At 45.4% G+C, this 144,179-nt stretch overlaps 1 protein-coding gene and 1 pseudogene across 2 annotated transcripts; one reads left to right on the top strand and one right to left on the bottom strand.

Annotated features, from left to right (window-relative positions):
• The first annotated feature begins 68,052 nt into the window (after nt 1-68,052).
• LOC125545195 (HIT-type Zinc finger family protein) lies at nt 68,053-72,700 on the top strand. Of its 2 annotated transcripts, none has more exons than XM_048709076.2 (8): nt 68,053-68,478; nt 69,596-69,627; nt 70,046-70,111; nt 70,668-70,772; nt 71,055-71,162; nt 71,650-71,738; nt 72,211-72,261; nt 72,377-72,632. In XM_048709076.2, the coding sequence occupies exons 1-8, from the start codon at nt 68,405-68,407 to the stop codon at nt 72,404-72,406; spliced, it is 555 nt and encodes a 184-aa protein (XP_048565033.1). In that variant the 5' UTR covers nt 68,053-68,404; the 3' UTR covers nt 72,407-72,632. The 2 variants fall into 2 exon arrangements, with proteins under 2 accessions (XP_048565033.1, XP_048565032.1); XM_048709075.2 differs by having other exon boundaries at nt 68,059-68,478; nt 71,052-71,162; nt 72,377-72,700.
• A 121-nt stretch (nt 72,701-72,821) lies between these two features.
• Nucleotides 72,822-130,766, bottom strand: LOC147980618 (microtubule-associated protein RP/EB family member 1B-like; annotated as a pseudogene).
• Nucleotides 130,767-144,179: the final 13,413 nt, after the last annotated feature.

The following is a 144,179-nucleotide window of genomic DNA, read 5'->3' as shown; positions in this document are numbered from 1 at the left end:
AGGCATTCAATAAACAGGAGAAGACAAGGCAATATGGGCTCTTTTGTCAAATCAACAATAATGCATACAAGAGCCACTTCAACAATTTAATTATGGTCTTCTCCTATCGACCCCCAAAGGAAAGAAAAGAAATAAAACTATTTACACGGGAAAGCTCCCAACAAGCAAAACAATAAGAGGAAATCTTTTTGGGTTTTCTTTTTAATTACTACTACAAGCATGGAAATTAAACTGATTAAAAGCTACAACTAATTTTTTTGGTTTTTCTTAAGGTTTATTAAACACACAAGAAGAAAGCATAAAAAGGAAAATAAACTAGCATGGATGATACAATGAAAAAGTATGAGCACCGACATCTAGCAATGAGTGTGCGAACATAAATGTAATGTCGGTGGGAAATACGTACTCCCCCAAGCTTAGGCTTTTGGCCAAAGTTGGTATATGGCCACGGCTGGCCTTGCGGATATCCATAATAGTAGTTGGGGTCGTACTGAGATGCAGCGGCTATCGCTTGCTGAGCTGCAGCGTGGCGACGAGCGGCCTCCGCTCTCCTCTCGTACTCATCTGCCTGCTCTCTGGTAATAGTATATCTTCCTTTTTCCTGATGATTAAAGAAGGCAGGAGCAGGGAGAGTAATATGGACAGCATGGCGTCTTTCAAAGATTAGTCGATACTGGAGAGGTGATTCATTCCTCTCGATAAACTGGTGGTGAACCATAGCATTAAAGTCTAGGTAAGCAGGAGGTAATTCAATATCATCTTCGCGTATGTCTATACCAAGAAAATTAGATATGCGGGTTGCATAAATTCCTCCAAAGAAATCTCCATTAAATCTATTAAGATGCAACCTATGTGCAACAATGGCTCCCAAATTATAAGATTTGTCTCCTAACACAGTACTCCGAAGAATACTGAGGTCAGGGACACACATGTGACATGCCTCATCTTTACCATTAATGCATCTACCTATGAAGAGAGCAAAATAATGTATAGCAGGAAAGTGAATGCTCCCTATGGTGGCTTGTGTTATATCTCTAGATTCCCCCACAGTTATACTAGCAAGAAAATTTCTAAATTCAGATTTGCGAGGATCCCTTGTACTACCCCATTGTGGAAGTTTGCAAGCAGTAGTAAAATCCTCTAAGTCCATAGTGTAAGAATTATCATAAGGATCAAACAGAACAGTTGGAGAATTACGTGAAGTTGAAAATTCAAACCTCCTCACAAAGGTACTGGTGAGGTAGTGATACTGGCTGCACTTCTCTTCCTCGAAGCTCACAAGATCAGCGTTATGCAAAGATGCGTTGAATTCTTCCTTAATTCACGCTCGATCCATAAAGTTCTCAGAAGGCCATTTACAAGGACGCACTGGAGCGTCTCTTGGTGGCTCATCATCAGCATCACGCATTGCAAGCCTGGGTCCTTGCTTCCTTGAAGAACCACCTTGGAACATTTTCCTAAGCATATTTCTTCCTCTGAAAATTCTGAAATTTTTTAGTAACTTCAAAATAAAAGTAAACCAAACTCAATAATATTGATAGCAACTACTCCTACAAGTGCCTAGAACCTATATCATGCATCAAAACTACTTTTGACCATATAAATTTTACATGCAAGCTCAAGAACAGGGTCACCTAAGCAGCAAAAATTTGCAATGAATAAAGCACTAGAACAAAAACAAATTGGACCAATGGAGGAGTCACATACCAAGGAACAATCTCCCCAAGCAGTTTTGTGAGAGGTGCTTTGAGCAAGGAGATCGAAAGTGGCAGCAAAACGAGCTTGGACTCGGGTTTGAGCTGGTTATTCGTGTTTGGGAGAGGAAGAAGGAGTGTATGGGTGAAAGAATAAGTGGAGGAGGGCCACTGTGGGCCCGCGAGGTAGGGGGGCGTGCCCTCCACCCTCGTGGGTAGGTGGTTGACCCCCCTGTTGTGTTCTCAGTGCCAAATATTCTCAAATATTCCAGAAAAAATCATATTTAAATTTCAGGGCATTTGGAGAACTTTTATTTTCGGGGTATTTTTATATTGCACGGATAATCAGATAATAGATAGAAAAATATTTGTTTTTATTTTATTTAATATAAATAACAGAAAGTAAAAGTGGGGTACAAAAGGTTGTGCCTTCTAGTTTCATCCATCCCATGGTCATCAAAAGGAATCCACTAACAAGGTTGATCAAGTCTTGTTAACGAACTCATTCCGAATAACATGGAACCAAAGAAATTTCAAATAACACTATGTTACCTCAACGGGGATATGCACATCCCCAATAATAAGAATATCATATTTCTTCTTGACAGTAGGAAGAGGAAATTCAAAACCTCCAAATATAATCGATGGCATTTTTCCAATAGAGTTGATACTATGAACTTGAGGTTGTTTCCTCGGAAAGTGTACCGTATGCTCATTAACATGACAAGTGACATTTCCTTTAGTGCAATCAATAACAGCCCATGCAGTATTCAAAAAGGGTCTTCGAAGAATAGTAGACATACTATCATCCTCTAGAATATCAAGAATAACAAAGTCCGTTAAAATAGTAACGTTTGCAACTACAACAGGCACATCCTCACAAATACCGACAAGTATAGCAGTTGATCTATCAGCCATTTCCAAAGATATTTTAGTAGGTGTCAGCTTATTCAAGTCAAGTCTATGATATAAAGAGAGAGGCATAACACTAGCACCGGCTCCAAGATCACATAAAGCAGTTTTAATATAGTTTCTTTTAATGGAGCAAGGTATAGTAGGTACTCCTGGATCTCCAAGTTTCTTTGGCATTCCACCTTTAAAAGTATAATTAGAAAGCATAGTGGAAATTTCAGCTTCCGGTATCTTTCTTTTATTTGTAATATTATCTTTCATGTACTTAGCATAAGGATTGGTTTTGAGCATATCAGTTAATCGCATACGCAAAAAGATAGGTCTAATTATTTCAGCAAAGCGCTCAAAATCCTCATCATCCTTTTTCTTGGATGGTTTGGGAGGAAAAGGCATGGGTTTCTGAACCCAAGGTTCTCTTTCTTTACCATGTTTCCTAGCAACAAAGTCTTTCTTATCATAACGTTGATTCTTTGATTGTGGGTTATCAAGATCAACAGCAGGTTCAATTTCTATATCATTATCATTACTAGGTTGAGCATCTTCAATAACATTATCATTAACATTATTATTAGTTTCAGGTTCATTACCAGATTGCGTTTTAGCATCAGAAATAGAAATATCATTTGGATTCTCAGGTGTTTCAGTAATAGGTTCACTAGAAGCATGCGAAGTATTATCATTTTTCTATTTCTTCTTTTTGGAAGAACTAGGTGCATCTACATTATTTCTCTGAGAATCTTGCTCAATTCTCTCAAGATGGCCTTCAGGATACAAAGGTTCCTGAGTCATTCTACCAATTCTAGTAGCCACTCTAACATCATAATCATTTTTCTTACTATTCAATTCATTGAGCAAATCATTTTGAGCTTTAAGTACTTGTTCTACTTGAGTGGTAACCATAGAAGCATGTTTACTAATAAGTTTAAGTTCACCTTTAACATTAGCCATATAATCACCAAAGTGTTCAAGCATATTTGAATTGTATTTCAATTATCTACCAAAATAAGCATTAAAATCTTCTTGCTTAGCCATAAATCTATCAAACTCATCTGAGCATGGACTAGCAAACTTAGTAAATGGGATTTCAGCTTTATCATATCTATAGAGAGAATTTACCTTTACTATCTGTGTCGGGTTATCAAGACCATGAGTTTCTTCAATAGGTAAAGGATTAAGATCATATGTTTCTTCAATAGACAGTAAATTAAGACCATGTATTTCTTCAATAGGGGGTCAATTCTTAACATCTTCAGCTTTAATACCTTTTTCTTTCATAGATTTCTTTGCCTCTTGCATATCTTTAGGACTGAGAAATAGAATACCCCTCTTCTTCGGAGTTGGTTTAGGAATATGCTCGGGAATTGGCTCCGGATGTGTCCAATTATTTTCATTTGCTAACATATTATTCAATAGAATTTCATCTTCATCCGGTGTTCTTTCCTGAAAACAGAACCAGCACAACTATCCAGGTAATCTCTGGAGGCATCGGCTAGTCCATTATAAAAGATATCAAGTATTTCATTTTCCTTAAGAGGATGATCAGGCAAAGCATTAAGTAATTGGAGAAGCCTCCCCCAAGCTTGTGGGAGACTCTCTTCTTCAATTTGCACAAAATTATATATATCCCTTAAAGCAGCTTGTTTCTTATGAGCAGGGAAATATTTAGCAGAGAAGTAATAAATCATATCCCGGGGACTACGCACACAACCAGGATCAAGAGAATTAAACCATATCTTAGCATCACCCTTTAATGAGAACTGAAATATTTTAAGGATATAAAAGTAACGAGTTCTCTCATCTTTAGTGAACAGGGTGGCTATATCATTCAATTTAGTAAGATGTGCCACAACAGTTTCAGATTCATAACCATGAAAACGATCGGATTCAACCAAAGTAATTATATCAGGATCAACAGAGAATTCATAATCCTTATCAGTAACAAAGATAGGTGAAGTAGCAAAAGCAGGGTCAGGTTTCATTCTAGCATTTAGAGATTGCTTACTCCATTTAGCTAATAGCCTTTTGAGTTCATTTCTATTTTTGCAAGCTAAAATAGCTAAAGAAGCTTCTTGATCAAAAACATAACCCTTAGGAATAACAAGTGATTCTTCATCATCACTTTCATCAGTATCATCAGATTCAATATTTTCAATTTCTCTAGCCCTAGCAAGTTGTTCATCAAGAAATTTACCAAGTGGCACAGTAGTATCAGGCATAGAAGTAGTTTCATCATAAGTATCATGCATAGCAGAAGTGGCATCATCAATAACATGCGACATATCAGAACGAATAGCAAAAGCAGGTGTAGGTGTCGCAAGCTTACTCAAAACAGAAGGTGAATCAAGTGCAGAGCTAGATGGCAGTTCCTTACCTCCCCTCGTAGTTGAGGGATAGATCTTGGTTTTTGGGTTCTCAAGTTCTTCATAATGATAAGCAGATATATATCCCAAGTGACTCAAAGAATAGAGTTATGCTCCCCGGCAACGGCGCCAGAAAATAGTCTTGATAACCCACAAGTATAGGGGATCGCAACAGTTTTCGAGGGTAGAGTATTAAACCCAAATTTATTGATTCGACACAAGGGGAGCCAAAGAATATTCTCAAGTATTAGCAGCTAATACCTCTCCAACGTATCTATAATTTTTGATTGCTCCATGCTATATTATCTACTGTTTTGGACTATATTGGGCTTTATTTTCCACTTTTATATTATTTTTGGGACTAACCTATTAACCGGAGGCCCAGCCCAGAATTGTTGTTTTTTGCCTGTTTTAGGGTTTCGAAGAAAAGGAATATCAAACGGAGTCCAAACGGAATGAAACCTTCAGAAACGTGATTTTCTCACTGAATACAACTCAGGAGACTTTGACCCTATGTCAAGCCAACTAACAGGAGGTCACGAGGTAGGGGGCGCGCCTGCCCCCCCCCCCCCAGGCGCGCCCCCACCCTCGTGGGCCCCTTGTTGCTCCACCGACGTACTTCTTCCTCCTATATATATCCACGTACCCCCAAACGATCAGATACGGAGCCAAAAACCTAATTCCACCGCCGGAACTTTTTGTATCCACGAGATCCCATCTTGGGGCATGTTCCAGAGCTCCACCGGAGGGGGCATCGATCACGGAGGGCTTCTACATCATCATCCAAGCCCCTACGATGAAGTGTGAGTAGTTTACTTCAGACCTACGGGTCCATAGTTAGTAGCTAGATGACTTCTTCTCTCTTTTTGGATCTCAATACAATGTTCTCCCCCTCTCTTGTGGAGATCTATTTGATGTAATCTTCTTTTTACGGTGTGTTTGTTGAGATCGATGAATTGTGGGTTTATGATCAAGTCTATCTATGAATAATATTTGAATCTTCTCTGAATTCTTTTATGTATGATTGGTTATCTTTGCAAGTCTCTTCGAATTATCAGTTTGGTTTGGCCTACTAGATTGGTTGTTCTTGCCATGGGAGAAGTGCTTAGCTTTGGGTTCGATCTTGCGGTGTCCTTTCCCAGTGACAGAAGGGACAGCAAGGCACGTATTGTATTGTTGCCATCGAGGATAACAAGATGGGGTTTTTATCATATTGCATGAAACTATCCCTCTACATCATGTCATCTTGCTTAAGGCGTTACTCTGTTTTTAACTTAATACTCTAGATGCATGTTGGATAGCGGTCGATGAGTGGAGTAATAGTAGTAGATGCAGAATTGTTTCGGTCTACTTGTCTCGAACGTGATGCCTATATACATGATCATACCTAGATATTCTCATAACTATGCTCAATTCTGTCAATTGTTCAACAATAATTTGTTCACCCACCGTAGAATACTTATGCTCTTGAGAGAAGCCACTAGTGAAATGTATGGCCCCCGGGTCTCTTTCTCATCATATTAATGTCCATCACTTTATTATTTCTTTGCTTTTACTTTGCCTTTTACTTTTCACTTTGCATCTCTATACCAAAAATACCAAAAGTATTATTTATGATCTCTATCAGATCTCACTTTTGTAAGTGACCGTGAAGGGATTGACAACCCCTAAGCGCGTTGGTTGCGCTGAGCTATTGTTTTTGTGTAGGTACAAGGGACTTGAGCGTAGCCTCCTACTGGATTGATATCTTGGTTCTCAAAAACTGAGGGAAATACTTACGCTACTTTGCTGCATCATCCTCTCCTCTTCGGGAAAATCCAACGCAGTGCTCAAGAGGTAGCAAGAAGAATTTCTGGCGCCGTTGCCGGGGAGTCTGCGCAAAAGTCAACATACCAAGTACCCATCACAATCCCTATCTCCCGCATTACATTATTTTCCATTTGCCTCTCGTTTTCCTCTCCCCCACTTCACCCTTTCCGTTTTATGCGCCCTCTCTCTCTCTCTATCCTCCCTCTCTATTTGCCTCTTTTGCTCGTTTGTTTGCTCGTGTGTTAGTTCGTTAGCTTGTCGTTATGTCAATTCCTTTACCTTCTGCCTCTATGTCTGAAATTGGGGGAATTGTTGTCGATATGGATAATGATAATATCATGAAAAATTCTGATGCTCCTGCTAAAGAACCTACCATCTTTCATACAAAAAAATTCCGTGTTGGTAGTGGTAATATTATTGGAAAAGGAGTTATTCAAGATTTCTTTACTTGTGCAGGTGCTTTACCTTCTATGGGTAGTTCTATCCTTCACAGAACTAGTAGTCTTGCGTATGCTATTGCCATGCTTGTAGTTGAACTTGAAAGACAATTCATGCACATGCATCCTTCCATACAAAGGATTTTTATGGAATTTTCTAATATTGAGCATTCTTCTGTTAAGCGTGCCGCTACTATCTTTTTGGCTCATGAGTTTAGATTCATAATAAAAGAAGCAAAAGAAATCTTTGCGCATTATAGGGTGGACGCTTGTCGTCCTCCCATAGAGGCTATCATCTTTGATTAAGAAAAATAATGCGTTTTCAATCTCTAGACTATGTTACTTTCAATGAAAATCTTAGAAAAAGGGTTCCTACCAATGTTTTAGTTGATAGAATTTCTGAACTTAATGATGATTTGGCTATTCGAAATAATGAACTAGGATATTCTCTTGAATATAGGCTCACAAAGTTCTGTCAAAAGAATGCTTATAATGATGAATTGGTTGTGCATTATGAAGGACCAAAGGAGGAACCTATACCTCCCAAGGTTGATCTTGGGGACTTTTGTCCCATTAAATTTAGCCCTTTTGATTACTTTTGCTTGCCTCAAAGAAAACTTGATGCCGAACGTAGAGAATATGAAATGAGTTTTAATAATCTATCTTACTATTATGGCAATACCTAGATCTATTATTGCTTGTTATGCCTAGCTAGGGGCGTTAAACGATAGCGCTTGTTGGGAGGCAACCCAATTTTATTTTTATTCCTTGCTTTTTGCTCCTGTTTAGTAATAAATAATTTATTTATCCTCTGTTCTGTTTGTTTTTTTTTGTGTTTAATTAGTGTTTGTGCCAAGTAGAACCATTGGGAAGACTTGGGGAAAGTCTTGTTGAACTTGCTGTAAAAAACAGAAACTTTACCGCTCATGAGAACTGCTGTCAATTTTATTTGAAGAGTGCTATTTAGTTAATTATTTTTTCATATGATTATTAGATAAATTTCTCACGTCCAGAAATTTATTTTAGAATTTTTGGGGTTCGATATCTTGCGCTAGCTACAGATTACTATAGACTGTTCTGTTTTTGACAGATTCTGTTTTTCGTGTGTTGTTTGCTTATTTTGATGAATCTATGGCTAGTAAAATAGTTTATAAAACATAGAGAAGTTGGAATACAGTAGGGTTAACACCAATATAAATAAATAATGAGTTCATTACAGTACCTTCAAGTGGTCTTTTGTTTTCTTTCGCTAACGGAGCTCACGAGATTTTCTACTTTAAGTTTTGTGTTGTGAAGTTTTCAAGTTTTGGGTAAAGATTTGATGGATCATGGAACAAGGAGTGGCAAGAGCCTAAGCTTGGGGATGCCCATGGCACCCCCAAGATAATCTAAGGACACCTAAAAGCCAAATCTTGGGTATGCCCCGGAAGGCATCCCCTATTTCGTCTACTTCTATCGGTAACTTTACTTGGAGCTATATTTTTATTCACCACATGATATGTGTTTTGCTTGGAGCGTCTTTTATGATTTGAGTCTTTGCTTGTTAGTCTACCACAATCATCCTTGTAATATACACCTTTTGAGAGAGCCATATATAATTTGGAATTTGATAGAATACTCTATGTGCTTCACTTATATCTTTTGAGCTTTATAGTTTTGCTCTAGTGCTTCACTTATATCTTTTAGAGCATGGTGGTTGATTTGTTTTATAGAAACTATTGATCTCTCATGCTTCACTTAGATTATTTTGAGAGTCTTTAATAGCATGGAAATTTGCTTAATAATAATATGTTTGGTATTCAAGATTTGTAGAACTTTCTTTTGAGTGCGTTGAATACTAAGAAAAGATTGATGCTTGATAATTGTTTTGAGATATGAAGATGGTGATATTAGAGTCATGCTAGTTGAGTATTTGTGAAATTGAGAAATACTTGTGTTAAAGTTTGTGATTCCCGTAGCATGCACGTATGGTGAACCGTTATGTGATGAAGTCGGAGCATGATTTATTTATTGATTGTCTTCCTTATGAGTGGCGGTCGGGGACGAGCGATGGTCTTTTCCTACCAATCTATCCCCCTAGGAGCATGCGTGTAATGCTTTGCTTTGATAACTTCTAGATTTTTGCAATAAGTATATGAGTTCTTTATGACTAATGTTGAGTCCATGGATTATACGCACTTTCCTTCCTTCCACCATTGCTAGCCTCTCTAATACCGCGCACCTTTCGCCGATATCAAACAGCCACCATACCTACCTATCATGGCATTTCCATAGCCATTCCGAGATATATTGCCATGCAACTTTCCATCGTTCCTATGACACACTCCATCATTGTCATATTACTAGCATGATCATATAGTTGACATCGTATTTGTGGCAAAGCCACCATTCATAATTCTTTCATAGATGTCACTCTTGATTCATTACATATCCCCGTACACCGTCGGAGGCATTCATATAGAGTCATATCTTGTTCTAAGAATTGAGTTGTAAGAAAAATAAAAAGTGTGATGATCATCATTTTTAGAGCATTGTCCCAAGTGAGGAAAAGGATGACGGAGACTATGATTCCCCCACAAGTCGGGATGAGACTCCGGACGAAAAATAAAAAAGGGCCAAAAAAAGAGAAGGCCCAAACAAAAAAAAGAGAGAAAAAGAGAGAAGGGACAATGTTACTATCCTTTTACCACACTTGTGCTTCAAAGTAGCACCATGATCTTCATAGTAGAGAGTCTCTCATGTTATCACTTTCATATGCTAGTGGGAATTTTTCATTATAGAACTTGGCTTGTATATTCCAATGATGGGCTTCCTCAAAATGCCCTAGGTCTTCTTGAGCAAGCGAGTTGGATGCACACCCACTTAGTTTCTTTTGTTGAGCTTTCATATACTTATAGCTCTAGTGCATCCTTTGCATGGAAATCCCTACTCACTCACATTGATATCTATTGATGGGCATCTCCATAGCCCGTTGATACGCCTGGTTGATGTGAGACTATCTTCCCCTCTTTTTGTCTTCTCCACAACCACCATTCTATTCCACATATAGTGCTATATCCATGGCTCATGCTCATGTATTGCATGAAGATTGAAAAAGTTTTGAAAATGTCGAAAGTACGAAACAATTGCTTGGCTTGTCATCGGGGTTGTGCGTGATTTAAATACTTTGTGTGGTGAAGATAGAGCATAGCCAGACTATATGATTTTGTAGGGATAGCTTTCTTTGGCCATGTTATTTTGAGAAGACATAATTGCTTTGTTAGTATGCTTGAAGTATTATTATTTTTATATCAACATGAACTTTTGTCTTGAATCTTTTGGATCTGAATATCCATACCACAATTAAGAAGATTTACATTGAAATTATGCCAAGTAGCACTCCGCATCAAAAATTTTGCTTTTATCATTTACCTACTCGAGGACGAGCTGGAATTAAGCTTGGGGATGCTTGATACGTCTCAACGTATCTATAATTTTTGATTGCTCCATGCTATATTATCTACTGTTTTGGACTATATTGGGCTTTATTTTCCACTTTTATATTATTTTTGGGACTAACCTATTAACTGGAGGCCCAGGCCAGAATTGTTGTTTTTTGCCTATTTTAGGGTTTCGAAGAAAAGGAATATCGAACGGAATCCAAACGGAATGACACCTTCGGGAACGTGATTTTCTCACCGAATACAACTCAGGAGACTTGGAGCCTATGTCAAGCCAACTAACAGGAATTCACTGTTGGGGAACGTAGTAATTTCAAAAATTCTCCTACGCACACGCAAGATCATGGTGATGCATAGCAACGAGAGGGGAGAGTGTTGTCTACGTACCCTCATAGACCGGAAGCGGAAGCGTTAGCACAACGCAGTTGATGTAGTCGTACGTCTTCACCGCCCGACCGATCAAGCACCGAAACTACGGCACCTCCGAGTTCTAGCACACGTTCAGCTCGATGACGATCCCCGGACTCCGATCCAGCAAAGTGTCGGGGATGAGTTCCGTCAGCACGATGGCGTGGTGACGATCTTGATGTTCTACCGTCGCAGGGCTTCGCCTAAGCACCGCTACAATATTATCGAGGATTATGGTGGAAGGGGGCACCGCACACGGCTAAGAGATCAATGATCAATTGTTTTTGTCTATGGGGTGCCCCCCTGCCCCCGTATATAAAGGAGTGGAGGATGGGGCCGGCCAAGGAGGGTGGCGCGCCCTAAGGGGGGAGTCCAACTCCCACAGGGAGTAGGACTCCCCTTTTTCCTATTAGGAGTAAGAGAGGGAAGGAAGAGGAAGGAGGGAGGAAGGAAAGGGGGGGCGGCTCCCCTCCCAATTCGGATTGGGCTTGGGGGGCGCGCCCCCTCCCTTCCTCCTTTCCCCTCCTTTCCACTAAGGCCCGATAAGGCCCATATACCTCCCGGGGGGTTCCGATAACCTCCCGGCGATCCGGTATTGTCCCAATCTCATCCGGAACCTTTCCGGTGTCCAAATATAGTCGTCCAATATATCGATTTTTATGTCTCGACCATTTAGAGACTCCTCGTCAAGTCCGTGATCACATCCGGGACTCCGAACAACCTTCGGTACATCAAAATATATAAACTCATAATGAAACTGTCATCGTAACATTAAGCGTGCGGACCCTACGGGTTCGAGAACAATGTAGACATGACCGAGACACGTCTCCGGTCAATAACCAATAGCAGAACCTGGATGCTCATATTGGCTCCTACATATTCTACGAAGATATTTATCGGTCACACCGCATAACAACATACGATTGTTCCCTTTGTCATCGGTATGTTACTTGCCCGAGAGGGCCCAGAGATACCTCTCCGACAATCGGAGTGACAAATCCTAATCTCAAAATACGCCAACCCAACAAGTACCTTCGGAGACACTTGTAGAGCACCTTTATAATCACCCAGTTATTTTGTGACCTTTGGTAGCACACAAAGTGTTCCTCCGGTAAATGGGAGTTGCATAATCTCATAGTCATAGGAACATGTATAAGTCATGAAGAAAGCAATAGCAACAAACTAAACGATCAAGTGCTAAGCTAACGAAATGGGTCAAGTCAATCACATCATTCTCCTAATGATGTGATCCCGTTAATCAAATGACAACTCATGTCTATGGCTAGGAAACTTAAGCATCTTTGATTCAACGAGCTAGTCAAGTAGAGGCATACTAGTGACACTCTGTTTGTCTATGTATTCACACATGTATTATGTTTCCGGTTAATACAATTCTAGCATGAATAATAAACATTTATCATGAAATAAGGAAATAAATAATAACTTTATTATTGCCTCTAAGGCATATTTCCTTCAGTCTCCCACTTGCACTAGAGTCAATAATCTAGTTCACATCGCCATGTGATTTAACATTAATAGTTCACATCACCATGTGATAAACACCCATAGTTCACATCGTCATGTGACCAACACCCAAAGGGTTTAATAGATTCAATAATCTAGTTCACATCGCTATGTGATTAACGCCCAAAGAGTACTAAGGTGTGATCATGTTTTGCTTGTGAGAGAAGTTTAGTCAGCGGGTCTGCCACATTCAGAACCGTAAGTATTTTGCAAATTTCTATGTCAGCAATGCTCTGCACTAAGCTACTCTAGCTAATTGCTCCCACTTTCAATATGTATCCAGATTGAGACTTTGAGTCATCTGGATCAGTGTCAAAACTTGCATCGATGTAACCTTTTACGATGAACCTTTTGTCACCTCCATAATCGAGAAACATATCCTTATTCCACTAAGGATAATTTTGACCAATGTCCAGTGATCTACTCCTAGATCACTATTGTACTCCCTTGCCAAACTCAGGGAAGGGTATACAATAGGTCTGGCACACAGCATGGCATACTTTATAGAACCTATGGCTGAGGCATAGGGAATGACTTCCATTCTCTCTCTATCTTCTGCCGTGGTCGGGCTTTGAGTCTTACTCAATTTCACACCTTGTAGCACAGGCAAGAACTGTTTCTTTGACTGTTCCATTTTGAACTACTTCAAAAACTTGTCAAGGTATGTACTCATTGAAAACTTATCAAGCGTCTTGATCTATCTATATAGATCTTGATGCTCAATATGTAAGCAGCTTCACCGAGGTCTTTCTTTGCAAAAACTCCTTTCAAACACTCCTTTATGCTTTGCAGAATAATTCTACATTATTTCCGATCAACAATATGTCATACACATATACTTATCAGAAATGCTGTAGTGCTCCCACTCACTTTCTTGTAAATACAGGCTTCACCGCAAGTCTATATAAAACTATATGCTTTGATCAACTTATCAAAGCGTATATTCCAACTCCGAGATACTGGCACCAGTCCATAGATGGATTGCTAGAGCTTGCATATTTTGTTAGTACCTTTAGGATTGACAAAACCTTCTAGTTGCATCATATACAACTCTTCTTTAATAAATCCATTGAAGAATGCAGTTTTGTTTATCCATTTGCCAGATTTCATAAAATGCGGCAATTGCTAACATGATTCGGACAGACTTAAGCATAGATACGAGTGACAAACTCTCATCGTAGTCAACACCTTGTACTTGCCGAAAACCTTTTTGCGACAATTCTAGCTTTGTAGATAGTAATACTACTATCAGCGTCCGTCTTCCTCTTGAAGATCCATTAAATCTCAATGGCTCGCCGATCATTGGGCAAGTCAATCAAAGTCCATACTTTGTTCTCATCTCAGATTTCATGGCCTCAAGCCATTTCGCGGAATCTGGGCCCATCATCGCTTCCTCATAGTTCATAGGCTCGTCATGGTCAAGTAACATGACCTCCAGAACCGGATTGTCGTACCGCTCTGGTGCGGATCTCACTCTGGTTTACCTACGAGGTTCGGTAGTAACTTGATCTGAAGTTACATGATCATCATCATTAGCTTCCTCACTAATTGGTGTAGTAGTCACAGGAACAGATTTCTGTGATGAACTACTTTCCAATAAGGGAGCAGGTACAGTTACCTCACCAAGTTCTACTTTTCTCCCACTCACTTCTTTAGAGAAAAACTTCTTCGCTAGAAAGGATTCATTCTTAGCAACGAATGTCTTGCCTTCGGATCTGTGATAGAAGGTGTACCCAACAGTCTCCTTTGGGTATCCTATGAAGAGACATTTCTCCGATTTGGGTTTGAGCTTATCAGGATGAAACTTTTTTCATATAAGCATCATAACCCCAAACTTTAAGAAACGACAACTTTGGTTTCTTGCCAAACCACAGTTCAGATTGTGTCGTCTCAACGGACTTAGATGGTGCCCTTTTTTAACGTGAATGTAGCTGTCTTTAATGCATAACCCCAAAACGATAGTGGTAAATTGGTAAGAAACATCATAGATTGCACTATATCCAATAAAGTATGGTTATGACGTTCGGAAACACCATTATGCTGTGGTGTTCCAGGTGGCATGAGTTTGTGAAACTATTCCACATTGTTTTAATTGAAGACCAAACTTGTAACTCAAATATTTTACTTCTGCGATCATATCATAGAAACCTTATTTTCTTGTCACGATGATTTTCCACTTCACTCTGAAATTCTTTGAATTTTTCAAATGTTTCATACTTATGTTTCATCAAGAAGATATACCATATCTGCTCAAATCATCTGTGAAGGTCAGAAAATAACGATACCCGCCGCGAGCCTCAACACTCATCGGATCGCATACATCAGTATGTATTATTTCCAATAAGTCAATTGCTCACTCCATTGTTCCGGAGAACGGAGTCTTAGTCATCTTGCCCAAGAGGCATGGTTCACAAGGATCAAGTGATTCATAATCAAGTGATTCCAAAATCCCATCAGCATGGAGTTTCTTCACGTGCTTTACACCAATATGACTTAAACGACAGTGCCACAAATAAGTTGCACTATCATTATTAACTTTTGCATCTTTTGGATTCAATATTATGAATATGTGTAACACTACAATCGAGATCCAACAAACCATTTTCGTTGGTGTGTATGACCATAGAAGGTTTTATTCATGTAAACAGAACAACAATTATTCTCTAATTTAAATGAATAACCGTATTGCAATAAACATGATCAAATCATATTCATGCTCAACGCAAACACCAAATAACACTTATTTAGGTTCAACACTAATCCCGAAAGTATAGGGAGTGTGCGATGATGATCATATCAATTTTGGAACCACTTCCAACACACATCGTCACCTCACCCTTAACTAGTCTCTGTTCATTCTGCAACTCCCGTTTCGAGTTACTACTCTTGGCAACTGAACCAGTATCAAATACCAAGGGGTTGCTACGAACACTAGTAAAATACACATCAATAATCTGTATATCAAATATACCTTTGTTCACTTTGCCATCCTTCTTATCCGCTAAATACTTGGGGCAGTTCCGCTTCCAGTGACCAGTCCCTTTGCAGTAGAAGCACTTAGTCTCAGGCTTAGGACCAGACTTGGGATTCTTCACTTGAGCAGCAACTTGCTTGCCGTTCTTCTTGAAGTTCCCCTTCTGCCCTTTGCCCTTTTCTTGAAACTAGTGGTCTTGTCTACCATCAACACTTGATATTTTTCTTGATTTCTACCTTCGTTGATTTTAGCATTACGAAGAGCTTGGGAATCGTTTCCGTTATCCCTTGCATATCATAGTTCATCACGAAGTTCTGCTAACTTGGTGATGGTGACTAGAGAATTCTATCAATCACTATCTTATCTGGAAGATTAACTCCCACTTGATTCAAGCGATTGTAGTACCCAAACAATCTGAGCACATGCTCACTGCTTGAGCTATTCTCCTCCATCTTTTTAGCTATAGAACTTGTTGGAGACTTCATATCTCTCAACTCGGGTATTTGCTTGAAATATTAACTTCAACTCCCGGAACATCTCATATGGTCCATGACATTCAAAACGTCTTTGAAGTCCTGATTCTAAGCCGTTAAGCATGGTGCACTAAACTATCAAGTAATCATCATATTGAGCTGGCCAAACGTTCATAACGTCTGCCTCTACTCCTGCAATAGGTCTGTTACCTAGCGGTGCATCAAAGACATAATTCTTCTGTGCAGCAATAAGGGTAATCCTCAGATCACGGATCCAATCCGCATCATTGCTACTAACATTTTTCAACATAATTTTTTTCTAGGAACACAATAAACTGGGAGCAACATCGCGAGCTATTGATCTACAACATAGATATGCTAATACTACCAGGACTAAGTTCATGATAAATTAAAGTTCAATTAATGATATTACTTAAGAACTCCCACTTAGACAGACATCCCTCGAATCTTCTAAGTGATCACGTGATCCATATCAACTAAACCATGTCTGATCATCACGTGAGATGGAGTAGTTTCAATGGTGAACATCACTATGTTGATCATATCTACTATATGATTAACACTCGACCTTTCGATCTCCGTGTTCCGAGGCCATATCTGTTATATGCTAGGCTCGTCAAGTTTAACCTGAGTATTCCGCGTGTGCAACTGTTTTGCACCCGTTGTATTTGAACGTAGAGCCTATCACACCCGATCATCACATGGTGTCTCAGCACGAAGAACTTTCGCAACGGTGCATACTCAGGGAGAACACTTATACCTTGATAATTCAGTGAGAGATCATCTTATAAAGCTACCGTCGATCTAAGCAAAATAAGATGTATAAAAGATAAACATCACATGCAATCAAAATATGTGACATGATATGGCCATCATCATCTTGTGCCTTTGATCTCCATCTCCAAAGCATCGTCATGATCTCCATCATCACCGGCATGACACCATGATCTCCATCATCTTGATCTATATCAATGTGTCGTCACATGGTTGTCTTGCCAACAATTGCTCTTGCAACTATTGCTATCGCATAGAGATAAAGTAAAGCAATTATTTGGCGCTTGCATCTTATGCAATAGAGAAATAACCATAAGGCTTTTGCCTGTTGCCGATAACTTCAAAAAAAATGATCATCTCATACAACAACTTATATCTCATCACGTCTTGACCATATCACATCACAACATGCCATGCAAAAACAAGTTAGACGTCCTCTACTTTGTTGTTGCAAGTTTTACGTGGCTGCTACGGGCTGAGCAAGAACCGTTCTTCCCTACGCATCAAAACCACAACGATAGTTTGTCAAGTTGGTGTTGTTCTAACCTTCGCAAGGACCGAGCGTAGCCACACTCGGTTCAACTAAAGTTGGAGAAAATGACACCCGCCAGCCACCTGTGTGCAAAGCACGTCGGTAGAACCAGTCTCGCGTAAGCGTACGCGTAATGTCGGTCCGGGCCGCTTCATCCAACAATACCGCCGAACCAAAGTATGACTTATATCGCCCACAACTCACCGGTGTTCTACTCGTTCACAACATCAACGCATAAAACCTGGCTCTGATACCATTGTTGGGGAACGTAGTAATTTCAAAAATTCTCCTACGCACACGCAAGATCATGGTGATGCATAGCAACGAGAGGGGAGAGTGTTGTCTACGTACCCTCGTAGACCGGAAGCGGAAGCGTTAGCACAACGCGGTTGATGTAGTCGTACGTCTTCACCGCCCGACCGATCAAGCACCGAAACTACGGCACCTCCGAGTTCTAGCACACGTTCAGCTCGATGACGATCCCCGGACTCCAATCCAACAAAGTGTCGGGGATGAGTTCCGTCAGCACGATGACGTGGTGACGATCTTGATGTTCTACCGTCGCAGGGCTTCGCCTAAGCACCGCTACAATATTATCGAGGATTATGGTGGAGGGGGGCACCGCACACGGCTAAGAGATCAATGATCAATTGTTTTGTCTATGGGGTGCCCCCGTGCCCCCGTATATAAAGGAGTGGAGGATGGGGCCGGTCAAGGTGGGTGGCGCGCCCTAAGGGGGGAGTCCAACTCCCACAGGGAGTAGGACTCCCCTTTTTCCTATTAGGAGTAAGAGAGGGAAGGAAGAGGAAGGAGGGAGGAAGGAAAGGGGGGCGGCTCCCCTCCCAATTCGGATTGGGCTTGGGGGGCGCGCCCCCTCCCTTCCTTCTTTCCCCTCCTTTCCGCTAAGGCCCCCATATACCTCCCGGGGGGTTCCGGTAACCTCCCGGCGATCCGGTATAGTCCCTATCTCATCCGGAACCTTTTCGGTGTCCAAATATAGTCGTCCAATATATCCATTTTTATGTCTCGACCATTTCAAGACTCCTCGTCAAGTCTGTGATCACATCCGGGACTCCGAACAACCTTCGGTACATCAAAATATATAAACTCATAATGAAACTGTCATCGTAACATTAAGCGTGCGGACCCTACGGGTTCGAGAACAATGTAGACATGACCGAGACACGTCTCCGGTCAATAACCAATAGCGGAACCTGGATGCTCATATTGGCTCCTACATATTCTACGAAGATATTTATCGGTCACACCGCATAACAACATACGGTTGTTCCCTTTGTCGTCGGTATGTTACTTGCCCGAGATTTGATCGTCGGTATCTCAATACCTAGTTCAATCTCGTTACCGGCAAGTCTCTTTACTCGTTCCGTAATACATCATCCCGCAACTAACTTATTAGTTGCAATGCTTGAAAGGCTTATGTGATGTGCATTACCGAGAGGGCCCAGAGATACCTCTCCGACAATCGGAGTGACAAATCCTAATCTCAAAATACGCCAACCCAACAAGTACCTTCGGAGACACCTGTAGAGCACCTTTATAATCACCCAGTTATTTTTTGACCTTTGGTAGCACACAAAGTGTTCCTCCGGTAAATGGGAGTTGCATAATCTCATAGTCATAGGAACATGTATAAGTCATGAAGAAAGCAATAGCAACAAACTAAACGATCAAGTGCTAAGCTAACGAAATGGGTCAAGTCAATCACATCATTCTCCTAATGATGTGATCCCGTTAATCAAATGACAACTCATATCTATGGCTAGGAAACTTAAGCATCTTTGATTCAACGAGCTAGTCAAGTAGAGGCATACTAGTGACACTCTGTTTGTCTATGTATTCACACATGTATTATGTTTCCGGTTAATACAATTCTAGCATGAATAATAAACATTTATCATGAAATAAGGAAATAAATAATAACTTTATTATTGCCTCTAGGGCATATTTCCTTCAGTCTCCCACTTGCACTAGAGTCAATAATCTAGTTCACATCGCCATGTGATTTAACATTAATAGTTCACATCACCATGTGATAAACACCCATAGTTCACATCGTCATGTGACCAACACCCAAAGGGTTTAATAGATTCAATAATCTAGTTCACATCGCTATGTGATTAACGCCCAAAGAGTACTAAAGTGTGATCATGTTTTGCTTGTGAGAGAAGTTTAGTCAGCGGGTCTGCCACATTCAGAACCGTAAGTATTTTGCAAATTTCTATGTCAATAATGCTCTGCACTAAGCTACTCTAGCTAATTGCTCCCACTTTCAATATGTATCCAGATTGAGACTTTGAGTCATCTGGATCAGTGTCAAAACTTGCATCGATGTAACCTTTTACGATGAACCTTTTGTCACCTCCATAATCGAGAAACATATCCTTATTCCACTAAGGATAATTTTGACCAATGTCCAGTGATCTACTCCTAGATCACTATTGTACTCCCTTGCCAAACTCAGGGAAGGGTATACAATAGGTCTGGCACACAGCATGGCATACTTTATAGAACCTATGGCTGAGGCATAGGGAATGACTTCCATTCTCTCTCTATCTTCTGCCGTGGTCGGGCTTTGAGTCTTACTCAATTTCACACCTTGTAGCACAGGCAAGAACTCTTTCTTTGACTGTTCCATTTTGAACTACTTCAAAAACTTGTCAAGGTATGTACTCATTGAAAACTTATCAAGCATCTTGATCTATCTATATAGATCTTGATGCTCAATATGTAAGCAGCTTCACCGAGGTCTTTCTTTGAAAAAACTCCTTTCAAACACTCCTTTATGCTTTGCAGAATAATTCTACATTATTTCCGATCAACAATATGTCATACACATATACTTATCGGAAATGCTGTAGTGCTCCCACTCACTTTCTTGTAAATACAGGCTTCACCGCAAGTCTGTATAAAACTATATGCTTTGATCAACTTATCAAAGCGTATATTTCAACTCCGAGATACTGGCACCAGTCCATAGATGGATTGCTAGAGCTTGCATATTTTGTTAGTACCTTTAGGATTGACAAAACCTTCTAGTTGCATCATATACAACTCTTCTTTAATAAATCCATTGAAGAATGCAGTTTTGTTTATCCATTTGCCAGATTTCATAAAATGCGGCAATTGCTAACATGATTCGGACAGACTTAAGCATAGATACGAGTGAGAAACTCTCATCGTAGTCAACACCTTGTACTTGCCGAAAACCTTTTTGCGACAATTCTAGCTTTGTAGATAGTAATACTACTATCAGCGTCCGTCTTCCTCTTGAAGATCCATTAAATCTCAATGGCTCGCCGATCATTGGGCAAGTCAATCAAAGTCCATACTTTGTTCTCATCTCAGATTTCATGGCCTCAAGCCATTTCGCGGAATCTGGGCCCATCATCGCTTCCTCATAGTTCATAGGCTCGTCATGGTCAAGTAACATGACCTCCAGAACTGGATTGTCGTACCGCTCTGGTGCGGATCTCACTCTGGTTTACCTACGAGGTTCGGTAGTAACTTGATCTGAAGTTACATGATCATCATCATTAGCTTCCTCACTAATTGGTGTAGTAGTCACAGGAACAGATTTATGTGATGAACTACTTTCCAATAAGGGAGCAGGTACAGTTACCTCATCAAGTTCTACTTTTCTCCCACTCACTTCTTTAGAGAAAAACTTCTTCGCTAGAAAGGATTCATTCTTAGCAACGAATGTCTTGCCTTCGGATCTGTGATAGAAGGTGTACCCAACAGTCTCCTTTGGGTATCCTATGAAGAGACATTTCTCCGATTTGGGTTTGAGCTTATCAGGATGAAACTTTTTTCATATAAGCATCATAACCCCAAACTTTAAGAAACGACAACTTTGGTTTCTTGCCAAACCACAGTTCAGATTGTGTCGTCTCAACGGACTTAGATGGCGCCCTTTTTTAACGTGAATGTAGCTGTCTTTAATGCATAACCCCAAAACGATAGTGGTAAATTGGTAAGAAACATCATAGATTGCACTATATCCAATAAAGTATGGTTATGACGTTCGGAAACACCATTATGCTGTGGTGTTCCAGGTGGCATGAGTTTGTGAAACTATTCCACATTGTTTTAATTGAAGACCAAACTTGTAACTCAAATATTTTACTTCTGCGATCATATCGTAGAAACCTTATTTTCTTGTCACGATGATTTTCCACTTCACTCTGAAATTCTTTGAATTTTTCAAATGTTTCATACTTATGTTTCATCAAGAAGATATACCATATCTGCTCAAATCATCTGTGAAGGTCAGAAAATAACGATACCCGCCGCGAGCCTCAACACTCATCGGATCGCATACATCAGTATGTATTATTTCCAATAAGTCAATTGCTCACTCCATTGTTCCGGAGAACGGAGTCTTAGTCATCTTGCCCAAGAGGCATGGTTCACAAGGATCAAGTGATTCATAATCAAGTGATTCCAAAATCCCATCAGCATGGAGTTTCTTCACGTGCTTTACACCAATATGACTTAAACGACAGTGCCACAAATAAGTTGCACTATCATTATTAACTTTTGCATCTTTTGGATTCAATATTATGAATATGTGTAACACTACAATCGAGATCCAACAAACCATTTTCGTTGGTGTGTATGACCATAGAAGGTTTTATTCATGTAAACAGAACAACAATTATTCTCTAATTTAAATGAATAACCGTATTGCAATAAACATGATCAAATCATATTCATGCTCAACGCAAACACCAAATAACACTTATTTAGGTTCAACACTAATCCCGAAAGTATAGGGAGTGTGCGATGATGATCATATCAATTTTGGAACCACTTCCAACACACATCGTCACCTCACCCTTAACTAGTCTCTGTTCATTCTGCAACTCCCGTTTCGAGTTACTACTCTTGGCAACTGAACCAGTATCAAATACCAAGGGGTTGCTACGAACACTAGTAAAATACACATCAATAATCTGTATATCAAATATACCTTTGTTCACTTTGCCATCCTTCTTATCCGCTAAATACTTGGGGCAGTTCCGCTTCCAGTGACCAGTCCCTTTGCAGTAGAAGCACTTAGTCTCAGGCTTAGGACCAGACTTGGGATTCTTCACTTGAGCAGCAACTTGCTTGCCGTTCTTCTTGAAGTTCCCCTTCTGCCCTTTGCCCTTTTCTTGAAACTAGTGGTCTTGTCTACCATCAACACTTGATATTTTTCTTGATTTCTACCTTCGTTGATTTTAGCATTACGAAGAGCTTGGGAATCGTTTCCGTTATCCCTTGCATATCATAGTTCATCACGAAGTTCTGCTAACTTGGTGATGGTGACTAGAGAATTCTATCAATCACTATCTTATCTGGAAGATTAACTCCCACTTGATTCAAGCGATTGTAGTACCCAAACAATCTGAGCACATGCTCACTGCTTGAGCTATTCTCCTCCATCTTTTTAGCTATAGAACTTGTTGGAGACTTCATATCTCTCAACTCGGGTATTTGCTTGAAATATTAACTTCAACTCCCGGAACATCTCATATGGTCCATGACATTCAAAACGTCTTTGAAGTCCTGATTCTAAGCCGTTAAGCATGGTGCACTAAACTATCAAGTAATCATCATATTGAGCTGGCCAAACGTTCATAACGTCTGCCTCTACTCCTGCAATAGGTCTGTTACCTAGCGGTGCATCAAAGACATAATTCTTCTGTGCAGCAATAAGGGTAATCCTCAGATCACGGATCCAATCCGCATCATTGCTACTAACATTTTTCAACATAATTTTTTTCTAGGAACACAATAAACTGGGAGCAACATCGCGAGCTATTGATCTACAACATAGATATGCTAATACTACCAGGACTAAGTTCATGATAAATTAAAGTTCAATTAATCATATTACTTAAGAACTCCCACTTAGACAGACATCCCTCGAATCCTCTAAGTGATCACGTGATCCATATCAACTAAACCATGTCCGATCATCACGTGAGATGGAGTAGTTTCAATGGTGAACATCACTATATTGATCATATCTAATATATGATTAATGCTCGACCTTTCGGTCTCCGTGTTCCGAGGCCATATCTGTTATATGCTAGGCTCGTCAAGTTTAACCTGAGTATTCCGCGTGTGCAACTGTTTTTGCCCGTTGTATTTGAACGTAGAGCCTATCACACCCTATCATCACGTGGTGTCTCAGCACGAAGAACTTCCGCAACGGTGCATACTCAGGGAGAACACTTATACCTTGATAATTTAGTGAGAGATCATCTTATAAAGCTACCGTCGATCTAAGCAAAATAAGATGTATAAAAGATAAACATCACATGCAATCAAAATATGTGACATGATATGGCCATCATCATCTTGTGCCTTTGATCTCCATCTCCAAAGCATCGTCATGATCTCCATCGTCACCGGCATGACACCATGATCTCCATCATCTTGATCTATATCAATGTGTCGTCACATGGTTGTCTTGCCAACAATTGCTCTTGCAACTATTGCTATCGCATAGCGATAAAGTAAAGCAATTATTTGGCGCTTGCATCTTATGCAATAGAGAGATAACCATAAGGCTTTTGCCTGTTGCCGATAACTTCAACAAAAAATGATCATCTCATACAACAACTTATATCTCGTCATGTCTTGACCATATCACATCACAACATGCCATGCAAAAACAAGTTAGACGTCCTCTACTTTGTTGTTGCAAGTTTTACGTGGCTGCTACGGGCTGAGCAAGAACCGTTCTTACCTACGCATCAAAACCACAACGATAGTTTGTCAAGTTGGTGTTGTTCTAGCCTTCGCAAGGACCGGGCGTAGCCACACTCGGTTCAACTAAAGTTGGAGAAAATGACACCCGCCAGCCACCTGTGTGCAAAGCACGTCGGTAGAACCAGTCTCGCGTAAGCGTACGCGTAATGTCGGTCCGGGCCGCTTCATCCAACAATACCGCCGAACCAAAGTATGACTTATATTGCCCACAACTCACTGGTGTTCTACTCGTTCACAACATCAACGCATAAAACCTGGCTCTGATACCACTGTTGGGGAACGTAGTAATTTCAAAAATTCTCCTACGCACACGCAAGATCATGGTGATGCATAGCAACAAGAGGGGAGAGTGTTGTCTACGTACCCTCGTAGACCGGAAGCGGAAGCGTTAGCACAACGCGGTTGATGTAGTCGTACGTCTTCACTGCCCGACCGATCAAGCACCGAAACTACGGCACCTCCGAGTTCTAGCACACGTTCAGCTCAATGACGATCCCCGGACTCCAATCCAACAAAGTGTCGGGGATGAGTTCCGTCAGCATGACGATGTGGTGACGATCTTGATGTTCTACCGTCGCAGGGTTTCGCCTAAGCACCGCTACAATATTATCGAGGATTATGGTGGAGCGGGGCACCGCGCACGGCTAAGAGATCAATGATCAATTGTTTTGTCTATGGGGTGCCCCCTGCCCCCGTATATAAAGGAGTGGAGGATGGGGCCAGCCAAGGAGGGTGGCGCGCCCTAAGGGGGGAGTCCAACTCCCACAGGGAGTAGGACTCCCCTTTTTCCTATTAGGAGTAAGAGAGGGAAGGAAGAGGAAGGAGGGAAGAAGGAAAGGGGGGCGGCCCCCCTCCCAATTCGGATTGGGCTTGGGGGCGCGCCCCCTCCCTTCCTCCTTTCCCCTCCGTTCCACTAAGGCCTGATAAGGCCCATATACCTCCCGGGGGGTTCCGATAACCTCCCGGCGATTCGGTATTGGTCCAATCTCATCCGAAACCTTTCCGGTGTCCAAATATAGTCGTCCAATATATCAATTTTTATGTCTCGACCATTTCGAGACTCCTCGTCAAGTCCGTGATCACATCCGGGACTCCGAACAACCTTCGGTACATCAAAATATATAAACTCATAATGAAATTGTCATCGTAACATTAAGCGTGTGGACCCTACGGGTTCGAGAACAATGTAGACATGACTGAGACACGTCTCCTGTCAATAACCAATAGCGGAACCTGGATGCTCATATTGGCTCCTACATATTCTACGAAGATCTTTATCGGTCAGACCGCATAACAACATACGTTTGTTCCCTTTGTCATTGCTATGTTACTTGCCCGAGATTTGATCGTCGGTATCTCAATACCTAGTTTAATCTCGTTACCGGCAAGTCTCTTTACTCGTTCCGTAATACATCATCCCGCAACTAACTTATTAGTTGCAATGCTTGCAAGGCTTATGTGATGTGCATTACCGAGAGGGCCCAGAGATACCTCTCCGACAATCGGAGTGACAAATCCTAATCTCGAAATACGCCAACCCAACAAGTACCTTCGGAGACACCTGTAGAGCACCTTTATAATCACCCAGTTACGTTGTGACGTTTGGTAGCACACAAAGTGTTCCTCCGGTAAACGGGAGTTGCATAATCTCATAGTCATAGGAACATGTATAAGTCATGAAGAAAGCAATAGCAACAAACTAAACGATCAAGTGCTAAGCTAACGAAATGGGTCAAGTCAATCACATCATTCTCCTAATGATGTGATCCCATTAATCAAATGACAACTCATGTCTATGGCTAGGAAACTTAACCATCTTTGATTCAACGAGCTAGTCAAGTAGAGGCATACTAGTGACACTCTGTTTGTCTATGTATTCACACATGTATTATGTTTCCGGTTAATACAATTCTAGCATGAATAATAAACATTTATCATGAAATAAGGAAATAAATAATAACTTTATTATTGCCTCTAGGGCATATTTCCTTCAGTCACGAGGTAGGGGGCGCGCCTGCCCCCCCTCCCCCCCGGCGCGCCCCCCACCCTCGTGGGCCCCCTGTTGCTCCACCGACGTACTTCTTCTCCTATATATATCCACGTACCCCCAAATGATCAGATACGGAGCCAATAACCTAATTCCACTGCCGCAACTTTCTGTATCCACGAGATACCATCTTGGGGCCTGTTCCGGAGCTCCGCCGAAGGGAGCATCGATCACGGAGGGCTTCTACATCATCATCCAAGCCCCTCCGATAAAGTGTGAGTAGTTTACATCAGACCTACGGGTCGATAGTGAGTAGCTAGATGGCTTCTTCTCTCTTTTTGGATCTCAATACAATGTTCTCCCCCTCTCTTTTGGAGATCTATTCGATGTAATCTTCTTTTTGCGGTGTGTTTGTTGAGACCGATGAATTGTGGTTTATGATCAAGTCTATCTATGAATAATATTTGAATCTTCTCTGAATTCTTTTATGTATGATTGGTTATATTTGCAAGTCTCTTCGAATTATCAGTTTGGTTTGGCCTACTAGATTGGTTGTTCTTGCCATGGGAGAAGTGCTTAGCTTTGGGTTCGATCTTGCGGTGTCCTTTCCCAATGACAGAAGGGGCAGCAAGGCACGTATTGTATTGTTGCCATCGATGTTAACAAGATGGGTTTTTTATCATATTGCATGAAACTATCCCTCTACATCATGTCATCTTGCTTAAGGCGTTACTCTGTTTTAACTTAATAATCTAGATGCATGCTGGATAGCGGTCGATGAGTGGAGTAATAGTAGTAGATGCAAAATCGTTTCGGTCCACTTGTCTCGGTCGTGGTGCCTATTTACATGATCATACCTAGATATTCTCATAAGTATGCTCACTTCTGTCAATTGCTCAACAATAATTTGTTCACCCACCGTAGAATACTTATGCTCTTGAGAGAAGCCACTAGTGAAACCTATGGCCCCCCGGGTCTCTTTCTCATCATATTAATCTCCATCACTTTATTATTGCTCTGATTTTACTTTGCCTTTTACTTTTCACTTTGCATCTCTATACCAAAAATACCAAAAATATTATTTACCATCTCTATCAGATCTCACTTTCGTAAGTGACCGTGAAGGGATTGGCAACCCCTAAGCGCGTTGGTTGCGTTGAGCTATTGTTTTTGTGTAGGTACAAGGTACTTGAGCGTAGCCTCCTACTGGATTGATACCTTGGTTCTCAAAAACTGATGGAAATACTTACGCTACTTTGCTGCATCATCCTCTCCTCTTCGGGGAAATCCAACGCAGTGCTCAAGAGGTAGCAGCAGCTGAGTTGTCAATTCAACCTCACCTGGAAACTTAATATCTACAGCAAAGTGTCTAGTAGCAAGGTAATATGATAGTATTGATAACAGTAGCAAAAGGTAACAGTATTAAAAGTAATGTTTTTGGTATTTTGTACTGATGATAGCAACAGCAACGGAAAAGAAAATAAGCGAAGAACAATATATGGAAAGCTCGTAGGCAATGGATCGGTGATGGAGAATTATGCCGGATGCAGTTCATCATGTAACAGTCATAACCTAGGGTGACACAGAACTAGCTCCAGTTCATTGATATAATGTAGGCATGTATTCCGAATATAGTCATACGTGCTTATGGAAAAGAACTTGCATGACATCTTTTGTCCTACCCTCCCGTGGCAGCAGGGTCCTTACGGAAACTAAGGGATATTAAGGTCTCCTTTTAATAGAGAACCGGAACAAAGCATTAACACATAGTGAATACATGAACTCCTCAAACTACGGTCATCACCGGTAAGTATCCCGATTATTGCCACTTCAGGGTTAATGGATCATAACACATAATAGCTGACTATAGACTTGCAAGATAGGATCAAGAACACTCATATATTGATGAAAACATAATAGGTTCAGATCTGAAATCATGGCACTCGGGCCCTAGTGACAAACATTAAGCGTAGCAAAGTCATAGCAACATCAATCTCCGAACATAGTGAACACTAGGGATCAAACCCTAACAAAACTAACTCGATTACATGATAGATCCCATCCAACCCATCACCGTCCAGCAAGCCTACGATGGAATTACTCACGCACGGCGGTGAGCATCATGAAATTGGTGATGGAGGATGGTTGATGATGACGATGGCGACGGATTCCCCTCTCTGGAGCCCCGAACGGACTCCAGATCAGCCCTCCCGAGAGGTTTTAGGGCTTGGCGGCGGCTCCGTATCATAAAACACGATGATTTCTTCTCTCTGATTTTTTCTCCCCGAAACACAATATATGGAGTTGGAGTTGGAGTCAGAGAGGCAACAGGGGGCCCACGAGGTAGGGGCGCGCCCCCCACCCTCGTGGAGAGGTGGTGGGCCCCCTGGCCTTCATCTTTTGCAGGTATTTTTCATATTTTCTGAAAAGTGGCTCCGTTAACTTTCAGGTCATTCCGAGAACGTTTGTTTCTACACATAAATAACACCATGGTAATTCTGCTGAAAACAGCATCAGTCCGGGTTAGTTCCATTCAAATCATGCAAGTTAAAGTGCAAAACAAGGGCAAAAGTGTTTGGAAAAGTAGATACGATGGAGACGTACCAGCGGTGAGCGGCGGCGCCGAGCCGACAGGGAGGCGGGGGCAATGGGGCCGCGGTGGCGCCGGGTGGTGGGGGCGGCGGGGCGGCGGGGTGGTGGGGGCTGCGGGGCGGAGGGGTGGTCGGGCGGCGACGTGGTGGGGCAGTGGGGTGGTGGGGTGACGAGGCGTCGGCGTGTGGGGGCGGCGGGGTGGTGGGTCGACGGGGCAAGTGGCGGCGAGTGGCGGGGGCGGTGGCGGGTAGTGGGGGCGGCGGCGGCTGCTTTGGTCGTCGGGGAGGAGAGAGCGAGAGAAACAGAGAGAAGGGGCGGGGTGGGGCTCGGTCGTTAGTTAGGTCACTTTTTGCCGTCCGCACACCCTTTGCCGTCCTCTTCATTTCCTCTTTGTCGTCTGCTAGCAGACAGCAAAGAGGGGGGCCGTTAAGTTTTTTCCAATTAGATCGTTTAGTGGGGCCAGCTCTCTCTTTGCCGTCAGCCAGCGCACGGCAAAGAACAGGCTGATGGCAAAGACCTTCTTTGCCATCAGCCTATTATTTGCTGTCCGTTTTCTGTAAGCGGACGACAAAGACCTTCTTTGCCATCTGCCAGTGGACGGCAAAGAACTGGCAGACAACAAATAAGCTAATTCCAGTAGTGATAGTCCGATTGCCTGGTTCGTTGTGTTGAACACCTCCTTCGAAGGACCCAAAACTGGGATAAAGAGTGATCAGATTTATCCCGAACACCCCCATACTTCCTACGTGGGGGCCAGAAGCCGACGACTGGCCAACTCTCAGCATTAATATATATAACGGCCGCGCAGGAGGATAAACTTTCATATAACAGGCAATAAATAATAGAAATGACCTTGCTCAACATTACAAAGGACAACATGATTGAATTCATGGAAATATAATGTCCTTGGTGCATTGCTCCGCTGCAAGGCAGGATCCTTTCAGGACACTTTCATAATATAACTCAGGCTTGCGGTGCTCCTTTCCCTCCGGCGGCCCCTCGGTCACCAGCTTTTCAGCATCCATCTTCCCCTAGTGCACCTTTGCGCGGTCGAAGGCCATTCGCGCACCCTCTATACAGACTGACCGCTTAATGATGTCCAGTCGAGGGCAGGCACTCGCAAGCCGTTTCACGAGCCTGAAGTAGCTGCCTGGAATCGGCTCAGCGGGCCATAGCCGGATAATCAAATCCTTCATGGCTAGCTCGGCCACGTTCTGTAGTTCGATCAGCTATTTCAGTTGGTCGGCAAAAGGCACTGGATAATTCGGCGCCAGATACTATGATCAGAAGAGCTTATCCGCAGTGTTCCTTTCTTCGGCTCGGTAGAATTGTGTGGCATCAGATATGCTGCGTGGCAGCTCTGCAAACACCCCTGGAGAAATCCGAACTCAAGATTAGAAACATGATTTTCTTCCCAAATACTTGCCTTACGTGGAACAAGCCTTACCCACCGCGATCTTCCTCGCCTCTTGAATCTCCTGCAGGGCACCCTGGGTTTCCCCCTGGGCATCGCATGCGGCCTGATGAGCCTTGGTAAGTTTGGATTCTTTCTCTGTTAGACTCTGCTCCAAGGCCTCACTTCTTCTCATGACCTCTTGAAGCTCTTGCTCAGCTTCAATAACCCTGGCCTCGTGCTTCTCACGAAGAGCCCGCTCTGCGGCTGCCTTTCCCTCTCCCTCGGCAACAACCTTCTTCAGAGCCTCGACTTCGGTCATCGCCCCTGGCGCAAATCACAAAACATATTTTAAAATTCGTTCGCACTGAACGTGAGCAAGGTTTGCGCATACCTTGTTTATCCTCCAACTGCCTTTTCAACTGGCCCAATTCTTTTGTGGCCCACTCCAGACTTTGATTTAGTCCGGAGACCTCCGCAGTACGAGAGGTGGCAGTCGCTACAAACGCATGTTTATACCAAAAGAGAGGTAAATATCATCAAGTGAGTCTCATGCGAACATAGATTTGATCCTCTGCCCGGTTCTTTCTCCCACCGAACAGTGTATCAGGGGCTACTATCTATACTGTGACACTCTTCGAAACTTCATAAAACATACCTCAAATCCTCTTATAAGGCTAATACAGGCTTCATTCAGCCCACTCTTCGTAGATTGAATCTTCGCAATCACCGCACCCACAAGGGCACGGTGCTCATCGACGACGGAGGCGCTTTTCAGCGCCGCCAATAAAGTATCCAGCACCTCTGGTTGGACAGAGGTTGCCGGTGGAACAGGTACACCCCCTCTAGCCGAGGGAGACCGCCTGCCTGACTCTGGAACCATATTGGTCCCCGGAATAGCGTCCGGCTAGGGGCCAAATTCAAGATGGCTCCCGCCGACGACGCCCATGGGAGCCTTCTCTCCCGTGTGTCCAGCCCCTGAAGTTTGACCTCTTGGCGCCACTTTGGCAACCTCTGCCCCCCTCCTTGGCCTAGGTCCTCATAGGACAAAGCCTCGGTGTCATTCACATGTTTGGGGGAAGGTGCCTTCAGGGGTGTCCCGCTCTCCATAGCGTCCGAGCCTAGCAAATCCTCCGACGAGGATTGCTCCTCACGGGACCTCGTCGGACTGCAAAAAGTATGGCCCAGATCAAGATATTGTGCCAGGATAAGTATGGATGCATAAACGTGTTCGGATTTTATATACTCACGAGTTCACCAGGGGCTGAGCCCTGGGATCCCACTCCGGGCTGCTATCGGCAGCGGTGGACTCCTCTGGAAGAAGAGTTTTTCCCTTCTTAGGCGACTCAGCCTCCAACGACGCGGAGGTTGTCCTTTTCTTTCTTCCCCCCCCCCCTCCCCCCCCCCCCCCGCTGGGGAATTGTCCTCCTCCTCCTCTTCGAAGGAATAACAGGCATTGGAATCTTCGGATATCGTGTCCGAGGTGCCACGATGACGGAGGCCGCCCCTGGTCTTCTTGGCCTCTCTCTCGGCCTTCTTCTTCGACGCCTTGTAGGGCGCCGGGACCAGCATCTTCGTTAGAAGCGGACCGGCCGGTTCTTCAGGTAGCGGGGCCGGATAGTAGATCCGCCCCACCTTGTTCGTCCAGCCCTAGGAGAGTTGTGGAAAACACATTAAGCGTTTCCCTTGGGTTATGCGAATAAAACTTATAATGGCTTACCAAACTTGCGGGGCGGGACAAGTGGTACCCGCGGTCCTCGGCTGAGTCCGGCCATGATTTGCCGGACTTAAAAAGCACCCTCCAGATATCTTTGTGTGAGGAGCCAAAGAGCTCTCGCAGGGTCTGGTGCTTGGCCGGGTCGAATTCCCATAAATTGCAAGCCCGGTGTTGACAAGGAAGGATTCGGCGAGCTAACATCACCTGGACTACATTGACAAGTTTGATATCCTTGTCTTCCATATTCTTGACGCGCGTCTGAAGTACCGATAGCTTGTCGGACGAAGACCAATCCAGGCCCTTCTTTGTCCAGGACGTAAGCCGCAGGGGGGCTCTGGATCGGAATTCAGGAGCAGCGGCCATTTCGTGCCGCGCGGTTCAGTGATGTAAAACCACTGCTGCTGCCACTCTTTGACGGAATCATTGAAAGTACCTATTGGCCATGTGATGTTGGGCATCTTGCTCACCATGGCGCATCCGCACTCGGCGTGCTCTCCGCCCACTACCTTGGGCTTCACATTAAAGATCTTCAACCATAAGTCGGAGTGTGGCGAGATGCGGAGAAAGGCCTCGCACACGACGATGAACGTCGAGATGTTGAGGAAGGAATTGGGGATAGATCATGAAAATCGATCCCATAGTAATACATGATGCCGCGAATGAATGGGTGGAGGGGAAACCCCAGCCCACAGACAAAATGAGGAAGGAAAACAACCCTCTCGCGGGGTTCCGGAGTAGGGACGATCTGTCCTGCCATCGGGAGACGGTGGCTGATTTTCTGGGCCAGGTACCCGGCCTCCCGAAGCCTTTTGATATCCTTCTCCCGGACGGTGGAGGCCATTCATTTGCCTCCTACTCCGGATCCAAACATTTTCGGAGGACCTTTGTGGTCGGAAAGGACGAACGCTTGGGCGCTGGGGCTCGAGCAGAGGGGAATGGATAAGCAGAAGGAGAAGGTGTGGGTGAAAAAGGGGAGTCCTTATCTCCTTATAAAGGCGGCAGGGATCCAACGCCTCCCCACTTGCCTGGTAAACTCGCTTATTCCCCAAGCGTCGCGCTAAAGACGCGGTTGGATTACCATACCCGTATTGATGTGTAGCGACCCGACCTCAGACGGTCAAGTCTCTGTGCTTAAGTGTCATCCCTGGATCGGTATGCTGACACACACAGTACTCGAGGATTTATAACAGAGGTAAATCACATGTATAAAGTATCATAAATACTATTACCTCAATCAATATAGCGGAAGTAACAACGGTTGTGGATTCCCATCAACACCAACGGCAAAGTTGAGTGTAGAAATCGTAACCCTAACGTATCACTTACTCGTCGTAAGATAATCGTGCAACATGAGACGTTGCACCACAAAGGGTCAGTACATTGAATGTACTGGCAAATTCACACCATAGGATAATGATGAATAAAGGCTATCACTACATGCATATTTGGCTGGTGGAAAGCTCAATGGTTATAGTTTTTGCGAAAAGCCAATTTTTCTCTACTACAAAGGAATATATTTTATTTAACTACAAAGTTGGTTGAAAAATATTGAGAAGGTTCCTCCAACTCAATCCCAAATTAACATCAATAACCCAACAAATTATTTAAGTAACGTGATGAGATCAATATGATAATCCAAGTACTAGAGACTCAAGATGTCCATAACCGGGGACACGACTAATCATGATTAGTTTGTACACTCTGCAGAGGTTTGCGCACTTTTCCCCACAAGACTCGATCGCCTCCGTTGGATTTCTCGCACTACGTGATGTTTGAGAAATAGATGACCGAGACACAGTCTTTCAGAAACATTGACTCTCTACTCCGGGCAGACCATACCAAACCTACAACCCACTACCTGCTGATCCACCTCTTCAAGAGCTTCACGTAGCTTACTCAACTATGCTAGAGCCCATAATAGCTTGTGGCTGCACACGGAAGCTTCTAGCATGAATAATCTTATGATCCCTTTGAGCCTGGGTGGCGGTCCATAGGAAAATCACACGGAACCCCGGGATTTCCAAAAATACAGGCAACACTGGGTACTCCAGGTGCCTCAATCAACCCAGATGTGTATTCAAGTTGCCACCTTAATTTAAACCATTATTTAACAATCTCACATCTGTCATGGATTTCACTCACCCAAACCACGTCTACGAGCATAGCATAGCAGTATGAGCATAACGTAAAAGTAACTCCCAAGGTTTGAATGCAGGGCAATAGGTTCTACCTCATCAACTACTTCCCAACCCACATGTTAATGTCATCCTAACCATGCAATGTTTGAGGATTGGAACTAATACATAAAAACTGGGTGATAAAGGGATATGATCAAAGTGTGAACTTTCCTGCAATGTTGATGAAGATGATTCGCACTCAAAACTCTTGATAGTTCTACTCGTCACACTCCGGTCAATCTATCGTAGGCAAGCAATAGTAACCACACATAAGCAATCACTCAAAAGATCGGAAAGAACGAGGAATAATTCGGAAAGCATCAAAACCAAGCAAATAACTCTTGCAACATAAAACAATTTCTAACAGTACCAAAATTATGTGTATTTGGCCTTATCAGAAAGTTTAGGTCAAGAGCTTCGATTTGCAAAAAAAATCAACTCAAAAGGAGCTACGAAACTGAAGTTATGATCAAACGAAGTTTGAATTCAAATCTGGTCTAATTCAAATTTTAAAATTTCAAAAACATGTTTGAGTTGGATTACTGGATAGAGGGGATCATAACGAAGAAGTGGGCGTTGGATTCGTTGGATTTGGATAAACGGGTAAAAAGTAGTGATCGTTGGAAGCAGAGGGACTAATCTGTAAGAAATTTATCACGAATAGGTCCCTGGCTGAAAACTAAAAAGAAAAAGAAAAAAATCCTATCGAGCGAACGCTCGCTAACATAACCTAAAGAACGAAACCGTTCGCTGCTAAGACCTAACCTAGCAAACGTTCTCTAAATAACCTAACTAAAAAAAGAAAACCGACTAAAAGAAAACCGAAGAAAACCTAAAGAGAAAATAAACCGGATCTAGGGTTTTGGTGGTTTTACCAGTTCGGTCGGCTCGGCGGTTTAGGCGTAGAAAACCGCCGGCGAGACGGCGAACAGCGGGCGGCGGCTCCGGCGAATTCGGTGATGGGGTTGCGCGGCGCGGGCGGCGCTGCAGACAGTGGGGCAAGGCGACAGCAGCGGGAGCAGGCGAGGCGGCGCAGGGCAGCGGTGCGGGCGGAGCAGCGGCAGGAGCAGGCGAGGCAAAGGCTCCGGCGAGATGCAGCCGCGGCACGGCGAACGAGAAGTGCGGCGGCGGCGCGAAGAGAGAGCGGGCGGCGGCGGCGCTAGCTTATATTGAGGGGGGCGAGGGGTTGCGTGGAGAAGGGGCAGGAGGAGGCCGGGCGGCGCACGGTGTCCATGGCGGCGGCGGTGCTCCCGTGCTGGCTCAGGAGACCGAGCGGAGCTCGGGGACGAGCGGGGTTGGGCTGGCTGGGCCACGGCCTGGCTGGGTGCTGGGCCGGCCCAGTCGGCGAAGATTTTTTTAACATTTGTCCAGACAAACTAAAATAAATAAAACTAAATAAACTAAAATATTATATAGGCATACAATATATCGAAATTTTTAGAAAAAGATTTCCTACAAGCTGAACATTTTCCTAGCATTAAATAAAATTCACACAAATTCAGATAATTCAAAGAGTGCTACTGGTCTAATAAAATCCAATAAAAATCATTATAAAAAATACCAAAATTAATTCAAATTTGTTTCTCTCCAATTTTCTCATGTAGGGAATCATGTTACCCCATTTTCCATATATTTTATTTTTGGAGAAAAATAATTTGAATAAAATCCAAATAACTCCAAATTGAAAATAATTTCGAAGGGGACTTTGAATTTGATCCTTTTAACCTCCCAACTCATATTCCATATAATTTGAAGAAGTCATTTTATCTTCTCTCATGAAAATCATTGAGTTGCTTGAAGTTTCTGAATTAAAAATATTTCCGAATGAAATTCAAATCTTTTCAAAACCCTTTTCATTTATTTAAATGGAAGAAGTCATGTCATCTTCTCTCGAAGGTTTTGTATTTGAAAAGAATTTGAATTCACGGAGATCAAAATGCAAAAGGTGAAAGTTTGGAAAAGTCCTTTTATTCCCTCTCATTTAACTTTCAAAAAGTTTCGAATTTCACTCAATCAATCACACAACAATCAAACAATCAATCAATCTATCTATTTATTATAACATTCCAAAATTTAGAATTTTGGGATGTTACAAACCTACCACCCTTAAAATGAATCTCGTCCTCGAGATTCGGAGAGGCTAGAAAGAAATAGGTTAGGTTTGGGGTCTCCTCAAAATCCATCAATTGTCGCAGGAGGGTGTCTGGGATGCTACCACCCTTAGAAGCATGGTTACGGTTCCATCAAAACTCATATACTTCATCCATATTGTTAACAGTGTCGGTCTTCTCAGATCCTCGGGAAAATTCTTTCTCTGGGCACTTCCGGTAGTGGCATAACCTTTTCCTCAATACTTCTGTCCTTTCATCCTGGTAAGGTTATTCTGAGATTGGGTCTTCTTAGCTGACGGGTCTGGCGCCAATACTAAACAACTATCGATATCTCATGGTGGTCAACAGTTTATGGTTTTCTCCTGTAGGAAATGGGTCTGGGCTGAACCTCACCGTATAACCTACGGTTGGCAAAAGCTGCCTTGTACAAGGGAAAATGATTATACCATTCTAAGGTTTAAACAAGGCTTAATATCGTCGTCTCTCTACTATAGGTAAGTCACTCAGATTTACCATCCCATATAGCAAGGCGAATAATAAGAGTAAGTCGGTATGGTGATCAATCCATCCCGCACCCAAATCATTACCTTGTACATGGTTTAGCAAATCTCGCATTCTAACACTCGGTCATCCTCACAAGCATTACAGAATTTCTCTTGTCGACGAACCAAGTTCGGTTAAATCCATTAATTCTGCAAGCCAAACAAACATCTATCGTTCCTTCACAACCCTCAGGTTTTGTGTAACTCCTATAAGATCGTCTGTCGATAAAATCGTAACTTCTTCCAGGGTTTTTCCTTCAGCAAGAATGTGCTTGCTTCTTGGCAGGTCCTGGGGCCTATGTGTTATGGCCCATACCATCACTTGTAAACCTTGAACTTATCCTCTAGGCAACATATCATTATTCCAACATCCAACTTCCAGCTTCCTAGCATACTTAAAATCCATCCAATTGTACGGTCCTTCTTCCTTCTATTGGTTCCAAACTAAGACGTGATTACTAAGACTCATCATGGAGTTATGATCGTTCCATAATACCAACATCATACCTCCTTTATATCCAATAGTAATTCATCTCTTCATCCTCGTGGGTTATCCCACATACCGAGATAAAAACTTATACTTATGGAGTCCATACTCCACTTCGTGGAACATCATTATCCTTTCCAGGGTCAAGTGTCCTTACTGTGGAATATTGGCCATCTCTGCATGGCACTTTTTCAACTGGGAAACGTGAAACACATCATGAACTCCTGACAGTCCTTCGGGTGACTCCAACTTGTTGGCCACTTCTCCCATACGCTCCAAAACTCGGTATGGTCCTACAAATCTCAGGGCTAACTTTCCCTTAACTCCAAATCGTTTAACTCCTCGCAGAGGGGACACACGAAGACATGCTCTATCTCCAATTTCATAGATTACCTCCTTGCGTTTTTGAGTCTGCATAACTCTTCTGCTTGGACTGAGCTACCTTCAGTCTATCTCGAATCAACTTAACATTCTCTTCTGACTCCTTGATCACATTTGGTCCAACCAACTGACGGTCTCCAACTTCATCCCACATCAATGTGTCTGGCTCCTTCTCCCATACAAAACTTCAAAAGGGGCCATCTTCAAACTGGCTTGGTAGCTGTTGTTGTATGGGAACTCCGCGTAAGGTAGATTATCATCCATACTAGATCCATAATCTAGCGCACACGCTCTCAACATGTCCTCCAGAATCTGATTGACTCTCTCGGTCTATCCATCTATCTGTGGATGAAAGGCTGTACTGAACTCTAGCCCTGTACCCAAAGTCTGGTGCAGCTGATTCCAAAACTTTGAGGTAAACTGTGTTCCTTTATCTGATATGATGGTCCTCGGAACTCTATGGTGAAATATATCTTGGCCAACTTCGCACTTGTATAGGTGGTTTTTGCTGGGATAAAGTGAGCCACTTTGGTCAAGCGAATCAACTACTACCCAGATAGAATCATATCCCGATCGGGTTCTAGGAAATCCGGTGATGAAATCCATGCCAAGCTTATCCCACTTCCATTCAGGTATCGGCATAGGCTGTAGTAATCCTGCTGGCTTTTGATGCTTTGCTTTTACTCTCTTTGGCATACATCACCTACGACTACATACTCCGCAATATCCTTCTTCATACCAGTCCACCAGAAACGCTCCTTCAAATCCAAATACATCTTGGTGTTTCCAGGGCGAATCGAGTATGGTGAGTCATGAGCCTCCTGAAGTATTTTCTTCCTTATCTTTGCATTATTGGGCACATATACACGGTCCTTGAACCTTAAGGTGTCGTGGTCATCCTTACGAAAACCTTTGGCCTCTCCTTTGCTCATCCTCTCTTTTATCTCAGCAATCTCTTTGTCATCCTTCTGAGTCTTCACGGATCTTTCCCAACAATGTAGACTGAACTTCCATTGCTACAACAAAACCTTTGGGAACAATCTCCAAGCAAAGTTCCCTGAGATCCTTGGTTAACTCCTTTGGTAATTCCCCACTTATGAGGGTATTCGTCCTTGTTTTCTTTATGGTTGTGTCCTATTTCTCCACAAAGCTTGCATGCACAGGGTTTCTTCATATCCTTTCCAGAAGGCTTCAATTTCTGGGACACAAACCAAGACTTTAGCAAAGTCAACTTAAATTCCTTCCAAGTGGTTACTCTTTACCATCCATTGATGGTTTGGTACATCCTCCACCAAGTAGCAGCACTCTTACAAAGCACTAAAGAGCATGTTGGGCCATATCCTTTCCGGCTATCGTGTTATACTCCATATGACCTTCCATGTTCTGGATCCATCGGTCTGTCTCCAATTGACTCATCGGTCCAGATAATACAAGCTCATCTTCATTCATCCTCTATTGGGTCCATGGGTTTAGGGTGAGATAAGAGATATAGAGAGGGATACAGACAATGCAAACAACAGTTTTGAAAAGACAGAATTTATTGTGGCTGTCGAAAAACATCAAACAAATGACAGCTCACAATCGTCGCATCTAACGTAGGTATATAACAGGGGTTTGGTCTTCTAAAGGTCAATAAATCTTCAAGGTCGTCTAACTCTTCAAGTCTTGTTCATGACTTCGATGGCTTCTTCAGATCGTGCTTATCCTTCTCAAGTCCTTTTGCCAGATCATCTCTGTTAACGCGAAGTCTCTCGTGACGTCCTTTAAGAGTTGCGTTCCAAACTTCTGGATTTCAATCTCCTTGGCATGAACCATGGTCCTGCTGTCCTTCAGTTCCTGACAAATCTCCGGTATCTCGAGGTTGTAGCTCCTCCAGCTTGGCTACCTTCAGCTTTTGGTTCCTGAGTTCTTCACGAAATGCTTCCTTGTCTAATATGACTTCCTACAAGTCCATCTTAAACTTCTTGATGTACTACTCCAGATCCTAGTGATACATCGGCTAAGGTTAAAACTTCATCTTTTGCTGACAGATGCTCCATCAGCCTTCTACCATCCAATCCTTCCGAAGAGATGCATGCTTATCTCAGCTCGGTGACAATAGTATCAGCGGCGATGACATCACGAATAACCGTGTTTCTGCCCTTGTCATTGACAAGAGCCATCTTCCATAGTTGATATCTCCAGCCTTAGGGTTTTCTTGACAGAACTTCGAGTTTTTAACTCTCCATGCTCCGGTCTTTCTCCAATACACCTTGATCTCGGGTATTAACAACTTCCATAGTCTGCCAAGTTCCATAAGGGTAGCCTTACTAGGTCATACTAAATCTGGAAATTCTTCATAGCCTCCAAATTCTCCTATTCTTCGGAGTCTTCAACCATTGCAGTTTCCATTATTCCATTGCACGGTAAAATCCTCTTCATTCTGAAGGGGTCTTAGTTGTCCGATATCTTGTACTTCTTAAAGTGGTCTCATTAGCCGAATCTTTGTGTGGTCAAAAAGGGAAAGGGGTATAGTCTCACTAAAAGGAAATATTTGAATAAGCTCAAAAGAGAAGAGAGGTAAAAGATCCTTTTGAAAAGAAAGTTGTAGATAAAATATTTCCTATGGGCTTGCCAGTTTCTAGGGGTCACGTCCTACAGTCAACATGTGCTCTGATACCATCTTGTAGCGACCCGACCTCAGACGGTCAAGTCTCTATGCTTAAGTGACATCCCTGGATCGATATGCTGACACACAGTACTCAAGGATTTATAACAGAGGTAAATCACATGTATAAAGTATCGTAAATACTATTACCTCAATCCATATAGCGGAAGTAACAAAGGTTGTGTATTTCCATCAACACCAACGACAAAGTTGAGTGTAGAAATCGTAACACTAACGTATCACTTACTCGTCGTAAGATAATCCTGCAACATGAGACGTTGCAGCCACAAAGGGTCAGTACATTGAATGTACTGGCAAATTCACACCATAGGATAATGATGAATAAAGGCTATCACTACATGCATATTTGGCTGGTGGAAAGCTCTATGGTTATAGTTTTTGCGAAAAGCTAATTTTTCCCTACTACAAAGGAATATATTTTATTTAACTACAAAGTTGGTTGAAAAATATTGAGAAGGTTCCTCCAACTCAATCCCAAATTAACATCAATAACCCAACAAATTATTTAAGTAACGTGATGAGATCAATATGATAATCCAAGTACCAGAGACTCAAGATGTCCATAACCGGGGACACGACTAATCATGATTAGTTTGTACACTCTGCAGAGGTTTGCGCACTTTTCCCCACAAGACTCGATCAACTCCGTTGGATTTCTCGCACTACGTGATGTTTGAGAAACGGATGACCGAGACACAGTCTTTCAGAAACATTAACTCTCTACTCCGGGTAGACCATACCAAACCTACAACCCACTACCTGCTGATCCACCTCTTTAAGAGCTTCACGTAACTTACTCAACTACGCTAGAGCCCATAATAGCTTGTGGCTACACACGGAAGTTTCTAGCATGATTAATCTTATGATCCCTTTGAGCCTGGGTGGCGGTCCATAGGAAAATCACACGAAACCCCGGGATTTCCAAAAATACATGCAACACTGGGTACTCCAGGTGCCTCAATCCACCCAGATGTGTATTCAAGTTGCCACCTTAATTTAAACCATTATTTAACAATCTCACATCTGTCATGGATTTCACTCACCCAAACCACGTCTACGAGCATAGCATAGCAGTATGAGCATAACGTAAAAGTAACTCCCAAGGTTTGAATGCAGGGCAATAGGTTCTACCTCATCAACTACTTCCCAACCCACATGTTAATGTCATCCTAACCATGCAATGCTTGAGGATTGTAACTAATGCATAAAAACTGGGTGATAAAGAGATATGATCAAAGTGTGAACTTTCCTGCAATGTTGATGAAGATGATTCGCACTCAAAACTCTTGATAGTTCTACTCGTCACACTCTGGTCAATCTATCGTAGGCAAGCAATAGTAACCACACATAAGCAATCACTCAAAAGGTCAGAAAGAACGAGGAACAATTCGGAAAGCATCAAAACCAAGCAAATAACTCTTGCAACATAAAACAATTTCTAACGGTACCAAAATTATGTGTATTTGGCCTTATTAGAAAGTTTAGGTCAAGAGAGAATCAACTCAAACGGAGCTACGAAACTCAAGTTATGATCAAATGAAGTTTGAATTAAAATCTGGTCTAATTCAAATTTTAAACTTTCAAAAACATGTTTGAGTTGGATTACTGGATAGAGGGGATCGTAACGAAGAAGTGGGCGTTGGTTTCGTTGGATTTGGATAAACGGGTAAAAAGTAGTGATCATTTGAAGTAGAGGGACTAATTTGTAAGAAAATTTATCACGAATAGGTCCCTGGCCGAAAACTAAAAAGAAAAAGAAAAAAATCCTATCGAGCGAACGAATGCTCGCTAACATAACCTAATGAACGAAACCGTTCGCTGCTAAGACCTAACCTAGCGAACGTTCTCTAAATAACCTAGCTATAAAAAAATAAAACCGGCTAAAAGAAAACCTAAAGAGATAATAAACTGGATCTAGGGTTTTGGTGGTTTTACCGGTTCGGCTGGCTTGGCGGTTTAGGCGGAGAAAACCGCCGGCGGGACGGCGAACAGTGGGCGGCGGCGGCTCCGGCGAGATGCAGCCACGGCGCGGCGCACGAGAAGTGCGGCGGCGGCGCGAAGAGAGAGCGGGCGGCGGTGGTGCTAGCTTATATAGAGGGGGGGCGAGGGGTTGCGTGGAGAAGGGGGCAGGAGGAGGCCGGGCGGCGCACGGCGTCCATGACGGCGGCGGCGCTCCCGTGCTGGCTCGGGAGACCGAGCGGAGCTCGAGGACGAGCGGGGGTGGGCTGGCTGGGCCACGGCCTGGCTGGGTGCTGGGCCGGCCCAGTCGGTGAAGATTTTTTTTTAACATTTGTCCAGACAAACTAAAATAAATAAAACAAAATAAACGAAAATATTATATAGGCATATAATATATCAAAATTTTCAGACAAAGGTTTCCTACAAGCTGAATGCATTAAATAAAATTCACACAAATTCAGATAATTCAAAGAGTGCTACTGGTCTAATAAAATCCAATAAAAATCAGAAAAATAATTTGAATAAAATCCAAATAACTTCAAATTGAAATTAATTTCGAAGGGGACTTTGAATTTGATCCTTTTAAACTCCCAACTCATATTCCATATAATTTGAAGAAGTCATTTTATCTTCTCTCATGAAAATCATTAAGTTGCTTGAAGTTTTTGAATTAAAAATATTTCCAAATGAAATTCAAATCTTTTCAAAACCATTTTCATTTATTTAAATGGAAGAAGTCATTTCATCTTCTCTCGAGGGTTTTGTATTTGAAAAGAAGTTGAATTCACGGAGATCAAAATGCAAAAGGTGAAAGTTTGGAAAAGTCCTTTTATTCCCTCTCATTTAACTTTCAAAAAGTTTCGAATTTCACTCAATCAATCACACAACAATCAAACAATCAATCAATCTATCTATTTATTATAACATTCCAAAATTTAGAATTTTGGAATGTTACATGATGAGAATCCCGAGATAGGGGGACACGATCTCTGCTTCGATACGACATGCCCATAAAACCGCCTCGTGATAACCCACAAGTGTAGGGGATCGCAACAGTTTTCGAGGGTAGAGTATTTAACCCAAATTTATTGATTCGACACTAGGGGAGCCATAGAATATTCTCAAGTATTAGCAGCTGAGTTGTCAATTCAACCACACCTGGAAACTTAATATCTGTAGCAAAGTGTTTAGTAGCAAAGTAATATGATAGTAGTGGTAACGGTAGCAAAAGGTAACGGTAGCAAAAGTAATGTTTTTGGTATTTTGTAGTGATGATAGCAATAGCAACGGAAAGGTAAATAAGCGAAGAACAATATATGGAAAGCTCGTAGGCAATGGATCGGTGATGGAGAATTATGCCGGATGAGGTTCATCATGTAACAATCATAACATAGGGTGACACAGAACTAGCTCCAATTCATCAATGTAATGTAGGCATGTATTCCGAATATAGTCATACGTGCTTATGGAAAAGAACTTGCATGAAATCTTTTGTCCTACCCTCCCGTGGAAGCGGGGTCCTAGCGGAAACTAAGAGATATTAAGGCCTCCTTTTAATAGAGTACCGGAACAAAGCATTAGCACATAGTGAATACATGAAAACCTCAAACTATGGTCATCACCGGTAAGTATCCTGATTATTGTCACTTCGGGGTTAACGGATCATAACACATAATAGGTGACTATAGACTTGCAAGATAGGATCAAGAACTCTCATATATTGATGAAAACATAATAGGTTCAGATCTGAAATCATGGCACTCGGGCCCTAGTGACAAGCATTAAACATAGCAAAGTCATAGCAACATCAATCTCAGAACATAGTGGATACTAGGGATCAAACCCTAACAAAACTAACTTGATTACATGATAAATCTCATCCAACCCATCACAGTCCAGCAAGCCTGCGATGGAATTACTCACGCACAGCGGTGAGCATCATGAAATTGGTGATGGAGGATGGTTGATGATGACGACGGCGACGAATCCCCCTCTTCAGAGCCCCGAACGGACTCCAGATCAGCCGTCCCGAGAGGGTTTAGGGCTTGGCGGCGGCTCCGTATCGTAAAACACGATGAATCCTTCTCTCTGGTTTTTTTCTCCCCGAAAGAAAATATATAGAGTTGGAGTTGAGGTCGGAGGAGCTCCAGGGGGCCCACGAGGTAGGGGGCGCGCCCTCCACCCTCGTTGACAGGTGGTGGGTCCCCTGGTCTTCATCTTTTGCAAGGATTTTTTATTATTTCCGAAAAGACGTTCTGTGAAGTTTCAGGTCATTCCGAGAACTTTTGTTTCTGCACATAAATAACAACATGGTAATTCTGCTGAAAACAGCATCAGTCTGGGTTAGTTCTATTCAAATCATGCAAATTAGAGTCCAAAACAAGGGCAAAAGTATTTGGAAAAGTAGATACGACGGAGACGTATCAACTACCCCAAGCTTAAACATTTGCTTGTCCTCAAGCAATTCAATTGATCAACTGAAAGTGATAAAGAAAAACTTTTACAAACTCTGTTTGCTCTTGTTGTTGTAAATATGTAAAGCCAGCATTCAAGTTTTCAACAAAGATTATGACTAACCACATTCACAATAACGCTTAGGTCTCAAGTTTACTCATATCAATGGCATAATCAACTAGCGAGCAATAATAATAAATCTCGGATGACAACACTTTCTCAAAACAATCATAATATGATATAACAAGATTGTATCTCGCTAGCCCTTTCTGAGACCACAAAACATAAATCTAGAGCACCTTTAAAGATCCAGGACTGACTAGACATTGTAATTCATGGTAAAGGAGATCCAGTCAAGTCATACTCAATGTAAACTAACAATAATGAATGCAAATGACAGCGGTGCTCTCCAACTGGTGCTTTTTAATAAGAAGATGATGACTCAACATAAAAGTAAATAGATAGGCCCTTCGCAGAGGGGAGCAGGGATTTGTAGAGGTGCCAGAGCTCGGTTTTGAAATAGAGGTGAATAATATTTTGAGCGGTATACTTTCATTGTCAACATAACAACCAAGAGATGGCGATATCTTCCATGCTACACACATTATAGGCGGTTCCCAAACAGAATGGTAAAGTTTATACTCCCCCTCCACCAACAAGCATCAATCCATGGCTTGCTCGAAACAACGAGTGCCTCCAACTAACAAGAGTCCCAGGGGGAGTTTTGTTTGCAATTATCTTGATTTAGTTTGCATAAAGCATGGGACTGGGCATCCCGGTGACCAGCCACTTTCTCCTGAGTGAGGAGCGGAGTCCACTCCTCTTGAGAATAACCCGCCTAACATGGAAGATATAGACAGCCCTAGTTGATACATGAGCTATTCGAGCATACAAAACAGGATATTTATTTGAAGGTTTAGAGTTTGGCACATACAAATTTACTTGGAATGGCAGGTAGATACCGTATATAGGTAGGTATGGTGGAGTCATATGGAATAACTTTGGGGTTTATGGAGTTGGATGCACAAGCAGTATTCCTGCTTAGTACAGGTGAAGGCTAGCAAAAGACTGGGAAGCGACCAGCTAGAGAGCGACAATATTCATGAACATGCATTAAAATTAATCAACACCGAATGCAAGCATGAGTAGGACATAATACACCATGAACATAAATATCGTGAAGGCTATGTTGATTTTGTTTCAACTACATGCATGAACATGCGCCAAGTCAAATCACTTAAATCATTCAGAGGAGGATACCATCCTATCATACCACATCACAACCATTTTAATAGCATGTTGGCACGCAAGGTAAACCATTATAAGCTCCTAACTAATCAAGCATGGCACAAGAAACTATGATCTCTAGTTGTCATTGCAAACATGTTTGTCCATAATAGGCTGAATCAGGAATGATGAACTAATCATATTTACAAAAACAAGAGAGGTCGAGTTCATACCAGCTTTTCTCATCTCAGTCAGTCCATCATATATCGTCATAATTCCCTTTCACTTGCACGACCGAATGATGTGAATAATATTAAGAGTGCACGTGCATTGGACTAAGCTGGAATCTGCAAGCATTCAATAAACTGGAGAAGACAAGGCAATATGGGCTCTTTTGTCAGATCAAAAATAATGCATATAAGAGCCACTTCAACAATTTAATTATGGTCTTCTCCTATCGACCCCCAAAGAAAAGAAAAGAAATAAAACTATTTAGACGGGAAAGCTCTCAACAAGCAAAAGAAGAACATGAAATATTTTTGGGTTTTCTTTTTAATTACTACTACAAGCATGGAAAGTAAACTAATTAAAAGCTACAACTATTTTTTTTGGTTTTATTAAGGTTTATTAAACACACAAGAAGAAGGCATAAAAAGGAAAATAAACTAGCATGGATGATACAATGAAAAAGTATAAGCACCGACATCTAGCAATAAGTGGGTGAACATGAATGTAATGTCGGCGGGAAATATGTACTCCCCCAAGCTTAGGCTTTTGGCCTAAGTTGGTCTATGGCCACGGTTGGCCTGGCGGATATCCATAATAATAGTTGGGGTCATACTGAGATGCAGCGGCTATCACCTCCTGAGCTGCAGCGTGGCGACGAGCGGCCTCCGCCCTCCTCTCGTACTCATCTGCCTCCTCTCTGGTAATAACATATCTTCCTTTTGCCTGATAATCAAAGAAGGCAGGAGCAGGGAGAGTAATACGGACAACACGACGTCTGTCAAAGATTAAACGATACTAGAGAGATGATTCATTCCTCTTGACGAACTGGTGGTGAACCATAGCATTGAAGTCTAGGTAAGCAGGAGGTAATTCAATATCATCATTACGTATAGTTACACCAAGAAAATAAACTAAGCAGGTTGCATAAATTCCACCAAAGAAATCTCCATTAAATCTATTCAGAACCTGCGTGCAACAATGGCTCCCAAATTATAAGATTTATCTCCCAACACAGCACTCCTAAGAATACTGAGGTCGGGGACACACATGTGACATGCTTCATCTTTACCGTTAATGCATCTACCTATGAAGAGATCAAAATAATGTATAGCAGGAAAATGAATGCTCCCTATGGTAGCTTGTGTTATATCTCTAGATTCCCCCACAGTTATACTAGCAAGAAAATCTCTAAATTCAGATTTGCGAGGTTCCCTGATACTACCCCATTGTGGAAGTTTGCAAGCAGTGGTAAAATCCTCTAAGTACATAGTGTAATTTTTTCATAAAGATCAAACAAGACAGTTGGAGAATTATGTGAAGATGAAAATTCAAACCTCCTCACAAAGGAACTAGTGAGATAGTGATACTGGCTGCACTTTTCTTCCTCGAAGCTCACAAGATCAGCGTTACGCAATATGCGTTAAATTCTTCCTTAATTCCCGCTCGATCCATAAAGTTTTCCGAAGGCCATTCACAAGGACGCACTGGAGCGTTTCTTGGTGGCTCATCATCAGCATAGCACATTGCAAGCCTGGGCTCTTGTTTCCTTGAAGAGCCCCTTGATACATTTTCCTAAACATATTTCTTCCTCCGAAAAATTTCTGAAATTTTTAGTAACTTCAAAATAAAAGTTAACCAAACTCAATAATATTGATAGCAACTACTCCTACAAGTGCCTAGAACCTATATCATGCATCAAAACTACTTTTGACCATATAAATTTGGCATGCAAGCTCAAGAACAGGGTCACCTAAGCAGCACAAATTTGCAATGAATAAAGCACTAGAACAAAAACTAATTGAACCGATGGAGGAGTCACATACCAAGGAACAATCTCCCCAAGCAGTTTTGTGAGAGGTGCTTTGAGCAAGGAGATCGAAAATGGCAGCAAAATGAGCTTGGACTCGGGTATGAACTGGATAATCGTGTTTGTGGGAGGAAGAAGGAGTGTGTGGGTGCAAGGATAAGTGGAGGAGGGCCACCATGGGCCCACGAGGCAAGGGGCGCGCCCCTGACACTCGTGGCCAGGTGCCAGCTCCTCCTGTTGTGTTCTCAGTGCCAAATATTCTCAAATATTCCAGAAAAAATCATATTTAAATTTCAGGGCATTTGGAGAACTTTTATTTTTGGGGTATTTTTATATTGCACGGATAAATCAGATAACAGACAAAAAAATTATTTTTATTTTATTTAATATAAATAACAGAAAGTAAGAGGAGGGTGCAAAAGGTTGTGCCTTCTAGTTTCATCCATCGCATGCTCATCAAAAGGAATCCACTAACAAGGTTGATCAAGTCTTGTTAACGAACTCATTCTGAATAACATGGAACCGGAGAAATTTCGAATAACACTATGTTACCTCAACGGGGATATGCACATCCCCAATAACAAGAATATCATATTTCTTCTTGACAGTAGGAAGAGGAAATTCAAAACCTCTAAATATAATCGATGGAATTTTTCCAATAGAGTTGATACTATGAACTTGAGGTTGTTTCCTCGGAAAGTGTACCGTATGCTCATTACCATTAACATGAAAAGTGACATTGCCTTTAGTGCAGTCAATAACAGCCCCTGCAGTATTCAAAAAGAGTCTTCCAAGAATAATAGACATACTATCGTCCTCAGGAATATCAAGAATAACAAAGTCCGTTAAAATAATAACGTTTGCAACTACAACAGGCACATCCTCACAAATACCGACAGGTATAGTAGTTGATTTATCAGCCATTTGCAAAGATATTTCAGTAGGTGTCAACTTATTCAAATCAAGTCTACGATATAAGAGAGAGGCATAACACTAACACCGGCTCCAAGATCACATAAAGCAGTCTTAACATAGTTTCTTTTAATGGAGCATGGTATAGTTGGTACACCGGGATCTCCAAGTTTCTTTGGTATTCCACCCTTAAAAGTATAATTAGCAAGCATGGTGGAAATTTCAGCTTCCGGTATCTTTCTTTTATTTGTAACAATATCTTTCATGTACTTAGCATAAGGATTCATTTTAAGCATATCAGTTAATCGCATACGCAAAAAGATAGGTCTAATCATTTCAGCAAAGCGCTCAAAATCCTCATCATCCTTTTTCTTGGATGGTTTGGGAGGAAAAGGCATGGGTTTCTGAACCCAAGGCTCTCTTTCCTTACCGTGTTTCCTAGCAACAAAGTATTTCTTATCATAACGTTGATTCTTTGATTGTGGGTTATCAAGATCAACAGCAGGTTCAATTTCTATATCATTATCATTACTAGGTTGGGCATCATCATGAACATTATCATTAACATTATCACTAGTTTTAGGTTCATTACCAGATTGTGTTTCGACATCAGAGATAGAAATATCATTTGGATTCTCAGGTGTTTAAGTAATAGGTTCACTAGAAGCATGCAAAGTCCTATCATTTTTCTTTTTCTTCCTATTAGAAGGACTAGGTGCATCTATATTATTTATTTGAGAATCTTGCTCAATTCTCTTAGGATGGCCTTCAGGATACAAAAGTTCTTGAGTCATTCTACCACCTCTAGTCATAACTCTAACAGCATTATCATTATTCTTACTATTCAATTCATTGAGCAAATCATTTTGAGCCTTAAGTACTTGTTCTACTTGAGTGGTAACCATGGAAGCATGTTTACTAATAAGTTTAAGTTCACCTTTTACATTAGCCATATAATCACCCAAGTGTTCAAGCATATTCGAATTGTATTTCAATTGTCTACCAAACTAAGCATTAAAATCTTCTTGCTTAGCCATAAATTTATCAAACTCATCTAAGCATGGGCTAGCAAACTTAGTAAATGGGATTTCAGCTTTATCATATCTATAAAGAGAATTTACCTTTACTACATGTGTCGGGTTATCAAGACCATGTACTTCTTCAATAGGTAATGGATTAAGATCATGTGTTTCTTCAACGGGCGGTAAATTAAGACCGTGTATTTCTTCAATAGGAGGTAAATTCTTAACATCTTCAACTTTAGTACCTTTTTCTTTCATAGATTTCTTTGCCTCTTGCATATCTTCAGGACTGAGAAATAGAATACCCCTCTTCTTCGGAGTTGGTTTAGAAATAGGCTCAGGAGCTGGCTCGGGAAGTGTCCAATTATTTTCATTTGTCAACATATTTTTCAATAGAATTTCAGCTTCATCCGGCGTTCTTTCCCTGAAAACAGAACCAGCACAACTATCCAGGTAATCTCTGGAGGCATCAGTTAGTCCATTATAAAAGATATCAAGTATTTTATTTTTCTTAAGAGGATGATCAGGCAAAGCATTAAGTAATTGGAGAAGCCTCCCCCAAGCTTGTGGGAGACTCTCTTCTTCAATTTGCACAAAATTATATATATCCCTTAAAGCGGCTTGTTTCTTATGAGCATGGAAATATTTAGCAGAGAAGTAACAAGAGAATTAAACCATATCTTAGCTTCATCCTTTAATGAGAACGGAAATATTTTAAGGATATAAAAGTAGCGAGTTCTCTCATCATTATTGAACATGGTGGCTATATCATTTAATTTAGTAAGATGTGCCACAACAGTTTTAGATTCATAGCCATGAAAAGGATCAGATTCAGCCAAAGTAAATATATCAGGATCAACAGAGAATTCATAATCCTTATCAGTTACAAAGATAGGTGAAGTAGCAAAAGCAGGGTCAGGTTTCATCCTAGCATTTAGAGATTGCTTTATTCCATTTAGCTAATAACCTCTTAAGTTTATAACTATCTTTGCAAGCTAAAATAGCTAAAGAAGCTTCTTTATCAAAAACATAACCCTTAGGAATAACGAGCAAGTCTTCATCATCACTTTCATCAATATTATCAGATTCAATATTTTCAATCTCTCTAGCCCTAGCAAGTTGTTCATTAAAAAATTCACTGAGTGGCACAGTAGTATCAAGCATAGAAGTAGTTTCATCATAAGTATCATGCATAGCAGAAGTGGCATCATCAATAACATGCGACATATCAGAACGAATAGCAGAAGCAGGTTTAGGTGTCGCAAGCTTACTCAAAACAGAAGGTGAATCAAGTGCAGAGCTAGATGGCAGTTCCTTACCTCCCCTCATAGTTCAGGGATAAATCTTGGTTTTTGGATCTCTCAAGTTCTTCATAATGATAAGCAGATATAAATCCCAAGTGACTCAAAGAACAGAGCTATGCTCCCTGGCAACGGTGCCAGAAAATAGTCTTGATAACCCACAAGTATAGGGGATCGCAACAGTTTTCGAGGGTAGAGTATTCAACCCAAATTTATTGATTCGACACAAGGGGAGACAAAGAATATTCTCAAGTATTAGCAGCTGAGTTGTCAATTCAACCACACCTGGAAACTTAATATCTGCAGCAAAGTGTTTAGTAGCAAAGTAATGTGATAGTAGTGGCAACGGTAGCAAAAGTAATATTTTTGGTATTTTGTAGTGATGATAGCAATAGCAACGGAAAAGTAAATAAGCGAAGAACAATATATGGAAAGCTCGTAGGCAATGGATCGGTGATGGAGAATTATGCCGGATGCGGTTCATCACGTAACAATCATAACATAGGGTGACACAGAACTAGCTCCAATTCATCAATGTAATGTAGGCATGTATTCCGAATATAGTCATACATGCTTATGGAAAAGAACTTGCATGAAATCTTTTGTCCTACCCTCCCATGGCAGCGGGGTCCTAGCGGAAACTAAGGGATATTAAGGCCTCCTTTTAATAGAGTACCGGAACAAAGCATTAGCACATAGTGAATACATGAACTCCTCAAACTATGGTCATCACCGGTAAGTATCCCGATTATTGTCACTCCGGGGTTAACGGATCATAACACATAATAGGTGACTATAGACTTGCTAGATAGGATCAAGAACTCTCATATATTGATGAAAACATAATAGGTTCAGATCAGAAATCATGGCACTTGGGCCCTAGTGACAAGCATTAAGCATAGCAAAGTCATAACAACATCAATCTTAGAACATAGTGGATACTAGGGATCAAACCCTAACAAAACTAACTCGATTACATGATAAATCTCATCCAATCCATCACCGTCCAGCAAGCCTACGATGGAATTACTCACGCACGGCGGTGAGCATCATGAAACTGGTGATGGAGGACAGTTGATGATGACGATGGCGACGGATTCCCCTCTCCGGAGCCCCGAACGAACTCCACATCAGCCCTCCCGAGAGGTTTTAGGGCTTGGCGGCGGCTCCGTATCGTAAAACGCGATGAATCCTTCTCTCTGATTTTTTTCTCCCCAAAAGCAAATATATAGAGTTGGAGCTGAGGTCAGAGGAGCTCCACGGGGCCCACGATGTAGGGGGGCGCGCCCTCCACCCTCGTGGATAGGTGGTGGCCCCCCTGGTCTTCATCTTTTGCAAGGATTTTTTATTATTTCCGAAAAGACGTTCCGTGAAGTTTCAGGTCATTCCGAGAACTTTTGTTTCTGCACATAAATAACACCATGGTAATTCTGCTAAAAACAGCGTCAGTCCGGGTTAGTTCTATTCAAATCATTCAAGTTAGAGTCCAAAACAAGGGCAAAAGTGTTTGAAAAAAGTAGATACGACGGAGACGTATCACCTCGCGACATCCGCGGTAGCTGGTTAGGGAGAACGGTTCGAATAAAGACCGGATCGTGGCGTGGTGTCACGTTGGGAAAAGTTGTCAGCGGATTGGATTTGTGGAATATTGTACTCTCTACGGTGGTATGTGGAATTTGTTTTGCAGAGCCGGACATGATCCTTGTGTTCAAAATCTTCTATGGAGTATTCGGGGAAGGAACCCGCCTTATAATGCCAAAGACAATCTGCGAGCCGGACTCATCGTCATTGAAGCCTGGTTCAGGATTAGGGGGTCCTAGGACAGCCGGACTATATACTTTGGCCGGACTGTTGGACTATGAAGATACAAGATTGAAGACTTAGTCCCGTGTCCGGGTGGGACTCTCCTTTGCGTGGAAGGGAAGCTTGGCAATTCGGATATGTAGATCTCCTCCCTTGTAACCGACTATGTGTAACCCTAGCCCCCTCCGGTGTCTATATAAACCAGAGGGTTTAGTCCGTAGGACGACAACAATCATAATCATAGGCTAGCTTCTAGGGTTTAGCCTCTACGATCTCGTGGTAGATCAACTCTTGTAATACTCATATTATCAAGATCAATCAAGCAGGAAGTAGGGTATTACCTCCATCGAGAGGGCCCGAACCTAGGTAAACATTGTGTCCTCCGCCTCCTGTTACCATCAGCCTTAGACGCACAGTTTGGGAGCCCCTACCCGAGATCCGCCGGTTTTGACACCGACAATGTGTGCTACATGGTTGTGCCGAAGTATGCTGGTTACCTCACCTACTAGCCAAAGAGATTACCACACACCAGGCATTGCATACAACCAAACACCATGCCTTGGGTTTGTCCACTAACATGCAGTCAACCAAACACCAGACAGTGTGGTTCTGCCCATGCAGGCAACCAAACAACATGTAGATGGTGCATTTGAGGCTGCATTTGCATAACAGGGTTGGATGGAGAAGTGTATGCAATGCGGGGACTGTAGCGCACGGCAACCAAACACGCCCTAGGAAAGCACCCATGTGATTTGTACGCAACGATCTGTCCGTGATTTGGATGGATGGAGAGATATGCAAACCGGTTCTCTCTCCTTTTTACTTACTATATATATATGCTGCCAGTTTTTCATGTTACAAGGGAGAGAGAAAATCAATGGGGCGAGGAGGTGGGACGCGGGGGCGATTTCCTTTCATCGATAGGTGGAAGCGAACGAACGAAATGAGGTACGAACTGCTTCATTAGGAGTAGAGATGTGCGGAACATGTCACTCATTTTGTTTGGATATGAGTCTATATTGCACGTCAAAAAGTGTAGAAAGTCGCTTGTTGTTAGCCCAATTAGGCAATTTGCTAGCGATGGTGTCTATGATTCGCAGCCGTGTCTTTCTCCGTTGAGGGTTCATATTTTGGCTTTTGTAGTGTCTTGCCTATTTCAAGCTCAAGCTGCTCCCATGTTCGTCGCATTGGTCACCTTTTGGTCCTGGATTGTTTTCCCTTGCTTGATCTTGCTCATGTTTTTCTTGCTTTTACCATATATTTGGCCTAGCAAATTTGCAAAGTATGAAAAACAACAAAAACAAAGGATAAAAAAGGCGATGGAAAGAAGGCGACGCGACAAAGCGCACATCCACATAGCTAAGATGGGTTGCCTTACATATACACATAGTTAATTTTTGTTATCACAGACCTCCCTCGCTCCTTACAAGCTACCCGTGCATGGAGGGCAGCGATGGACTTGGGGGATTTTTCATGGGAGGGAGAGAGACAAAGTTGATAGGAGAGGGAGCAGTTGTAGCGTGGCTCTGTGGTGGCTTTTGGTGGGACATGCAGACGTCCGCATAGTTGCGAAGCTCTCCTACATTGTATTTAGTTTGTGGGATTTTAGACAACCGGACTGGTTCGCACCCGTTTGATGTACCTTGTTGAATGGTAAAAAGTGTCCGGGCTAGGTGCTTCTATTTGGCACGGTACGTGCTAGATAGCTTGGAGTCGCATGTACCCAGTCTCCCCCGCTCGCGCAAACTGGGCCGACCCAGTAAGCATAGTGAAGCGACTACATGACATATCTGTCATTTTGCAGACGACCATCGAGCTTAAGTGTTACAACTCAAAGAACCAAATGTATCAAAACGAGAGTTGTAAACACTAGGCAAAATATAAAGCAACCGCCCATATGAACCCGCTTGAAGACTATCAAACTCATATGCTTCTCCCCCTTTTGTCAGTAACGACCAAAAAGGTTTAAAGACATAGAGCGTCTACTCGTTCCCATGAGGAGTAGGTGAAGCAGCAAGGTCGTCGGTGTTGTTCGGCGGTGCAGACGAACTCGGGGCAGTGTCGATGCGTGCAGAGGTAGGGGGCGGTGAAGTGGCATCGTCTTCGTCCTCGATCACTCTAGCATTCACAGTTGCCGCGGAGGAAGAGAACTCAGAGTCTTCAAGAGACGGAGTTCGTCGTAGCACAGTCCTTCTTGGAGGTGTGGAGTCAAACTTGAAACGTTCAGAGAAGCCATCCTCCTGAAGATCATCTTCAGAACACATAAGCGTCAGCCCTTTCCATGTACGCCGACAGGTTTCATGGGCAACAAAGGCATTCTTGGTGGCAAGATTGCGAATGCGGTTGACATCCACCAAGAGGCTTTGCATTTGGCGCTTCAGTCAGTCATGATGCATATCCTATTTCTGATGAAGGGAAACCAGAAGCTCTCGGTCATTGAGAACACGAGGTCGCTTCTTGGGCCGTTGGGCAATAGTGCTTTCAGTGGCTTCAGTGAGGGCACGATGAGGTGCACGTGTAGTACCAGCCAGAGGATAAACACGAGTGACTGCTTCAACTCCTTCAATGTTTTGAGAGAAACTTTGATGCTCAACATTCTGAAGACTAAGAGGCTCCTTGGCAGGCTCTTGATAGATGGCTTCAACGGACATATCAACGTCAGGCAGAAAGATCTGATGATTGCGAGCAAAGGGCTGATATGAGACAGCTGAGTGTAGTTTGATCAGCCGCATTATCCATGGAGCGTAAAACTTCAAACCAAAAAGATCAGATCCTGATGCAGCAAGTTGGCGGATGAAGAAGTCTTGGGTATTGAAGCATTTGCCGTGAAGAATATAAAAGACCAAAGTCTTCATTGCACCTTCCAGCTTTGCATGTGGAGAATGTCCTTTGATGGGCCAGAGAGTTCGCCTGATAATGTGATAGATAGTGCGTGGCAGATACTCAAGGTCTTCAACAAAGAACTCCTTAGGATATGCAGCATCTGGAGGCAAGGGCTTCATCATGCTAAGCATCTGACTCATGTTCGGTTTAGGCTTCTGAAGGATGCTCTTCATAGCTGCACTGTGAAGCTGACAACCAGGTTCATAAAGATCTCCAGGAGTGGGCAGACCAGTGAGCTCAATGATATCAAAGGCTTTGGCTTCGTGATGAACATTGCCGGTCATCCACTCAAGGACCCAAGTCTTCGGATCTCTGTTGTAGTCACAAATGTGAAGAGTGGCATAGAATTGGAGCAGCAACTCTTCGTTCCAGTGCTCTTTGTCGGTGACGAATGGCAATAATCCAGACTCTTTGAAGCAATCCAGAGCTTCTTCTAAGCAAGGCAGACTAGTTATGGCTTCAGTGTCAAGACGCATATGAGGAAAAATGCGACCTTGATTGTACAGAATGCATGAGTAATAACTTCGCTGCGGATAGCTCCAAAACCGATCAGAAGATATTCTTTCCCTTGAGTAGGGGTTCTTGGCGCTATTGAAGAAGGTGTTGTCTGCTTCGAAGCCATTGACATTAAAAGATCCGGGTGCCGATGCAGGACCTGGAAACCTGGGAAACCTTGGCATTGGCTTCTGTACCTGAGGCCTGTGCTCAACGTGATAGTCAAACTGAGGACCAGCAGCAGGCGCAGGAACAGGAGCAGTTGCATCATTGGCTTCATTGACTTCTGGCACATTTGTTGGTGCAGGCTCCACATTTGCTTCAGCCATGACTACGTCATTGGCTTCATTTGTGTTGGTGTTGGCAGCCTCAAGATTCTCAACCTCCACTTGATGAGCTGGAGGGTCGGGCACAGACACGTTCTCCTCGAGAACAGCTTCTTCAGTAATGGGGGGAGGAGGGACACGTTCTTCTTCTTGTGTGTCGTCGGCTGATGCAGCCGGAATGTCTTCAGCAGCTTTAGCCTCAGACTCGGAGACATTCACAGTAGGAGTGGCATCTTGAAACACTTGCCATGCAATAGATTGGTGGGGCACTTCTCCGTCTGGAACGCTCGGAAGAGGGACTTGAGACCTTGGTCCTTTGCGAAGCCTTCGTAACGCTGGCGACGCCTCTGGAGACGGAGTTGGCTGGGCCTCAAAGTCATCTTCCTCTTCTTGCCGGGGTGGTGTGACTTGTTGTTGTGGGTGATCAGCCCATGATGCATCCTGAGCAATTGGCGTTAGAGGACGACCATGCAGGGATAGAAGCCTTGTTCAATGGCTTCATCTCTGGACCTGGGTTGAAGATTTCTGTATAGGATGTCTCCCCATGGTCGCTTGATGGCATTTTTCTCAGCATATTCCTGGGTCACGAACCTGTACTTGAACCATTTCTCGGCCCAGTATCTTCGAATCCATTGGATTCGTGTCTTGCACTGACCATAGCTTTCTTCGGGGTCAGTTTTGTACAGTTCATTAAGATCTTCAGGCAGGTCCGTTGATGTACCCCCACGGTGCTCTCTGCCACCCTTCCTTACTGATTTCTCTACAGCCATGAACTTCAAACTGAATGGCTTCAACACGTTCAAAGGCTTCAAAGGTTTTCTCTTGCTGGACAAATAGGAACTGGCTTCGGGAGAGTTAATGTGATGCTGTAAGAATTCTGCAAATGAATGCAGACTATGAGAACCAAGGGATTCTCCCACGGACATGTACCTGTGACAGCATTAAGGTGCGAGGGAAGGGGAAGAGGTCATATGCATTCTCAGAAGATTTTGAAGATAAATCAGTTTAGAAGACATTGACCTCATAGTGCGAAGACATTCACTCATAGATAGAGAGTTGGTTCCAGATTTGTACAAATCCACGAATAAGTACAAGTGAGGAATCTAACTACTTTGTAAAGCATAAGTGAACATACTAGGCATATTATGAGATGCAGTATGAAATAGATCCAACTTGTGTGAACAGGAACTGCTTGTGGTAGAAAGTGATGAATCTATAGGATCAAAGGGGCCGTAAAAAGGAAGTTTTATTTACCACACGAAGAACTGCTAGACGGAGTGGGAGATGACGCCGAGCAGTTCGATCGTCCGTGCCTTAACTTGGCGACGGAGGACACCTACGGCGACGGCGGAGAAGACGATGTCCGCGGCCGGCGTGAAGACGGCGTCGGAGAGGTCGCGGCAGCTAAGCGCTTCATCGCCGGCGTCGTCGAGGGCTAGCGGTGGCGCTAGGGTTTGTGCGAGAGTGGAAGAAAGGATAATGACTGTGGTGAGGCGTGTATTTATAGGGACAGGGACGGCACAGTGTTATTACACAGGTGCCCCTGGCGATTCACATCTGAAGGACATGTGGCCATCATGCAACCTATCGGAGGTTGTTCCACGTTCCCACACATGCCTGGATTGTTGGGTGGTCGTTCCCACTTCTCCGGGTTTCAGGTGAAGGAATTAGCATTGAAAGTGGACTTAATGTTTATCTCTGTATCTTCTGCTGACAAGGACGCAGAGAAGACATTCGACAGTTTCAAGAGAATGCATATGACTTGGACAGATAAGGTTTGAGATAGAGAGCATAGAGAGGTTAGGGTCCGATCACATTCACTTAGTTCAAAAGATTCAACAAGAAGACATAGCTATAAGTGAATGCTGTAGAGGACAGAACACTCGTATATATATATATATATATATATATATATGTAAGAAAGACAATCAAACCAATATAGTGAAGATAATCATGAAGACAAGTTGAGAATGAAGACAAACAAAAATGTGAAGATATAGCAAATGTAACGCCATGGGTAAAACAATTCAAACAGAAGAATTTGGTGGTGGCGTTACCCACCGTATAGGAAGTATTAGACCCAGACACGGTGCACAATTATCGTGGCGCTCCGAAGTCAAATTCCACATTAATGTATTCACACTTAGAATGTATGTCTTCATTGATTGAAGATATACTTTACTTCGTGTGTTGCACATCTAAGTCATCAATATGCATAAGTGTTAGGATGTGTGCCTGATCACAGGACATTTGAGGATTCCAAGATATTTAGCTCACACTGTAACTTGCAAAATCTCTTCTCATCCAAGGGCTTGGTGAAGATATCTGCCAATTGCTCTTCAGTGTTGACATGTATGATATCAATATCTTCCTTCACAACATGATCTCTGAGAAAGTTTTCAATGTGCTTTGTCTTCGAGTGCTGAACTGGGTTGTTGGCAATCTTGATGGCGCTTTCGTTGTCGCAGTAGAGTGGCACTTGCTTCAGATGAATGCCATAGTCTTTGAGTGTTTGCTTCATCCACAGAAGCTAAGCGCAGCAAGATCCAGCAGCAATGTATTCAGATTCAGCAGTGGAGAGAGATACACAGTTCTGCTTCTTTGAAGACCAACATACAAGTGATCGTCCCAGAAAATGACATGTGCCTGATGTAGACTTGCGATCCACCTTGTCACCAGCATAATCAGCATCCGAGAATCCAACCAGATCAAACTCTGAGCCCTTCGGATACCATAATCCTAATGTTGGGGTGTGAGCCAAATATCGAAGAATTCGCTTCACAGCTAAGTGATGCGATTCCTTTGGTGCCGCTCGGAATTGAGCACACATGCAAACACTAAGCATAATATCTGGCCTAGATGCACATAGATAAAGTAAAGAACCAATCATGGAGCGGTATACCTTTTGATCGAACTCTTTACCATTGTCGTCGGGACCCAGATGATGTTTAGCTGGCATTGGCGTCGTGAAGCCTTTGCAGTCTTGCATCCCAAATTTCTTCAGGCAATCTTTGAGGTACTTCTCTTGAGATATAAAGATGCCGTTGCGTTGCTGACGTATTTGAAGACCAAGGAAGAACTTCAGCTCACCCATCATGGACATCTGATATTGCTCTTGCATCATATATCCAAACTCTTCACTGTATTTCTGATTGATGCAGCCGAAGATAATGTCATCCACATATATTTGGCACACAAACAGTTCACCATCATATGTCTTCGTGAAGAGAGTGGGGTCGAGGGAACCAGATTTGAAGCCTTTGCTCTTCAGGAAGTCTTTGAGTGTGTCCTACCAAGCCCGAGGGGCTTGTTTGAGGCCATACAGTGCCTTGTTGAGCTTGTACACCATGTCAGGATGTTTTGGATCTTCAAAGCCAGGAGGTTGTGCAACATACACTTCTTCTTCAATCTTGCCATTGAGAAAAGCGCTCTTCACATCCATTTGATATAGAAGTATGTTATGATGATTTGCATAGGCCAATAGTATGCGTATGGCTTCAAGTCTAGCCACATGAGCAAATGTTTCATCGAAGTCAATCCCTTCAACTTGAGTGTATCCTTGAGCAATGAGACGAGCTTTGTTTCTGACAACTTGACCATGCTCATCTTGCTTGTTGCGATATATCCATTTGGTGCCTATTATATTATGCTTGCGAGGATTAGGACGCTTAACCAGTTCCCATACATTATTCAGCTCAAACTGTTGAAGCTCTTCTTGCATAGCTTGAATCCATTCATGTTCCATGAAGGCTTGTTCAACTTTCTTGGGTTCAGATATAGAGACGAATGCAAAGTGCCCACAAAAAATTGCTAGCTGTGTTGCTCTTGAACGAGTGAGTGGACCTGGTGCATTGATGCTATCAATTATTCTCTCAATCTGTACTTCATTTGCAACACAAGGATGTACAGGACGAAGATTTTGCTCTTGCTGATCATTGTCATCGTTAGAGGGATTGGTCTTCAGGCTGAGCATTGTCTTCAGGTTGATCAGGTGCGGAGATGATAAGTTCCTCTTCAGGCTGAGCTTCAGACGGTATGATTTCTCCAGTTCCCATAAGCTTGATTGATTCACTGGATGGAACTTCATCTAGCACATTTGGCAGGTGCTCTCTTTGTGAGCCATTAGTCGCATCGAACCGCACATCCACTGTTTCAACCACTTTATAGTGAAAAAGGTTGAAGACTCTGTAGGAGTGTGAATCCTTTCCATATCCAAGCATAAAAGCCTCATGTGCTTTTGGTGCAAATTTTGAAGTGTGATGTGGATCCTTGATCCAGCACCTGGCGCCAAATACTCTGAAGTAACTGACATTTGGCTTTTTGCCAGTAAGGAGCTCATAGGATGTCTTGTTCAGAAGCTTGTGAATATAAACACAGTTGATGATATGGCATGCAGTATCAATGGCTTCCGGCCAGAATTTTCTTGGAGTCTTGTATTCATCAATCATCGTCCGGGCCATCTCAATAAGTGTTCTGTTCTTGCGTTCGACGACGCCATTCTGCTGTGGCGTGTACGGAGCTGAGAATTCATGTGTGATGCCAAAGGTATCAATATATGTATCTAGGCCAGTGTTCTTGAATTCAGTGCCATTGTCACTTCTGATGTGCTTTATCTTGGCGCCATAGTTGTTCATTGCTCGATTGGCGAAGCGTCTGAAGACATCCTGCACTTCAGTCTTGTAGAGGATTATATGCACCCAAGTATATCTTGAATAATCATCAACAATGACAAAGCCATAGAGACAAGTAGTAGTAGTAAGAGTTGAGTAATGAGTGGGACCGAAAAGATCCATGTGGAGCAGTTCGAAGGGTTGAGTCATTGTCATGATTGTCTTTGAGGGATGCTTGGCCCTCGTCATCTTTCCTGCTTCACAGGCACCGCACAAGTGATCCTTCTTGAACTTGACGCCCCCGATGCCTATGACATGCTTCTTCCTTGCAAGGGTGTGAAGGTTCCTCATGCCAGCATGCCCTAGCCTCCGATGCCAGAGCCAACATTCAGAAGCTTTTGCTAGAAGACATACTGCAAGCTGTGGTCCTGCTAAGAAATCTACCACGTACAAATCATCTTTCCGATACCCTTCAAACACTAGAGACTTGTCAGATTCCATTAGTACAAGGCAACGATATTTTCCAAACATCACAATCATGTTTAAATCACAAAGCATTAAAACAGACATTAAGTTGAAACCAAGGGATTCAACAAGCATGACTTTATCCATGTGTTGATCCGTTGAGATTGCAACTCTACCTAGACCCAATACCTTGCTTTTACCAGTGTCAGCAAATGTGATGTGACTTTTGTCAGATGGACGTAGTGTTGAGTCCATAAGAAGGCTTCGCTTGCCAGTCATGTGATTGGTACACCCACTATCAATAATCCATTCTGAAGCAGCTGGTGTCGTACCCTACCGTGCAGTTAGGGGGATAGGCTTCACGAAGAGAATTGTGAAGCAAAAACATTTGACGAACCAGTGGATTATGAAAGCTTAGATCGAGATTTGGACTGATAGGGCGAGTAGCAAGCGATTCAGGAACAAAGTACATAATAAGACCATTTGGGCATTTGATCTTGCGCCCTACAAGATGTCTAAGGTCCCCAGCAATAGCTTCAGACAATTTTGGTTTTCAGCTGGAGACGTTTCCCTGCAAAAGAGAGTTAAGCTTTCTTAGCCACCCACATCTTCAAGGGTGGCTTCGAAGCAATGAGTCTAAGTGCAGCATCTGAGAACTTTGGCTTTGGAGCCCTAGCAAAAAGTCTTGCAGGTGAACAATAGTACTCATAAGAATAAGCAGAGTAGTTCTTGGTCTTATGAACATGGCGGTTTGATGAAACACGCTCATATTCACAGGCCTGAGTATGGTTTCCCTGCAAAACATTTGCGTTAGTGCGACTCAGGTGAGTCCTCTGTCTGTATGAAGCCTTTGGACCATATGAAGCCTGTGGTCTGGGGTTTGTCTTCTTCACTTGTGGTGTCATGACGACATTCACAGGAAGATTCTCCAGACACCTCTTCGGCACCCAGACTTTCTTCATAGGTGGCCCATTCCTGCAGTTAGTACCAATATACCTGGCAAACACTTCACCATTCTGATTCTTAAACAGTTTATAGTTTGCATCAAAGGATTCATCAATAACAATGGGATTAGCACAAGTGAAGCCAGATATGGTGGATGGATCCGCTGAAGGTCCCTTTGCAGCAACCCATGTGGTTTTGGGGTACTGCTCAGGTTTCTAGTAAGAGCCATCAGCATTCATTTTCCTTTCGAACCCAACACCCTCTTTCCTAGGGTTTCAGTTCAGGATCTGCTTTTTGAGGACATCACATAGTGTCTGATGCCCTTTGAGACTTTTGTACATCCCTGTTTCAAGCAATGTCTTCAACCTAGCATTCTCATCAGCAATAGCAGTGGTATCCTCAGCAGAGGGGTTAGTTACCACATCAACAGTTGAAGATATTGCAATAGTAGCAGCAGTAGAACACCCAGCAACAGAAGTAGCATTGTCACGCTCGATGCATTTAAGACATGGTGGTTCAAATCCTTCCTGAGCGGAACTGATCTGTTCGGCGCGAAGTGACTCGTTTTCCTTTTGAAGATCTTCATGAGCCGCTCTCAATTTCTCAAGATCTTGCTTCCTTTGAAGATAATCATAGGAAAGCTTTTCATGAGTTGTTGAGAGCGTTTCATGACGACTTTCAAGTTCCTCATACTTAACATGAAGATTTTTTATTTCTTCAATTAAGGACTCAGATCGAGTCATTTCAGTGTCTAACAGATCATCGCTTTTGTCTAACAGTTTTTGAATATGTTCCATAGCTTTCTGTTGTTCAGTTGCAATTTTAGCAAGTGTTTTGTAGCTGGGTTTTGAACCACAATCAGAGTCATCTTCACTAGATGTTTGATAGTGAGTAGTGCGTGTGTTTACCTTGGCACCGCGTGCCATGAAGCAGTAGGTAGGAGCGGAGTAGTCCTTGTCATTTGCATCGCTGTCGGTGATGAAGTCATTGTCTTCAGTGTTGAAGATGGACTTGGCAACATATGCTGTAGCCAGACTTGCAACGCCAGAATCGGACTCCTCCTCAGACTCCACCTCCGCCTCCTTAGAAGCGGACTCCTCCTCTGAATCCATTTCCTTGCCAACAAACGCACGTGCCTTGCCAGATGAGCTCTTCTTGTGTGATGATGACTTTGAGGAAGACTTGGAAGAAGACTTTGAGTATTTCTTCTTCTTCTTGTCGTCAGAGTCATATTCCTTGCTCTTCTTCTTTTTGTTCTCATTGTCCCACTGCGGACACTCAGAGATGAAGTCGTCAGGTTTCTTGCACTTGTGGCATGTTTTCTTCTTGTAGTCATGAGCAGAAGCTTCATCATTCCTTGAGCTTGATCGTGAGGACTTTCTGAAGCCTTTCTTCTTGGTGAATTTTTGGAACTTCTTCACAAGCATAGCAAGCTCCTTTCCAATGTCTTCAGGATCACCAGAACTGCTGTCAGATTCTTCTTCAGATGAGGAGACAGCTTTTGCCTTCAAGGCACGAGTTCGCCCATAGTTGGGACCGTAGATATCTCTTTTCTCAGAAAGCTGAAACTCGTGTGTGTTGAGCCTCTCAAGTATGCCAGACGGATCGAGTGTCTTGAAGTCAGGACGTTCTTGAATCATCAGGGCTAGGGTGTCAAATGAGCTGTCAAGTGATCTCAGGAGTGTCTTGACGACTTCATGCTTGGTGATCTCAGTGGCGCCGAGGGCTTGAAGCTCATTTGTGATGTCAGTGAGTCGATCAAACGTGAGCTGGACATTCTCATTGTCATTTCTCTTGAAGCGGTTGAAGAGGTTGCGAAGGACACTGATTCTCTGATCTCTCTAGGTTGAGACGCCTTCGTTGACCTTGGAGAGCCAGTCCCAGACTAGCTTAGATGTTTTCAAAGCACTCACTCGGCCATACTGTCCTTTGGTCAGATGACCACAGATGATGTTCTTGGCAGTGGAGTCCAGTTGAACGAACTTCTTGACATCAGCAGCGGTGACACCTTCACCAGCCTTGGGAACGCCATTCTTCCCGACATACCATAGGTCGACATCAATGGCTTCAAGATGCATGCGCATCTTATTCTTCCAGTAGGGATATTCAGTTCCATCGAAGACGGGGCATGCAGCCGAGACTTTAATTATCCCTGCAGTCGACATAGCTAAAACTCCAAGTGGTTAAACCGAATCACACAGAACAAGGAAGTACCTTGCTCTGATACCAATTGAAAGTGCTAGTGATCGACTAGAGGGGGGGGGGGGGAATAGGCGATTTTTATAAAAGTCTTCAAAACATGGAAGTTTCGAAGACAAACGATAGAAACAAATCTATTACCATGCAGCGGAAGGTGGACTACACTAGGCAAACCATAGTCAAGTATTCAATGAAGTGAAAGCACAGTGACTAATAACAGCTAGGCAGTAAGGATCAGGTAGGAAGATATTTTGAAGCCAATCAGAACAAACAGTCACTCAATGAAGACAAAAGATAATGCAATCATACAATGACTTCACAAGGACCAACAGTAAGTAAAGGGAAGGGAAGGATGAAACCAGTGACTCGTTGAAGACAATGATTTGGTAGACCAGTTCCAACTGCTGTGAAAGTTGTATGTCTGGTTAGGGCGGCTAGGTATTTAAACCTGAGGACACACAGTCCCGGACACCCAGTCCTGAACACGCAGCTCAGGACACCCAGTCCTCACCGTATTCCCCTTGAGCTAAGGTCACACAGACCTCGCCCAATCACTCTGGTAAGTCTTCAAGGTAAACTTCCAAACCTTCACAGACTTCATTCACCGGCAATCCACAATGACTCTTGGATGCTCAGAACGCGACGCCTAACCGGCTGGAGGATTCACAGTCCTCAAGTGTAATAAGTCTTCAGATCACACAGACAGGAAGACTTAAGTGATGCCTAACACTCTTTGGCTCTGGGTGGTTAGGGCTTTATCCTCGCAAGGAATTCTCTCTCAAAGGCTTCGAGGTGGGTTGCTCTCAAACGACAAAAGCCGTACTCTAACTCTGAGCAACCAACCGTGTATGGTTGTAGGGGGTGGGCTATTTATAGCCACTAGGCAACCCGACCTGATTTGTCCGAAATGACCCTAGGTCACTAAGGAACTGACAAGTGTTCCAACGGTCAGATTTCAAACACACACGGCAACTTTACTTGGGCTACAAGCAAAGCTGACTTATCCAATTCTGGACAAGATTTGCTCTCATAGTCTTCACTCGAAGACATAGGATTTTTGGTTAAGCATCACTCCAGTCATTCCGACTGGTTCTTTTGGACCCCACTTAACAGTACGGTGGTTCCTATGACTCAACAAAGAAAAACACAGAACAACAAAATTGCTAGGTCTTCGCGCTCCATAGTCTTCACGCGATGTCTTCTCTTGTCATAGTCTTCAATGTGAATGTCTTCACATACCACCTTTGACTTCAATGTCTTCATACATTTTTAGGGGTCATCTCTGGTAGGAAAACCGAATCAATGAGGGACTTCTACCTGTGTTATCCTGCAATTATCACAAACACATTAGTCCCTCAACTAGGTTTGTCGTCAATACTCCAAAACCAACTAGGGGTGGCACTAGATGCACTTACACATATCTATTCTCTGCTTTCTTTATCGATTTTTCTCAGTTTTTTATTCGGTCGGTTTCCTATTAAAATACTTATGTTCAAAATGTTCAAATATTCATAAACAAAAAAATGTTCGTCATTCCAAAAATTATTCCCGCATTAAAAAATTGCTGCAAATTTGGAACATGGTCACCAATTCAAAATTTGTTCATGAATCCAAAAATTGCTCGTGATTTTGAAACAAATTCACAAGTTCAAAAAATTTATGTGGCTTCAAAAAATGATCGAGAATCCAAAAAATGCATGAATTGAAAAATGTTTGTGGTTTCAAAAATATTTGCGATTTTGAAAAGGTTCATGATTTCTAAAAAAGTTCATAGATTCCAAAAATGTTCGACATTTGAAAAAATATTCATGAATACAGAAAAATGTTTGAGAACTTAAAACATGTTAACGATTTCAAAATTGTTCAAAAGCATTTTTAAAAACCCCGAAAACCCAAAAAACTTAGAAAAAATAATCGATCTAGAAAGGGTCTAGAAGCTTCCCAAAACCGAAATAGGGAGTCTCTAAAAATGTCTACACGAGCCAACCCAATATGTGTGCATAGTGAATCACAAGGTATGTGTTTACTCACTATGTAGTGACTCACACAATAAATAGGACTGGCCGTCCTGACTACATGGTCTGAAAATTTAGTATCGTTTTGAGGTTTCACATTGAAGTTGGGCCCAACCCAATCTATGACCTACTAGCGCCAATCCCACCTAGACTTGCCGCCAGGGCCGACACGACCTAAGAATAAATGTGCCTTGCATGGTTGTGTCGTGGCAGCCCGCGTGCCTAGCCTCCCGGCTCAGGCACGCCACTATACATAAACGGGTCGGCCCACATATCATTCATCTTATTGGGATGTTTTTATGCCTATATTTAGCCTATTAGGCTATTTTGGGCCTAAATTCAGCCCATTGGGCTGCGAAAAACACTAAATGGGCCGTGCTGGGTTTTTTGGGCCTATATGTGTTTACTCGCTATCTAGCGACTCATGCAATAAATAGGACTGGCCATCCGGATTACATAGTCTGAAAATTTAATGTTGCTTCGAGGTTTCACATTGAAGTTGGCCCCAACCCAATCTACGACCTACTAGCGCCAATCCCACCCTATTGGGCTGTTTTTGGGCCTATATTCAACCTATTGGGACGTGAAAACACTAAACGGGCCGTACCGGGTTTTTGGGCCTACATGTGTTTACTTGCTATCTAGCAACTCACGCAACAAATAGGACTGATCGTCCGGACTACACACTTCAAGATTCCATATTGAAGTTGGGCCCAACCCAATCTACGACCTACCAGTACCAATCCCACCCAGACTTGGCCGCCAGGGCCAACATGACCTAAGGCTAAATGTGTCTGGCACGACTGTGCCGTGGCAGCCGTGTGCCTAGCCTCCCGGCTCAGACATGACACTATAAATAAATGGTCCGATCCACCGACATGTCTAGCTTGTCGGCCAACATATCGTTCATCTTATTGGCTGTTTTTATGCCTATATTTAGCCTATCGGGCTGTTTTCGGGCCTATATTCAGCATATTGGGCTGTAAAAAACACTAAACAGGCCGTGCCGTGCCGGCACGTGTGTCCAGCCTCGCGGCCTAGGCACGGCCACAGACAGGCCACGTACCGGGCAGACCCATCAAGCCGGGCATGCCTGTTAACGGGCCGGCCTGCCAGGCATGGCCCAGTTGACCAGGTTTGACCCCACCCCACCACCACCCCACCCAGCAGGCGCTTACGCCCTCTGGACGCGACTCACCCTCGCCGGTTCGCCTCTACCCGCGCCGTCGCGCACGCTCCCCCGCCGCCACTCAACCTCGCACCCTCGCCGGCTCGCCCGACGTCTCTACCCGAGCTGCCCCCCCCCCCCCCCCCCTGCCTCGCCGGCGCCCCGTTACCCGAGCTCGCCCCTGCCGCCGCTCAACCTAGCGGCCTCGCCGTCCTCCGCCCGCCGTGCTCTCCGCTCATAGGTCCCCCGCCCACCCGCCCGTATCTGACCCACCAGGGCACCACGCCTCCAGCCTCTTCTTCCAGCTTCCTGGTCTCCCGACGCCGACATCAGCTACCTGAACAAATTCGGCATCGACAGACAACCGAACCGAATTTCCGGTCCTGCGAATGGGTGGTGGGAGCTGCGATGTGTGCAAGGAGGCGCCGTCCAAGTACAAATGCCCCACCTGCCGCACGCCCTAGTAAGTTGAATCATCATCTTCTTTACAGCTTTGCGTATGCGAGTTCTTGCTGAAGATGGGCGTGGCACACCAGTATATGAGGAACTCCTTTTGCTGTATTCATTGGATTTCTTGGTCTATTCACTGTTTAGCCATACCACCAGGCAAGAGCTAAGTGGGAAATTGATAACCATCAGTGTGCATGTCAGAATGTGCTCTCAGTGCAATTTCTCGTTGACAATAGTGGATTAGCTTATTGTTTGGAAAAAAGAACTGAGTACCTAGGGTTCATGGAACAGATTCACGAGGCATGGTTGGTACTTGGAAACTATCCCATTGAGGCATGGTTGGAACTCCTTGTGTATTTATTAATATCATAGAGGTTAACTAATGCTATATTATATTTCAGAGGCATATGTCAACTACTCACCAAAGTTATATAATAGTTCATACCTTCTCTCATATGATTGTTCACTCATGGCCTAATCTTTGTGATTTCCGAATTCAAATATCGCAAAGTATTCATTTTCTTTAGCCTTAGATGAATGTGAAAGCACACAGAGGCAAAACCACTCGTAGCATAATAGAGATAACTTAGTACAGAGATGACCAGGTTTTCGTCTGCTGACGTATAACTCTTTATGGTATCACCTGATCTGAATCTCATATCCGAACATCCTACTACCGTAGTACCTTATGCCTACCAGTAGCATCACTTAAGAATGCTTGATCAGTTGAGGTCATAGCTTAAGGATGTGAAGCATGCCATGTACCTTTTATCCAAATTCACAGTCTGCAATAATAAATCTGCCTCCATGCATGCTTTATTATGGTTTCTTCAATTTCTTATCTAATTTTGTCTGGCAACTTAATCTGCCATTCATTAGTAATTCAGCATCCAGCCTGCCCTCGTTTTGAGCTGATTTTAAAATTTTGATAAACCCTACAAACTATAGCAGAGAAATACACAGGAGTGCTTCACACCTTGATTCCTGTTTAGTGATACATCAAGGTCGAATTTACTGAATGCACACTGTCATTTTTTTAAAGCATGAGCTATTAACTTCTTTTGCCTCCTTATCTCCTATATTGAATGTTGTTGGACGGACCTAATATATTGTCTCATTCTCCCTTGCAGTTGCTCTGTGATATGCTTTAAAAAACACAAAGGTACTTCAGACTTCAGTGCTGTCTTCGTTGTTCATTATCTTAAACTTTTGAAGGAAGTAGGGTGTTAGAGCCTTAGAGGACACACTTCATGAAAGTTTAATACTGATAGATGCCAGTAATAAGTGCACTCTGGTGTTTACTGAAATATACTTCGAACTAGTATTGTTTCTTTTGGTTTAACAACACAATGTGCATGAGTCGCAAGCAGGCATGTAGTCCGCGTAGTCACTAGGTGACACCCTCCTGCCTTGCCCACCGACTAGAAGCCCCCTCCTCCCCCACCCCCATAGCACCACTAACATGCAAGTTGTCACTACTATTTATATAATATCAAGCTATCTATATGAACATCCATCGCTGCATATCGCTACTTTTCTTGCTAGCCAGCATTTGATAGTAAATATTGCTTTGTGTGCAGTTGAATTCTGCCAAAAGATAGTGCCCCAGGAAGAAACTAACAAGCCGTCGCTGCAGGAGGAAGTTAGTAAGTGCTCTACCTTTCGAAGAGAACTCTTAAGACATGATTGCTTTTTGTAACATATTGTGGACTCAGACAGTTGTTACAAGCAGCTATAGAACTCACATACATGAGGAAAATGACGTGAATCATGATGTTGTGATTGAAGGTCCCACATACAAGTACATAATATATACTATTCAAGAAAGGAGCACTCATATCTACTTCATTGAATGTGGTCGTTCCTATTGATTACAATTCAATAGTTTCCCTTGAAGGTGGATACCAACTTCTGTTAGTTCATCACAAAAATTGGGGGAGCGGCAATTGTACTTTCAGATATATGTTGTATTGATAACCACTGTGTTTGGTCTCCCATTGTATGCAATCTGTTCCATAAAAAGAAGTTGACTAGCTGTGTACCCAAAAATATTCCAGATCATCTACTCTCCCAATAAAAGGGCTTAACCAGTTGTAATAAATCACAGTTCATGCATTAGGTTGCAAGACGTTTTGCTTAAGTTACTACATTAGTCTAATTTAATTTGGAGGGACTTATATATGAGCACTCTTTTGTTTTCAGCGACGAGCTCTGTGTTGCTGGAAAAAGGAACAGATTATTCTAATATCAAGGATCAGCTTCCCTCTTTAAGTAAAAACCCTGATGAGGACCAGCTTCCCTCTTTAGGTAAAATACAACACCCTGATGTCTTTTATAATTTCACTATTTTTTCCATTTGATTTTTTGCAGTGAAAACTGCTTAAGCTCAGACTAATAAATTATAGTTGTGTACTTAAGGATATTCCTTCAAGTCACCATTTCACCACTACCTCCAGTTGTAGCTATCAAAAGAATTTAAGATAATCTCTCTAAATATGCCGATGGATGCAATATATAGCTTCATTTTAAATTTATGAATGCATGGCAATAAATTGTTTGATTGTAAGCTATACTGTTGCTCTGCAGCAGCGGACACAACGTGCCCTGCACAATCTCCAAACACAGTGTGCCCTACAAAAGCTCTTGAAGTTGAGGATCCAAGCTGGCTTGTTGACCGGAATAGATTAAGGTCCTTAGGTATGGCGTACCTTACTACCAAATTTGACTTCCTATTTATATTGTTGCTCTCTCCAGGCTGTTGTCGTCATGTAGATTAGTTGGGAAAGGATATTACGATGGCATATCTAATTCTCTTACATTTGCCTCAACTCCTGTTAGAGGTTTATCCTTTTTTGAATAATTTGCTTGCCTTTTAACTGGATCACTTCCTCATTTGGGTAGCTTGAAACGTGTATGTTAATGTTGTGCCAACATTTCAATTCTTATTACTCAAGTACACGAAGCTGAACTTTAGAATTGGCCTTGAACTCAAGTATAGGACTATCTGAAATGGCATGGTAATACAGTCCTGAATAACACCCAACTTGATGGAAAATATTGTCATATGCTACATCATATGAATGATAATACTAAGCACTTCAGCTGAGCAGAATCACTCCAAGCTAGCTAACTGTTAGATATTCGTTGCATTTTTAGTTTTTTACTCTGTTTTTATCCTTGCCAGTTGAATTAAATGAAGTCAGAGATGCTCTCAGGGACTCTGAACTGCAGAAAATGATACTTCAAATTGATGGCTCTTCAGAACCAGAAAAGGTAATTTACTTGTTAAGTGCACGTGCATTCATGCAATGACTATTGTATTGCATCTGATCCAACTTAGCATCCACAAATCAGGAGAGCGTGAGTGAGAAATCCAAATTTCCTCATGAGAATAGTATGCACCTCTATTTCTCATCCTCCATTATGACTTTGATTTTCAATCAGATTGTAGGCCCTATGGGTAAAATGGTATTTTCACCTCACACTTAACACCGTTAGTGCCTAAGATGGATGGAAGTGTCATATAAGGAACAAAATTTACTTTAGGTATCAAATAGGGGAGAAAATTTATTTTGGGCCAAATAGGGAGGTAAATTTTAAGAAAGGGCCAACTAAGGAATTCTCTCCACTTGAATTGACATTGGTGCACATGGATGCAGCTAGCTCACTTAAAGTATCTGACCCCCTTTTTTTTGCCACATTTATTTATTTCCTCGTGTCTGCCCATTAATTTATTCATCTGTAGGAATTGGAGAAATTGATGGAAGGACAAGCTTTTCAACAGTTCGCCAATAAGGTTTCACTTTCTCCCATTAAGTTTGGTCCTCCTCTTCTATGTCCGTTTTTAGAGCCAAAAAGAAAAATCGATGTTCTTGCTCATTTATATGCTTTATCACCTCTATTGCATGCAGATTCTTGACATTATCAGTGCACAACAATGAGCAAGTATCCATCTGCTGAAGCTCTCCCACCGGAGAGAATGGAGACATCTGGGCAAAATGAGACCAGAGCAGCTATTTGTAGAAGTTAAATCATCCTATAAGATATTTCTCACAGCGGTGTTGGGGTGTGTTTCGTAAAATATTCTTTGCTGCATTATATGGTTGGAAAAAAACTTGAAATCTGACACATGTAGTAGGAATTTCGTCAAGCAAAAACATCTTAGAATGTTGAGTGTGAATGCATAATAACTACTCCCTCCACAAAGATATAAGAGTTTTTATAAAACACTAAAATAGTGATCTAAACGCTCTTATATTTCTTTACAGAGGGAGTACTTAACATTTCGCAAGTAGCAAGTTCAGGGAAACTGTATTTGACACACCATGTCGGCTAACATCAAATGTTATTCATCATTTACAGATTCAGGACTAGTTGATAATGATGATACCACAAAATCATGCGACACACGTCCCACTTTGCTTCATCTGAGAACAAGAGTGGCGACTTGGTGATTATTTCATTAGCCTCTGGTAGTTGTGAATCCGTTGCATCGGCTGCATAAAGTATCTTCCGAACCGCTTGTCATCTGCTAAAAAAACTTGGGAAACATTGCGTACCGGCGGACCGGCCGAAGCTTCGGCCAGTCACTCGCGCGCCGCTCGATCGCGAAGGGATCTAGCGCTAGGATGTCTCTCGATAGTTTCGGCCGGTCGCTCGCGCGCCGCTCGATCGCAAAGGGATTAGCGCTAGGATGTCTCTCGATTCACGTTTTCCGTTGTTTGTTTTTCCTTTCCTCGGCCCATCCATGTGCCCTAAGCCCACCACAGCTGTTTTTCTTTCTCTCATCCTATCTGGTGCATCGTACTCTGCCCTTCGTTATCTTCTTCCCCGCGTGGTCGTCTTCAAGCTCCTTCTCCACAAACCGCTCGTTGAAAAGCTCCGACATGGGGGGTGGGAAAAGGAGCTGCAACCGGAGCCCAGCGAAGATGCATTTGTGGGAGAATCACCACCGGCGAGCTACGACCATGACGGCCGCATGCTGGAACCAGCGTCGCGGCATGCTGGAACCATCACCATTTTTTGCTACATGCATTCATGGCGGAGCTACAATCCGCGATGGCAGAGACGAGTTCTTGCTGCAATCTTCATCAGTTTTTGCTACGACCGGCGAGAAATTTTGTTACATCCATTCATGCCAGAGATGCGACTGGGTTGGGACAGCGACGAAGATGTTTTTTTGGCTACCACCGGCATTTTTTTTTGCTACAACCACGTTGCCTTTGTGCTACAATCAGCATCTCATTTTGCTACAATCAGCTGCAACCGGCGCGGTCACCACGTTCACCGGTTGCAGCTTTTCGAGAACATGGATGAAGCTTTTTCAATGTACAAATACTTTCAAACTGAAAAAGCTGCAACCGTTACCAAAAAAGCTTCAACCTTAGATGAAAAAAGCTTCAACCAAAATATGTACAAAGTTTTCAATCGGGCATTGCTCCACGGAAAAAGTTGCAAACGTTCACAGATACTCCCTCCGTCCGGGTTTATTAGGCCTCTCGGCATCACAAGCATGTCCTTTTTTATAAGGTCTCGCTTTGGAAAGGTGCATGCATGCAACAATTTCATTGGTTGCATTGAAAGTCATTGTTGTTGGTGCCATGGCTGGAAAATTAATACACTTCATGCATGTTTTTTCATTGGTTGCATGCATGTGAGAGTGCATTGGGAGTGAAATGGAGGAATTAATGTGAGTAAATTACTATGTGTCTTGGTCAAAGAGAAGTTGTCTTTAGGCCTAATAAACCCGGACGGAGGGAGCTTCATTTGTAGTTGAAAAAAGCTTCAACCCACGAGTAGTCCAAGCAACATTCGGCGAGAATGGAAGTCGTGGGTTTCATGCTACATGCTACAAGCGGTCCTGGTTTTTGCTACGATCAAGCTACATCTGTAGTCATGGTTTGCTGCATCGAACAACGATGCATTTTTTTTGCCGGAAGCGAAGCTGGATTTTTTGCTGGAACGGGGGTGAGCAAGAGGTTGCAACCGCGAGGTATGTGACCGACGAGCTGCGACTGGACGGGCATGAGCATCGGCAAGCACGCCGGCGAGCTACGGCCGTCGCCACCGAAGCTACGAGCGTCGCCGCCAAGAGCTGCAACCACTGGTGCAGCTGCTGTTGGGGAACATAGTAATTTCAAAAAAAATCCTACGCACACGCAGGATCATGGTGATGCATAGCAACGAGAAGGGAGAGTGTCATCCACGTACCTTCGTAGACCGTTAAGCAGAAGCATTATGACAACGCGGTTGATGTAGTCGTACGTCTTCACGGTCGACCGATCCTTAGTACCGAGCGTACGGCACCTCCGTGTTCAGCACACGTTCAGCTCGGTGACGTCCCGCGAACTCACGATCCAGTAGAGCTCGGGAAAGAGTTTCGTCGGCACGACGGCGTGGTGACGATGTTGATGAAGCTACCGCAGCAGGGCTTCGCCTAAACACCGCTACAGTATGACCGAGGTGGATTATGGTGGAGGGGGGCACCGCACACGGCTGGGAAAAATCTTTGTGATCAACTTGTGTGTCTAGAGGTGCCCCCCTGCCCCTGTATATAAAGGAGCAAGGGGGAGGCCGACCGGCCCTTGTTGGCGTGCCTAGGAGGAGGAATCCTCCTCCTAGTAGGACTGTAGGAGTAGGATTCCTCCCTTTCCTACTCCTACTAGGAGGGGGAAAGGCAGGGAGAGAAAGAGAAGGAAAGGGGGGCGCCGCCCCCCTTCTCCTAGTCCAATTCGGACAGGGGGAAGGGGGCGCGCTGCCTTCCCTAGGACGGCCCCTCTCTCTTTCCCTTATGGCCCAACAAGACCCATTAGTCCCCCGGGGGTTCCGGTAACCCCTCCGGTGCTCCGGTAAAAATCCCGATTTCACCCGGAACTATTCCTATGTCCAAATGTAGGCTTCCAAATATATCAATATTTATGTCTCGACCATTTTGAGACTCCTCGTCATGTCCGTGATCACATCCGGGACTCTGAACTACCTTCGGTACATCAAAACATATAAACTCATAAAACCGATCGTCACAGAACTTTAAGCATGCGGACCCTACGGGTTCGAGAACTATGTAGACATGACCGAGACACGTCTCCGGTCAATAACCAATAGCGGAACCTGGATGCTCATATTGGTTCCTACATATTCTACGAAGATTTTTATCAGTCAACCGCACAACACTATACGTTGTTCTCTTTGTCATCGGTATGTTACTTGCCCGAGATTCGATCGTCGGTATCCAATACGGTTGGGAATTTAGCTACCAGGTATGATCCGCCCAGGAGGGGCCGGGTCAACCCCAATGGCGGGTTACAAAAGAAGCCCAGTAATATTCAAGGTGATAGTTTATTAAGACTTGTAGAAGGCCTAAGCCTAGAGGCGGCTTAAGGCCCAATATTGTAAACCGCCGTATGTAAAGAAAGACTTGTAAAGAAAGGCATATAAAAGAAGTCACCAAGCCGGACACGTTTTATGAGCCGGCCGGGACTCTGTAGGATGCCAGGCGGCAACCCATGTATATAAGGGGACGACCCGGCAGCGGCTTAGGACAAGAAACAAGAGATCGATGGCCAAGCTAGCGGATTCGCTCCTTGGTCATCGAAATCTGGTAATACAACATCAACTGGACTAGGCCTTACCTTCACCGAAAGGGGCCAAACTAGTATAAACCTCTCGTGTCCTTTGTCCCGATTAACCCCTTTAAGCTTCCTAGTTGCGATGGCCCTATGACTAAGTCCTTTCGCTAGGACATCTGTCGTGACAACTCCACGACAGTTGGCGCCCACCATGGGGCCAGCGCACGGTGGATTTGAGTTCTTGAAGGGCAACTTCGAAGGGCTCAAGGGATACGTTGTGGGCCGGATGACCAAGAGTCGTCGCGGCAAGCTCTACATCGATGACGAAGGCCGGGGCCCCGAGGCCGGCTCAATTGAGTACGGGTACCGGGTCCCCTTTGGAGGAATCCATGTCTTCATTGGCCGGATCGGCGAGTCAGGCCCTGAGCCGGACGTCTGCACCAACCTCATCGAGACGGCTCAGCGCGCGAGATCCGCCCGGGCCCAACCTGCCGTAAAGCATGCCTTTGTGGGTTGCATCCATGGAGGTGAGTTCTCTGAAGGATCAGTGGATGGCGGTGAGACGACCATCTGTTCCGACGATGAGTCGTCCTCAGGCGAGACAGATTCTTTGTATCAACTACAAGATGGCGTGCTTGGGGGCTGTTCCGATGGCAACAATATTCCGGACCTCTCTGAGCCGCCGAATTGAGCCGGAGTTTTCATGGCTGGCACTCAACCCGAGCAGAACTCTACGGCTGCGGCAGCAATAACCACCGGGTCAGCAGCAGCCGGGTCAGGAGACCCCGCGCGCCCCCCGGCTCTGATGCTAATGGACCTCATGGATAAGTTGACGGCTCTGTTGACTGTTGTAGTGGAGCTAGCAGATAAGGTTCAGCATGACGCGGAGGTGGCACAGCTACGCAAAGAGATGGCACAGGCCAAGGAAAATTTAGCAGCAGAAGAGGTCAGGATGGCCGCGGAGCGGGCGGCTCGTGCTCAGCAGCTTCAAGCGGAGACTTTTCGGCTCTCGGTAGATCTGAACGTGTCAAACGAGGTCATGAGGAGAGAGACTTGGCGGCGGCTCGATCAACAATTTATCAATAGGACCTGCGCCGTTATCACAGCCGCCGGGTTAAGTCCAGGACCTTTCAAGAAGGTGACATGGTGCTCCGGCTCATTCAGGATCTGTCGGATGCACACAAACTATCCCCGCCTTGGGAAGGACCTTTTGTGGTCAGCAAGAATTTAAACAACAGGTCATATTACCTCATTGACGTTCGAGAGCACAAAGACTCACATAAGTCGGAGGAGGAGACCCACCGGCCGTGGAACATTGCTTAGCTTCGGCCATACTACACCTGAGCTACCGGCTCTAGTCATGTACATACTTTGACGTTGTATATATTATGATAAGTAATAAAGCATGACCTCTGTCTGTTTTCTCTTCAAAGGTCATATATCTTTACTGTTTTCATTATTTAAATGACTATTAAGGAGCTGATCATATCTGAATCTAGTTTAACCTTTTTGGTCCGGCTTATGATCGTATTCGAATCTAGCTGTAAACCTCATGATCACTTGGGGGCTTCCTGTTCAAACATAGGTCGTATTCGAACCAAAGAGAACATAGCTGTCATAACCCTCTTGATCGGCTCAAAGCCAAACTCACTAGGGGGCTTCTTGATCGTATCCGAATCATAGCTTAACCCCTTTTTGGGTCCGACTTAGACCGTATTCGAATCAGGGTCATTAAAAACCTCTCAAGGTCATTTGGGGGCTTCCTGTTCAAACATAGGTCATATTCGAACCAAAGAGAACATAGCTGTCGGTACCCTCTTGATCGGTGCAACGCCAAAGCCACTGGGGGCTATATGATCGTATTCGAATCTTAGCTTAACCCCTTTGGTCCGGTTTACTGATCGTATTTGAATCAGAAACCCCCAAATTTATGTTGTTTGAAATCTGCTATTTTGTCTTCCTGGTTTTCATTATCTCAAATCTAAACTATCAGTATGGTTTTTATTTAAGCCGGCTTGACAATAAGCCGCCAAGGCATGATAGTTATCAGGTGTATGGAAGCATTGACTTCTCAAAAAGATTGGATCATGAAAACTGGCAGTCCAGAAACACAGGTATGTCAGTGTTGTTCACGAACAGGTTTTTTCAGCCTTGTTCATCTTTTCCAATATGAGAATTCATAAAGACATATACCGGGTGTTTTTTGACCCGTCCGGTGTTAAACCGCCAGGCCAGTTCTTTCACTTTTTGCAGGAGCAAAATTAAAACATTGCAGATGTAATCAAAGATGTGCTGGCAAAGAGTAGTATGCAACATTTTGTGTGTGATGGCTTAAGCAACACATACAGTTTCAAGCTAAATCTATTACAAGGCTTTAAGAGCCCATAAGATGGTTATGACTCTTCCCTCGCCGGTTCACCTCCTTCTACTGATTGGAAGCTAGGATTGGACTAGTAAAAGCCGTTCAGGGCAATGAACTCTGCTTCATCATCAATCAGGTCGGCCGGATCATCTTTCGGAGCAAAAGTATGTTGACGAACCGGCGGGATAAGATCTTTCACCTTATAAGAGGGAGTCGCCATCTTCTTATTCTCCATATCAAAACCTGGCTAATATTTATCAATGTTGGTCTCATCTCCAAGAATGGTAGCTTGAGGTCGAACCCCCCTCACGCAGGCAATGAAGTCATCTTGCTCAAATAGAGTCCCGTCTTCCTTCACGGTAGGGTACCCCTTAGATACATCCACCGGGTCTAGATCTGGCACCCAGGCTTTGGAGCGGCTCAGGGCAGTCAGGGCTCCGGCTCTGGCACATGATCGTTTGACCTCTTGAAACCTGGCGGGTAAGATTGACTACTTCTTCAAGACATCGCTCAACCGATTGGGTCCTTGGTTGGCAGGGGAGATGGTGGCAAGTGCTCGTTGAGTGCCAGTATACAATTGCTCCACCAAGGTATAAATCGCTTTCAATTTGGTCACACTATCTTGGCTCAGATTTTTGCTTCATGGACCTGCGAGTGTTTTTTAAACAAAGGCTTAGCAGGCGGCTTATATTCCGAGTCAAAAGAAAGTATATGTAATTAATATAGATGACTTACCAAAGATGGCGGAAACCATTTGAGATACCTGGTTTTTTAAGTTGGTGAGCTCCGTGGTAACCTCCTCAAGGGCCGCTTCAGCTGTTTTCAGCACGTTGTATTAGCAGCGTCTTTTCTTCGGCCCAGGATTTCTTCTTTGCAGTCAAGCTGGTCTTCAATTTTTCTGTCTTGGAAAGACTCAATTGGAGTTTAGAGTCAGCAGTCTTGATTTCTGCCTCTTGATCCGTCAGCCGGGTCTTTGCATCAGTTAATTGGGAGCTCAATTCAGATAGGGCGTTCTACAAAACATACACAGGTGTGTCAAGGCTTAAACTAAAAGATATAAGGGTTCAAGTCTCAAGTACTATGCACCGCAATACCACTTGACACTTGGGGGCTAATGTCTACCAAAGCTTTTTATGACTCTTATATGTTTTAAGTCCCAAGTGCTTTACAAAGTAACAACATTTGGCACTTGGGGGCTAATGCATGATATTTAGAAAGTTTCTCAAGATTAAGCCGGATTGCAATACTTATTGGGACTAGTAAAAGACAGTTATAAAGTTAAGTACCGGTTCATTTATGATAAATTGAGCCGGCCCTTGGGGACTACAGGTGAAGTTTACACTACTTTGTTGGACTTTTGAAAAACTTAGAGAGAAAGTATCAACCTATATCATAAAGTCTACAGATCATTTAGGTTCATCATCTAAAGACTTGGGGGCTGGCGGAGTATAAGTGAACCGGAGAACATACCTCATATTTTAGCTGCAATTGCTTGACCATCTCAATTTCTGACTCACGGATGGAATGAACATGACTGAGATAGCCGGACAGTATGTCACTAGAATTCAGATGAGTGTAGTGAGAGATATCAAAACACACTTTCTGCTTCTCCAAGGCTTCTTGTTTAGCAGTGTGCCGAGCTAACACAGTGGGGGTCCCCGGTTCAACAAATCGGCTACCAATAATCAACACGTCAGTATCAGAAGTTGTTGGCGGGTTAGCTGAACTAGATGGTTCAGTGATAGCCGGATTAAGGGTGATCTCATCGGCTGACAACCCAGGATGAGCTAATTGAGTATGAATAGCCGGGTCTTCAGGTGCTTCGGTTTCAAAGGGAGGAGTTGGCATGGCCGGCTCAGGTGCAGGAACCTTCGGGTCTTCTGACGGCTTAATCACCTTGGCCTTCTTGGATTTGGCTTGGCTGCTAAGAAAAGTTTTATGAGATAGTTAGTATAAGAATGCTGTTTTTAAAGATACAGAGGAAAGCTGATTGTTCCTTAACCAGGAGAAGTTTTGAAAGCCGGAAACTGAGTCTGAGATGAGTCGCCAAAAGAGCGAGAAACCTCCTGTAAAAGGTAAAATAAAGTCAGTGAGGCAAGGGAATAGATTCATTAATGAAAGCAACAGATGAAGATGAAAGAAACCTAATTCTGGTGTTTTCGAGGAGTTTGTTGTAAAACAGAAGGCGGTTCATCGTCGTCATTATTCTGGGCCTGACGGCGGCTCTCATGTTGCTGCTTTTTCAAAAGAAAATGAGGGTCCAAATAAGCCAAAGGGTGCGAAAACCTTACTTTCTGGGTTACCAGTCGAAGTTTCTGCCTTGGCAAATGGGTTGAGTCATAGGAAATAGTTACCTCTTCTTCTACGGCCTGACTGGCCCCCGTGTCGTCTTGGCAATAGTCAGTGTCAATAAGGTTATTAAAAAACTGGCCAAGGGAGTCAACGGCTACCTCTGACTCAGTATCATCGTCAAGCTTTAACAGGTCCGAAGCAGTGCTCCTTTTCTTCTTGGACCTCCGGGTCATCTTCCTGGCGGCTATGGCGGCGGCTCTAGCCTTCTTGGCAGCTTCATGATGATACTTGGCTTTCCAGAAGTCGGATTTGGCCTGTAAATAAATAAATAGGATAAAAGGTCATGCAAGTATTTAAAACTACAGAGGAAAACACAAAAAGAGAAAGAGGTCAGGGGTTTCTCACCTCTGGTGCCGGGTTAAGTTTACAGAAGGGGTCTAACCCAACCTTACTGCAATCCTCATACTTGCCGTTCACAAGGATGGTTGACATTGAAACAATGTCTTCTTCAGTTAGTTGTACAGAGTTGTAACATAGAGAATCATCTGGGCCTCCGCCATATTCATACATCAATTTGGATTGGCAGCTTAGAGGAATGACCCGCAACGAGATCCAGCAACGGATCAAATCAACTCTGGTTAAGCCATTCCCCAGTAAGGCATTGATCCTTTTAATAGATGGAATAAGCTTCTTGCGTTCAACAGCAGTAAACTTATCAGGGAGCACAAACTTGGAATCCAGACGCTCCACGTGATAACCCGGCAGTGGTTTTTCATTGGCTGGAGACGTATCTTGGTAATATAACCAGGTCTGATTCCAATCTTTGGGATGACTCGGTAAGACTATTAAGGGAAAGACGGTGCCCTGTCGGCGCTGAATTGAGATTCCACCAAGTTCCAAGCTAGGGACATTGGTACACTCATTCTGGCGGTTCAGATAAAAGTACTCTCTGAAGAGTTCCACAGTCGGCTCTTCCTGAAGATACACCTCACAGAGAACTTGGAAATTGCAGATTTGGATATGGAATTGGGTCCAAGATCTTGAGGGTGGAGTTTGAAAAAATGAAGAACGTCTCTGAAGAACTTTGAGCTGGGTGGTGAAAAACCCCGATTCATGTGGTCAGAGAAGACAATAACTTCACCGTCTTTGGGATTAGGCCGTTCCTCGTCCGGGTCAGGTGCATGATAAGACATAACATTTTTCCCTGGCAAAAATCCTATGGTGAAGAATTCCTTCAAGGTATCTTCAGTGACTGTGAAAGGGACCCAGTTGTAGACAGTCGGTGCTTTTGACGGCATGATGATCAAAGGACAAACTGAAAATAAAGTAATGTGCCGGTTCAATTTAGTGGTGAAGTTAAATGATGATGGTGCAAATGAATAATGGCGGCTTAAATAAGGGCTAATGTCATATAAGGGAAAAGTGAGCCGGCGTAATAAGCCGCCATGACTAAAGACATTTGAAGGAAACCAGAAATAGAATTGGCTAAGTGTTGAGACAAACAGATTTCCCAAAGCTATCACTAGTATTCTGGATCAAAATGGGTCAGAAAAGAAAAAATAAATCTAGACCTAAAGAATGAGCGTAGAGAAGTTCATCAGCTCTAAGAAGGTATCTGTGCAAAGGAAAAGGATCTACTAACATCTAAAATGGGTGTAAAACCACTACCGCACAAGTTCTACTTTCCTTCTGGATCAAGAGAGGGTACGGAGAAGAAACTACAAGGAGGTCTGTGATGAACGGCGAGGAACGTCGATGAACTCATAACCCTAAACAGATCTAAGGGCGCGGAAAGGTAAGGAACTTACAAATGCAGAGCTTCTGCGAAGGGTCGCCGCGGTTCTCGGGATGAGCACAGGGTGATGCAGCGGCTGACGTTGAGAGGCGACGGCGGGCACTGCGGGGACGGCGGAGCTCGAGAGGCAGAGAGGTAGCGAGAATGAGGAAGAAGAAGAAAAGGGAAAGACCGGCCAAGCCTATTTATAAGGGGATAGGTGAACAGGCAGGCGCGAAAATTGAGGAAGACCAAAACAATGATTATCCAGCTAAACAGACGCCTCGATTCTCGAAAGATATTAAAAGATAAAGATCCATTGAAGATGACGTCATAGCGGGTTTTCATGTTTTCAGAAGATGACGTCATGGCGGGTTATAGAATTTTTGCAGAGAAAAGAAGATGGATTTCGTCTAAGTATTGAAGTTTGACAAAGAACAAAGTTCAAGTCAACCTGGGGCCTAATGTTGGGAATATAGCTACCAGGTATGATCCTCCCAGGAGGGGCCTGATGTCTACTACACAACCTTCTTCTTGTAGACGTTGTTGGGGATCCAAGTGCAGAGGTTTGTAGGATAGTAGCAAATTTCCCTCAAGTGGATGACCTAAGGTTTATCAATCCGTAGGAGGCGTAGGATGAAGATGGTCTCTCTCAAGCAACCCTGCAACCAAATAACAAAGAGTCTCTTGTGTCCCCAACACACCCAATACAATGGTAAATTGTATAGGTGCACTAGTTCGGTGAAGAGATGATGATACAAGTGGTATATGGATGGTAGATAATAGTTTTTGTAATCTGAAAAATATAAAAACAGCAAAGTAACAAATGATAAAAGTGAGCGTAAACGGTATTGCAATGCGTTGAAACAAGGCCTAGGGTTCATACTTTCACTAGTGCAAGTTCTCTCAACAATAATAACATAATTGGATCATATAACTATCCCTCAACATGCAACAAAGAGTCACTCCAAAGTCACTAATAGCGGAGAACGAACGAAGAGATTATGGTAGGGTACGAAACCACCTCAAAGTTATTCTTTCCAATAAATCCGTTGGGCTATTCCTATAAGTGTCACAAACAGCCCTAGAGTTCGTACTAGAATAACACCTTAAGACACAAATCAACCAAAACCCTAATGTCACCTAGATACTCCAATGTCACCTCAAGTATCCGTGGGTATGATTATACGGTATGCGTCACACAATCTCAGATTCATCTATTCAAACCAACACAAAGGACCTCAAAGAGTGCCCCAAAGTTTCTACCGGAGAATCACGACGAAAACGTGTGCGAACCCCTATGCATAGGTTCATGGGTGGAACCTGCAAGTTGATCACCAAAACATACATCAAGTGAATCACGTGATATCCCATTGTCACCACAGATACGCACGGCAAGACATACATCAAGTGTTCTCAAATCTTTAAAGACTCAATCCGATAAGATTACTTCAAAGGGGAAACTCAATTCATTACAAGAGAGTAGAGGGGGAGGAGAAACATAAGATCCAACTATAATAGCAAAGCTCGCTATACATCAAGATCGTGCCAAATCAAGAACACGAGAGAGAGAGAGAGAGAGAGAGAGATCAAACACATAGCTACTGGTACATACCCTCAGCCCCGAGGGAGAACTACTCCCTCCTCGTCATGGAGAGCACTGGGATGATGGAGATGGCCATCGGAGAGGGATTCCCCCTCCGGCAGGGTGCTAGAACGGGTCTAGATTGGTTTTCGGTGGCTACGGAGGCTTCTGGCGACGGAACTCCCGATCTATTGTGCTCCCTGCAAGTTTTAGGGTATATGGAGATATATAGGTGGAAGAAGTACGTCAGGGGGGGCACGAGGGGCCCACGAGGGTGGAGGACGCGCCCCCCTACCTCGTGGCCTCCTCGAAGCTTCCCTTACATGCACTTCAAGTCTTCTGGGCTTCTTTCCTTCCAAAAATGAGTTCCGTGAAGTTTCAGGTCAATTGGACTCCGTTTGATTTTCCTTTTCTTCGAAACCCTAAAACAAGGTAAAAACAGAAACTGGCACTCGGCTCTGGGTTAATAGGTTAGTCCCAAAAATGATATAAAAGTGTATAATAAAGCCCATAAACATCCAAAACAGTAGATAATATAGCATGGAGCAATCAAAAATTATAGATACGTTGGAGATGTATCAGCATCCCCAAGCTTAATTCCTGCTCGTCCTCGAGTAGGTAAATGATAAAAACAGAATTTTTGATGCCAAGTGCTACTTGGCATAATTTCAATGTAATTCTTCTTAATTGTGGCATGAATATTCAGATCCGAAAGATTCAAGACAAAAGTTCATATTGACATAGAAAATAATAATACTTCAAGCATACTAACAAAGCAATTATGTCTTCTCAAAATAACATGGCTAAAGAAAGTTATCCCTACAAAATCATATAGTCTGGCTATGCTCCATCTTCACCACACAAAATATTTAAATCATGCACAACCCCGATGACAAGCCAAGCAATTGTTTCATACTTTTGACATTCTCAAAACTTTTTCAATCTTCACGCAATACATGAGCGTGAGCCATGGACATAGCACTATAGGTGGAATAGAATGGTGGTTGTGGATAAGACAAAAAGGAGAAGATAGTCTCACATCAACTAGGCGTATCAACGGGCTATGGAGATGCCCATCAATAGATATCAATGTGAGTGAGTAGGGATTCCATGCAACGGATGCACTAGAGCTATAAGTATATGAAAGCTCAAAAAGAAACTAAGTGGGTGTGCATCCAACTCGCTTGCTCACGAAGACCTAGGGCAATTTGAGGAAGCCCATCATTGGAATATACAAGCCAAGTTCTATAATGAAAGATTCCCACTAGTATATGAAAGTGACAACATAGGAGACTCTCTATCATGAAGATCATGGTGCTACTTTGAAGCACAAGTGTGGTAAAAGGATAGTAGCATTGCCCCTTCTCTCTTTTTCTCTCATTTTTTTCTTTTTTTTTCTTTTTTTATTTGGGCCTTTTATTTTTTATGGCCTTTCTCTTTTTTGGGCCTTCTCTTTTTTATGGCCTTTATCTTTTTTTTTCTTTTTTTATTCCTCACTTGGGACAATGCTCTAGAAAATGATGATCATCACACTTCTATTTATTTACGACTCAATGCTAGAATAGAAGATGACTCTATATGAATGCCTCCGGCGGTGTACCGGGATTGCGATGAATCAAGAGTGACATGTATGAAAAATTATGAATGGTGGCTTTGCCACAAATACAATGTCAACTACATGATCATGCAAAGCAATATGACAATGATGATGTGTGTCATAATAAACGGAACGGTGGAAAGTTGCATGGCAATATATCTCGGAATGGCTATGGAAATGCCATAATAGGTAGGTATGGTGGCTGTTTTGAGGAAGATATAAGGAGGTTTATGTGTGAAAGAGTGTATCATATCACGGGGTTTGGATGCACCGGCGAAGTTTGCACCAACTCTCAATGTGAGAAAGGGCAATGCACAGTACCGAAGAGGCTAGCAATGATGGAAGGGTGAGAGTGCGTATAATCCATGGACTCAACATTAGTCATAAAGAACTCACATACTTATTGCAAAAATCTACAAGTCATCCAAAACCTCAGCACTACGTGCATGCTCCTAGGGGGATAGATTGGTAGGAAAAGACCACCGCTCGTCCCCGACCGCCACTCATAAGGAGGACAATCAAATAACACCTCATGTTTCAAATTTGTTACACAACGTTTACCATACGTGCATGCTACGAGACTTGCAAACTTCAACACAAGCATTTCTCAAATTCACAACTACTCAACTAGCACGACTTTGATATTATTACCTCCATATCTCAAAACAATCATCAAGCATCAAACTTCTCTTAGTATTCAATACTCTATATGAAAGTTTTTACTATTCTTGGATGCCTAGCATATTAAGATTATTTAAGCAAATTACCATGCTATTTAAGACTCTCAAAATAATCTAAGTGAAGCATGAGAGTTCATCTATTTCTATAATACCACCACCGTGCTCTAAAAAGATATAAATGAAGCACTAGAGCAAACAACAAACTACTCCGAAAGATATAAGTGAAGATCAATGAGTAGTCGAATAATTATGCAACTATGTGAAGAATCTCTAACATTTAATAATTTCAGATCTTGGTATTTTATTCAAACAGCAGGAAAAACTAAATGAAATAACATCTAAGAATAGCAAACATCATGTGAAGAAGCAAAAACTTAGGATCAACTGATAATAACCGATAGTTGTTGAAGAAGAAAGGTGGGATGCCAACCGGGCATCCCCAAGCTTAGACGCTTGAGACTTCTTGAAATATTATCTTGGGGTGCCTTGGGCATACCCAAGCTTGAGCTTTTGTGTCTCCTTAATTCCTCTCATATCACGGTCTCCCTAAATCTCAAAAGCTTCATCCACACAAAACTCAACAAGGACTCGTGAGATAAGTTAGTATAAATCAACTGAAAAACCTTATCATCCTATACTGTAGAAAATCACAAAAATTATTATTCAACATTGCATACTAAATGACTCTGCATATTTAATAGTCCTATCCTCAAATAGAATTATTAAAGAAGCAAACATATGCAAACAATGCAAGCATAACAGCAATCTGCCTAAACAGGACAGTCTGTAAAGAATGCAGCTAGATCAATACTTACCTAACTACAAAAATTATGAAAGAAAATTCACACTGTAGTAAATTTATTATAGCTTAATATGCAAAATGTTTAAACATTTTATCACATTCTGAATTTTCTAGGGAATTATTGCAACAGCGGTAAACTTTCTGTTTTCAAACAGCAACATGTGGACTTCTAAAATAGGCATAGTAAAGGCTATCAATGCCACTTTTATTGAAATAAAAGATGAAAAACATTGTTCTAAATAACATAAATCAAATTCTAACAAAATAAATTGACGCTCCAAGCAAAACACATATCATGTGGCGAATAAAAATATAGCTTCAAGTAAAGTTACTGATGAACGAAGACGAAAGAGGGGATGCCTTCCGGGGCATCCCCAAGCTTAGGCTTTTTGTTGTCCTTGAATATTACCATGGGGTGCCTTGTGCATCCCCAAGATTAGGCTCTTGCCACTCCTTATTCCATAGTCCATCGAATCTTTACCCAAAACTTGAAAACTTCACAACACAAAACTTAAAGTAGAAAACTCGTGAGCTCCGTTAGTGAAAGAAAACAAAACACCACTTCAAGGTACTGTAATGAACTCATTCTTTATTTATATTGGTGTTAAACCTACTGTATTCCAACTTCACTATGGTTTATAAACTCTTTTACTAGCCATAGATTCATCAAAATAAGCAAACAACACGCGAAAAACAGAATCTGTCAAAAACAGAACAGTCTGTAGTAATCTGTAACTAACGCAAACTTCTGGAACCCCAAAAATTCTAAAATAAATTGCTGGACCTGAGGAATTTATCTATTAATCATCTGAAGAAATAATTAACTAAATAGCACTCTCCAAATAAAAATGGCAGCAATTCTCGTGAGCGCTAAAGTTTCTGTTTTTTACAACATGATCAACAAGACTTTCCCCAAGTCTTCCCAAAGGTTCTACTTGGTACAAACACTAATTAGAACATAAAAACTCAATCATAACAGAGGCTAGATGAATTATTTATTACTAAACAGGAGCAAAAAGCAAGGAATAAAACTAAAATTGGGTTGCCTCCCAACAAGTGCTATCGTTTAACGCCCCTAGCTAGGCATGATGATTTCAATGATGCTCACATATAAGATAAGAATTGAAACATAAAGAGAGCATCATGAAGAATATGACTAGCAAATTTAAGTCTAACCCACTTCCTATGCATAGGGATTTTTTGAGCAAACAACTTATGGGAACAAGAATCAACTTGCATAGGAAGGTAAAACAAGCATAACTTCAAAACTTTAAGCACATGGAGAGGAAACTTGATATTATTGCAATTCCTACAAGCATATATTCCTCCCTCATAATAATTTTCAGTAGCATCATGAATTAATTCAACAATATAACCATCACCTAAAGCATTCTTGTCATGATCTACAAGCATAGAAATTTTACTACTCTCCACACAAGCAAAATTCTTCTCATTCGGAATAGTGGGAGTATCATAAGAGACTCGAATACTATAAATTGTTTCCACATTAAAGAGTAATGTTCAGAAAATGGGTAACCATAATCATGACAAGTTTTATAAATATAATCACTACTTTTTATAGCATAATTATCATCACAACAATCATCATAGGTAGGAGGCATGCTATCATCATTATAAATTTGCATATCAAAACTTGGGAGACTAAAAATATCATCTTCATTAAACGTAGCATCCCCAAGCTTGGGACAAACATTAATTGCAGCAAATATATTCTCAAAAACATCATATTCATCAAACATGGCATCCTCAAGCTTGGGCCTTTTCATATCATAAGCATAATCACTCTCATCGTTAATAGTATGGATAGCACCAATAGTATAGCAATTATCATATTTTTCCAAGCAAGTGCCAAAAAGATTTTCAAGATCATAAGAAGTATTTCTTCCACAATTATATTTTCATGAGGCACAATAGTAATAGGAGCAGCATTATTTGGGGGATATATCTTTTTATCTCTCTTCCTTTTTCTTTTCTTCTTCTTCACCACATCATGTGTGGGTTCAATCCTATTTTTGGAGCTCCTTATTAATGAGATTGGTTTAATAGGAGGCTCCTCCTCGTTACCTGATTCATCATAAGAAATAATAGGAGGGTATTGGGAAGCCTCTTCCCTTTCATTGGTATTCTCTTCATCTTCTATTTGTTTTCTTTTCTTTATGTAGTTGGCAATATAAGGATTTTCAATACAATTCACCGCACAATACATATAAATTTTCTCTAGATCAAAATCAAGAAATCTATCAAGATTAAAATTTGGAATACCCTCAGTTATACGTTTCATTTCCACATACCCCAAAAGAAGACTAAGCTCTTTATGATGCTCAAGGGTAATCAAATTATCACAATTTTTGGATACGATTCGGTCATGAAACAATTTGCATGGGAGATTTAAATGACCATGTTAATTGCAGAGTTCACAAGGGGCGCGAAAAATATTGAATTTTTCAGCACAATCATCAAGACTTTCTTGCAACAATTCAGTTTCTAAGTACTTATGCCTCTTGCAATATCTATCTTCCCTATTTGGTGTGTACTTACAAACCCAATGTACTCCACAAAAATTGACATGTTTATAGGAGACATCATAACTAGTGCAATCATCATTAGTATCATGGATATTCAAATAATTCGTACTAACAACATTGCAATCATGCTCATCGTTCGAAGATTTAGTGCCAAACATTTTATATATTTCTTCTTCTATCACTTGAGCACAATTATCCTTTCCATCATACTCATGAAAGATATTAAAAAGGTGAAGCGTATGAGACAAACTCAATTCCATTTTTTTATAGTTTTCTTTTATAAACTAAACTAGTGATAAAACAAGAAACTAAAAGACTCGATTGCAAGATCTAAAGATATACCTTCAAGCGCTAACCTCCCTGGCAACGGCGCCAGAAAAGAGCTTGATATCTACTACACAACCTTCTTCTTGTAGACGTTGTTGGGCCTCCAAGTGCAGAGGTTTGTAGGACAGTAGCAAATTTCCCTCAAGTGGATGACCTAAGGTTTATCAATCCGTAGGAGGCGTAGGATGAAGATGGTCTCTCTCAAGCAACCCTGCAACCAAATAACAAAGAGTCTCTTGTGTCCCCAACACACCCAATACAATGGTAAATTGTATAGGTGCACTAGTTCGGCGAAGAGATGATGATACAAGTGGTATATGGATGGTAGATAATAGTTTTTGTAATCTGAAAATATAAAAACAGCAAAGTAACAAATGATAAAAGTGAGCGTAAACGGTATTGCAATGCGTTGAAACAAGGCCTAGGGTTCATACTTTCACTAGTGCAAGTTCTCTCAACAATAATAACATAATTGGATCATATAACTATCCCTCAACATGCAACAAAGAGTCACTCCAAAGTCACTAATAGCGGAGAACGAACGAAGAGATTATGGTAGGGTACGAAACCACCTCAAAGTTATTCTTTCCAATCAATCCGTTGGGCTATTCCTATAAGTGTCACAAACAGCCCTAGAGTTCGTACTAGAATAACACCTTAAGACACAAATCAACCAAAACCCTAATGTCACCTAGATACTCCAATGTCACCTCAAGTATCCGTGGGTATGATTATACGATATGCGTCACACAATCTCAGATTCATCTATTCAAACCAACACAAAGGACCTCAAAGAGTGCCCCAAAGTTTCTACTGGAGAATCACGACGAAAACATGTGCCAACCCCTATGCATAGGTTCATGGGCGGAACCCGCAAGTTGATCACCAAAACATACATCAAGTGAATCACGTGATATCCCATTGTCACCACAGATACGCACGACAAGACGTACATCAAGTGTTCTCAAATCTTTAAAGACTCAATCCGATAAGATTACTTCAAAGGGGGAACTCAATTCATTACAAGAGAGTAGAGGGGGAGGAGAAACATAAGATCCAACTATAATAGCAAAGCTTGTGATACATCAAGATCGTGCCAAATCAAGAACACGAGAGAGAGAGAGAGATCAAACACATAGCTACTGGTACATACCCTCAGCCCCGAGGGAGAACTACTCCCTCCTCGTCATGGAGAGCACCGGGATGATGAAGATGGCCACCGGAGAGGGATTCCCCCTCCGACAGGGTGCCGGAACGGGTCTAGATTGGTTTTCGGTGGCTACGGAGGCCATGGCGGCGGAACTCCCGATCTATTGTGCTCCCTGGAAGTTTTAGGGTATATGGAGATATATAGGCGGAAGAAGTACGTCAGGGGGGCCACGAGGGGCCCACGAGGGTGGAGGGCGCGCCCCCCTACCTCGTGGCCTCCTCGAAGCTTCCCTTACATGCACTTCAAGTCTTCTGGGCTTCTTTCCTTCCAAAAATGAGTTCCGTGAAGTTTTAGGTCAATTGGACTCCGTTTGATTTTCCTTTTCTTTGAAACCCTAAAACAAGGTAAAAACAGAAACTGGCACTGGGCTCTGGGTTAATAGGTTAGTCCCAAAAATGATATAAAAGTGTATAATAAAGCCCATAAACATCCAAAACAGTAGATAATATAGCATGGAGCAATCAAAAATTATAGATACGTTGGAGACGTATCAGGGCCGGGTCAACCCCAATGGCGGGTTACAAAAGAAGCCCAGTAATATTCAAGGTGATAGTTTATTAAGACATGTAGAAGGCCTAAGCCCAGAGGCGGCTTAAGGCCCAATATTGTAAACCGTCGTATGTAAAGAAAGACTTGTAAAGAAGGCATATAAAATAAGTGACCGAGACGGACACGTTTTATGAGCCGGCCGGGACTCTGTAGGCCGCCAGGCGTCAACCCATGTATATAAAGGGACGACCCAGCGGCGGCTTAGGACAAGAAACAAGAGATCGATAGCCAAGCTAGCGGATTCGCTCCTTGGTCATCGAAACCTGGTAATACAACATCAACTGGACTAGGCCTTACCTTCACCGAAAGGGTCCGAACCAGTATAAACCTATCGTGTCCTTTGTCCCGATTAACCCCTTTAAGCTTCCTAGTTGCGATGGCCCTACGACTAAGTCCATTCGCTAGGACATCTGCCATGACAACTCCACGACAAATACCTAGTTCAATCTCATTACCGGCAAGTCTCTTTACTCGTTCCGTAATACATCATCCCATAACTAACTCATTAGTTATCATGCTTGCAAGGCTTATAGTGATGTGTATTACCGAGAGGACCCAGAGATACCTCTCCGACAATCGGAGTGACAAATCCTAATCTTGATTTATGCCAATTCAACAAGTACCATCAGAGACACCTGTAGAGCACCTTTATAATCACCCAGTTACGTTGTGACGTTTGGTAGCACACAAAGTGTTCTTCCGGTATTCGGGAGTTGCATAATCTCATGGTCATAAGAACATGTATAAGTCATGAAGAAAGCAATAGCAGTAAACAAACGATCAAGTGCTAAGCTAACGGAATGGGTCAAGTCAATCACATAATTCTCCTAATGATGTGATCCCATTGATCAAATAACAACTCATGTCTATGGTTAGGAAACTTAACCATCTTTGATCAATGAGCTAGTCAAGTAGAGGCATACTAGTGACACTATGTTTGTCTATGTATTATGTTTCCGGTTAATACAATTCTAGCATGAATAATAAACATTTATCATGAAATAAGGAAATAAATAATAACTTTATTATTGCCTCTAGGGCATATTTCCTTCAGTCTCCACTTGCACAAGAGTCAATAATCTAGATTACATAGTAATGATTTTAACACCCATGGAGCCTTGGTGCTGACCATGTTTTGCTCATGGAAGAGGCTTAGTCAACGGGTCTGCAACATTCAGATCCGTATGTATCTTGCAAATCTCGATGTCTCCCACCTGGACTTGATCCCGAATGGAGTTGAAGCGTCTCTTGATGTGCTTGGTTCTTTTGTGAAATCTGGATTCCTTTGCCAAGGCAATTGCACCGGTATTGTCACAAAAGATTTCCATTGGACCCGATGCACTAGGTATGACACCTAGATCGGATATGAAATCCTTCATCCAGACTCCTTCATTCGCTGCTTCCGAAGGAGCAATGTACTCCGCTTCACATGTAGATCCCGCCACGACGCTTTGTTTAGAACTGCTCCAACTGACAGCTCCACCGTTTAATATAAACACGTATCCGTTTTGCGATTTAGAATTGTCTGGATCAGTGTCAAAGCATGCATCAACGTAACCATTTACGATGAGCTCTTTATCACCTCCATAAACGAGAAACATATCCTTGGGACTTTTCAGGTACTTCAGGATGTTCTTGACCGCTGTCCAGTGATCCACTCCTGGATTACTTTGGTACCTCCTTGCTAGGCTAATAGCAAGGCACACATCAGGTCTGGTACATAGCATTGCATACATGATAGAGCCTATGGCTGAAGCATAGGGAACACTTTCATTTTCTCTCTATCTTCTGTAGTGGTCGGGCATTGAGTCTTACTCAACTTCACACCTTGTAACACAGGCAAGAACCCTTTCTTAGCTTGATCCATTTTGAACTTCTTCAAAACTTTATCAAGGTATGTGCTTTGTGAAAGTCCAATTAAGCGTCTTGATCTATCTGTATAGATCTTGATGCCCAATATATAAGCAGCTTCATCGAGGTCTTTCATTGAAAAACTTTTATTCAAGTATCCTTTTATGTTGTCCAGAAATTCTATATCATTTCCAATCAGCAATATGTCATCCACATATAATATCAGAAATGCTACAGAGCTCCCACTCGCTTTCTTGTAAATACAGGCTTCTCCAAAAGTCTGTATAAAACCATATGCTTTGATCACACTTATCAAAATGTTTATTCCAACTCCGAGATGCTTGCACCATAAATGGATCGCTGGAGCTTGCACACTTTGTTAGCTCCCTTTGGATTGATAAAACCTTCAGGTTGCATCATATACAACTCTTCTTCTAAAAATCCATTCAGGAATGCAGTCTTTACATCCATTTGCCAAATTTCATAATCATAAAATGCGGCAATTGCTAACATGATTCAGACGGACTTAAGCATCGCTATGGGTGAGAAGGTCTCATCGTAGTCAACTCCTTGAACTTGTCGAAAACCTTTTTGCAACAAGTCGAGCTTTGTAGACAGTAACATTACCGTTAGCGTCTGTCTTCTTCTTAAAGATCCATTTGTTCTCGATGGCTTGTCGGTCATCCGGCAAGTCAACCAAAGTCCACACTTTGTTCTCATACATGAATACCATCTCAGACTTCATGGCCTCAAGCCATTTTGCGAAATCTGGGCTCATCATCGCTTCTTCATACTTCATAGGTTCGTCATGGTCAAGTAACAAGACCTCCAGAACTGGATTACCGTACCACTCTGGTGCGGATCTTGCTCTGGTTGACCTATGAGGTTCGGTAGCAACTTGATCGGAAGTTTCATGATCATCATCATTAGCTTCCTCACTAATTGGTGTAGATGTCACAAGAACCGGTTTCTGTGATGAACTACTTTCCAATAAGGGAGCAGGTACAGTTACCTCATCAAGTTCTACTTTCCTCCCACTCACTTCATTCGAGGGAAACTCCTTCTCTAGAAAGGATCCATTCTTAGCAACGAATATCTTGCCTTCGGATCTGTGATAGAAGGTGTACCCAATAGTTTCCTTTGGGTATCCTATGAAGACACATTTCTCCGATTTGGGTTTGAGCTTATCAGGTTGAAGCTTTTTCACATAAGCATCGCAGCCCCAAACTTTAAGAAACGACAACTTTGGTTTCTTGACAAACCATAGTTCATAAGGTGTCATCTCAACGGATTTTGATGGTGCCCTATTTAACGTGAATGTAGTCGTCTCTAAAGCATAACCCCAAAACGATAGCGGTAAATCAGTAAGAGACATCATAGATCGCACCATATCTAGTAAAGTACGATTACGACGTTCGGACACACCATTACGCTATGGTGTTTTGGGTGGCGTGAGTTGCGAAGCTATTCCGCATTGTTTCAAATGTAGGCCAAACTCGTAACTCAAATATTCTTCTCCACGATCATATCGCAGAAACTTTATTTTCTTGTTACGATGATTTTCCACTTCACTCTGAAATTCTTTGAACTTCTCAAATGTTTTAGACTTATGTTTCATTAAGTAGATATACCCATATCTGCTCAAATCATCTGTGAAGGTGAGAAAATAACGATACCCGCCACGAGCCTCAATATTCATCAGACCACATACATCAGTATGTATGATTTCCAACAAATCTGTTGCTCGTTCCATAGTTCCGGAGAACGATGTTTTAGTCATCTTGCCCATAAGGCCTGGTTCGCAAGTACCAAGTGATTCATAATCAAGTGATTCCAAAAGTCCATCAGTATGGAGTTTCTTCATGCGCTTTATACCAATATGACCCAAACGGCAGTGCCACAAATAAGTTGCACTATCATTATCAACTCTGCATCTTTTGGCTTCAACATTATGAATATGTGTATCACTACTATCGAGATTCAACAAGAATAGACCACTCTTTAAGGGTGCATGACGATAAAAGATATTACTCATATAAATAGAACAACCATTATTCTTAGATTTAAATGAATAACTGTCTCGCATCAAACAAGATCCAGATATAATGTTCATGCTTAACGCTGGCACCAAATAACAATTATGTAGGTCTAAAACTAACCCCGAAGGTAGATGTAGAGGTAGCGTGCTGACGGCGATCACATCGACTTTGGAACCATTTCCCACGTGCATCGTCACCTCATCCTTAGCCAGTCTTCGCTTAATCCGTAGTCCCTATTTCGAGTTGCAAATATTAGCAACAGAACCAGTATCAAATACCCAGGTGCTACTGCGAGCTCTGGCAAGGTACACATCAATAACATGTATATCACATATACCTTTGTTCACTTCGCTATCCTTCTTATCCGCCAAATACTGTTGGGGAACGTAGCAGAATTTAAAATTTTCTATGCATCACCAAGATTAATCTATGGAGTTACCTATCAACGAGGGAGAGGGGAGTGCATCTACATACCCTTGTAGATCGCGAGCGGAAGCGTTCAAGAGAACGGGGTTGATGGAGTCGTACTCGTCGTGATCCAAATCACCGATGACCTAGCGCCGAACGGATGGCACCTCCGCATTCAACACACGTACGGTTGGGAAGACGTCTCCTCCAACTTGATCCAGCAAGACGGCACCTCCGCAATCTCGGCAGGGCTTCGCCAAGCTTCACGAGAGGGAGAGGTGTCACGGGAGGGAGAGGGAGGCGCCAGGGGTTAGGGTGCGGCTGCCCTCCCTCCCCCCCACTATATATAGGACCCCCAGGGGGGCGCCGGCCCTAGGAGATGGGATATCCAAGGGGGGAGGCGGCCAAGGGGGGTGGAGTGCCCCACAAGCCAAGTGGGGCGCCCCCCACCCCTAGGGTTTCCAACCCTAGGCGTAGGAGGAGGCCGAAGGGGGGCGCACCAGCCCACTAGGGGCTGGTTCCCCTCCCACTTCAGCCCATGGGGCCCTCCGGGATAGGTGGACCCACCCGGTGGACCCCCGGGACCCTTCCGGTGGTCCCGGTACAATACCGATAACCCCCGAAACTTTCCAGATGGCCGAAATTTGACTTCCTATATATAAATCTTCACCTCCGGACCATTCCAGAACTCCTCGTGACGTTCGGGATCTCATCTGAGACTCCGAAACACTTTCGGTTTATCGTATACTAATATCTCAACAACCCTAGCATCACCAAACCTTAAGTGTGTAGACCCTACGGGTTCGGGAGATACGCAGACATGACCGAGACGACTCTCCAGTCAATAACCAATAGCGGGATCTGGATACCCATGTTGGCTCCCACATGTTCCATGATGATCTCATCGGATGAACCACGATGTCGAGGATTCGATCAATCCCATACAATTCCCTTTGTCAATCGATACGTTACTTGCCCGAGACTCGATCGTCGGTATCCCAATACCTCGTTCAATCTCGTTACCGGCAAGTCACTTTACTCGTACCGTAATGCATGATCCCGTGATCAACCACTTGGTCACATTGAGCTCATTATGATGATGCATTACCGAGTGGGCCCAAGAGATACCTCTCCGTCATACGGAGTGACAAATCCCAGTCTCGATTCGTGCCAACCCAACAGACACTTTTGGAGATACCCGTAGTGCACCTTTATAGTCACCCAGTTACGTTGTGACGTTTGGTACATCCAAAGCACTCCTACGGTATCCGGGAGTTGCACAATCTCATGGTCTAAGGAAATGATACTTGACATTCGGAAAATCTATAGCAAACGAACTACACGATCTTTGAGCTATGCTTAGGATTGGGTCTTGTCCATCACATCATTCTCCTAATGATGTGATCTCGTTATCAATGGCATCCAATGTCCATAGTCAGGAAACCATGACTATCTTTTGATCAACGAGCTAGTCAACTAGAGGCTCACTAGGGACGTGTTGTGGTCTATGTATTCACACATGTATTACGATTTCTGGATAACACAATTATAGCATGAACAATAGACAATTATCATGAACAATGAAATATAATAATAACCATTTTATTATTGCCTCTAGGGCATATTTCCAACAGTCTCCCACTTGCACTAGAGTTAATAATCTAGTTACATTGTGATGAATCGAACACCCATAGAGTTCTGGTGTTGATCATGTTTTCCTCTAGGGAGAGGTTTAGTCAACGGATCTGCCACATTCAGGTCCGTATGTACTTTACAAATATCTATGTCTCCATTTTGAACACTTTCACGAATGGAGTTGAAGCGACGCTTGATATGCCTGGTCTTCCTGTGAAACCTGGGCTCCTTGGCAAGGGTAATAGCTCCAGTGTTGTCACAGAAGAGAGTGATTGGCCCCGACGCATTGGGTATGACTCCTAGGTCGGTGATGAACTCCTTCATCCAGATTGCTTCTTGTGCTGCCTCCGAGGCTGCCATGTATTCCGCTTCACATGTAGATCCCGCCACAATGCCTTGCTTGCAACTGCACCAGCTTACTGCCCCACCATTCAAAACATACACGTATCCGGTTTGTGACTTAGAGTCATCCAGATCTGTGTCGAAGCTAGCATCGACGTAACCCTTTAGGACGAGCTCTTCGTCACCTCCATAAACGAGAAACATATCCTTAGTCCTCTTCAGGTACTTCAGGATATTCTTGACCGCTGTCCAGTGTTCCATGCCGGGATTACTTTGGTACCTTCCTACCAAACTTACGGCAAGGTTTACATCAGGTCTGGTACACAGCATAACATACATGATAGACCCTATGGCCGAGGCATAGGGGATGACACTCATCTTTTCTCTATCTTCTGCCGTGGTCGGGCATTGAGCCGTGCTCAATCTCGTACCTTGCAACACAGGCAAGAACTCCTTCTTTGACTGATCCATATTGAACTTCTTCAATATCTTGTCAAGGTACGTACTCTGTGAAAGACCAATGAGGCGTCTCCATCTATCTCTATAGATCTTGATGCCTAATATGTAAGAAGCTTCTCCAAGATCCTTCATTGAAAAACACTTGTTCAAGTAGGCCTTTATGCTTTCCAAGAATTCTATATCATTTCCCATCAACAGTATGTCATCCACATACAATATGAGAAATTCTACAGAGCTCCCACTCACTTTCTTGTAAATGCAGGCTTCTCCATAAGTCTGCGTAAACCCAAACGCTTTGATCATCTCATCAAAACGAATGTTCCAACTCCGAGATGCTTGCATCAGCCCATAGATCGAGCGTTGGAGCTTGCACACCTTGTCAGCATTCTTAGGATCGACAAAACCTTCCGGCTGCATAATATACAATTCTTCCTTAAGGAAACCATTAAGGAATGCCGTTTTGACATCCATTTGCCATATCTCATAATCATAGAATTCGGCAATTGCTAACATGATTCGGACAGACTTCAGCTTCGCTACGGGTGAGAAAGTCTCATCGTAGTCAACCCCTTGAACTTGTCGATAACCCTTAGCGACAAGCCGAGCTTTATAGATGGTTACATTACCATCCGCGTCTGTCTTCTTCTTAAAGATCCATTTATTTTCTATGGCTCGCCGATCATTGGGCAAGTCAGTCAAAGTCCATACTTCGTTTTCATACATGGATCCTATCTCGGATTTCATGGCTTCCAGCCATTTGTTGGAATCTGGGCCCACCATCGCTTCCTCATAGTTCGAAGGTTCACCGTTGTCTAACAACATGATTTCCAAGACAGGGTTGCCGTACCACTCTGGTGCGGAACGTGTCCTTGTGGACCTACGAAGTTCAGTAGCAACTTGATCTGAAGTTTCATGATTATCATCATTAACTTCCTCTCTAGTCGGTGCAGGCACCTCAAGAACATTTTCTTGAGCTGCGCCACTCTCCGGTTCAAGAGGCAATACTTCATCAAGTTCTACTTTCCTCCCACTTACTTCTTTCGAGAGAAACTCTTTCTCTAGAAAGGATCCATTCTTGGCAATAAAGATCTTGCCTTCGGATCTGAGGTAGAAGGTATACCCAATAGTTTCTTTAGGGTATCCTACGAAGACGCATTTTTCCGATTTGGGTTCGAGCTTTTCAGGTTGAAGTTTCTTGACATAAGCATCGCATCCCCAAACTTTTAGAAACGGCAACTTAGGTTTCTTCCCAAACCATAATTCATACGGTGTCGTCTCAACGGATTTCGACGGAGCCCTATTTAAAGTGAATGCGACAGTCTCTAAAGCATAGCCCCAAAATGACAGCGGTAAATCGGTAAGAGACATCATAGATCGCACCATATCCAATAGAGTGCGATTACAACGTTCGGACACACCATTACGCTGAGGTGTTCCAGGCGGCGTGAGTTGTGAAACTATTCCACATTTCCTTAAGTGCGTGCCAAATTCGTGACTCAAGTATTCTCCCCCACGATCTGATCGCAAGAACTTGATTTTCCTATCACGTTGATTCTCAACCTCACTCTGAAATTCCTTGAACTTTTCAAAGGTCTCAGACTTGTGTTTCATTAAGTAGACATACCCATATCTACTCAAGTCATCAGTGAGGGTGAGAACATAACGATAGCCTCCGCGAGCCTCAACACTCATTGGACCGCACACATCAGTATGTATGATTTCCAATAAGTTGGTTGCTCGCTCCATTGTTCCTGAGAACGGAGTCTTGGTCATTTTATCCATGAGGCATGGTTCGCACGTGTCAAATGATTTGTAATCAAGAGACTCCAAAAGTCCATCCGCATGGAGCTTCTTCATGCGTTTGACACCTATATGACCAAGGCGGCAGTGCCACAAGTATGTGGGACTATCATTATCAACCTTACATCTTTTGGTATTCACACTATGAATATGTGTAACATTACGCTCGAGATTCATTAAGAATAAACCATTCACCAGCGGGGCATGACCATAAAACATATCTCTCATATAAATAGAACAACCATTATTCTCGGATTTAAATGAGTAGCCATCTCGAATTAAACGAGATCCCGATACAATGTTCATGCTCAAAGCTGGTACTAAATAACAATTATTGAGGTTTAAAACTAATCGCGTAGGTAAATGTAGAGGCAGCGTGCCGACGGCGATCACATCGACCTTGGAACCATTCCCGACGCGCATCGTCACCTCATCCTTTGCCAGTCTCTGCTTATTCCGCAGCTCCTGCTTTGAGTTACAAATGTGAGCAACCGCACCGGTATCAAATACCCAGGAGCTACTACGAGTACTGGTAAGGTACACATCAATTACATGTATATCACATATACCTTTAGTGTTGCCGGCCTTCTTGTCCGCTAAGTATTTGGGGCAGTTCCGCTTCCAGTGACCACTTCCCTTGCAATAAAAACACTCAGTCTCGGGCTTGGGTCCATTCTTTGGCTTCTTCCCAGCAGCTTGCTTACCGGGCGCGGCAACTCCCTTGCCGTCCTTCTTGAAGTTCTTTTTACCCTTGCCTTTCTTGAACTTAGTGGTTTTATTCACCATCAACACTTGATGTTCCTTTTTGATTTCCACCTCCGCTGATTTCAGCATTGAATATACCTCAGGAATGGTCTTTTCCATCCCCTGCATATTGAAGTTCATCACAAAGCTCTTGTAGCTCGGTGGAAGCGACTGAAGGATTCTGTCAATGACCGCGTCATCCGGGAGATTAACTCCCATTTGAGTCAAGCAGTTATGCAACCCAGACATTTTGAGTATGTGCTCACTGACAGAACTATTTTCCTCCATCTTACAGCTAAAGAACTTGTCGGAGACTTCATATCTCTCGACCCGGGCGTGAGCCTGGAAAACCATTTTCAGCTCTTCGAACATCTCATATGCTCCATGTTGCTCAAAACGCTTTTGGAGCCCCGGTTCTAAGCTGTAAAGCATGCCGCACTGAACGAGGGAGTAATCATCAGAACATGACTGCCAAGCGTTCATAATGTCTTGGTTCTCTGGGATGGGTGTGTCACCTAGCGGTGCTTCTAGGACATAATATTTCTTGGCAGCTATGAGGATGATCCTCAGGTTCCGGACCCAGTCCGTATAGTTGCTGCCATCATCTTTCAGCTTGGTTTTCTCTAGGAACGCGTTGAAGTTGAGGGCAACATGGGCCATTTGATCTACAAGACATATTGTAAAGATTTTAGACTAAGTTCATGATAATTAAGTTCATCTAATCAAATTATTCAATGAACTCCCACTCAGATAGACATCCCTCTAGTCATCTAAGTGAAACATGATCCGAGTCAACTAGGCCGTGTCCGATCATCACGTGAGACGGACTAGTCAACATCGGTGAACATCTTCATGTTGATCGTATCTTCTATACGACTCATGCTCGACCTTTCGGTCTTCCGTGTTCCGAGGCCATGTCTGTACATGCTAGGCTCGTCAAGTCAACCTAAGTGTATTGCGTGTGTAAATCTGGCTTACACCCGTTGTATTCGAACGTTAGAATCTATCACACCCGATCATCACGTTGTGCTTCCAAAGAACGAACCTTCGCAACGGCGCACAGTTAGGGGGAACACTTTCTTGAAATTATTACGAGGCATCATCTTATTTAAGCTACCGTCGTTCTAAGCAAATAAGATGTAAAACATGATAAACATCACATGCAATCAAATAGTGACATGATATGGCCAATATCATTTGCTCCTTTTGATCTCCATCTTCAGGGCTCCATGATCATCGTTGTCACCGGCATGACACCATGATCTCCATCATCGTGTCTTCTTGAAGTTGTCTCGTCATCTATTACTTCTACTACTATGGCTAATGCTTTAGCAATAAAGTAAAGTAATTACATGACGTTTATGTTGACACGCATGTCATAAATAAATTAAGACAACTCCTATGGCTCCTGCCGGTTGTCATACTCATCGACATGCAAGTCGTGATTCCTATTACGAGAACATGATCAATCTCATACATCACATATATCATTCATCACATCCTTTTGGCCATATCACATCACACGGCACATGCTACAAAAACAAGTTAGACGTCCTCTAATTGTTGTTGCAAGTTTTTACGTGGCTGCTATAGGTTTCTAGCAAGAACGTTTCTTACCTACGCCAAAACCAGAACGTGATATGCCAATTTCTATTTACCCTTCATAAGGACCCTTTTCATCGAATCCGATCCAACTAAAGTGGGAGAGACAGACACCCGCTAGCCACCATATGCAACTAGTGCATGTCAGTCGGTGGAACCAGTCTCATGTAAGCGTACGTGTAAGGTCGGTCCGGGCCGCTTCATCCCACGATGCCACCGAATCAAGATAAGACTAGTAACGGCAAGTAAATTGACAACATCGATGCCCACAACTGCTTTGTGTTCTACTCGTGCATAGAAACTACGCATAAATCTAGCTCATGATGCCACTTTTGGGGAACGTAGCAGAATTTAAAATTTTATACGCATCACCAAGATCAATCGATGGAGTTACCTATCAACGAGGGAGAGGGGAGTGCATCTACATACCCTTGTAGATCGCGAGCGGAAGCGTTCAAGAGAACGGGGTTGATGGAGTCGTACTCGTCGTGATCCAAATCACCGATGACCTAGCACCGAATGGACGGCACCTCCGCGTTGAACACACGTACGGTTGGGAAGACGTCTCCTCCAACTTGATCCAGCAAGGGGGAAGGAGAGGTTGATGGAGATCCAGCAGCACGACGGCGTGGTGGTGGAAGCAACGGTGATCTCAGCAGGGCTTCGCCAAGCTTCACGAGAGGGAGAGGTGTCACGGGAGTGAGAGGGAGGCGCCAGGGGTTAGGGTGCGGCTGCCCTCCCTCCCCCCAACTATATATAGGACCCCCAGGGGGGCGCCGGCCCTAGGATATGGGGTCTCCAAGGGGGGAGGCGGCCAAGGGGGGTGGAGTGCCCCACAAGCCAAGTGGGGCGCCCCCACCCCTAGGGTTTCCAACCCTAGGCGTAGGGGGAGGCCCAAGGGGGGCGCACCAGCCCACTAGGGGCTGGTTCCCCTCCCACTATAGCCCATGGGGCCCTCCAGGATAGGTGGCCCCACCCGGTGGACCCCCGGGACCCTTTCGGTGGTCCCGGTACAATACCGATTACCCCCGAAACTTTCCCGATGGCCGACACTTGACTTCCTATATATAAATATTCACCTCCGGACCATTCCAGAACTCCTCGTGACGTCCGGGATCTCATCCGGGACTCCGAAGAACTTTTGGGTTACCGTATACTAATATCTCAACAACCCTAGCGTCACCGAACCTTAAGTGTGTAGACCCTACGGGTTCGGGAGACACGCAGACATGACCGAGATGACTCTCCGGTCAATAACCAACAGCGGGATCTGGATACCCATGTTGGCTCCCACATGTTCCATGATGATCTCATCGGATGAACCACGATGTCAAGGATTCGATCAGTCCCGTACAATTCCCTTTGTCAATCGGTACGTTACTTGCCGGAGACTCGATCATCGGTATCCCAATACCTCGTTTAATCTCGTTACCGGCAAGTCACTTTACTCGTACCGTAATGCATGATCCCATGATCAACCACTTGGTCACATTGAGCTCATTATGATGATGCATTACCGAGTGGGCCCAAGAGAAACCTCTCCGTCATACGGAGTGACAAATCCCAGTCTCGATTCGTGCCAACCCAACAGACACTTTCAGAGATACCCGTAGTGCACCTTTATAGTCACCCAGTTACATTGTGACGTTTGGTACACCCAAAGCACTCCTACGGTATCCGGGAGTTGCACAATCTCATGGTCTAAGGAAATTATACTTGACATTCAGAAAAGCTATAGCAAACGAACTACACGATCTTTGAGCTATGCTTAGGATTGGGTCTTGTCCATCACATCATTCTCCTAATGATGTGATCCCATTATCAATGACATCCAATGTCCATAGTCAGGAAGCCATGACTATCTTTTGATCAACGAGCTAGTCAACTAGAGGCTCACTAGGGACGTGTTGCGGTCTATGTATTCACACATGTATTACGATTTCCGGATAACACAATTATAGCATGAACAATAGACAATTATCATGAACAATGAAATATAATAATAACCATTTTATTATTGCCTCTAGGGCATATTTCCAACAAATACTTGGGGCAGTTCCGCTTCCAGTGACCAGTCTATTTGCAGTAGAAGCACTCAGTCTCAGGCTTAGGTCCAGACTTGGGTTTCTTCTCCTGAGCAGCAACTTGTTTGCCGTTCTTCTTGAAGTTCCCCTTCTTCTTCCCTTTGCCCTTTTTTCTTGAAACTGGTGGTCTTATTGACCATCAACACTTGATGCTCCTTGTTGATTTCTACCTTCGCAACCTTTAGCATCACAAAGAGCTCGGGAATAGTCTTATTCATCCCTTGCATATTATAGTTCATCACAAAGCTTTTGTAGCTTGGTGGCAGTGATTGAAGAACTCTGTCAATGACACTATCAACAGGAAGATTAACTCTCAGTTGAGTCAAGTGATTATGATACCCAGACATTTTGAGTATATGCTCACTGACAGAACTATTCTCCTCCATCTTGCAGCTATAGAACTTATTGGAGACTTCATATCTCTCATTACGGGAATTTGCTTGAAATATTAACTTCAACTCCTCGAACATCTCATATGATCCATGACGTTCAAAACATCGTTGAAGTCCCGGTTCTAAGCAGTAAAGCATGGCACACTGAACTATCAAGTAGTCATCAGCTTTTACTCTGCCAAACGTTCTTAACGTTGTCAGCAGCATCTGCAGCAGGCCTGGCACCCAGCGGTGCTTCCAGGACGTAATTCTTCTGTGCAGCAATGAGGATAATCCTCAAGTTACAGACCCAGTCCGTGTAATTGCTACCATCATCTTTCAACTTTGCTTTCTCAAGGAACACATTAAAATCAACGGAAAAACAGCACGGGCCATCTATCTACAACAACATAGATAAGCAAAAATACTATCAGGTACTAAGTTCATGATAAATTTAAGTTCAATTAATCATATTACTTAAGAACTCCCACTTAGATAGACATCCCTCTTATCATCTAAGTGATCACGTGATCCATATCAACTAAACCATGACCGATCATCATGTGAAATGGAGTAGTTTTCAATGGTGAACATCACTATGTTGATCATATCTACTATATGATTCACGCTCGACCTTTCGGTCTTAGTGTTCCGAGGCCATATCTGCATATGCCAGGCTTGTCAAGTTTAACCCGAGTATTCTGCGTGTGCAAAACTGGATTGCACCCGTTGTAGATGGACGTAGAGCTTATCACACCCGATCATCACGTGGTGTCTCGGCACGACGAACTTTGGCAACGGTGAATACTCAGGGAGAACACTTTTATCTTGAAATTTAGTGAGAGATCATCTTATAATGCTACCATCAAACAAAGCAGAATAAGATGCATAAAGGATAAACATCACATGAAATCAATATAAGTGATATGATATGGCCATCATCATCTTGTGCTTTTGATCTCCATCTCCGAAGCACCGTCATGATCACCATCGTCACCGGCGCAACACCTTGATCTCCATCGTAGCATCATTGTCGTCTCGCCAACTATTGCTTCTACGACTATCGCTACTGCTTAGTGATAAAGTAAAGCAATTACAGGGCGATTGCATTACATACAATAAAGCGACAACCATATGGCTCCTGCCAGTTGCCGATAACTCCATTACAAAACATGATCATCTCATACAATAAATATAGCATCATGTCTTGACCATATCACATCACAACATGCCCTGCAAAAACAAGTTAGACGTCCTCTATTTGTTCTTGCACGTTTTACGTGGCTGCTATGGGCTGAGCAAGAACCATTCTTACCTACGCATGAAAACCACAACGATAGTTCGTCAAGTTGGTGCTGTTTTAACCTTCTCAAGGACCGGGCGTAGCCATACTCGGTTCAACTAAAGTTGGAGAAACTGACACCCGCCAGCCACCTGTGTGCAAAGCACGTCGGTAGAACCAGTCTCGTGTAATGACATGCTGGTAAGCAGTATGACTTGTATTGCCCACAACTCACTTGTGTTCTACTCGTGCATATAACATCTACGCATAAAACCAGGCTCGGATGCCACTGTTGGGGAATGTAGTAATTTCAAAAAAATCCTACGCACACGCAGGATCATGGTGATGCATAGCAATGAGGGGGGAGAGTGTCGTCCACGTACCCTCGTAGACTGTTAAGCGGAAGCGTTATGACAACGCGGTTGATATAGTCGTACGTCTTCACGATCGGCCGATCCTTAGTACCGAACGTACGACACCTCCGCGTTTAGCACACGTTCAGCTCGGTGACGTCCCGCGAACTCACGATCCAGTAGAGCTCGGGGAAGAGTTTTGTCAGCACGACGGCGTGGTGATGATGTTGATGAAGCTACCGCAGCAGGGCTTCGCCTAAACACCGCTACAGTATGACCGAGGTGGATTATGGTGGAGGGGGGCACCGCACACGGCTGGGAGAGATCTTTGTGATCAACTTGTGTGTCTAGAGGTGCCCCCTGCCCCTGTATATAAAGGAGCAAGGGGGAGGTCGGCCGACCCTTGTTGGCGCGCCTAGGAGGAGGAGCCCTCCTCCTAGTAGGAGTAGGATTCCTCCCTTTCCTACTCCTACTAGGAGGGGGGAAGGCAGGGAGAGAAAGAGAAGGAAAGGGGGGAGCCACCCCCTTCTCCTAGTCCAATTAGGACAGGGGAAGGGGGCGCGCTGCCTACCCTAGGCCGGCCCCTCTCTCTTTCCCTTATGGCCCAACAAGGCCCATTAGTCCCCGGGGGGTTTCGGTAACCCCTCCGGTACTCCGGTAAAATCCCGACTTCACCCGGAACTATTCCGATGTCCAAATGTAGGCTTCTAATATATCAACCTTTATGTCTCGACCATTTCGAGACTCCTCTTCATGTCCATGATCACATCCAGGACTCCAAACTACCTTCGGTACATCAAAACATATAAACTCATAAAACCGATCGTCATAGAACTTTAAGCGTGCGGACCCTACGGATTCGAGAACTATGTAGACATGACCGAGACACGTCTCCGGTCAATAACCAATAGCGGAACCTGGATGCTCATATTGGTTCCTACATATTCTATGAAGATCTTTATCGGTCAAACCACACAACAATATACATTGTTCTCTTTGGGTATGTTACTTGCCCGAGATTCGATCGTCGGTATCCAATACCTAGTTCAATCTCGTTACCGGCAAGTCTCTTTACTTGTTCCATAATACTTCATCCCATAACTAACTCATTAGTTATCATGCTTGCAAGGCTTATAGTGATGTGTATTACCGAGAGGGCCCAGAGATACCTCTCCGACAATCGGAGTGACAAATCCTAATCTTGATTTATGCCAATTCAACAAGTATCATCGGAGACACCTGTAGAGCACCTTTATAATCACCCAGTTATGTTGTGACATTTGGTAGCACACAAAGTGTTCCTCCGGTATTCGGGAGTTGCATAATCTCACAGTCATAAGAACATGTATAAGTCATGAAGAAAGCAATAGCAGTAAACAAATGATCAAGTGCTAAGCTAACGGAATGGGTCAAGTCAATCACATCATTCTCCTAATGATGTGATCCCATTGATCAAATAACAACTCATGTCTATGGTTAGGAAACTTAACCATCTTTGATCAATGAGCTAGTCAAGTAGAGGCATACTAGTGACACTATGTTTGTCTATGTATTCACACATGTATTATGTTTCCAGTTAATACAATTCTAGCATGAATAATAAACATTTATCATGAAATAAGGAAATAAATAATAACTTTATTATTGCCTCTAGGGCATATTTCCTTCAGCTTCTACATGGGTTGAGGCGGCGACGAGGACGGACGGCAAGGGTGGGGACCAGTGACGAGGGCGGTCGGCGAGGGCGGGGACCGGCGACAGGGACGGCCGGCGAGGGTGGGGACCGGCGATGCGGACGGCCACTAGAGAGCGCATGGCTGATGAGATGCGGAGGGTCCTTTTCTCGCAAGCCTGAGGGAAGAAGATAGCCTGGATGGATATGGATCTAGCGGCTTGGGAGGGGCCGATCGGGCGGCTAGGGTAGGACCGGCCGAAACTTTCGGCCGGTGCGCCGGCGCCTAGCGGTGCCCAAAAAACTTCATGCCAATGTGAGACCACCTAGGAAAAGGAAAAGAAATGTACTCCTTCCATAAAGAAATATAATCTAAACACTCTTATATTTCTTTACTGAGGGTTAGATTATGTAACACTGAAATCATTCCACAGCAAAAAAATGAAAGGATTATCCACTCTCAGTTTATTCACGTTGAACCATATGTGAGCTACAAAATCAGATTGTATATTTTACTCATGCGATCATGTGGCACAGCTTGGAATTTCACAAATCCCTAGTAGAAGCATATTACATGTGAGTAAAAGCAAGTCACCGATGTACTTGGCCACTTTGCCCATTGGATTAGCTTAAGATGCACTGGTAGTAAGTTAGGAGTGAAAATAGAGTATAGATGTACTAGTAGATGTTTGGTCAAATAGATAAGAACCTTAGTCTTTAAGTTTTCAAAGCAGATAACAATCTCTTTGTACAAAAAAGACTAGGAATTCAGAACCTATGACCCTAGAATGCAGACCAGAAATTCTAGTTAGTAAATATACGCAAAAAAATCATTTTTACCGGTAGATGCTCCAGCTCAGGTCGCTGACACAGTATCTCAATGTCACACAATTTTGAGAAGTAAAAATCTCTTTCTGTCGGGGGTTTGGTGCGACATATGCCAAAGGATGGCTTATCATGGTGGGGGCGAGTAGAACGTCGCCGGTGCCTGGAAACGGGATGAGGCGAAGACATGCACGCCGGCGAATCTTACCCAGCTTCGGGGCTCTCCGAGGAGATAATACCCCTACTGTTGCTCTGCGGGGTCTCCGCATGTTCACTATGGCCAAGTGTTTACATGGTTGCTCCTTGAGCTGTTTCTTGGAGGTAGGAGAGGGCAAGGCTAGCTCTCTCCCTTCTATATGATCTGGTCTAGAGCTAATGGGTTCCAACCCTTTGCATGGGTGCCCTGGGGGGTTTATATAGGCCAACCCCCCAGGGGTACAATGGTAATCCGGCTGGACGCGGGCCCAGCCGTCAGTGCCTCTGGCCTCCGTCTTCTCTGCCGACCGCTGGGGGCCGCCGACTGGCCTGGTACGGAGCCGACAGGCCGCGTCCGCCGCGAGCGGGTCTTGCCAGCTGCTGATTACTGTAGCCGTGCTTCTGATGACGCGGGCTTGATAATGAGGTCGTGGCAACAGCCCCGCCGCCTGGCGGGCGATCACTGTTGCCAATCCCCATCACATCTTGATTAATGGCGTGTGGGCTCCGGGGGATGGCTCGGCCGTCTCCCCTGGGCCGACTCCCGACGGGCCTGACTGGTGGCTCTCCTGCCGTCTCCCGAGGTCTCACTGACTGGTGGGGCCTGCTGCCCCTAGGCCGTACAGACAAGCCGTCATGGGTGCAGGATTCGGTCCTGCGGTGCTGATGTCAGGGCCGGCATGGCAACAGTGCCACGCCGCACGAAGATCCTCCGGGGTACGGCGTGCTGTGGCCATGCCTGCCCTTGGTGAGGGGCGGGGGTGGGCTTCGCCGTAGCCACGCCCCTGCCTCGTCCCCTTTGATGAGGTCATGGGGTTTGTTGGAGTCGCAAGCCGACTCCCCAGAGCCGGCTTCTCTGGAAGTCATCTCTGGGACTCGGCCGTGAGCGGGCAGTCGGCCGTCTTGCCATCGACTCCTCAGGAGGCAGCTCTTCGTCCTGGGGTCTTGAGGTTTGTTGGAGTCGCAGGCCGACTCCCCAAAGCCGGCTTCTCTAGAAGTCGTCTCTGGGACTCGGCCGTGAGCGGGCAGTAGTCCGTCTTGCCGTCGACTCCTCAGGAGGCGGCTCTTCGTCCTGGGGTCTTGAGGGGCGCAGCCTGCCCCGATGTCTTGGAAGGTTCTAGGGCTCGGGTTGGCCTACCCGTGGCCCATTTCTCCGACAGTAGCCCCGAAGCTGGTGAGGCGCCACGGACGATCGGCCGAGAAGCCTCAACAGTTTCTCCTTCCGGGTGCTCAACACATGGTCTTTGATTGACTTCTGCCGGGCCGACTAGAAGGAGTCGGACTTGCTCAACTCGGACTCACTCAATTCTGACTCGCTCAGTATTTCGAACGTCGCAGCGGGATTTAAGTGGCGTGCTAGCTAAGCCTCCAGGCCACCGCCCGTTTTAGGCCTGACACGCGATGGCACGTGGCTAGGCCGTCCTGTCAGCCTACGCGCGCGACGGGACAGACCCATAGGTGGGGCCCGCCACTACCATGCCTCGGTGCCCGAGCGGATCCGCTGCGGCCCTGGTGGAAGGTTGGGATTCCCGTGGAGTTACTGCGCGCAGTAGCTTTATCGTGGATCGTGGGGGTCGTGGGGTCGTGGGCGCAGTAAATCCCCACGTCCGCCCCCTCGGCTTCGCAGCCCACGAGGCTATAAGTAGGGGGAAGAGGGGGGGCTCGCGCGCCCCTCCTTCCCACTACTCCTCGTTCTCTTTCTTCTTGCTGCTCCTTGCTCTCCTCCTTCCTCTTCTTCTTTGCTCCGCCGCGTGCCCAAGCTCCGGCTAACGCTGCGGCGGCAGCTCGCGATGAGTTCTTCCTCCGCCGCCGTGCATCCCCCAGTGCGCTCCGGCACCTGGGACGGCTCCGAAGTTCATGAAGACCACATCGAGTTCCTCCGCCGAACTCGTCGGCTCCCCGGCGAAGATCACGTGCAGGTGCATCTTGCGCCGATGGGGGAGATTTCCCCTGCACCGCAGGAGGGCGAGCGGGTTATCTTCTGCTCGCACTGCCTGCGTGGGTTGGGGCTGCCGGCGAGCAGTTTCTTCCCGTCCTTCCTGGAGTTCCACGGCCTCCAGCCGCACCACCTCACCCCCAACGCAGTGGTGCTGCTGTCCGCCTTCGTGTCCATGTGCGAAGGCTTCCTCGGAGTCCTCCCCGCCCTTGAGCTCTGGGGGGAGTTCTTCTTCTCCAAGCTCGGCACCCAGGCTGCGGGCGTGCCGGCTCAGTGCGGCGCCTTCATCATCGTGCGAAGGTCGGGGGCCGACAATCCCTTCCCCTCCATCTCGCTGATCAAGTCGGTGAAGATGTGGGAGAGATCCTACTTCTACGTCAAGAACGCCTCCGAGTGGGGGGACTGGGTCAACCTGCCGGCTTTTGAAGCCGGCCCGCCGGCTGGGCGACTGCCCAACTGGTCGTACCAGGCCAAGTCGCTGTCGCCTGCGGGAGCCGGCGCCATCACGCGACTTCGAGTGCTGACACAGTCGGAGGGTCTGACTGGTCCGGACCTACTGGCCGCCTTCGTTTCGCGCCGAGTTCTCCCACTCCAAGGCCACCCCCATATGATATGCCAGATGAGCGGGCACCGCGACCCGAGCCGGATGTGCACCAAGGACATGCCTCAGGAAGAGGTGGCCTTCATGGTGAACTACCTCTCGGACAGCAGGCTCCTGGAGGATTGGCGGTTCGACAAGGAGCCGTACTCCTGCGCCAACCCCCCCCCCCACCCCGCCCGCGGTGAGTCGCCTTTTCTTTCTTTCTTTGGTTTGTCTTCTTTCTTGCCGAGTTTTGTTTTGACTAGTTGGCTTTGGTTAGAAACCCCTTCTCCACCCACCAGCCGGCACCTCGGGGCCGGCCCGCGAGTTCCTCGCCGACCGGGCAGAAAGCGACATCGATGACCCCGATCTGGGGGCGGCGGCTTTGGAGGATGGCGCCGAGGGAGGAGGAACAGTAGGTGGATTCAGGCCTTCGGCCACTTTCGCCGACTGGCCTGACGACGACGCCGAGGGAGAAGTCGCCCCTCGTCATCGGCCAGGAGCCAGCCAGCCAGGCGCGGGCTCTTCTGCCACGCCAGGCGCTCCAGGTGGCGGGAAGAAGTGCAGGGCCGTGCCGACTTTGTTCGGCAGTCGGCCGAAGAAGCCCAAGGGTTCGGCTGCGGCGACCCGGCGGGACGAGGCGGTCGCGAAGGCCATCCGCTTCCGTAAGGAAGTGAAGAAGCCGCCATTGGTCTCCGCGTAAGTATTCTGTCTTCAAAGTTTTATTCTTTCTTTGTGACTTTGTCTGAGTCTCTGCCTGCCCCCCTTGCTTCAGGGCTCCCCTCTCTCTTGAGAGGGTCGCCGCCGCCTCCGTCATGGGGTTAGCGGAGACGTCCGCCACCACTCGGCGGATTGACCCCGCTGCTGACCTCCGGGAGGTGACAGAGTGGCATGCGCGGGAGAAGCGCAACGAAGAAGAGGCCCTCCGCCTGGAGAAGGCGGAGGCTGATAGGGCAGAGGCCAATAGGGCGGAGGCCGACAGGGCGGAGGCCTCCGCCAAGAAAAAACTGGCGGAGGCCGAAGCCGCCGCCGCGACGAAGCAGGAGGCTGAGGAAACCGCGCGCCGCCAATCGGCGGTGTTCGTCACCCCACTGAACTCTGTGCCGCTGCCTCCGGAGTTCACGGGGCAGACTAGGGAAACCGGTGGGGAGAACTCCATCGTGGAGAGGGAAGGCGGCGACCCCTCTACGCCGGACGTGAATGTTCTGCCGCCGCCTCCGCCGCCGTCTGAAGGTGCGCGAGGCAAGCAGCCGGCGGACCCTCCGGGGCCGCCGACCGAAGACGAGGCCGTGGCGAGGCTGCTCCTCCAAGTCGGCTCGCCAACGTGCCGCCGTCCGGAAATGGCGACTTCGGCGCCCCGCCCCCCTGGAAGCCGGCACCGCCAGCTCGGCGATCCCAAACGCTGAAACAACGAGCGCCGTGCCCATTGGGTGGGTGCGAGGAGGCAGCACAGGGCCGCTGAACCAGGCGCTTCTGGACGTCTAGGCGAAGCTTCGTGCCGAGGGCGACGCTCTCCAGAATTGCACCAAGGCGTACCTAGCGTCACGGGCATCCGTCTGGGTATGTTTTTCCTTTGGCCTTTGTTTTTCTTGTTCCTCTCTGTGGGAGCGCGTCAGTGCACCCACTGGGTGTAGTCCTCGAGTTTCGGGTTGGCTGCTGAGCAGGCAACCCGGAACTCCAATTGATGAACTCCGGGTATTAACTTTTTGTCTGAAACGTTCGTCGCAGGATTACCACAACCTCGGCGTCACTGCCTTCAACCATAACGTTGAAGAGCTGGGCAAGCGGACCGCCGATCTATCGGAGAGCCGAAGTAAGTTCTTTTCCTTCTTCGCGGGGGCGCACTGGCGCACCCGCGGGCTGTAGTCCCCGAGATTCGGGCCGACTGCTGAGCAGTCGGGCCGGATATCCCTGGCGACCTTCTTTTCCTGATGACTCAACGCCTTCTTTCTTTCTTCTTCTCAGGGGCCAACGCTGCTCTTCAACAGCAGCTGAGCAACGCCAACTCCGCTTTTCGCGCCAAAGAGAAGGAGTGCAGCAAGCTTGCCACGGAGCGCGATCTGCTGGCCACTCAATTGGTGGAGCAAAAGGAGCTGCTTGTGAAGGCGCAGAGGGAGGCGGAGGAGACGGAAACCACCCTCCTAGACGAGTTCGCGAGCGAGCGCTCCTCCTGGTCTCACAAGGAGGCGCTGCTGTCCTCCGGCTTCCACAAGATTGAAGACATCATTGATGGTGAGTTTCTTTATTTTCTTTCTTCGAGCTGCCGACTTAAGTCGTGCCGACTCCTGGTTTTTGACTTGCTTCTTCATTTCTTCCTGTCTTTGCAGACTTCTTCCCTGGGCAGTCATAGGCCGCCATCCAAGCCATCGAGGCTGACCGTGAAGGTCGGAGGGCGGAGGGCGCAGAGATTGCCGCCGATGCCCCCCAAACTCTTGACGAGCACGTCCTGAGCACCGAGGCTCGCCTTCGGCCGGCTCACCGGATGCTGCGCCGGCTTCAGCGTGTCGGCGCTCAGGTGATTGCCGTCCTGTGGCCGGATATGCAGGCTCCGCGCACCCCCAGCCTGATGGCCGACTGGCTGGAGGTCGCGGCTGGTCGTCTTAAGGCCTGGAAGGGCTCTTCGGCCTGAGCTGGAGCGCGCCGAGCCTTGGAGTTCGTCAAGGCGTGGTATCCAAGGCTGGACCTAGACCGGCTGGCCACGCTTCGGTCGGAGGCCCAGCCGGAGCTGGCAGCCGCGGAAGACGCCCTCGTCAAGCGTGCTGCGGTGATCGCCGAGTACACCGACACCAGCATCTTCGTCCCCGAGCGGTCTGAAGACGGCGAGGAGGTACCGCCGGAGTGTTTAGGGATGAACCCAGACTATGGCGAGGACTCGGCGGAGGTGATTGGCTCCCGCGTCGAGGAAGAGGGCGAGGCTGAGGACGGAGGCGAAGCGGAGGCACCAGAAGACAGAGCAGACGGCCAGCCTCAGCTCGACCGTGCCTCCAGCAACGAGCCACGTGCGACCGACCCGACTGCCGCCGGAGGCGATCAAGCCGAGACTAGCCAGCCGGCCGCCCCGATGCCTGGCGCTGGCGCCTCCTCCGACCCTTCGAATCCGTTTGCTGCTTCCTAAGTTGCCGTTGTATCTTTGTTTTGTCTGCTTCAGTAGTCTTTGAAGAACTTGTTAATTCGCACAATTCCACCCGCGGGGTGTATTTTGAACCTCTGCTCGAAAATTCGGCCAAGGGCCTATGTTATGTAAATATATTTATCCGAGTTCTATCTTTTCTTGCTCATTGCTCTTTTGGCTTTTTCCTTTGCCGCTTTCTCTTAGTTGCCTGCCTTGCCAATCGGACAGCCGCTCTGCGGACTGTTGCTGGATCAAGTGCTTGGCTACTTTGGGAAAGCGAGTACTTAGCCGTTTTTAAGAGTTTTTGAGCAAGTTGGATAGAAGACGGCAATCCGACTATCCGAGAGTCGGTTTGCAAGAAAGGCTGGAAGCCGTCTTGAGCTATGTTTTATGCTTTGAGTCCTTAACCATTTTTCATGCGAACACCCATTCTACCTTACCTCTGCCCACCGTACAGTCGCTCTGCGAGCTGCAGCTTCTGACAGAAGACGGTTTAGGTGTTACACACTACTTGTCCGGCTGTAGGAAGCATTTCATAGTGCAAGGCGGCAAGTCCCCGGGCCGACTTGTCGAGCCCGGTGCCAAGCGGTATGACAAAGAGTAACATACTTGTAAGCATAATTTTTATCATACAGACAAAAGAGGGCAGTCCCTGAGCTCGTCTCGGGGGGCCCGAAGTCTTGGTAATTTAATACAAAAGGTAGCGTGGTACATACTGCATCAACTGTAAAATCTTCGGAGGAGATTTGCATTCCATGGGCGCTCTGTCTCCTTGTCGGAGTCGTCCCTCTTGCGTGCTCGGGGCTTCTGAGCGTCGATCGGGTAGTAGGAATCGTTGCCCAGTACTTTGCTGATGATGAAAGGGCCTTCCCAAGGCGCCGACAGCTTGTGCTGGCCGGCTGTTCGCTGGATCAGCTAGAGCACAAGGTCGCCTTCTTGGAAAGATCTTGGCCTGACCTTCCTGTTGTGGTATCAGCGCAGGCTCTGCTGGTAGATGCTGGACCGGCTGAGTGCCAACAGCCGGCCCTCTTCCAGTAGATCGACGCCGTCTTGTCGTGCTTCTTCTGCTTCCTCCTCGGTGTACATGGTGACTCGTGGGGAGTCGAACTCTATGTCCGTTGGGATGACGGCTTCGTCACCGTAGACGAGGAAGAAGGGCATGAAGCTGGTTGACTTGTTTGGAGTCATGCGCAGACTCTAGAGGACGGATGGTAGCTCGTCGAGCCAGCAGCCAGCCGAGCGCTCTAGAGGCTCGATCCGCCGAGGTTTGATGCCGGACAGGATGAGGCCGTTTGCTCGCTCCACTTGGCCGTTTGACTGGGGATGGGCGACGGACGCTAGGTCCAGTCGGATGCCCCGTGTTGCGCAGAAACGGGCCAAGGCGCCTTTGGCGAAATTTGTGACGTTGTCGGTGATGATGCTGTGTGGTATGCCGTACCGAATTGTGATATCGAAGATGAAAGTTACGGCAGTCGGACCGTTCAGCTTCTTGATTGGCTTTGCTTCTACCCACTTGGTGAACTTGTTCACTGCGACAAGTAAGTGAGTTAAACCACCTCGTGCTGTTTTGAATGGTCCCACCATGTCTAGACCCCAAACTGCGAAAGGCCAGGCAATGGGGATGGTCTTGAGTGCAGAAGCTAGTTGGTGCGTGAGGGAGTCCTGGATTAGGGGGTGTTCGGGTAGCCGGACTATACCTTCAGCCGGACTCCTGGACTATGAAGATACAAGATTGAAGACTTCGTCCCGTGTCCGGATGGGACTTTCCTTGGCGATGCGGATATTCAAGATCTCCTACCATTGTAACCGACTCTATGTAACCCTAACCCTATCCGGTATCTATATAAACCAGAGGGTTGTAGTCTGTAGGCAATCAACTCCATATACACTAGTCATACCATAGGCTAGCCTCTAGGGTTTAGCCTCCTTGATCTCGTGGTAGATCTACTCTTGTACTACCCATATCATCAATATTAATCAAGCAGGACGTAGGGTTTTACCTCCATCAAGAGGGCCCGAACCTGGGTAAAACATCGTGTTCCCTGCCTCCTGTTACCATCCGGCCTAGATGCACAGTTTGGGACCCCCTACCCGAGATCCGCCAGTTTTGACACCGACATTGGTGCTTTCATTGAGAGTTCCTCTGTGTCGTCGCCTTTAGGCCCGATGGCTCCTTTGATCATCAACAACGATGCGGTCCAGGGTGAGATTTTTCTCCCCGGATAGATCTTCGTCTTCGGCGGCTTCGCTCTGCGGGCCAATTCGCTCGGCCACCTGGACCAGATCGAAAGATACGCCCTTGGCCATCAAGTCAGGTTTGGAAGCTTAAACTACACGGCTGACATCCGCGGAGACTTGATCTTCGATGGGCTCGAGCCACGGCCAAGCGCGCCGCACTATCTCGAGGGGCATGATCTAGCTCTGCCCCCGGACAGTGTCCTGGAGGCTGCACACGCATCGGTTCCGACCCCTAACTCGGAGCCTATTGCGCCAATCGAGGATGATCGGTTGGACGTCACCTCGGGGGCTGTGATCCAAAAGTGATCGAGCCGAACGCTAGCCCCGCACTCTGCACGACCCGTCACTCCGAGGATCCGGACTCCTTCCCGGACTCCGAACCCCCCGCGTCCCTACCAATCGAATCCGATTGGGCGCCGATAATGGAGTTCACCGCCGCAGACATCTTTCAGCATTCGCCTTTTGGCGACATCCTGAATTCTCTTAAGTCTCTCTCTTTATCAGGAGAGCCCTGGCCGGACTACGGTCAGCGAGGGTGGGATACGAACGATGAGGAAATTCAAAGCCCACCCACCACCCACTTTGTAGCCACTGTCGACGATCTAACCGACATGCTTGACTTCAGCTCCGAAGACATCGACGGCATGGACGACGATGTAGGAGACGAACAGGAACCAGCAGCTGTAGGGCGCTGGAAGGCCACCTCGTCATATGACATATATATGGTGGATACTCCAAAAGATGGAGATGGCGATGGAACAGTGGGGGATGACGCCCCCAAGAAACAGCCAAAGCGCCGGCGTCAGCGGCGCCGCTCTAAATCCCGCCAAAGCAAAAACGGTGATTCCGGCACGGGAGATAATACTACCTCGGATAGCGCCGAAGAACACCCACCTCAGCAAGATTCGGCATAGAAGATGGAGAAGCCGGCCCTCATGAGAGAGCGGCAGACCGAGAGGTCGAGGATGATAACTATACGCCTCCCTCCGAAGACGAGGCAAGCCTCGATGACGACGAATTCGTCATACCATCAGACCCCGCCGAACAAGAGCGTTTTAAACGCAGGCTTTTAGCCACGGCAAGCAGCCTCAAGAAAAAGCAGCAACAGCTTAGAGCTGCCCAAGATTTGCTAGCTGACAGATGGACTAAAGTCCTTACGGCCGAAGAGTATGAACTCGAACGCCCCTCCAAGAGTTACCCGAAGCACAGGCCGCTACCCCGATCAGAGGAGGAAGCACCTACATCACCAGCGCATGACATGGCAGACCGGCCACCTCGCGGCCGCGACAGAGAGGCCTCTCGGCCCTCCACCCAAGCCATGCCCCGACGCCGCTCAACTAAGGCACGGGAAAATGCGCCCGACCTGCGAGACATACTGGAGGATAAGGCAAGACAAACAAGATCGATCTACGGATCGCGCAGGCGCCCTACGGCATGTGACAATGATCTTCACTCCGGATACAACAAATCCGGCTGGGACGAACACAACAGACATAGCTCTTCCGAGCTGCGTCATGATATAGCCCAGTACAGAGGCGCCGCACACCCGCTATGCTTCACGAATGAAGTAATGGATCATAAAATCCTAGAGGGTTTCAAACCCATAAACATCGAATCATATGATGGCACAACAGATCCGGCGGTATGGATCGAGGATTATCTCCTTCACATCCACATGGCACGCGGCGACGATCTACACGCCATCAAATACCTCCCGCTCAAACTTAAAGGACCAGACCGGCATTGGCTTAACAGCTTGCCAGCAGATTCAATCGGTTCTTGGGAGGACCTGGAAGCCACATTCCTCGACAACTTCCAGGGCACTTACGTGCGACCACCGGATGCCGACGACTTAAGCCACATAATTCAGCAGCCAGAGGAATCGGCCAGACAATTCTGGACACAGTTCCTAACAAAGAAAAACCAGATAGTCGACTGTCCAGACGCAGAGGCCCTAGCAGCCTTCAAGCATAACATCCGCGACGAGTGGCTTGCCCGGCACCTGGGACAGGAAAAGCCGAAATCCATGGCAGCCCTCACGACACTCATGACCCGCTTTTGCGCGGGAGAAGACAGCTAGCTAGCTCGCAGTAACAACTTATCAAAGAACCTTGGTAATTCGGATACCAAGGACAAAAGTGGCAGGACACGTCGGAATAAGCAAAAACACCGCGTTAGCAGCAATAGCAATGAAGACACGGCAGTCAATGCCGGATTCAAAGGCTATAAATCCGGTCAGCGGAAAAAGCCATTCAAAAAGAATACTCAGGGCCCGTCCAGTTTGGACCGAATACTCGATCGCTTGTTCCAGATACATGGCACCCCCGAAAGGCCAGCCAATCACACTAACAGGGATTGTTGGGTGTTCAAGCAGGCAGGCAAGTTAAGGGCCAAAAGCAGAGACAAGGGGCTGCACAGCGACGACGAGGAGCCCAAGCCACCGAACAACAATGGATAGAAGGACTTTCCCCCACAAGTGTAGACGGTGAACATGATACACGCAACCCACATTCCCAAGCGGGAACGAAAGCATGCGCTACGGGACGTATACGCGATGGAGCCAGTCGCCCCAAAGTTCAACCCATGGTCCTCCTGCCCGATCACTTTTGATCGAAGGGACCACCCCACTAGCATCCGTCATGGCGGCTTCGCCGCATTGGTTCTCGACCCAATCATCGACGGATTTCATCTCACAAGAGTCCTCATGGACGGTGGCAGTAGCCTGAACCTGCTTTATCAGGATACAGTGTGGAAAATGGGCATAGATCCCTCAAGGATTAAGCCCACAAGAACGACCTTTAAAGGCATTATACCAGGTGTAGAAGCCAACTGTACAGGCTCAGTAACACTTGACGTGGTCTTCGGATCCCCAGACAATTTCCGAAGCAAAGAGTTAATCTTTGATATAGTCCCGTTTCACAGTGGCTATCACGCCCTGCTCGGACGAACCGCATTCGCAAAGTTCAATGCGGTGCCGCCTTACGCATATCTCAAGCTCAAGATGCCAGGCCCTCAAGGAGTAATTACGGTCAACGGAAACACCGAACGCTCCCTCCGTACGGAGGAGCATACGGCGGCTCTCACAGCGGAGGTACAAAGTAGCCTTCTCAGGCAATTCTCCAGTCCGGCCATTAAAAAGCCAGACATTGCCAAGCGCGCCCGGAGCAACCCACAGCAGGACCGCCTGGCACACTCTGAGCAAGCGTAGCAATGCGGCCCCAACCCCAGCTCTCGCGACATAGCGAAACCGATACCTTGCGTACATAACTACGCCCTCGAAATACCATGGGCACAGGGGAAGGGGCACAATAACGGCACGCCGAAAATACGTCTTAAAACGTACTAGGGGCTGCCGGATTCTTTTTTTAATTTTTTCTTACTTTCAGGACTCCATACTTCGGACGACCTGTTCGGCAATTCGACTGCCGCACAAACGATGCAAGATCCAGGGAGGCAGACAAGCCATGCCGCATTATGGAACTCCTAGGTGGTCTCTGTTACGAGCGGTATACCTGTTTTAAATACAATTCCGCGGCCTGCCCCTGGTCAGGACATACTGAATAGTCCAATATCTTTTGCTTACCGCACTATTTGTATCGTTCGGCTTTGATAAATAGCCTCTCTATAAACAATGCTTAGCTTCTTGTCTATTTTTTGCATTATCTTCTTTTCACATTTATGTTTATTAAATGACATGATTGCACCCGTACACCATGGTACGGCAAACACGCCAGGGGCTTCAGTACCCCTCATAATGGTGTGAGAAGTCCGTACACTTTCACAAGTGCGGCACCCCGAACTTATAGCACTATATGCATCGGCTCTGAATCATGATTTGGGTCAATAGTTGGGTTTGCCCGGCTCCTATGTTTTGGTGCCTTACGTTCCGCTCTATCGGGTAAGGTAGCACTAGGAGAACCACTGCGATTGTGCCCCGGTTCAGCTGGGTTAAGCACCTCAGTGGAGAAAGCTAAAACTGACTGTCATGATGTGGCGAGAGACCGGTCGCTGTTCGAGAGGTTTTTCGAGTCCCTAAAGGCTTATGCCGCTTCGAGCGAGGAGCTGGCTTTGTCCGGCCAAGGCGTGGATAGCGCCCCGAACTCGGTCTTCCGAACTAGGGGCTTCGCCGAAATTTAAAATTATAGAGTTCTATGGCTAAGTGAGAGTGTTCAAGGATTATAGTCTGATTGCCTGGTTCGTTGTGCTGAGCGCCTCACTCGAAGGACCCAACTATGGGAAAAAGAGCGCTCAGGTTTATCCCGAACACCCCAGCACTAGTGGCACGGGGGCAGAAGCCGACGACTGGCCATCTCTCAATTTTTTGATAAACGGCCGCACAGAAAGTAATATTTTAAATTCAATAAGCATTGCTTAGCGCATATGAACAAGTTTTTAGCGCACAGGATAAACACGAGCGAGTTCATTCAAATATAACATCCTTGGTACATTCATCCGCCACAAGGCGGGCACTTGCAAGAACATCCTTGTAGTAGTTCTCGGGCTTGCGATGCTCCTTCCCCGGCGGCGGCCCGTCCTTCACAAGCTTCTCACCGTCCAGCTTACCCCAGTGCACCTTTGCACGGGCAAGGGCCCGACGGGCACCTTCGATGCAGACGGAGCACTTGATGACCTCGAGCCTCGGACAGGCCTCCACCAGCCGCCGCACCAGCCCGAAATAGCTCCCAGGAAGGGCCTCTCCAGGCCACAGCCGAACTATGAAGCCCTTCATGGCCTGCTCGGCCGCCTTGTGGAGCTCGACCAGCTATTTCAGCTGGTCGCTCAAGGGCACAGGGTGTCCGGCCTCAGAATACTGAGACCAGAACACCTTCTCCGTCGAGCTACCCTCTTCAGCTCGGTAGAATGCGGCAGCGTCGGATACGCTGCGGGGAAGATCTGCGAAGGCCCCTGGAGAGCTCCGGATTCGGGTAAGTAACAAGTAGTTCACTTTTATATTTCTGCTTTGCATAAAGAATGCCTTACCCGCTGCTATCTTCCACATCTCCTCCAACTCTTGGAGGGCCTTTTGGGCTTCGGCCTTGGCAGACTTGGCAGCCTCTAGGGCCGTTGCGAGCTCGGATGCTTGCGCCTTCGACTCCAGCTCCAAACTCTCATGCTTTTTCATGAGAGCCTGCAGCTCTTGCTGCACCTCGCCGACCTGAGCCCCAAGTCTGTCTCGCTCGGTGCGCTCCGCGGCCATTTTCTTTTCGGCCTCAAACAGTGCCTGCTTAAGGGTCGCCACCTCAGTCGTGGCCTCTACAATAAGCAGTACAATCCTGTTACTCTTTTTTCAATCAGGCCTTTTTATAGGCACTTTTTCTGTAAGGTATTTCTTACCTTCTTCTTCCTCGAGCCGCCGCTTGGCAAGGCCGAGCTCTTGCTCGGTCCGCTCGAGGTCCTGCTTCAGGACACCCACCTCCGCAATCAGTGCGGCGGTGGATAGCAGCGAAGCCTGCATACGCATATTGACTCTTTTTTGTTAGACTCCTGCGATATTTAATAGATCCTCTATTCGGCTTTTCTTTCCGAACGCCAAACAGAGCATCAGGGGCTACTGTCTATGCGGTAATATTTTTACATATTTTTACTTACCTCGAAGCCTGTTAGAAGGCTAGCGCAAGCTTCAGTCAGTCCGCTCTTGGCGGACTGAACCTTCTGGATCACTGTACTCATAATAGTATGGTGCCCCTCCTCGATGGAGGCGTCGTCAAGCACCTCCAGCAGATTGTCCGGCACCTCCGGTTGGACGGAGGCCGCCGGCTCAGAAGGCTTGCTCCTCTTGGAAGGAGTTCGCCTACCGCGGTCCGGAACTGTGGAAGATTCTGGCGCGGTGTCCGGCACAAAGCCGGACCGAGAGCCCTGGGGAGCCTTATCCCCTTCACTCCTGGAGTCCGGGAGGTTGCCTTGCGGCTCCTCCGGGACCACCTCCTCCTGCCCCGGAGCTTGTCGCGACGCCACTTCGGCGTCGTCTACAGTGCGGGGGGAGACAGCGGGCGGAACTGAGTTCACGTCCAATGAGTCCAGGGAGCCGCCCGACGATTCATCGAATTCGGCCCGGGGCGGACTGCATAATTACATTCGACATTAGGGAAAGCTGTGCAACAAAGGAACATCATGAGTTACTCTGATATCCGAACTTACGATTTCGCCGGATGCTTGGCCCTGTTTGGCCACTCCTCTTCGCCCTCTTCGGCGTTGGGGGCGTAGTCCGACGGAGGTGTCTTCCTTTTCCTAGACCCCTCGGCCTCCCCCATTGGGGCGGCCTTCCTCTTTTCTCCTCCCTCCGCTGGGGGGGAGAGTTTTCTTTTTCCTCCTCCTCGTTTTCGCGGGAGGAGGGCATCTCGGACTCATCAGATGACGAGTCCGACACCACCACGTTGCGGGCACTCCTTCGAGTCCCCGTGGTCTTCTTCTTCTTGGCCTTCTTCTCCGGCACCACATAAGGCGCCGGAACCAGCAGCTTCATTAGTAGAGCTGGGGCTGGGTCTTCGGGCAGCGGAGCCGGACAGTTAATCGGTCCGAATATCGCCCGCCAAGCCTGTCAAAGGTAAGGGAGTTTAGATCCCGCATAGAGTCAAACTATGAAAAAAGCTTAACATCCTGTGAAAGGTGTAGATGGCTTACCTCGCTAGCATTGCGCTGCGAGCTGTATCCGCGGTCCTCGGAAGCGGATGCAGGGGCCTCGGCGCCCTTGAATAGCATCTTCCAGGCGTTTTCGTACGTCGTGTCGAAGAGCCTGCTGAGGGTTTGATGCTGCGCCGGGTCGAACTCCCACAGATTAAAATCCCGTTGTTGGCACGGGAGGATCCGGCGGACGAGCATAACCTGGATTACATTAACAAGCCGGACTGGCTTGTTCACCAGGGACTGGATGCATGTTTGCAATCCGATCACCTCTTTTTCTTCACCCCACGACAGGCCCGTCTCTTTCCAGGACATAAGCCGCGTGGGGGGTCCGGATCGGAACTCGGGGGCTGCGGTCCATTCCGGATCGCGTGGCTCAGTGATATAAAACCACCCGGATTGCCATCCCTTTAGGGTCTCCACGAAAGAGCCCTCGAACCATAGGACGTTGGCCATCTTGCCCGCCATGGCGCCTCCGCACTCTGCCTGGCTGCCGCGCACCACCTTGGGCTTGACGTTGAAGGTCTTGAGCCAGAGGCCGAAATGGGGGCGGACGCGGAGAAAAGCCTCGCACACGACGATAAACGCCGAGATGTTGAGGATGAAGTTCGGAGCCAGATCGTGGAAATCCATGCCGTAGTAGAACATGAGCCCCCGGACAAATGGGTGGAGTGGAAAACCCAGTCCGCAGAGGAAGTGGGGGAGAAATACCACCCTCTCATGGGGCCTTGGGGTGGGGAGAAGCTGCCCCTCTTCGGGAAGCCGGTGCGCGATGTCCTTGGACAGGTATCCGACCTTCCTTAGCTTCTTGACTTTACCCTGCGTGACGGAGGAGACCATCCACTTGCCTCCCGCTCCGGACATTGCTAGAGAAGGTTGAGGTGGGAAGTGCGGGCTTGGGCGCTGGAGCTCGGGTGCGCAGGAGATGGATAGGCAAAGGAGGAAGAAGGCGTAGGTAAAAAGGTGGATCCTTGTCCCCTTATATGGGCGGATGCAGTTGTGCGTCCCCACCTGCCTAGTAAAACCCGCTTGCCTCCCAAGCGCCGTGATAAGTGGCGCGGTTGGGTTACCCACGTCCGTATTGATGAGAATCCCGTAAAAGGGGGGGTACACGATCTCTGCTTTGACAAGACGTGCCAAGGAAACCGCCTCGCAAAACACGCTGAGGTGGAAAAGTGAAGACGATTCGAGTAAAGGACTTGGCTGTAGTGTGTTGACGCACTGCGGAATACGTCAGCAGATTTGATTTGTGTTAATATTATTCTCTCTATGGCAATATGTGGAAGCTTATTTTGCAGAGCCGGACACTACTCTTGGTGTTTACAATCTTCTATGAAGGACTTGGAGGAGGAACCCGCCTTGCAATGCCGAAGACAATTTGCGCACCGGACTCATCGTCATTGAAGCCTGGTTCAGGGGCTACTGAGGGAGTCCTGGATTAGGGGGTGTTCAGGTAGCCAGACTATACCTTTAGCTGGACTCCTGGACTATGAAGATACAAGATTGAAGACTTCGTCCCGTGTCCGGATGGGACTTTCCTTGGCGTGGAAGGCAAGCTTGGCGATGCGGATATTCAAGATCTCCTACCATTGTAACCGACTCTATGTAACCCTAACCCTATCCGGTGTCTATATAAACCGAAGGGTTGTAGTCCGTAGGCAATCAACTCCATATACAACAATCATACCATAGGCTAGCTTCTAGGGTTTAGCCTCCTTGATCTCGTGGTAGATCTACTCTTGTACTACCCATATCATCAATATTAATCAAGCAGGACGTAGGGTTTTACCTCCATCAAGAGGGCCCGAACCTGGGTAAAACATCGTGTTCCCTGCCTCCTATTACCATCCGGCCTAGACGCACAGTTCGGGACCCCCTACCCGAGATTCGCCGGTTTTGACACCGACAGTGCGGCTTGGAGCTGAACTTCTGGCACCCTTTGCATTTTTGGACCAACTCCTTGGCCTCTTCCAAGGCAGTTGGCCAGAAGAAACCGTGATGAAAGGCTTTGGCGACGAGTGCTCTTGAAGCCGCATGGTGGCCGCACTCGCCTTGATGGATGTCTTTGAGAATCGCCTGGCCTTGCTCTGGCTCTACGCAGCGTTGGTAGACACTAGTGACGCTGCGCCTGACCAGCTCTCTGTTGATTATGGTGTAGGCTGCCGCCCGATGTTGTATTTGCCGAGCTGAAGTTTCATCAGTCGGCAGCTCTTTGTTCACTAGGAATTTGAGGATGGGATGGGCCCATGAGGGTGCTGCTATTTCTTCGAATGCCAGAACTGTGACTTGGATGAGGGCGGTTGGGCTGGGAGGCGGCGGGTTGGAGTCAACAGCCGCTTGCTAGGTTGATGAAGTCCCCAGGCTGACTGGCACGATCCTTGGGCCAAGTTCTGGAGTCTTCGAGTCCGCCACCGCAGTCCCCGGGCCGGGTTTGACTGTGGCGGCTTTGGGGCCTTCCGCCAGAATCCTCGAGGAGGCGGCTGCCCAGCAGGCGGGGGAGGCAGGAGGCCGTCTCCCTTGGCGATCCTGGTGATCCAGTGGCACTTCCGGGTGGTGTGATTCGACGGCTTTGCGCCGCTGTGGAACTTGCAAGGTCCATCCAAGATCTGCTCATAGGAGAAGGCCGGCAACCAGTTTGGCTTGCCACCTTTCTGTCGCTTGGGCGGGGGCTGCTCATCTGGCTGCTGGGCTTCAACGGTCGCGACTTGCCAGCTGCTGGAAGCCGGCTGCGGGGCCTTGCGCTTGCGGTCGCCCTGCTGTTGTCACCGGCCGGCGTCTGCCGCCGGAGTACTTGGAGCTTGAGGGGCCATTTTGCCAGTTGTGCTGATTTGAATCTCCGCCTTCATGGAGGAGTCGGCCGTGGCGTACTTGTCCGCTATGATCAGCAGCTCGTCGAGGGTTTCTGGCTCATCGCAAAGGAGCTTATGCTTGAGGAGGGTGCCTTCTCTACACCCGGCTGTGAAGTACTTGATGGCCTGCACCTCGTGCACGCCCTCGCAGGAGTTCCGGAGCTCGGCCCAACACGTGAGGTAATCGCGAGTCGACTCGTCGGGGCCTTGCACGCACAAGGAGAGCTGACGAGGCTTGGGAGGACGCTTGTACGTGCTGGTGAAGTTGCGGATGAACGCTTCGGTGAAGTCGACGCAGCTGTTGATGTTGCGGGGCTTTAGGCTGTTCAGCCATGTCCAGGCCGTGCCCTGGAGCATGAGCGGAACGTACTTTACGGCGACACGCTTGTTGCCGTTTGCTATGCTGACAGCCGTGGAGTAGTCGACTAGCCAGTCTTCCGGCTTCACGGAGCCAGTATACTTGGGTGTGTCTCTTGGGTGCGTGAACCCTCTGGGAAAGGGCTCGTCCCGAATGCGGGGCCCAAAACAAGGTGGACCCAACTCGTCTTCTTCTTCCAGCGCCAAGGATCGGTGAAGTCGGTCGATCCGGTGGCGGGCGTCATTCTCTCCAACTCCCTCTCGGCGGCCAAGGCGATCACCGAGAGTCGGATGGTCAACAGGCGGCGAGGAGACTCGCCTCTCCATGCGGGGAGGGGGAGGTGGACAGTCGTCCCATCGTTCCACTGTTCTTGGGCGGCCGTTTCGGTCGCGCTCTATGGTAATACGAGTCCGACTGTGGCTGACAGCCGGCTCCTTGTCTTTTCTTCCTCAGGCGCCGCCAGTCGGCGTCCGAGATGTCGCGCCTTGATCTCGGTGAAGGTCGTCGTTGGGCCGTCGAGGCGCCTCCGTGCGGCAGCCGGCCTCATTCTGCGTGGCGGCCGCGTCAAGGAGCCGCTGGACTCGCTCCACCATGAGGCGGCGTTCTTCGCCCTCGAAATTATCTAGCTCGTCCGCCGCTGCCTGGGCGGCTCGGATGTTCTCCACTGGGGTAGCGTACACAGGGCGGCTTGCCCCAAACAGGTCGACGATGGCTACGCCGCACTGCCGGACCGCACCAAGGCGGCTGGGCCCCGCCGGGGCCAGCGAGCCGCCGACGGCGCGATCCATCTCCTGCTGGTAGGCTTCTGACAAGCGCCTCATGCTAGCCAGCTTCTTCGCGCCTTCAACGAGCTGAAGGCGGCGCGCCTCCAACGTCTCTGCGTTAGCGTCTTCCGGAATGGGCGCAGTAAGGTCTTGCAGCGCCGCGCCGAGTGAGTCGGGCGCTCCTCCGCCGGGGAGCTCGTCATGACTGATGACTAGCACCTCAGTGACGGTGCTTCCGTTGCTCTCTGTGCGGGGGAGAGGTTCGTCGTAGACCACCATGTTGGTGGGTAACACGTCGAGCGATGCGGTGTCGGAGTTGACCAGCATCGGGTCGGTGGAGCCTACGGACTCCAAGTCTACGGCAGGCTCGCCGAAAACGTAGAGTTGATCGAGGAGGCCCGCGAGGAGGTTCTCGGGGCCGCCCGTTCCTGCGTTGGATGCAGGCTCGTCGGAGAGGCGGACCTCGCCGACAAGTTCGGCCAGGGAGCTGACCGCGCAGGCGATCTCAACGCCGCTTAGCGCGTCGGTGCAAACTCCGTCTGGCGTGCCTGGCTGGCTGCGCTCGCCAGGGAGAAAAAGGGTTCCCGTCCAGAACAGATCTCCGGACGGCGGTGCACCAGGCCCCAAGGTGGGCGCCAAATGTTGGGGGTTTGGTGCGACATATGCCAAAGGATGGCTTATCATGGTGGGGGCGAGTAGAACGTCGCCGGTGCCTGGAAACGGGATGAGGCAAAGACATGCACGCAGGTGAATCTTACCCAGCTTCGGGGCTCTCCGAGGAGATAATACCCCTACTGCTGCTCTGCGGGGTCTCCGCATGTTCACTATGGCCAAGTGTTTACACGGTTGCTCCTTGAGCTGTTTCTTGGAGGTAGGAGAGGGCAAGGCTAGCTCTCTCCCTTCTATATGATTTGGTCTAGAGCTAATGGGTTCCAACCCTTTGCATGGGTGCCCTGGGGGGTTTATATAGGCCAACCCCCCAGGGGTACAATGGTAATCCGGCTGGACGCGGGCCCAGCCGTCAGTGCCTCTGGCCTCCGTCTTCTCTGCCGACCGCTGGGGGCCGCCGACTGGCCTGGTACGGAGCCGACAGGCCGCGTCCGCCGCGAGCGGGTCTTGCCAGCTGCTGATTACTGTAGCCGTGCTTCTGATGACGCGGGCTTGATAATGAGGTCGTGGCAACAGCCCCGCCGCCTGGCGGGCGATCACTGTTGCCAATCCCCATCACATCTTGATTAATGGCGTGTGGGCTCCGGGGGATGGCTCGGCCGTCTCCCCTGGGCCGACTCCCGACGGGCCTGACTGGTGGCTCTCCTGCCGTCTCCCGAGGTCTCACTGACTGGTGGGGCCTGCTGCCCCTAGGCCGTACAGACAATCCGTCGTGGGTGCAGGATTCGGTCCTGCGGTGCTGATGTCAGGGCCGGCATGGCAACAGTGCCACGCTGCACGGAGATCCTCCGGGGTACGGCGTGCTGTGGCCATGCCTGCCCTTGGTGAGGGGCGGGGGTGGGCTTCACCGTAGCCATGCCCCTGCCTCGTCCCCTTTGATGAGGTCATGGGGTTTGTTGGAGTCGCAAGCCGACTCCCCAGAGCCGGCTTCTCTGGAAGTCGTCTCTGGGACTCGGCCGTGAGCGGGCAGTCGGTCGTCTTGCCATCGACTCCTCAGGAGGCGGCTCTTCGTCCTGGGGTCTTGAGGTTTGTTGGAGTTGCAGGCCGACTCCCCAGAGCCGGCTTCTCTGGAAGTCGTCTCTGGGACTCGGCCGTGAGCGGGCAGTCGGTCGTCTTGCCGTCGACTCCTCGGGAGGCGGCTCTTCGTCCTGGGGTCTTGAGGGGCGCAGCCTGCCCCGATGTCTTGAAAGGTTCTAGGGCTCGGGTTGGCCTACCCGTGGCCTATTTCTCCGACACTTTCCTTCTTTGTACTGACCATAGAAAGTTTCAGACCTGCAATCTGCAATTCAGGTAGTGTCTAAAACAGTCTTACATTTCGGACGGAGTACTAAATATCAGAGTCAATAATGAATTCAACATTAGTATTATGATGTATGGAACTTTTTCAACACTACTTGTAAACCATTAATTCATGGGATGACCAGAGCATAAATTAATGGTTACATCTATCAGCATAAACAACCACAAAAGAAAGTAACATTTGATATTAAAGTGGGTAGCCATGCTAGTCATCCAATACTTAGCTTTCTCTAAAATAGATGAAATGAACATAAAGCGAATCAGAAAGTTGAAGAATATGACACATACCTTTGCGGACAGCTGCTGAATCTCTTCTATGTAGTGTTCTTCGGCAAAAATATTACATGTTTATCGAAATCCGGGGCATGTGCAATCGAATCATCTTTGATTTAATTTTTAATGTACAACATAAAAGAAAAAGGGAAAAGGCATGAGAGTGTCAAAAAACCTAAGCAGACAAGGGACTGGCAACACTGGTCATCTACAATATTGTTTTCTTTAGAACAATTATGTAAAACAAGATAGTTGTGTAGTTGCAATCTCGTTATTTAGTTACAGACAACCACTTCATCAAAGATCAGATGAATTCATGTTACCTCCATCTGCTGAATCTAGACTAGAAAGTCTATTGGCTTGTAGTGATTTGGATGACTTGTTGCCTTTGAAGCTTCACTCTTTGCAACCCTTGGATCTCCGTTCTGCATGATTATAGTTCCTATAGCATGAAGACAATTTTCTTTAGTTAATAAACTTTTTGGGTACATCAATACGTTGAGCATAACCAAGGCACATACCCGTCCATTATTCCACCATTCACAGTATCACAATATTTCATCAACCACTCGAGAGACACAAGTTATCCAATGGGTGTCCTTTAACAAGCTTGCTGACCTCAATATTTTGCAAGGAGACACCAATCATTTATATGTACAAGAAACAACTGTTAAAATGTAACACGCAAAAAAACTGTTAAAATGTGCTTGATAGAAAAAGTACCACAAATCAGCCAACAACCCAACAACATAATTATGTTTTTTTGTGTGGAAGCTGACATTCAAAAGTATTCTCACATTGGCATATTAAAATTCCCAATATCATACCTATACACCTAAGGGAGTGATCCGCTAGCTACTTCTAATTATCTCAACATGCATGCTTTCACATCATCAAAATTATTATATCCATTAGATTTATTATCTAAATTTACTAGCATCCTTTCGATCGACACATGGGAATCCTCAACCATGCAACATGCATTAGTTGATTCTAAGTGGGTTTTAAATCACATCGGATTTAATTATTACATGAACCACTACCTATTTTTTAAGAAAAAGGGTTTCCCCCCGCTTTATATTATAAAGCAAACCACCAAACATCCAAAGTCACGAAGTCAAGTACAATAAGTCATAGAATCATGCTGGGGGGCATAGCAAGACAAGCCCCAAATAAAGCTAAAAGGAGACTCTAATCCGGGTCGGGAGGAGGAGGTGGTGGCGGAGGAGGAGGAGCAAAAGATGTTGGGGATCGTAGCAATAATTCAAAAAAAATCCTACGTGTCACCAAGATCAATCTAGGAGATGCTAGCAACGAGAGAGAGGGAGTGCATCTTCATACCCTTGAAGATCGCTAGGCGGAAGCGTTCAAGAGAACGGGGTTGATGGAGTCGTACTCGCGTCGTGATCCAAATCACCGATGATCCTAGCGCCGAAGGGACGGCACCTCCGCGTTCAACACACATACGGAGCGGAGACGTCTCATCCTTCTTGATCCAGCAAGGGGGGAGGAGAAGTTGATGGAGATCCAGCAGCACGATGGCGTGGTGGTGGAAGTAGCGGGATCCCGGCAGGGCTTCGCCAAGCGCAAGCGGGGAGGAAGAGGTGTCACGGGAGGGAGGGAGGCGCCAGGGCTTGGGGTGCTGTTGCCCTCCCTCTCCTCCACTATATATAGGGGCCCTGGGGGGGCGCCGGCCCCTAGAGATCCCATATAATGGGAGGGGCAGCGGCCTAGGGGGTGGCTTGGCCCCCAAGCCAGGTGGAGGCGCCCCCACCCCTTTAGGGTTTCCAACCCTAGGCGCAAGGGAGGCCCAAGGGGGGCGCACCAGCCCACCAGGGGCTGGTTCCCACGTCACTTCAGCCCATGGGGCCCTTCGGGACAGGTGGCCCCACCCGGTGGACCCCCGGGACCCTTCCGGTGGTCCCAGTACAATACCAGTGACCCCGAAACTCTCTCGGTGGCCGAAACTGGACTTCCTATATATATATATATATATCTTTACCTCCGGACCATTATGGAACTCCTCGTGATGTCCGAGATCTCATCCGGGACTCCGAACAACTTTCGGTTAACCGCATACTAATATCTCTACAACTCTAGCGTCACCAAACCTTAAGTGTGTAGACCCTGCGGGTTCGGGAGACATGTAGACATGACAGATACAACACTCCGGCCAATAACCAACAGCGGGATCTGGATACCCATGTTGGCTCCCACATGCTCCATGATGATCTCATCGGATGAACCACGACGTCGAGGATTCAATCAATCCCGTATACAATTCCCTTTGTCTACCGGTATAGTACTTGCCCGAGATTCGATCGTCGGTATCCCGATACCTTGTTCAATATCGTTACCGGCAAGTCTCTTTACTCGTTCCGTAACACATCATCCCGTGATCAACTCCTTGGTCACATTGTGCACATTATGATGATGTCCTACCGAGTGGTCCCAGAGATACCTCTCCGTTACACGAAGTGACAAATCCCAATCTTGATTCGTGCCAACCCAACACACTTTCAGAGATACCCGTAGTGCACCTTTATAGCCACCCAGTTACGTTGTGACGTTTGGTACACCCAAAGCATTCCTACGGTATCCGTGAGTTGCATAATCTCATGGTCTAAGGAAATGATACTTGACATTAGAAAAGCTTTAGCATATGAACTACACGATCTTGTGCTAGGCTTAGGATTGGGTCTTGTCCATCACATCATTCTCCTAATGATGTGATCCCATTATCAATGACATCCAATGTCCATGGTCAGGAAACCATGACCATCTATTGATCAACGAGCTAGTCAACTAGAGGCTTACTAGGGACATGTTGTGGTCTATGTATTCACACATGTATTACGGTTTCCGGTTAATACAATTATAGCATGAACAATAGACAATTATCATGAACAAGGAAATACAATAATAACCATTTTATTATTGCCTCTAGGGCATATTTCCAACAGTCTCCCACTTGCACTAGAGTCAATAATCTAGTTCACATCACTATATGATTGCAATGAATCCAACACCCATGGGGTTTGTTCATATCTTGCTTGTGAGAGAGGTTTATTAGTCAATGGGTCTGAACCTTTCAGATCCATATGTGCTTTACAAATCTCTATGTCATCTTGTAGATGTAGCTACCACGCGCTACTTGGAGCTATTCCAAATAACTGCTCTACTATACAAATCCGGTTTACTACTCAGAGTCATCCGGATTAGTGTCAAAGTTTGCATCGACGTAACCCTTTACGACGAACTCTTTTACCACCTCCATAATTGAGAAAATTCATTAGTCCACTAATTACTAAGGATAAGTTCGACCGCTGTCATGTGATCCATTCCTGGATCACTCCTGTACCCCTTCACTGACTCATGGTAAGGCACACTTCAGGTGTGGTACACAGCATAGCATACTGTAGAGCCTATGTCTAAAGCATAGGGGACGACCTTCTTCCTTTCTCTCTCTTCTGCCGTGGTCAGGTCTTGAGTCTTACTCAATACTCACACCTTGTAACACAGCTAAGAACTCCTTCTTTGCTGATCTATTTTGAACTCCTTCAAAATCTTGTCACAGTATGTATTCATTTGAATGTACTATTAAGCATTTTTGATCTATCCTTATAGATCTTGATGCTCAATGTTCAAGTAGCTTAATCCAGGTTTTCCATTGAAAAACACTTTTCAAATAACCCTGCATGCTTTCTAGAAATTCTACATCATTTTTGATCAACAATATGTTAACAACATATACTCATCAAAAATTCTATAGTGCTCCCACTCACTTCTTTGGAAATACAAGTTTCTCATAAACTTTGTATAAACCCAAAATCTTTGATCATCTCATCAAAGCGTACATTCCAACTCTGAGATGCTTACTTCAGTGCTTAGAAGGATTGCTGGAGCTTTGCATACTTGTCAGCATCTTTCAGGATTGACAAAACCTTCTGGTTGTATCACATACAACCTTTCCTCAAGAAAAAATGTCGAGGAAACAATGTTTTTTTTACATCCTATCTGCAAGATTTCATAAATAATGCAGTAACTGCTAACATAATTCCAACAGACTCTTAGCACCGCTACGAGTGAGAAAGTCTCATCGTAGTCAACTCCTTGAACTTGTCGGGAAACATCTTAATGACAAGTCGAGCTTTCTTAATGGTGACACTTACCATCATTGTTTGTCTTCCTTTTAAAATCCATCTGGACCCAACAGCCTTACGACCATCAAGTGGTTCTTTCAAAGTCTATACTTTCTTTTATACATGGATCCTCTCTCGGATTTTATGGCCTCGAGCCATTCTTCGGAATCTGGGCCCACCATCACTACTCCATAGCTCGTAGGTTCATTGTTGTCCAGCAACATGACTTCCAAGACAGGATTACCTACCACTCTGAAGCAGTATGCATCCTTGTCGACCTATGAGGTTGGTAGTGACTCCACCCGAAGTTTCATGATCACTATCATAAGCTTCCACTTCAATTGGTGTAGGTGCCATAGGAACAACTTCCTGTGTCCTACTACACACTAGTTGAAGTGACGGTTCAATAACCTCATCAAGTCTCCACCATCCTCCCACTCAATTCTTTCGAGAGAAACTTTTCCTCGAGAAAGGACCCGTTTCTAGAAACAATCACTTTTGCTTCCGATCTGAAATAAGAGGTATACCCAAATGTTTTGGGGTATTCTATGAAGATGCATTTATCCGCTTTGGGTTCGAGCTTATCATCCTGAAACTTTTACACATAAGCATCGCAGCCCCAAACTTTTAAGAAACGACAGCTTAGGTTTCTCTAAACCATAGTTCATACGGTGTCATCTCAACGAAATTGTGTGGTGCCCTATTTAAAGTGAGTGCGGTTGTCTCTAATGCCTAACCCATAAACGATAGTGGTAATTCGATAAGTGACATCATGGTATGCACCATATCCAATAGGGTGCAGTTGTGATGTTCGGACACACCATCACACTATGGTGGTCCAGGCGGTATTAGTTGTGAAACAATTTCCACAATGTCTTAATTGGGTGCCAAACTCGTAACTCAGATATTCATCTCTATGATCATATCATAGACATTTTATCATCTTGTCACGACGATCTTCAACTTCACTCTGAAATTACTTAAACCTTTCAATAATTCAGACTTGTGTTTCATCAAGTAAATATACTCAGCATCTACTCAAATCATCTGTGAAGTATGAACATAACGATATCCACTACGTGCCTCAGCACTCATTGGACTGCACACATCAAAATGTATTACTTCCAACAAGTTGCTTTCTTGTTCCATCTTACTGAAAACGAGGCCTTTCAGTCATCTTGCCCATGTGGTATGATTTACATTTCTCAAGTGATTCAAAATCAAGTGAGTCCAAACGGTCCATTTGCATGGAGTTTCTTCATGCATATCTACCAATAGACATGGTTCGCATGTCTCAATCTTTTCAAAAACGAGTGAGTCCAAAGATCCATCAACATGGAGATTCTTCATGCGTTTTATACCAACATGACTCAAATGGCAGTGCCACAAGTACGTGGTACTATCATTACTATCTTATATCTTTTGGCATGAACATGTGTATCACTATGATCGAGATTCAATAAACCATTCATTTTAGGTGCAAGACCATTGAAGGTATTATTCAAATAAACAGAGTAACCATTATTCTCCTTAAATGAATAACCGTGTGGCGATAAACATAATCCAATCATGTCTATGCTCAACGCAAACACCAAATAACAATTATTTCGGTTTAACACCAATCTCGATGGTAGAGGGAGCGTGCGATGTTTGATCACATCAACCTTGGAAACACTTCCAACATATCGTCATCTCACCTTTAGCTAGTCTCCGTAGCCTTTTATTTCGAGTTACTAACACTTAGCAACCGAACCGATATTTATTACCCCGGTGCTACTAGGAGTAATAGTAAAGTACACAATAACATATATTCAAAATACTTCTGTCGACCTTGCCAGCCTTCTCATCTACCAAGTATCTAGGGTAGTTCTGCTTCAGTGACCGTTCCCCTCATTACAGAAGCACTTAGTCTCGGGTTTGGGTTCGACCTTGGGTTTCTTCACTAGAGCAGCAACTGATTTGCCATTTCATGAAGTATCCCTTCTTTCCCTTGCCCTTCTTGAAACTAGTGGTTTTACTAACCATCAACAATTGATGCTCCTACTTGATTTCTACTTTCACGGTGTCAAACATCGCGAATTGCTCAAGGATCATCATGTCTGTCCCTGATATGTTATAGTTCATCACTAAGCTCTAATAGCTTGGTTGCAGTGACTATGGAGAACTATCACTATCTCATCCGGAAGATTAACTCCCACTCGATTCAAGCGATTGTAGTACTCAGACAATCTGAGCACATGCTCAATGATTGAGCTTTTCTCCCTTAGCTTGCAGGCTTAAGAAACTTGTCAGAGGTCTCATACCTCTTGACATGGGCACTAGTCTGAAATCCCAATTTCAGTCTTTGGAACATCTCATATGTTCTGCGACATTTCAAAAACATCTTTGGTGCCATAATTCTAAACCATTAGTATTACGCACTGAACTATCACGTAGTCATAAAAACGTGTATGTCAGATGTTTCCCAACATCTACAGACGATGCTCGAGGTTCAATACACTGAGCGGTGCATTAAGGACATAACCCTTCTATGCAGCAATGAGGACAATCGTCAGTTCACGAACCCAGCCCGCATAATTGCTACTTTCAACTCTCAACTAAATTTCTCTAGGAACATATCTAAAATAGTAGAACCAAAGCGTGAGCTACTACACAATTTGCAAAGACCTTTTGACTATGTTCATGATAATTAAGTTCATCTAATCAAATTATTCGATGAACTCCCACTCATATAGACATCCCTCTAGTCATCTAAGTGATACATGATCCGAGTCAACTAGGCCGTGTCCGATCATCACGTGAGACGGACTAGTCATCATCGGTGAACATCTTCATGTTGATCGTATCCACTATATGACTCATGTTCGACCTTTCGGTCTTCCGTGTTCCGAGGCCATGTCTGTACATGCTAGGCTCGTCAAGTCAACCTAAGTGTATTGCGTGTGTAAATCTGGCTTACACCCGTTGTATGCGAACGTTAGAACCTATTACACCCGATCATCACGTGGTGCTTTGGAACAACGGACCTTAGCAACGGTGCACAGTTAGGGGGAACACAATTCTTGATATTTTAATGAGGGATCATATTATTTATGCTACCATCGTTCTAAGCAAATAAGATGAAAACATGACAAACATCACATGCAAATCATAAAGTGACATGATATGGCCAATATCATCTTGCGTCTTTGATCTCCATCTTCGAGGCGCGGCATGAACACCATCGTCACCGTCATGACACCATGATCTCCATCATCATGATCTCCATCATCGTGTCTTCATGAAGTTGCCTCGCCAACTATTACTTCTACTACTATGGCTAACGGTTAGCAATAAAGTAAAGTAATTACACGGCATTTTCATTGACACGCAGGTCATAAATAAATTAAGACAACTCCTATGGCTCCTGCCGGTTGTCATACTCATCGACATGCAAGTCGTGATTCCTATTACAAGAACATGATCAATCTCATACATCACATATATCATTCATCACATCCTTTTGGCCATATCACATCACATAGCATACCCTGCAAAAACAAGTTAGACGTCCTCTAATTGTTGTTGCATGTTTTACGTGGCTGCTATGGGTTTCTAGCAAGAACGTTTCTTACCTACGCAAAACCACAACGGTGATATGCTAATTGCTATTTACCCTTCATAAGGACCCTTTTCATCGAATCCGATCCGACTAAAGTGGGAGAGACAGACACCCGCCAGCCACCTTATGCATCAAGTGCATGTCAGTCAGTGGAACCTGTCTCACATAAGTGTACGTGTAAGGTCGGTCCGGGCCGCTTCATCCCACAATGCCGCTGAATCAAGATAAGACTAGTAACGGCAAGCAAATTGAACAAATCATTGCTCACAACTACTTTGTGTTCTACTTGTGCATAGAATCTACGCATAGACCTAGCTCATGATGCCACTGTTGGGGATCGTAGCAATAATTCAAAAAATTTCCTATGTGTCACCAAGACCAATCTAGGAGATGCTAGCAACGAGAGAGAGGGAGTGCATCTTCATACCCTTGAAGATCGCTAAGCGGAAGCGTTCAAGAGAACGGGGTTGATGGAGTCGTACTCGCGTCGTGCTCCAAATCACCGATGATCCTAGCGCCGAATGGACGGCACCTCCGCGTTCAACACACGTACGGAGCGGAGACGTCTCCTCCTTCTTGATCCAGCAAGGGGGAGGAGAAGATGTAGATCCAGCAACACGACGGCGTGGTGGTGGAAGTAGCGGGATCCTGGCAGGGCTTCGCCAAGCGCAAGCGGGGAGGAAGAGGTGTCACGGGAGGGAGGGAGGCGCCAGGGCTTGGGGTGCTGCTGCCCTCCCTCTCATCCACTATATATAGGGGCCCTGGGGGGCGCCGGCCCCTAGAGATCCCATCTAATGGGAGGGGCGGCGGCCTAGGGGGTGGCTTGGCCCCCAAGCCAGGTGGAGGCGCCCCCACCCCTTTAGGGTTTCCAACCCTAGGCGCAAGGGAGGCCCAAGGGGGGCGCACCAGCCCACCAGGGGCTGGTTCCCACGTCACTTCAGCCCATGGGGCCCTCCGGGACAGGTGGCCCCACCCGGTGGACCCCCAGGACCCTTCCGGTGGTCCCGGTACAATACCGGTGACCCCGAAACTCTCCCGGTGGCCGAAACTGGACTTCCTATATATATATATACCTCCGGACCATTCCGGAACTCCTCGTGACGTCCGGGATCTCATCCGGGACTCCGAACAACTTTCGGTTAAGCGCATACTAATATCTCTACAACTCTAGCGTCACCGAACCTTAAGTGTGTAGACCCTACGGGTTCGGGAGACACGTAGACATGACAGAGACAACTCTCCGGCCAATAACCAACAAAGGGATCTGGATACCCATGTTGGCTCCCACATGCTCCACGATGATCTCATCGGATGAACCACGATGTCGAGGATTCAATCAATCCCATATACAATTCCCTTTGTCTACCGGTATAGTACTTGCCCGAGATTCGATCGTCGGTATCCCGATACCTTGTTCAATCTCGTTACCGGCAAGTCTCTTTACTCGTTCCATAACACATCATCCCGTGATCAACTCCTTGGTCACATTGTGCACATTATGATGATGTCCTACCGAGTGGGCCCAAAAATACCTCTCCGTTTACACGGAGTGACAAATCCCAGTCTCAATTCGTGCCAACCCAATAGACACTTTCGGAGATACCTGTAGTGTACCTTTATAGCCACCCAGTTACGTTGTGATGTTTGGCACACCCAAAGCACTCCTACGGTATCCGGGAGTTGCACAATCTCATGGTCTAAGGAAATGATACTTGACATTAGAAAAGCTTTAGCATACGAACTACACGATCTTGTTCTAGGCTTAGGATTGGGTCTTGTCCATCACATCATTCTCCTAATGATGTGATCCCGTTATCAATGACATCCAATGTCCATGGTCAGGAAACCATGAACATCTATTGATCAATGAGCTAGTCAACTAGAGGCTTACTAGGGACATGTTGTGGTCTATGTATTCAGACATGTATTACGTTTTCCGGTTAATACAATTATAGCATGAACAATAGACAATTATCATGAACAAGGAAATACAATAATAACCATTTTATTATTGCCTCTAGGGCATATTTCCAACAAAAGATGCTACCGAGGCACGAAGACCCACCATGATGTTGTCGATGACGCCTCGGTCGCTCCGCTTACTAAGCGGTTTCCAGAGTTGCAGGAAGCCACACATGTTGTAGATCACGTTAGTCACGCGAGACAGAATCACTCGTTCGATGACTAATTTATTGCGGGTACACCAAAGGGACCAGGCAAGGGTACCTAGCGCGACCCAAATAGGGGTGCGCCTAGCCCCGGGGAGCCTAAAGACCTCCCCGAACAAATCTGGGAGGTTTTCATGGCACCACGTGCCCCCCACCACCTCCCGGAAGCAACTCCATAAGAACTGAGCTGTCGGGCACTAGAAGAAGATGTGGTTGCAATCTTCCGGTACCAGACAAATGGGGTAGAGACCATCCCCAGGTCCATTATGCTTATGGACCTCAGTGCCTGAGGGAAGGCGTCCTCTAACCCATTGCCATAAAAATATACGGATCTTCAGGGGAAATTTGATTTCCCAAAGCACCGCTAGCTCCACTGGGCCAGGAGTGGGAACAATCGCCTGGTAAAGAGATCTAGTCGAAAATCTACCGCTTGGCTCGAGGTGCCAAGAAAGCGCATCCGACTCTACGGAGGGGGAGTGTAGGGCAACACACTCAAGTAACTCCTCCCATTGCGCGAGTTCAACCGCCCCGAAGGTGCGGCGAAAGGCAATCGCGCCTAGATTCACTAGGGCCGCAGCCACGGAGATCTGTGGGCGTAACAGATAGAAAAAAGCGCAAAAACGATCTGCAAAGGGGCGGGAACCCGCCCATCTGTCCAGCCAAAATAGGGTGGCATCACCGGAGCCTATCTGGATGGAGGTCCCAATGCGCAGGACCGGTAATAGAGGGATCACCGATTGCCAGAATTGGGAACCTCCAGACCGAGACGCAAACGCAAGTGGTTGCCCGCGAAGGTACTTCCCTCGGATAATCTGAAGCCACAGGCCACCCTCCTCAGTCTGGATCCACCAAAGCCATTTGGATAGGAGGGTGATATTCATTCGTTTAGAGGAAATAACCCCCAAGCCTCCCTGGTCCTTCGATTTACAGATCTCGGACCACTTGACCATGTGATACTTCTGTTTATTGTTCTCGCCCGCCCAAAAGAATCGGGAGAGTAGTTTGGTAACTTCATGATGGAGGGATTCATGTAGACTATAGAATCCCATGATATACATCAATAAGCTAATAAGGGAGGAGTTCATTAGAATCACTCGAGCGTCTTTGGAAAGCCATCTCCCTTGCCAAGGCTCCATTCTAGGTTGGAGCTTCGCGATTATTGGACGGAAGTCCTTCTCCTGGAGCCGTGCGTCACTGATGGGCATGCCAAGATAGGTCATCAGGAAGGATCCCAAGCGGCAGTTCAAACAGTTAGCAACCCGCTAGGCCTCCCCTTGATAATATCCCAAGACCATTACCTCTCTCTTGGAAAAGTTTATCTTGAGGCCCAACATTTGCTGGAAGCAAAGGAGGAGGAATTTGAGGTTCTGAATATCTTCGTCAGACCCCTCCACCATCATAATGGTGTCATCCGCATATTGGAGGTGGGTCAAACCCCCATGAGCCACCAAATGGGGGCAAATCCCCCTGATGTGTCCCCCGTGCTTGGCCAAGTCCAGAATCAAAGCAAGCGCGTCAACCACAAAGTTGAAGAGAAATGGGGAGATCGGGTCTCCCTGTCGGACCCCTCGGCCAGTCAAGAAGTAAGGTCCAACCTCCCCATTAATGTTTACAGCCACCCGGCTACTCGTAACTGTTGGGGAACGTAGCAGAAATTCAAAATTTTCTACGCATCACCAAGATCAATCTATGGAGTAATCTAGCAATGAGGGGAAGGAGAGTGCATCTACATACCCTTGTAGATCGCTAAGCGGAAGCGTTCAAGTGAACGGGGCTGATGGAGTCGTACTCGTCGTGATCCAAATCACCGATGATCCTAGTGCCGAACGGATGGCACCTCCGTGTTCAACACACGTACAGCCCGGTGACGTCTCCTACGCCTTGATCCAGCAAGGGGAGAAGGAGAGGTTGGGGAAGACTCCATCTAGCAGCAGCACGACGGCGTGGTGGTGGTGGAGGAGCGTGGTACTCCAGCAGGGCTTCGCCAAGCACCGCAAGAGACGAGGAGGGAGAGGGGTAGGGCTGCACCAAGAAGGAGAGGAACTCATCTGTTGGCAGCCCCAAGTCCTCAAGTATATATAGGGGAGAGGGAGGGGTGCGCCCCACCTAGGGTTCCACCCTAGGGGCGGCGGCCAGCCCCAATCCCATCTAGGGTGGCGGCCAAGTGGAGGGGGAGAGGGAGGCGCACCAGGCATGGGCCTTAAGGCCCATCTGCCCTTAGGGTTTGCCCCCTCTTCCCCTTAGGCGCATGGGCCTTGGTGGGGAGGCGCCCCAGCCCACTTAGGGGCTGGTCCCTTCCCACTATTGGCCCATGTAGGCCTCCGGGGCTGGTGGCCCCACCTGGTGGACCCCCGGACCCCTCCGGTGGTCCCGGTACACTACCGGTGATGCCCGGAACACTTCCGGTGGCCAAAACCATACTTCCTATATATTAATATTTACCTCCGGACCATTCCGGAACTCCTCGTGACGTCCGGGATCTCATCCGGGACTCCGAACAACATTCGGTAACCACGTATATCTATTCCCTATAACCCTAGCGTCATCGAACCTTAAGTGTGTAGACCCTACGGGTTCAGGAGTCATGCAGACATGGCCGAGATAACTCTCCGGCCAATAACCAACAGCGGGATCTGGATACCCATGTTGGCTCCCACATGTTCCACGATGATCTCATCGGATGAACCACGATGTTGAGGATTCAATCAATCCCGTATACAATTCCCTTTCTCTAGCGGTATGATACTTGCCCGAGATTCGATCGTCGGTATCCCAATACCTTGTTCAATCCCGTTACCGGCAAGTCTCTTTACTCGTTCTGTAACACATCATCCCGTGATCAACTCCTTGATCACATTGTGCACATTATGATGATGTCCTACCGAGTGGGCCCAGAAATACCTCTCCGTTTACACGGAGTGACAAATCCCAGTCTCGATTCGTGCCAACCCAACAGACACTTTCGGAGATACCTGTAGTGTACCTTTATAGCCACCCAGTTACGTTGTGATGTTTGGCACACCCAAAGCACTCCTACGGTATCCGGGAGTTGCACAATCTCATGGTCTAAGGAAATGATACTTGACTTTAGAAAAGCTTTAGCATACGAAATACATGATCTTGTGCTAGGCTTAGGATTGGGTCTTGTCCATCACATCATTCTCCTAATGATGTGATCCCGTTATCAACGACATCCAATGTCCATGGTTAGGAAACCGTAACCATCTATTGATCAACGAGCTAGTCAACTAGAGGCTTACTAGGGACATGGTGTTGTCTATGTATCCACACATGTATCTGAGTTTTCTATCAATACAATTCTAGCATGGATAATAAACGATTATCATGAACAAGGAAATATAATAATAACCAATTTATTATTGCCTCTAGGGCATATTTCCAACAGTCTCCCACTTGCACTAGAGTCAATAATCCAGTTCACATCGATATGTGATTAATACTCAAGGTCACATCCCCATGTGACTAACACCCAAAGAGTGCTGGGTTTGATCATGTTATGCTTGTGAGAGAGGTTTCAGTCAATAGGTCTGCAACATTCAGATCCGTATGTACTTCGCAAATTTCTATGTCATCTTGTAGATGCAACTACTACGCTACATTTGGAGCCATTGCAAATAACTGTTCTACTTGGAGCTATTCTAAATTGTTGCTCCATTATACGTATCCGGTATCTCTACTCAGAGCTATCAGGATTGGTGTTAAGCTTGCATCGACGTAACTCTTTACGTCGAACTCTTTATCACCTCCATAACCGAGAAACATATCCTTATTCCTCTAAGGATAATTTAGACCGCTATCTGGTGATCTACTCCTAGATTACCTTTGTACCCTCTTGCCAGATATGTGGCAAGGCACACATCAGGTGCGGTACTCAGCATGGCATACCGTATAGAGCCTATGACAAAAGCATAGGGGACGACCTTCGTCCTTCCTCTTTCCTCTGCCGTGGTCGAGCTTTAAGTCTTAACTTCATACCTTACAACTCAGGCAAGAACTCCTTCTTTGACTGATCCATCTTGGACACCTTCAAGATCATGTCAAGGTATGTGCTCATTTGAAAGTACCATTAAGCGTTTTGATCTATCCTTATAGATCTTGATGCTCAATGTTCAAGTAGCTTAATCCAGGC

This window comes from Triticum urartu, chromosome 3A, assembly GCF_056163025.1.
Source record: "Triticum urartu cultivar PI428250 chromosome 3A, HENAU_Tu73, whole genome shotgun sequence".
Taxonomy (NCBI): Eukaryota; Viridiplantae; Streptophyta; class Magnoliopsida; order Poales; family Poaceae; genus Triticum; species Triticum urartu.
The sequence above is the reverse complement of the archived record's forward strand: the minus strand, read 5'-3'. Positions and strand labels throughout refer to the sequence as shown.

Bases quoted from the DNA above. Each gene is read 5' to 3' on its own strand.
- LOC125545195 (XM_048709075.2), top strand. From the start codon at position 68,405: ATGGGTGGTGGGAGCTGCGATGTGTGCAAGGAGGCGCCGTCCAAGTAC. The intron at 70,773-71,051 runs GTAAAATACAAC...GTTGCTCTGCAG, and splicing joins GGACCAGCTTCCCTCTTTAG to CAGCGGACACAACGTGCCCT. The intron at 71,739-72,210 runs GTAATTTACTTG...ATTCATCTGTAG, and splicing joins GCTCTTCAGAACCAGAAAAG to GAATTGGAGAAATTGATGGA.